At 33.7% G+C, this 143,203-nt stretch overlaps 14 protein-coding genes and 2 long non-coding RNA genes across 19 annotated transcripts; 8 read left to right on the top strand and 8 right to left on the bottom strand.

The window, feature by feature from the left end:
- Window positions 1-956: 956 nt before the first annotated feature.
- LOC124820753 (uncharacterized) lies at window positions 957-2,041 on the top strand. The gene is made up of 2 exons (XM_047292514.2): window positions 957-1,370; window positions 1,578-2,041. The coding sequence occupies exons 1-2, from the start codon at window positions 1,050-1,052 to the stop codon at window positions 1,842-1,844; spliced, it is 588 nt and encodes a 195-aa protein (XP_047148470.1). The 5' UTR covers window positions 957-1,049; the 3' UTR covers window positions 1,845-2,041.
- Window positions 2,042-11,561: 9,520 nt separating this feature from the next.
- Window positions 11,562-16,713, top strand: ATSIK (Protein kinase superfamily protein). The gene is made up of 5 exons (XM_047292512.2): window positions 11,562-11,804; window positions 13,578-14,245; window positions 14,777-15,034; window positions 15,612-15,731; window positions 15,871-16,713. Exons 2-5 carry the CDS (start codon window positions 13,619-13,621, stop codon window positions 16,504-16,506), a joined length of 1,641 nt encoding a protein of 546 aa, XP_047148468.1. The 5' UTR covers window positions 11,562-11,804; window positions 13,578-13,618; the 3' UTR covers window positions 16,507-16,713.
- A 1,356-nt stretch (window positions 16,714-18,069) lies between these two features.
- LOC124820756 (elongation factor P (EF-P) family protein) lies at window positions 18,070-21,690 on the top strand. The gene is made up of 7 exons (XM_047292517.2): window positions 18,070-18,314; window positions 18,390-18,467; window positions 18,554-18,660; window positions 19,702-19,779; window positions 20,038-20,139; window positions 20,854-20,935; window positions 21,384-21,690. The coding sequence occupies exons 1-7, from the start codon at window positions 18,170-18,172 to the stop codon at window positions 21,500-21,502; spliced, it is 711 nt and encodes a 236-aa protein (XP_047148473.1). The 5' UTR covers window positions 18,070-18,169; the 3' UTR covers window positions 21,503-21,690.
- Window positions 21,691-22,099: 409 nt separating this feature from the next.
- Window positions 22,100-24,201, bottom strand: LOC124820749 (uncharacterized). Its single transcript, XM_047292508.2, has one exon. It carries the CDS (start codon window positions 24,158-24,160, stop codon window positions 22,616-22,618), a length of 1,545 nt encoding a protein of 514 aa, XP_047148464.1. The 5' UTR covers window positions 24,161-24,201; the 3' UTR covers window positions 22,100-22,615.
- Window positions 24,202-24,346: 145 nt separating this feature from the next.
- LOC148202246 (uncharacterized) lies at window positions 24,347-25,304 on the bottom strand. Its single transcript, XR_015784675.1, has 2 exons — window positions 24,724-25,304; window positions 24,347-24,565 (listed from the first exon to the last, which is right to left on the bottom strand). It is a non-coding gene; the product is annotated as an uncharacterized LOC148202246 (long non-coding RNA).
- Window positions 25,305-29,858: 4,554 nt separating this feature from the next.
- LOC124820750 (uncharacterized) lies at window positions 29,859-39,184 on the top strand. Its single transcript, XM_047292509.2, has 4 exons — window positions 29,859-30,313; window positions 30,413-30,716; window positions 37,108-37,229; window positions 38,345-39,184. The coding sequence occupies exons 1-4, from the start codon at window positions 30,188-30,190 to the stop codon at window positions 38,786-38,788; spliced, it is 996 nt and encodes a 331-aa protein (XP_047148465.1). The 5' UTR covers window positions 29,859-30,187; the 3' UTR covers window positions 38,789-39,184.
- A 3,304-nt stretch (window positions 39,185-42,488) lies between these two features.
- Window positions 42,489-46,738, bottom strand: LOC124820751 (Leucine-rich receptor-like protein kinase family protein). The gene is made up of 2 exons (XM_047292511.2): window positions 44,426-46,738; window positions 42,489-44,212 (listed from the first exon to the last, which is right to left on the bottom strand). The coding sequence occupies exons 1-2, from the start codon at window positions 45,886-45,888 to the stop codon at window positions 42,769-42,771; spliced, it is 2,907 nt and encodes a 968-aa protein (XP_047148467.1). The 5' UTR covers window positions 45,889-46,738; the 3' UTR covers window positions 42,489-42,768.
- A 16,685-nt stretch (window positions 46,739-63,423) lies between these two features.
- Window positions 63,424-66,884, bottom strand: LOC124830494 (receptor-like protein kinase FERONIA). Its single transcript, XM_088109834.1, has one exon. It carries the CDS (start codon window positions 66,355-66,357, stop codon window positions 63,655-63,657), a length of 2,703 nt encoding a protein of 900 aa, XP_087965960.1. The 5' UTR covers window positions 66,358-66,884; the 3' UTR covers window positions 63,424-63,654.
- Window positions 66,885-68,867: 1,983 nt separating this feature from the next.
- Window positions 68,868-72,443, bottom strand: LOC124835668 (alpha-galactosidase 1-like). Its single transcript, XM_047310633.2, has 15 exons — window positions 72,182-72,443; window positions 71,818-71,876; window positions 71,575-71,631; window positions 71,412-71,446; window positions 71,174-71,277; window positions 71,011-71,086; window positions 70,860-70,918; window positions 70,688-70,753; window positions 70,525-70,608; window positions 70,158-70,222; window positions 69,987-70,069; window positions 69,821-69,911; window positions 69,527-69,576; window positions 69,301-69,441; window positions 68,868-69,148 (listed from the first exon to the last, which is right to left on the bottom strand). The coding sequence occupies exons 1-15, from the start codon at window positions 72,352-72,354 to the stop codon at window positions 69,056-69,058; spliced, it is 1,236 nt and encodes a 411-aa protein (XP_047166589.1). The 5' UTR covers window positions 72,355-72,443; the 3' UTR covers window positions 68,868-69,055.
- A 15,409-nt stretch (window positions 72,444-87,852) lies between these two features.
- On the top strand, window positions 87,853-90,588 carry LOC124847829 (mannan endo-1,4-beta-mannosidase 6-like). Its single transcript, XM_088109835.1, has 6 exons — window positions 87,853-88,096; window positions 88,176-88,449; window positions 88,744-88,938; window positions 89,145-89,267; window positions 89,463-89,674; window positions 90,078-90,588. The coding sequence occupies exons 1-6, from the start codon at window positions 87,945-87,947 to the stop codon at window positions 90,508-90,510; spliced, it is 1,389 nt and encodes a 462-aa protein (XP_087965961.1). The 5' UTR covers window positions 87,853-87,944; the 3' UTR covers window positions 90,511-90,588.
- Window positions 90,589-90,787: 199 nt separating this feature from the next.
- LOC124847828 (serine/threonine-protein kinase STN8, chloroplastic-like) lies at window positions 90,788-95,335 on the bottom strand. 3 transcript variants are annotated; one of them, XM_047325404.2, is made up of 5 exons: window positions 94,629-95,335; window positions 93,933-94,115; window positions 93,181-93,585; window positions 92,357-92,732; window positions 90,788-91,446 (listed from the first exon to the last, which is right to left on the bottom strand). In XM_047325404.2, the coding sequence occupies exons 1-4, from the start codon at window positions 95,202-95,204 to the stop codon at window positions 92,391-92,393; spliced, it is 1,506 nt and encodes a 501-aa protein (XP_047181360.2). In that variant the 5' UTR covers window positions 95,205-95,335; the 3' UTR covers window positions 90,788-91,446; window positions 92,357-92,390. The 3 variants fall into 3 exon arrangements, with proteins under 3 accessions (XP_047181360.2, XP_047181359.2, XP_047181361.2); XM_047325403.2 differs by having other exon boundaries at window positions 92,361-92,732; window positions 94,629-95,333; XM_047325405.2 differs by having other exon boundaries at window positions 92,361-92,732; window positions 93,933-94,106; window positions 94,629-95,331.
- A 1,069-nt stretch (window positions 95,336-96,404) lies between these two features.
- Window positions 96,405-101,425, bottom strand: LOC124847833 (serine/threonine-protein kinase AtPK2/AtPK19-like). The gene is made up of 7 exons (XM_088109836.1): window positions 101,268-101,425; window positions 99,767-100,707; window positions 99,494-99,576; window positions 99,285-99,405; window positions 99,006-99,179; window positions 97,684-97,791; window positions 96,405-96,978 (listed from the first exon to the last, which is right to left on the bottom strand). Exons 2-7 carry the CDS (start codon window positions 100,418-100,420, stop codon window positions 96,679-96,681), a joined length of 1,440 nt encoding a protein of 479 aa, XP_087965962.1. The 5' UTR covers window positions 100,421-100,707; window positions 101,268-101,425; the 3' UTR covers window positions 96,405-96,678.
- A 1,114-nt stretch (window positions 101,426-102,539) lies between these two features.
- On the bottom strand, window positions 102,540-106,335 carry LOC148202247 (uncharacterized). The gene is made up of 4 exons (XR_015784773.1): window positions 106,270-106,335; window positions 105,320-105,642; window positions 105,108-105,195; window positions 102,540-102,845 (listed from the first exon to the last, which is right to left on the bottom strand). It is a non-coding gene; the product is annotated as an uncharacterized LOC148202247 (long non-coding RNA).
- A 583-nt stretch (window positions 106,336-106,918) lies between these two features.
- On the top strand, window positions 106,919-110,982 carry LOC124847831 (uncharacterized). The gene is given in 8 exon segments (XM_047325407.2): window positions 106,919-107,264; window positions 107,266-107,658; window positions 107,854-107,934; window positions 108,252-108,326; window positions 109,260-109,304; window positions 109,383-109,472; window positions 110,173-110,274; window positions 110,607-110,982. Coding segments are annotated over 8 exon segments (1,134 nt in total). The 5' UTR covers window positions 106,919-107,081; the 3' UTR covers window positions 110,772-110,982.
- A 757-nt stretch (window positions 110,983-111,739) lies between these two features.
- LOC124847832 (myelin transcription factor) lies at window positions 111,740-112,853 on the top strand. The gene is made up of 3 exons (XM_047325409.2): window positions 111,740-112,305; window positions 112,395-112,469; window positions 112,561-112,853. The coding sequence occupies exons 1-3, from the start codon at window positions 111,865-111,867 to the stop codon at window positions 112,693-112,695; spliced, it is 651 nt and encodes a 216-aa protein (XP_047181365.2). The 5' UTR covers window positions 111,740-111,864; the 3' UTR covers window positions 112,696-112,853.
- Window positions 112,854-131,014: 18,161 nt separating this feature from the next.
- LOC124846843 (phospholipid-transporting ATPase 1-like) lies at window positions 131,015-138,819 on the top strand. Of its 2 annotated transcripts, XR_015785006.1 has the most exons (8): window positions 131,016-133,255; window positions 133,750-134,095; window positions 134,236-135,010; window positions 135,194-135,317; window positions 135,508-135,727; window positions 136,144-136,602; window positions 136,697-137,010; window positions 138,433-138,819. XR_015785006.1 is itself a non-coding variant. In XM_088109837.1 (7 exons), exons 1-7 carry the CDS (start codon window positions 131,509-131,511, stop codon window positions 136,893-136,895), a joined length of 3,870 nt encoding a protein of 1,289 aa, XP_087965963.1. In that variant the 5' UTR covers window positions 131,015-131,508; the 3' UTR covers window positions 136,896-137,011. The 2 variants fall into 2 exon arrangements, 1 of the variants encoding a protein (XP_087965963.1); XM_088109837.1 differs by lacking the exon at window positions 138,433-138,819 and having other exon boundaries at window positions 131,015-133,255; window positions 136,697-137,011.
- The last annotated feature ends 4,384 nt before the right edge of the window (window positions 138,820-143,203 follow it).

Consider the following 143,203-nt stretch of genomic DNA (forward strand, 5'->3'; position numbering starts at 1 on the left):
ATCTTATACTAATTTAAAATAGAGAACAAACAAAACTTATAAATGTTTTTTTTTTAGTTTATTGAGTTAATGAATTAATTTTAATTCTCTTTTTTTTTTTTAGTTTGAACACTCAGGAAATGCAAAAGGCAAAGAGAATATTGTATTCATTATAATGGTTGACGTGTTATAAAAATAGAAACAAATACAAAGTAAAGGTATAAAACCAAAATTTGTAAACCATTCCCTACTTCACTTTTTCTAGCTTACATATACCACCATTCTCAAAGCCACTAATTCATTATTCATGTCTCCCAATCATGTCATCAAAATTATCCTATAAAGCCATGTGTTTTAATTTCTATGTTGTTTCTCTTTTAGTTAGCATAGAAAAAAAAAATTATGGTTTTTGGTCCATCATAAGATATATATATTCAAATGTAAAAACATGTTGAGCAAAAATAAACCGCAATGTCTCGAGATAGAATATTTTAATTTTTTCATTCAAGGTTTTTCTTCCACCACCCTTATTATTACTAACTTCACCCCTTCGTTATCAAAAAAATTAAAATATTTTTTCTCAGTCACTGCAGAAAAATCTCATTTATTCCATGAAGCATTTCAAATGTTTTGAAAATTTTATTTCGAAACATTCGTTACGAGAAACTCGTTATAAATTGTATAAATTATATTCTGAAAAATGTGTTTTGAAAATTTTATTCTAAGAAAGCTTATTATAAAATGTATTTTATATATGTTCTATTAAAATTGTTTAAAACATTTTGTTTCAGAAATTCTATCTGAAAATTTTATTCCAAAAATTTCAAAAACTTGTTTTAAAACATTTTCAAAATAAATAATTTAAACATCACTTTAAAAAATAAAATACTCGTGTCAAAATTATGGAATTTAACTTAAAATTATCCGAGTGCCAAAAAAAAAATCATTTATTCCTTGTAATCCTAATTCCTCACTCATTTGAAACCTGAAAGCCACCAACGGCTCCTTGGAAACCAAACACAGGGCTACTGTTTCTCTGTTACAGTACTTTCTTTCCACTGTGGTTGGGAATGCTATCAGAGAGACAACAACAGCAGCAACAATCATGGAGACTCCAAGTCACTGCCAAAGCCAACAACTTCAACTTACGATTCAGATTCGCCGCTGCAACTTCCAAACCCACTTGGAATTTCTCCTTCTTCCGCCTCTCCATTCTCCTCAAGTTTCCTAAATTCGCCTTAAAATTCGCTTCACACCCCACACAACCACCACACCGACCAGGATTCTTCGCTACCAAATTCATGAAAATTGTCCACAAACTTCGACCCAGATTGCCCGGAAAGAAGGAATCAAATGTTTCATATCCAAAGGTTAATCGTGTAACTTATCAGGTATATTAATACACTATTAGAGATCGTGTACTGATATTACAAAGTAAAATATATAAAAGACAATCTTATGGTTAAACTCTAATTTTATGGCTGAATTTGTACATGCCTAAACTCTAATATTGATAGCAAGGTTGAATTTTTCTTTTCAATTTCACTACCTCGTGATAAGGATTAGGACTAATTCTGTTGAGTTCGCTATGCTTGCAGGACCTACATCGTGTTGGCTTTTGGGTTATGGGGATTCTAGCATGTGTGGCTCGATCTATCAGCAAGAGTGGTGAGAGGGGAATGTTGATGCTTGGTTCTGTGTGGTATTTGTTGCTTCTGTTCTGGAAAATGAAGATAGTGAATTTAGTAGCATTCTTAGTGGTGGTGGGAACGATATTTTATTACTTGTTTTTTAATTTTGATTGTAATTATTGTTATTGGGAGTACATGGCAAGGTCATGGAATAAAATGGTTAATCTCTGGTAGATATGTTTCGTGTTCATGAGGAAGCTTTTAAGGTTGCCTTAACAGATATGATGTTCTTTTTACAGAATATGGAATTCAAACTATCTCTTTTCCTTGCAATTTCAAGCTTTTAAGGCATGTATTGTGCTTGGTGTATCTGTTCGTTCTAAACCTATGTATTCTTGTGCTCTCTCAAATATATTTTGTTTTGATACAAAGTCCATGCAGTTACCATTCGAATTCGATGTATTGTCTGTTTTAAGGTTTGTCTCTTACAGTTTTATCTTGTTTTATCTTTAAAAGACATATAAGAAAGTAAAGAAGAGAAGAATATTTAAATTATCTAAAACTTCTTCCACTTATGTGATACTTTCTCATTTTTCATGAATGTGATTTATTTTTAATGTCAGTTCAGTTCATTTTAGTGAATAGATAATATCTGCTTCCATTAATATTTTCAAGGTTGAGTCACTTTTCTTTTCCCACAGATTTTTACTGTATCTGCATCTTCCATTTTATCAGCACTAATCTGTGTGAAACTGTGTTTGTGCAGCTTCCCAAGCTTGCTGATACTGCTACATAAGTGTTTGTGGGTTATAATTGTTAGTTTATTGAAAATTTCGTTTCATAGTAAGAGAGTTAATATGTTAATAAATTTATTAGATTATTGAAATAACAAAGAAAGTTGTTATTTATCAGTGAAAGTTGAAATTTTTTCATGAATGCTATGATTTTTCAGGGAAGAGAATTTCAGCTGCAGAGGATCCAAATTCCATGTAATTATTTTGTTTTATTTAGGTGAACAGTGTATGTTCATAGCATGGAATCTCTTTTAGAAAGGACGTTTGACGTGGTAAATCACATCACGCAGTAGTTATAGTTTGTGTTTTTTATTGATTTGACTGAATTTTCAGCGTAAAATTCATTTTTTTATAAAAAGAATTTATAATGAAAAAGTAAATAATTCCATGGTCATAATAAAGGTATTCTTTTCCTTTTCTTTTTCAGAAAGATAACAGATCAAATGTTTACATATTTATTGTATATATTCTAATTTTATTTTTTTTTACAATATTTATTTTTACTATTTTTTTCATTTATCTTTTTTCTTTGATCAACCTTCTTTATATATATAATTAAATTATTTGTTTCATGTTCAATATTTATCAATAGGTTTTCATGTGTTGTTTTAGTAGAAATAATTGCATTTAAGTTGTTAGCGAGATTTATATACGAAGCTGATGATGAGGTGTATGTTGAAAAATAATATATTAAGAGAATAAATTGTTAATATATTTATCCAAATATGCTAATCAAGAATGTTAATATTATATTATTGAGTTTTGTTTACTGATATCTTAGAATATTAGTTAAATATTTTTATAAAAAACTTTTGAAAAATCAAATTTGTATCAGACATTGCGGTACAAAAGTATATTGATAATATTTTTAATAAAAAAAATAAGTTGTTTACTCTTTAACGAATTAAAGTTGTGAGTATCTTTAGTTTTTTTATAGTATAACTTTATTATTATTATTATTATTATTATTATTATTATTATTATTATTATTATTATTATTATCATTATTATTACACATATTTTTAAATAATGTCTAGTTGTGGTTCAAGATCTTTAACATGTAGATATTTCAAGATCTGCATATAGTAAGGGCAGAGAAAACTTATGGGTAATTTATACTTTTAATCATGTATTATATATATCTAAAAAAAAGTTATTGATATATTTTGTTTTTGCATGTCACCTTAGGTATATGTGATTCCTTCAGGAAGATTTCTTATCGAATTCATTTACTTAAACTCCTATAGAAAACAAAATAAATGTCAAAATAAGTTTGTGTTGTGTAATACTTTTTTTACAGTGCCATCAACACATAAAAAAATGCTAATAATAAGTATATGATTTACATAAGATAAAATAATAATAAGATAACGTATATTTACATTTAGTCGACACATATTAAAAAAAATAAGAAAAAGTAATAAAAAGTTTTTGAGTAAAAGAATAATTTTTCCATGTTGTGGGAGATATTTTTGTTAATATAAATAAGATTAACCCAAGAAGGTTTGCATAGCAATAAGGGGGTGGCAAAAGCACAGTCTTATACTTGGCATGATGTGAGTATTTCATTGTAGCTGAATATAGTTTGCTTTTGGATGCCTAACAGGATTTTATTTTGAGTGATGCTCCCTCCATCACTCCATATTTTTCTTACACCTCTCCATTTTTTTTTAATTCCAAATTTATCTTTTTTACTTTTTACTTTTACTAATTTTACTTTTTTATTTTTTAAAACTCTAATCTCAATCCCCTCTCACTTCCATTTTCCCTTTTACTTTCAACAGCAACCCCCACCCACATGGAGGCTCATGTGGGAGAGGAATTTAGACTTTAGCAAACACAACCAGTGAAAACTCAACTAAGAGGATATTTATTTTTATAGCTTAATTAACAGATTGTTGATTATTGAGATGATTTGAAAAAAAAAATAATAAGTTATGTGGGGAGAAAAAAGAAAGAAGAAGAGAAAGTGACAGTGGGAGGTGAGGGCTTGCTCCTGAGAGTGAAAGAGAAAGTGAAAGTGAGAGAAGATTGAGATTAGGTTTTAAAAAATAAAAAGTAAAATTGATAAAAGTAAAAAATAAAAAAGATACATTTGGAATTTAAAAAAATTGGAGAGGTGTAAGGAGAAGATGTGGTGGTAGAGGAAGCATCGCTCTTTTATTTTTTTTCTTTCATTTTCCTTAACTTTGTTTGAAAACAAAAATAAAAAGGATCAATATTGCCACATTTTCTTCTAACACTTCCATAACTACTAATTGCACCTCCATAGCATCCAAGAGATTAAAATACCTTCCATAATGCACCACAGTATCTCTGCAGCTGCTTGGTCACCAACTACACCTTCATCTTCCATAATTATTGCATTCTTTGAGAGGAGGAAAAGGATAATTTTGTTCTAAAAAGCTCGTTAAAAAAACATCATATATTCAGAAAAATTTATTCCAAAAATCTTGTTATGAAATATATTTCATATGTTCTACAAAGTATTTTCCGAAAACTTATTTTAGAAACTCGTTTTAGGAGGTATTATATATGTTTTGGAAAATGTGTGTTCAAACAATTTATTCCCAAAAACTTCTTCTGAAATACATTTTGTGTGTTTCAAAAATTCTATTATGAAAATCCTATTTCAAAAATCATGCTCTAGAAATTCCAGAAAATTTGTTTTATAAGATTTTTGAAACAAGTAATCCGGGAGTAACCTTTATGAAAGATAAAATGGTCATTTTAAAAACAATATTGGAGTGTAAGTATAAATTATTTGGGTGCAAGAAGAAAAGGCCTTTTTCTTTATTAATGAAAACTTAGACATTAAGTTTTTTTCTTTCACATGTTAAATAGACTTTCAAGCATGTTAGACTATGCGTATATGCATCGAATGTTCATTTAAAATAATTTTTTTATCTTTATAATGTGGTGTTGCTCTCTCTATCTTAAAGTAATTTGTTTGCCAATTAATCGGGGATACATGCTAAAGGTGTTTTTATGCTAAAGTCAGCCTAGATTTGATCAATTAAAGCAGTTAATGTTATAATAAAAACGTAATTAGTGTCTCCATAACCATACATTTGATCTATATGCATAGTTTTGTCTATGTTTTTTTTTATTAAAGTTACCTAATTACGTCAAAATCCCTTTAAACCTTATTATTGACATGTTTATGCTAATTAAAAGTTTAGTTGATTTTAATCGTAACTGATCGATTTTCTCCATGCCTCAAGCGATAGGTTGTACTATTGTGGTTAGTATGTACAGATGAATACATACAGTACATAAGCCCCCAAGCCTTGAGCATGGGTGGAGACTAAAAGCCAAAAGGGTTTGTTGTCACTCCCACTACTCCTTTAAAAATATAATTGGTGGTGATGGGTGAGTGTGTCGCCTCGTAACACTAGTGCAAAAAGAGCGAATAACGTCACACATTCAACGTCTAACCACTCAATAGCCAACGTTAAAAATGACCGGTGGCAATTCTGTAAACAAATGTAATTATTAAATGTCGTTTAGAATTATAATTCGACGTAAAAGGATATAAAACGTCGATTGTCTCAGTGTTAGACGTCAAAAGGTTAGTGAATTCAATAAAAAATTGAGTGGGAGATTGAAAATTCATTCACTTTATCTTAGAGCGCAAGACCCTCTTCTCTGCTTAAACTTTTCTCGAACGAAGTTTGACGACCAAATCATGTAATCTTTCTTTAATTTCATATAAATGCATGTTAATAAACTATTTTAGGTATGATTTTCAAGTCTCGTAGAGTTGTAAAAAAGGATTACAATTAATTAAAAAATATAAAAAAAAATTGATTAACGTCGTATATTGACAAAATTCGACATTAAATTAACATCGTATATTGACAAAATTAGACATTAAATTAACCTCTTTTATTCACGCAACTCCTCTTAAACTGCATGGCCAAGGGTCATAAGTGGTTATTGGATAGGGATGATTGACACCAATTTCCTTTGTATTAGACCTATAATCCCTCTCTATCAGATCACTATAAAGAGACCTTGATGACGCCCGAGGAATGTTTCGTCCTTGAGATTTTAGAGTAATTTCCCCACAAACTCCTGAACAGGGAACTTCTGAAGTGTTATCGATCATGCAATCTTTATAGGCATGTTTATGGTAAGTAATCCTTCCCTGTTTGGTTTATCCTTGGTCGGTTTTTAACTTAGCTAAATTTTTGTTTGCGTTACAAATATAGTCACCCGCATCAATCCCAAGAATCTCAACCTTTTCAAGAAGCTACTCAACAAGCGGGGGTGAGCGACTCCAGGACCACTCTTAGTGTACAAGAGGGCCTTTCGGCCAGGCCTACAAAGGAAGGCACATCGACCGGCATTACAACTAAGGTGACTACCTCTCCTACCTCTTTCTCAATATTCCTCCACTCACCACAGTCTTGTTGCTTCCACTAACCGAGAGGATGACCCTAAGAGGAGGAAGGACAATAGAAAGCATGGTGAACAACCCACCTCCACTTGCTCCCCTAAACATATTCGTCAAGGTGGAGAGACATCAGTCCCACTTGTTAATGGTTTTTTTGGGACTGATCTGTGGATAGGAGAGAATTTTTCCTCCATCTTAACTATGATAAGAAGGATTTAGTAAAAGACCTTTCTGAAGTTGATGCACTAGTCATCACAATGGAGTTCAACTTGTGTGTGGTTGTTTTATATCATTAGGTAACTCTTGAAATGGATCAGTCGGAGAGTGTTTGATTGGAGAAGAATTTGGTGGACTCTCAAGTGGATCTTACGCCGACTCTTAAGGCCAATGGTGTCCTTACTACCTAATTGGAAGGAGTTAAGTCCATTCATGCCAATTGCTCACAGAAAGAGAAGGACTCAATTGCTAGGGGTGTTGCCTTGGTTGAAAAAGAAAATAATTTTCCAATTGAGACTCACCAACTATAGTGATGGTTAATGACTTTCTTTTGTCTCAGCAAGCTAATTAGAACGCCTTGGGGATTAGGAGAAAAAGTACGAGTCCTTGGTCGCGAAATTTGATGAAATTGAGTAGCAAGTCATACATCGATACGAAGTCAGTTTCCAAAAGGCCTTGGACCAAGTGGCTTATTTTTATGACATCCCTTTCAACGAGGACAAGTTCAACATCCAAATGGCCTTCCATAAGAGGAAGCTCATCCATGTTCGAGATATTTCTGACGATGAAGATGTTGCTAAAGAAGTTGCTGAAGGCGAAGTGCTCTTGCATCCAACCGATCAAGAAGAGGCCGCTCAAGACACCCTTAACCCTCAGAATTCTTATGCCTAGTTTTCATTTTCTTTTTTTGTTGAGAGTTAATTGTTGGCTTCGTAGGTTGATTTTCTTAAGTTGATCGTTATTGAATCGATCCCCACACTTGTATAACTTTGAAAGGAATATAAATTCACTTAGTCAAACTTCACAAACTTGTCTTTTTAATCCATTAGATTGTGTTTTCCTTAATCAATCTAAAATGAATTTGCCTTTAAGGTGATCAAGTTCATGAAACGAATTCATTCTTGACTTAACCAATTTTAACGAGTGAGATTCAATAAGGGTTCTTTTAGAGCTCATCCTTAATTGATTGATTGAATGATGTAGTAGAAGTCCATTAAAACTTGTCCTTAATTGATGATGTGTTAGGCAGAGGTTCATTGGAAGAACTCTTCTTTAACCCTTTTTAATGGTGAATACTCGGTAGGGGTTCATTTAGAACTCTTCCTTAACCAATTATATGTGCTCAAATGTCAAGAGTTCTTTTAAAATTTGCCCTTATTCGATTGATTGATTGGTGAAACAAGGGTACATTGGATGAACTCTTCCTTAAGAGTTTAGTGATATTTACTTCATACGAGAAGAAAACATGGAGACAAGCGCTTGTTAAAGAGCATAATTAACATTTATTTTATTAACTTAATGTAAAATATAAGTAAACTTAATTTTGTTAAAAATATTTAATAAAAATATTTGTATAATAATTATATACAAATTAAATTTTGTTTTAATTTAGGGAGGGATGAAATTTTTTAATTTAAAAAAGTAGAACTAAATTAAGACAAAATAAAAATACAATGATTAAATTGAGACTAATGCAATAACACGTGGTATGATGGTGAATCATGGCACTACCACTATCACATCAACTGTCGTTACCACGTGGCATAACATCAGTTTTACATGGTAATTTTCTTTATAAAAAATTAAAAAATTAAAAAATTAAAAATATTTTTTTAAAACAAATCATGAACTCACATGTAACACCCTATTTAACTGGGTTAATAATGTATTAAAAGAAAGGACCTGATTGCTTAAATTTTTAAAAATAGGGATCCAATTTAAAAAAAAAATGGTGGACCGATTACAACTTACAACCAAAAGTGGAAATCACTATAATGATTAAACCTATAATTAAAAATAGGAAAACTAAAGTTGGGCCTATCTATGGACCCATGTTGTAAGCAGTTAGGGTGATTGTCATCATAGTGTTTAAATTTTTAATATTGTTAAACTTATTTACCAATATTGTATGTTTAAAATATTTACTTCAATTATTGATTTTTAGATATTGTATAAATTCTTTGCAATGTCATAATATTATAAACTTTTATGATAAATTTCAATGTCTAAGACTGCGTAAGCTTGGTAGAAAGAAAACCACTATTATCAAAAGCTAACAAACATATTACCCATGAATTTTTCTGTAGACACATCCGGATAATTTTGTAGATAAATTAGATATAGACAAATTTGTAAGTAATGTTAGATACAACTGATTTACCTACACATTTTTGTCTATAGTTAAATCATAAGTAAAATTGTTTTACCTACAGATTTATTGACTTACCTACGAAGTTTTACAATAGGTAATGGTAATTTTTCTTTAGTGAAAATGTTTTGAGTGTAGGATCGAGCGTTCACTTAAAACAATTTTTTAGTTTTCGCACCCCAATATTGTCCTCTTCATGCTAAGGTAATTTGTTCCTTAACCAATCAGAAATACATGCTAAAGGAACTATGATGCTAAAGTTAACTTAGATTTGATCGATTAAAGCACTTAATGCTATAATAAAAACGTAATTAATGTTTAAACAACTATACATTTATCTTATATTTATAGTTTTTTTTATGAACTTTTAATTAAATCGTTGAATTTTCTTTACGTCTATTTGTTAACATGTTTATACTAATTAAATAATTAATTTATTTTAATAGTAACCAATCTATTTTCTCATTGCATTATTATCATCTATACATATAACACAATTTTAATCCAAATCAAGACGTGCTTTTGTAAAAAATGACCTAGTTTGGTTTTATTTATTTCCTATCACTATTACAATATAAACACCATACATCGGTTTTATATGAATAACATTCTCTTTTTATTATTCTCACACTTTCTTAGTTTTTATGCATAACGACCCCAAGTAATTGTTTTTAACAAAAAAAAGTCTTAAAAAACCTGAGTTGGTATGTAAGATATAAAAGTTATATTTAAATGATATTGATTGACTATTTTTTGTTATTTGCATTATTTTTCTATTATTTTAAATTAAATTTAGATGTTATATTTTAAAATTAAAATAAATGATATTTAACTTTTACAAGAGTTAAATATTTTAATTGGAACTCATTAATTTGTTTTATTTATTATTTTCCTTTTAAGGTGGTCAAACGTTGGTCCATTTTTCCCGATAACACGAAACAACAAAAGGCTAGTTGTTGAGTTGAGCACTTGAGCGTCCGAGTGGGACCCACATCTCTATTTGATAATTGAAATGAATCAGAAAATCGATGCCACGCGTACTTGGCGCGTGGAAAGACAAACATGTTGATGTCAGGTGGGACCCACGGGACCTTCTCCACCGTTGCTCCGAGTGCTGCGTTCGAATCGGACGGCCAAAATACGGAGTCAAAGACCTATCATGATGGCTCTCTTTGACCAACACATGCCCTTTTTAAATTATTGTTAGAAAATGAAATTTAAAAACTTCGCTACTTTGACCGGGCTGTCACCCTCAATCAAGATGAACTTCGTTGAAAGTCGTGGAGCACTCCGAAAGTACGAAATTGCCCATGGGCCCACCTTTTCTATTTATTTTTTGTTTCAACTTTTTTCGTTAGGGTTTGAAAATGGAAAAACCCAACAGATCCCTTGGTCCACCACAAAGATTATTCTTTAGCAAAATAAGAACTTTAATTACTCTGAAGAAAAAAACAACATAATTTTCATGATTGTATTTCTCAAACAACGAGTTTGTAATTAAATAAAATATTTTGAATTAAATTATTTATAATATTAATTAAATGCTATATATATATATATATATAGGTTTTTCATAAATATATTTTCGTGTGTTTGAAATATGGTCAAACATTACATAATGAAATTTAATTATTTACTTTTTCTAAGTTTAACTTTAATGCTCTTAAACTCAAATAAATGGTTGAGTGAAAACTTAAATAGATGGAGATACCAAAAATTGAATTCATGGTTCAGTTAAAAGTAAATAACTGGACCTAAAACTTTAAAATGTTTGTTAAAGACAAAAAAGAAGTTAGATTTTTTAGTTGAAATCAGGACCTTTAGAAAAGGAAAATATATGTTTAGCATTTTAATAGAAGAAACTTTCATTTTGTAGAAGTTGAATAAATGGAGATTAAAAAAATGATACAATTTAATTTGATGAATACTATTAGTGATGAAATTAAAGTTGTATACTGAAAATGAAAGTGAAACTTGCGTTGTTTGGTAGAATTAATAGTTTATACGAAAAGGAAACTTCCCTTTAAAGTGGCTACATTGAAAGGAAGAAGTTATGGAAACATATTTTTTAATATGTCTATAAATGCATCGTTAGAACCTATCAAAATATGGGCGGTCAAAGCAAGAATTGTTAAAAAAAGTCGAATTAATCAAAGTTCAAACCAAAATTCAAAACCATCTAATGGTAGTTTGCAAGGAAGGGACATAAAAGGTAATTTCTGAGGGCAAAAAATAGAAGGAATTAAAAATTGAAGAAAAAAAAAGAGAGTGGCAAAGTTGGAAAAAAAGGGAAAAAGGAAAAACACATCTTTTGTTTGTGTTTAATGAAAATATTATTTTAATGAGTTAATTAAATCTGGTTTTGGTTAGGTTTGACCACTGCTCATTGGGTTCCAATTTTTCTATCTTTTTCTCTCTCTACAATTCTAAATATTCCTCTAATCTCTTTCTCTCTCCTCTACTTTTCCCTCTCTCTCTACAATCTTCACTTCTCAGCTTTTCCAATCTTCTTTCTTTGACTGGACAAGGGGGTTTTCGTCGACGAATCAAAACCACAAAAAGTTCCGATTTTTACCCATTTCGCTGCCCCTGGATCGCTTCACTCTGAGTTGCATGAGCTGCCATTTCTCGCAAAGGTTCGTTGAATTTTCATTCTTTGGTTTCGATTCGAGTAATTTCGCCGTTTTCTGATGAAACTTTGCTTCGGAGTTTCATTTTTTGCTGTTTTTTTTATCTGGGTTTTTTTTTTTGTACTTTGATTTATACGTTAGTTTGTTGTTCATTTTCTTCTTGATTTTTCTATTTTTGTTTTATTTGGAAAATTTGTTGGAGGAGATCAAACTTAGCGGCTTGGATTTTTTTTACCTTGATATTGTGGAAAGAAATGGGATAAATGGGTTTGTCTGATTCTTTTTTTTTTTGTGTTATGGATCTGAATTGCTTTTCACTTAGTTGAATAGATGGAGCTTGTTAGTATTTTGCAATTGGGTAGTTCTGTTTATTTAATGGAGCATTTGGTCTATTTACATTTTTGTTTCTTCAGCACTTCTGAAAATTGGGGAGTGAGATGGGGGAAAATTTAAGTAATTTTACCATATACTATTTTATGGAAATGTGATGGACACAAGTTAGATGTAAGGCTTATAAGGTGAGGGGTTAACAGATTGGTGATTAATTGTAGTGTTTCGCTTTCAATTTATGGTGGTTGGTGCGTATGTGATTGTGGTAGTCTTAAGAATAGGTGACTCTTAGGAGTAGGGAATGAAAAGAGAAATGAAAATGAAAATCAGGAGTAAAGTTAAAGCATGTTTTATTGTCTTAAGATGTTGTCACTGGAAAAATAGAATTCAGAAAATTTAAACAGTGAATAGCTATTTTGGTGCATTAATGATTCTCAATGTGTATATATCTCTGAAGTATCCGATCCGGTCCCCTGACCAAAGATCGCCATTCTAGGACCAAATTGATGTTTCCAAATTTTTTTGAGGGTCAAATTTGATGTGAAACGTTGATACACAGATATTAGTAGTAATGGTAGTTGGAATCGCTTGAGTTGTGATTCGATCATGGTAGTTGGAATCACGTGAGCTGTGTTTCAATCCGAGTCCTCACTTCATTGATACAGATCACATGGACTTTCCTTATGTTACTGAAATTTCCTACCAATTGCTGGAACGATAGGACTATCAAATTTTCTGTGTTTTCAATGGTGTGAATCTCTAAGGGACATGGCGCCATGACTTTCCTTATGTTACTGGATGAAGGTATGGTGTGTGGGTGGGACCAGATTCTCGTCGGTGCAGAGGCTTGCGAGATGTCTTCCAAAGTAGCTCTAAGTCATGCTCAGATGCAAGGGTGCAGTGGACCAATGATCAGAGGGTATGGGCCCTGTGGGTGATCCATTGATGACAAATCTCTGATGGGAGAATGCTTTCACATTGACAATTTGGGTGGGGGAGTGGATTAGATATGAATAATACAAAGTATCTGAGGACAGAGAGTCAGAGTACTTTCTGAAAATAAATTATTGTTTGTAATGCAGTTAGCCAGTTTCTAGCAATTAATGTTGATGGAGATAGAATTATGAAAAGAATCCTATAATTAATGTACATAGAAAATGAATACAAATATTGATAGTTTTATTATGTGATAATGTTTTTTGTTATTTTTTAATTATTAGAATATGATGATTATTCATGAACCTTACGATCATGACAGGTTCTGTTTCATGATTTGATAGCCATGGTTAGGCATAAATTAGGAGAAAAATATGACAAACAAATGCTTCATCATTTTCCCTTTCTTGTTTCCTTCCAAACGTAACTCTACCAAGGGATCTATATCAATGAGAATTCAAACTCATACTATGTTTTGAAACACCCCATTCTTTTTTATTTTTGTTTTTGCAGGCATAAAGAGTTCTCTACAACAACCAAGTTCTGTAAAAAGAATGGGGTGTTTCACTGTATTGAAGAGCAAGAAGAAAAAGTCTGATCCGATTACATATGTTAAACGTGTAAGCCATAATGAGCATGTGCCTACAGTGCTGCCTGAACCTCAAACTCGTACTCGCTCACTCCAGTCTGCTCCTCCTAGTTTTAAGACCAGAGTGAAACCCATTCAACCCATTAGTAAAGTCAATAGCAACAGAACAAGAACATTATCTGCCCCATCAACTCTTGATGCCGCAGAACAAGATGCTTTGGTCTCAATTGAGTATGAGGAACAAGAAGAGTCTAAACACCGAGCTGGATCAATGAAGGAGCGTTCATCTAGCCCACAACCCTTACCACTCCCATCCCCACAGGGTGGTGCTGTATTGAAGGCTATTGGCAGCTTTAAGTCAGTTACAGCTAGTGGTCCTCTATCTGCTTCTGGACCTTTGCCACTTCCACCTACCGGGTCACTTCGGAATTTTCTGTATGATGAAATTGCCACTGCATGTCACAATTTCTCTTCTGATAGATGCATGTCAGAATGTCTTTCATCCACCATATATAAGGCTTCTTTTGGTGATGATGTTTCAAGTTCGAAGAAGTTTGAAGCCACTGTCACACGACTTCACCCATCATCTCAGGTACTTTTCTCCACACTACGGTACTTAAGTTTCATTTATTTAAATTATGTGTGGTGATTGCTGATTGGGTCATATTAATATCGGACACTTCTATCACCTAATATACAGAAATAATGCCTTGTTATCTTAGAATGGACAAAATCCAATGCTTTATGTATTTGAGATATGCTGTAAGCCTTGTATTGTGTTCAGTTGAATTTAACCCATACACACGTCAGAGGAATTAGTATGGACATAAGAGTGATTTCAATAACCTTTTCAATATTTTTTTCCATTTAACTTGTTATTAAACAGGGTCTCATCATAGTTCATCTTGTTATCCTCCTCTTATGTCTCCATACATAAGAGAGTGCTTAACCATAACAAATCAAAGCTTGAAATTGTGAATTACGTATTAAATATCTGCTGATTGAAACTTACTTATCACTTATTGGTAGCATTGTGTTATTTTTGTCTCTCATTTATGGACATTAAAGAATTTTAGTAACCTGAACATTCTAAAGTGGTCTAAAAGTATCTGTCTTCTTTCAGGGCTTGAAGGAATTCATAAATGAAGTTAACACTCTTGCATCCTTGCAACATCCGAACCTCTGTAAATTGCTAGGATTTCATGCTCGAGAGAGTTCAGAACATAGAATGTTGGTTTATGAGAGGCTATACCATGGAAGCTTGGATCGCTTGTTGTATGGGAGATCTGATGGGCCATTAATAGATTGGAATACAAGAATGAAAATTGCTATATGTGCTGCACAAGGTTTAACTTTCTTGCATGAAGAAGGGCCATTTCAGGTACAAAAACAATAATAATAGTCTTATCCTACTAGGCAAGGTTGAATGTGTGTGTGTGTGTGTGTGTTATATACATTGTCATTGGATTCCACTAAACCAAATTCTTAGGAATATTATTCATTCAGGTTTCTTTTAATAGTTTCTTACGATATGCAATATGTTGTACGAGTGTCTCTAGTGTCTTTTTGTGTGTCTCCAAACAATCTTAACTGAATTTCTGTTTTCTTTTTGTCAATATGTGCAGTACAACTATTTTCTTGTATATAATAATTCCACATCTATGCTCTTATTACATGCATCCATCTTGGCATACTACTACTACAACACTTTTTTTGTCCGTTAGAAGTCTAGAATTATCAACATCATAGGCTATAGTTGGTTATATGACATTAAAATAAAACTTCAATTTGGATCATATGTATGTCTTTCCCATTTGCGTGTGGAGTTTAGATTTCATCAAGCTTTTGTTTTTCATAATTTGGAGTAAATGATTTCAAGGATTCTATTATTATTATTATTACAGTTAAGTATACACCAGTTTTTTAATCTTCGCTGACATACTTCTTTCTGTCTGCAGGCAATGTATAATGAATTCTCAACAGCCAACATACAGATTGACAAAGATTTCAGTGCAAAGCTTTCAGGATATGGTTGTGTTGGACATATTCCGGAGGAAGAGATTTCAAGCAGTTCATCTGTAAGTTCTTCAAGTCATGAGTGTTTTGTGTTGTTCTAACCATCAGAGTTGATTATATTTTTCCATCGTTCTCTACTCATTTTTTTGTGAATATCTGTTGTCATTCGTGATATTCATGAATTTATTTGTTATTATCCAGGCTGTTGGAAACCTATCAATGGAGACACTGGAGAAAGGAATGCTCACCCCAAAGAGCAACGTATGGAGCTTTGGAATATTTCTTCTGGAGCTACTTACAGGAAGAAAGAATCTTGATAGCCGTCACCCAAAGGAAGAGAGGAATTTAGTGAAGTGGAGCCGGCCCTTCCTAGCCGACAACTACCGTCTGTCGTTGATCATGGATCCTCAACTCAAGGGTCGATTTCCTTCTAAAGCAGCAAGAACAATAGCTGACATTGCACAAAGATGCCTTCAAAAGGAGCCATCAGAGAGACCTACCATGAGAACTGTTGTTGAGCATCTGAAGATGATACAGGATTTGAAATACTCATGCAGGTTCCCTCTGCAAGAGCCAGCATCGAACTCTGGAAAACATATGTCAAGATCACCAAGTCTGAATGGCATCATCTGCCCAGTACCAAGGTTGAATTTCTCACCATCACCACCATCTGGGGTTCCAGCAATAGCTGTTTCACCTCCAAGATGGTCTGGTGGAGTGCCCCTTCTACCACCTCGTGCATGTTCTTCCAGTCTCTCTCTGGAGGAGCTTGATAGGCAGGAAAGCCGCAAGTCATCATCCTCAGCCTCTAGAAGGGCTAGTGTTGAAGGATTTTGATTGTGTATAATGTTCATTTTTTATTTATTATTTTTTTTGGTGTGATTCAACACAAATTTATAGGAGATAAAGATGTGGTTCCTCCACCTTTTAATCCCTCAGTGTGATGCCGAGAGGATGTTCTTTTGTAGATAGTGCAAAGGTTGGTTGAGTGGGTTCAATTAGTTACCCCCATTTATATGAAAAATTATATGCTCTTTTACCATATTTCTCCTCTCTCTGCAACCCCAGTACAAAATCTATGGCTATGGTGGCATCGGAGAAACTACTTCTGTCAATATGCTTATACATCAACATACAATCATATTTGGTCATGTAGAAAAACAAGAATCATGACATACTATCAATTTTTCAACTACTCGTACAGATTCAAACTATCTTAATTAACAGATACAAATATTATTGGAGAAAAAATTACCTGACATTTTTTCCTTGTTGCAATAGAATTGGCCTGGACACAACCCTCAGTATACAGTGGAGATAAAGATGTCGTTTGTTTTCCCCTAAAATATTTAATTATTAATTTTAGTAATATATGTTCCACAATGTGTGAATTTTCTATCACTTGGTTTTCGAAAAGTATTTTATAACATTACAGAACCCTAATACTAATTTATGGAATGTCATAAATTAATCACTTTCTAGAATTTAGTTTCTAAAATAATTAAAATTTATTGCATTTCAAAATTTAACTTTTGGAAGTTTATAAAATCTGAATAAAATTGAGAATACAATTAATTTAGGCTTTTATTGTTCGATAAATAATATATGATTAACATTACTTTATAAATAAAATAGGATTATCAAATACTAACTACAATTCTATATAAAACAATTCATAAAATAATATAAATAATCACATCAGTTAATTTTAATTAAAAATAGTATAAATTAAACCGTATATTATATATATAGTATAATTTATAAAATTAAAACTTAGCATTTACATTCATTTATATACACTATAACTTAATTATATTTTTAGTCACTATTTCAACAAATTTGTTTAGAGAAAAATAAGACTTTCTCGGTTTTTATCACATATTTCCCCATATTAATTAATTTTTACTCCTCTAAAATAATATGAATAACTAATTACCCACTACAATATTAGTTATAACTACACTGAAATTCATTAATTTATATCTAATTTTTATTCATTTATATTATTCTTCTGCCCGTCTAATATAGTTTAAGTTTAATTCTCTTTTACTAATTTGTTTTGGAAATTAATAGAGGTTGAAAAATATTTCTAAACCCGAAAGTTGGAAACAGATCACAGGCTATTACTAGTTAGGTGTCTCAAAACTCTTGTATTTTGCACAAAAGGAATGAAAAATATTCATAATAGTTGTAGAATAGAATATAAATATTATAAATAAATATATTTTATTAAAAGTTTTAATTATTTAAAATAAACATTTATGATACGGTTTGCAAGATTGAAATTGGTAACTAAAAGGAATAATTTAAATTTAGAAAAAACGAAAAAATCTTGTAAAATTGAATTTAAAAGAAAATAATAAAAAAATATATTTTTAAATTTTGTTGGAAACAGGTAAATTGAGCCAAAGTGGTGTTCAGGTGGCGAAACAGAAGAAAGTCTCTTATCTTCTTTGTAAGAACAACACCAAGAAAGAAGCATTTACAGTTTGGAGCAACAATGGTGGCGGGAATCGCAAACTTGAAGCTTAACCTTTCGGCATTTTCCTCTTCAATGTCGAGTTTCACAGCTTCCTCCTCCTCCTCTTCGTTCCCCTCTCTTCTTCCAATGCGAACCCCTTCTTCTTCTAAACCCCGATTTTTCAGTGAGTCACCTCGTTCCTTTCCACGCTTTCTCTGACCATGTTCCGCTCTTTGCTGACGTGTGCCCTTTCTTTCAGGAATTTACGCCTTGACCAGCAACGACATCAAGGTGGGCACCAACCTCGAAGTCGATGGTGCTCCTTGGCGCGTGATAGGTATTTTTTTTTTGCCGCACTTGTGAACGGTGGTTTTGGCTCTGGATTGTGACGGTTCTTGACTTGGCTTGCGTTGCACGCTTTAGAATTTCTCCATGTTAAGCCTGGAAAAGGTGCGGCGTTTGTGAGGACCAAGTTGAAGAATTATATCACGGGGAACACGGTGGAGAAAACATTTAGAGCTGGAAGCTCGGTAATGAACATAAAATTGCAATGCTTCTGCTTAATCACTGCGTTTGATTTTATTTATAGGTTCAATCGATGACTGTTTGGGTTCTGTCTTTAGTTTTGGGGATTGAGGGAGATAAGTTTTGTTTTTTGTTGGAAAGTCCGTTTAATTGTCATCACCCATGGCTCTCCTTAATTGCGACCTGTGGCAGTGGTTGGTTGTCAATGACTCATTGGATTACCTCTGGAGTGTTGACTGGAACGGTTGATTGAATTGTTATAGTGCATGTTTGGATATCCACCACTGTATTTAATTTGTGTTCCGATCTTAAGTTGGTATTATGTTAGACTCATGGCGTTTGAGCTATTTTTAACTTTGGCTTTTGTGGGCATTCGTGGGCATTTGTGGTTGTCCTTAAAAGTTGTTTTAGTGAGTCAAGAAAAGATGTTTATAAACTATCCTTGAACTTGATTCTTAAGCAATACGAGGTTGTTTTGAGGGATGGAATAATTTGATTTCTAGATTCAACGGAAGATCAATTGAGTAGTGTCTTTTGGGGCTAGAGATGGAAGGAGATAGGATTATCGCTGGTAAGTCAGCTTAAGAGTTACCACCTTCGCTTCGCCTTAACTGTGGCTTATAAAGTTTGTTGTCAGTGTATCAAAAATAACTATGTATGAAAAAGTTGACTACAAATGTGAAGTGAAACATCTTAGTGTGCAAGAATAATTACTCTCAAGGATTGAGATCCCGTGTCAAGTAGAGAGATGATATCACCAATGTAGCTGTTGTCTTTATGAAACATGGGTTGTCCTTACTTTAAATCACCAATGTAGAGGAGTTTCTCTACTGAAAAAAAGTTCTAGATTTCCAGTATGAAAGATCTTAAAAACACTTTTACTTTGTATCCAAATAGTCCTGAAGCTGACATTCCAAGACTTATGCTTTTTGTTACCTTTCTCCATTAAAAAATAAAGATGGGTGAGACTATTTTTCAGGTAGTTGCTAAAAATTTGGATTTTTCGGTTTACCTTTTCTCATTTCATTTGTTCCCTTTTCTGACAGATTGACCAAGCAGATGTATACAAGGAAACAAAGCAGTTCACGTATAAAGATGGTGCTCAATTTGTCTTCATGGACTTGGTATTATCTGGGACGCATGATTATATAAACTAACAAATTATAGATATGTACATTTTGCTGTTTCTGACTAAATATAATCTCTACCTATGGGTTACGAACTCAAGACTATTGTGAAGATTTATAAAATAATTCAATTAGGTTTATACTCTCTTTTCCAATATTTCTTTTTCATTTATTACTTGCAATTAGTTAACTAACGAATAATGTACTTAGTTTTGCCATTGCCTCTGTTTAATGTGCTTGTTTTAATTTTCGCAGAGTACATACGAGGAGTTTCGTCTGGGTGAAAAGGAAATCGGAGACAGAACAAAGTGGCTAAAAGAAGGAATGGACTGCAATTTGCTGTTATGGAATGGAAAAGTAACAATGTCCTCTCATAATATATTATGCCTTGCAGTGTCTCAGACTTTTAATTTTCCAGACCACTTATGATAAAAGTTATAGGACAAGAAGTGGCCTGGTTCTCAAATTTTTATTTATTTAAATATCTTTAAATTTGTTGGTTGCAACTTTTATCCACTTTAATGGTGTTTCACTTTTATAGAAGGGCTGCATTTTTTTTTTCCTGAAAGCTTGAATGATCTTGGTCTGCAGTGGTACATACATGTTATGGAGTTATATATTTTTATATAATTATACTCTTGAATTTTTGTTTCTCCCAAATGCTGTTTTGTCCAGGCTGCTGAGATTAAACTTAATTGTTTTTTTCACGCTTGATCGGTTCAAAGTGTGCTCTAATAGTTATTAGTGGTTTTAGATGTGCTTTGCATGGTAACTAAGATTCTTGCTTATGCATAGATTAGGAGGTACAAGGCTTCTCTAACATGACTTTATTTTTTCTGTCCAGAGTGAGTAGTGTGGTTTTAGTATACGTCCTTGATCTGATTTAAAGTATACTATGATCTTAACCTACTATCGTCTAAGAGTAGAGACACCTTTGCATGATCACTTCAGTGACAAAATCACGCTAGAGGAGCATTTTCTGATTAGCAGTATTGCATTTAAAAATAAAAAGATATGTGCAGTTGCTGCAACTGTTCTTGTTTAACAGGTTGTCACTTGATATTTTTTCAGGTTATTGATGTTGATCTCCCTATCACAGTTAAGCTTACTGTAGTTGACGTGGACCCAGGACTTAAGGGTGACACAGCCCAAGGTGATATACCATTTTGTTTATACTGCAAACTTCTACTATTATGACCAATTTATATTGCAAACATTGTAAACCATATTTGTAGCCAAAAAAAATTGCTACAATAAAATGAAAATATTGTCTCTCATCAGCTAGAAGATGATCCTTATAATGGTCTTTATGGATCTGTCAAGCGATGAGTTCCTCTAAATGCATAATTCACAATTTAGCATCAGAAATCCATTAAGAAAAAGCAGTTTGAATAGTTTTATTGTTGGTCTTATAAAAGCTAAGATGTATTGAATAGTGGTCAGGATAGGCTTATTAATCAAACCTGTTATCAAAGGGAACACGGTGTGATACCCCATTATGATATTTACTGTTTGTTTCCCTCCATTGTCCTGTATAAATTTTCTTCTTACCTTTCCTTGTAGAACTTACTAAGTCTCTGATGACAAAATTTGATTGACAGGTGGAACAAAACCGGCCACACTCGACACTGGCGCTGTTGTCAATGTCCCACTTTTTGTAAATGTCGGTGATGAAATATTAGTTGATTCAAGAACTGGACAGTACATGAGCCGTGCTTAAGATTTCGCATCAAATTTTGTAATCCAAATCCCGAGAATTCTTGTTCATTTTGTTCTTTTAACTTTTTAGGAAATAATTTACCAATGAAGATGGATTACGTTCATTAACATTAGCAACTGGCAGTCTTCTATAACATTGAGTTAAAATTGTGTTGTAATATATTTGCGATACTCAAGTTCTTACAGTGATTCGGCTATAATTATGGTACATAACGTTCTTACAGAAAAAAACCCAGGCATAGTAACCTTGAAATTGTTCCGTGCAATGAAAAAGAAAATCAGCTTATACGATATGTACATTGTTTTCATTTTTTTATTGGAACTAGTTAAAAGTTGACAACATTTTCGATAAACACTTCCATAAAAATAAACGAAATGAATTTTTTTCATAAATTAAAAAGATCTAATATATGTTAGTGTATAGATGTTTTCTCCTGCAACTTAAAAAAAAATTATTTTAAACTTGTACGTGAATTAATTTTAGTTTGCGGAAAATTTCTTCTTTTCATAAATGTTTTTATTGGAGAAACTTGTCTAAAGATGTATATGGTTGTCATCTAATTTAACAAGATAATTTAAAGAAAAGTGTGTAATCATATGGCAATAAGATCAGGTTTATTTGTGTAGTTTGTGCCCATAACTTGTAGTATCGAGTATTTTAGACAGTCATGACACCTTATAATCTCAGTTCAAACGACGAACTTTATCTGTACACATGAGATATTGATAACCAACTTATTAAATGTCTAACTCACCATAGCTTTGTCACAAGCCAACGGCAAACCCCTTATGATCTAAACACAACAATAATGGTATTGCATGTACACCTCTTCTCCACTCAGAGCAGAAGTAGCACTTCTCTTTCCACAACTCGGTTCATCTAAATCTCTTGTAATTGCAACTCTTTTTGTGAACGTCAGTAACATCATTGCATCTTAACAGAGGTATTGAACTTAACTTGTAGCTTTGCCCTCCAATACTCATAACATGACTTGCCTGCTTTCGTCCCATTCACAAACTCTGTTTCCCTTTACAGGAAATTCCTCATCCACTTGTTAGTATGTTGCAACTAAATTTCCAAGTCAGCGTCTGTAATCTACATTAACCTGAATAACTAACTCAACCTAGTCACTTGCAGTTCCTCCCACCCGATTACATTTAGCCTAGGTTCCCTAGTAGGGAAAACACCTAGCTTCAGGGCAGAACCAAACAAATTACAAGCACAAAACAGTCTGCCCTCTTCATTCAGTTCTTTGATCAGCACATCATAAGAAATTTTACTGGGAATTCCCCCACTTGCATGCAAAAGGACCAAAGTTGACACTGCATCATCCACTCTTCCTCCTGCACAAAGCCCTAGAATCACTTTGTCAAAGGTAATTGCCTCCGGAGAATATCCTAATTCAACCATTTCATTCACAGTTGCAAAAGCATGATCAAATCTCTTCCCCACACACAGTGCCTGGATCATCACCTCAAATGTCCGCTGGTCAACCACTGGACCCCTCTCTTTCATTTTCTCAAACACATCATATGCATCCTGAAGAAGACTGTTTTTCCTCCCTGACCTCTTACACAAACGCCTCACCAGAGTCCCCATCAACCTCGCATCCACCTCCAACCCAAGCCCCACCATTTTCTTGTACACCCCAAGGGCTGCTAGAACTTCATTCCACTTCAACAACCCATGTAGCACAGTGTTGTAACTAACACAATCAGGAATACACTCATGCTCCTTCATCAGCTCCAGCACGGCGGCACCCTCCACTGGTCTCCCCTCTCTAGAATACCCTTGAATTAAGGTGTTAAACATGACCACACTGGGCTCCAATCCCATTCCAACAACTTCATCGAGCAACTCCATTGCTTCACCTGACCTCCCCACTTTGCACAATCCATCCATCACAGCAGTGAAAGAATAAATATCTGGCTCCAATGAGGTTCCCTTCATACCCATCAACATCTCAAGTGCTTCATCCACCTTCCCCACATAGGACAAACCCTTGAGCAAGCAATTCTTTGCCTGAACACCGGCCTTATAACCCTTTCTTCCCATGGCCTCAAAAGCCTCCCTTGCCTTGTTCACTCTCCCCCTTTTGCAAAGGGAGCTTATGAGAACGGTGAAGGTTGCAGCATCCGGTCGAAACCCTTTTTCCAGAGCAGTGTCCAATGCCCTCTTGGCTTCATCCATGTCGTTTTTCTCACAGTGGCACCTTATCATGATGGAGTGGGTACAACAATCTGGCACAAGTTGGAAAGAGGGGAGCTTTGCGAAGAGACTGAGACAAATATCAAGCTCTTGTGCAATTACCAGGGCCATGAGAAGGAGATTGAAATCTGATATGGTTTGGAATTGAGGGTCTTTCTCTAGGATTTGTAGCATTTGGATTTTGTTGTTGGAGGATGACAAGGTTGTGATCCTGTGGACAAGACCTTTGATTCGAAACCTAGTGGCTCTGTCCTCAAAATTGAGGTCATTTATTGTTGTATGTGTGATGGGTGAAGGGTAAGTGGCAGAGAGCGAGAGGGATATCTTTCGTGCTCGGATACTACGGGTGGAAATGTTGATTTTCGTAGCAATATCTGTGAAAAGAGGGGTATTTAGAATACAAGATTGTAAAACATGGTAGCACGTTGGAATTGAAGAAGGCATGACCATTAACTTTGAAGGAGGAAGCGTTGTTGTGTGTCTCTCTCTCTCTCTGTCTTTGATATTTATCTTCTCTTCCTTTCGGGATAAATGAAACCTTTTCTTTTCTGACACAAACCTTTTTGTCTTTTTCATTTGGTTTTAGTCTTCCGTTTAAAATAACATCAGAATAGAAAACAAAGACAAAACAAAATATAAAAGGTATCTAATTGAGCATAAAATATACAATGAATTTTATATGAAATGTACATGATTGTAAATTAAAAGTGTCCTGAACAAAACATTTCATTTATTAAAAAGAAGAAAACTCTCAGTATATCACCATATGCATAAGCTGCCTTCCATTTTTGTGCATTCAGTTGGGAGCTTCTTGATGAACAGTGAAGAACTTTACATTCAGCGTAGGGTAATCCCCTAAAACAAAAGCATTCTGGGATCAAAACCAGTTCCATATGTCTGAAACTAAATGTTGTGGAGACATATAGCAGTAATGCACTATGCACAATAATATATATATAGACGGTAATAATAAAAATGATGATCATAATGAAAACTTTGGTAGCATATAGTACTAGATATCAGAAGCGCAGTGATTTGCTAAAAGCCTTGAAAGACAGCAAATCCTTATCAACGGAGGCTTGTTTTCTTCCCTCTCTCTTCCTACCGATAAATGGTTTCAGCAGTTTCTTCAACACCTTGTGAAACCCTGATCCACCACCACGATGACGTGGCGCTTGCATCAGCTCTTGATTCACCAGAGGTATCGGAGCAGCGCTGATGAGTCGCGGTTGTGACTTCTGCAACTTTGGTTCTGAGAGGCTGCGACCCAACATCACCCTGCTGAGCTGTGCCGCGTGTGCCTCAAACGACAGCCTCTCGAACTCGTCCAACAAACTGCTCTGTCGGTCGCCAAACCTCGTTCCGACCACTTCCATTTTCTGCGCTGTGGTTCCGACCAACACTTGTTCTCACTTGTTTATAAGTGAAATTTGACGGTTGCAGGCTTAAAGGGTTTGCATGTTTTTACTTGATGTGTGTGTGGAGTGAGTGAGTGAGTCTCTTTCTTCTTCCTTTTCTGCTTTTGTTAGGTTAAAGATTGGTTGGAAGAGTCGTCCTTGTCTAAACAAAGTATCAGATTCACCATTCTCGCCATTTTTCAAAACCACCATTTTCAGTGTTTTCATTCAAGTCATAACCGTTTATCTTGGTCTTCCAAAATCAATTTTCGCACCAAAACACACGTCTTTTCACTATAATTCAATTTTTCGAGTCTCCAACAATTCAAACCTGTCAAATACTTTCTTAAGGTTTTATATTTGCATGTTCTTTATTTAGTATAAATATTTAATTTTACAGTAATGCAGGATAAAAATATTATTTATTTTTAATCGCAAATTATTTATTTATTTTCTAATAGATGTCTCTTTATTTATCACTAACTTTTTGATCCAAAATATAGTAAAAAATTGATGATGAAGCACACTATCAAAAATAAGACATTTGGTAATGTAATGTATGAAGATCAAAATATTTTTTTAAAAATAAATAAAAACTCAAAAAAATTAAGCTTTTCTGTCTTAAATGTGTATTAATATTAATATATATAACACAAGTTAAAAAGTACTTTAAACTAGTTTGGATTGGAAAAGATATATATAATACAAGTTGTAGTTAGGTTGAGTTTGAATTAAAAATATATAATTAATGAAACCAATCTAAACTAATTTCATTGGTTTGATTTGAATTATAGGTCCAAATCTGATGAACACGAAATAATTAAAGTATAATTTTAATTAAGTTAAACAGTTTACAACTAATATTTTTGAAATCTATTTTAAGTAACTTTTTGAAAACAGATCAGGGATGATTCATATTCAGTTGAATCAAGTATAATCACTAATAGAATTTTGTTAGCGGTAATCTTAAGGACAACACTTAAATAATTAAAAGTATAAAATTTGATAATATGAATTTCGTAATTTCTATTTATCTATTTATAATACTTGATGATATGAATTTCGTAATTTCAATTTCTTTCATTTTGCTTGTTGCTGAGTTTAAATTAATTAAACAAAAAAAACATTATTGAGTGTATGTTAGGGATCTTAACTTCGTATTCGAGAAGCTATATAATTATATGCAACACTTTATTCTTTCTTGCCTCAAAGAATATGTTTCATCTTTTCTATGCTTTTTGGAAGATTATGTGCCAAAGAAGCTGCACCAAAAAGGATATGTATTAGTTTTATTTACAGATTTTGTTCTGTATAAAAAGTTAGATTTAAAAAATTAAATTCATACTTCATTTAAAAAAATATATACCACTAAAATTTTATATAAAAATATTTATGAACATAATAACTTATTAGTTATTAATTAAATACAAAACAAACCGGAACATTCCAAAAATATTGCTGAAAACTATATTAAAAGAGTAATTACATTTACAATAAAAATAGAACAGTTACAGAAAATAAAGTTTAACTTACAATTATCCTAAAATAACCCTAAACTAAAAACTTTACAGAAACCTACACTGATACAACCCAAAAGGGCAGACCGATCGGTCATACAAGAAGTGTATTAACCGAACGGTCCTATACTAAATACCAAACAAAGTCAAGACCGAACAGTCTTACTCTCAGCGGAGACCATCCTCTTCTGCCAGTGCCTGCTCTAGAGAAGCTTCTGCGCCTTCTGCTCACACCCACAGAGTGATCATCGTAAGGACAAGGACGACCGAACGGACAACATGACAATACAAGAAAATAAGGGTAAGCTAGTGTAATTTAATTAACTATGTAAACATATAACTCACATAAATCTGATATAAATCAATAAGTCCCTCATGCAACAAACAATCATACATTTCCAACCATAATCATACAACAATGCATGCATTGACTGTTCACTTTACTCTGATTGTCCGAACTGTATGAATTATGTAGCTACGACGTTCTTGCACTCGTGGAAAGGTAATCTGGAAAATCATCAGAATTACCACAGCTGGAAACTCAAGCCGCCACACGAGGTTAGCCCTTCATCCCTCACTGTAGTTGGAAACCCAAGTCTACACATGAGTTTAGTCTACTTGAGACTCAGTGACCATTAGAATGTCAGGATGAACGACAGCTTAGTCTGACCATATTCATACTTTACAATTCCATAACCATTTTTGAGATATTCCTCCTTGGAACACTCGTTCATATCCATATAATATAAATCACATCATACTTCTTCATATCCATACTATTCAATTCATATCACATTTAAGTATAATCAAACTGATCAGTAAAACAACCAGCATTCTTGAATACGACGGAACGGGAGAAACTTTCCCTACATAATAACATAACCGAACGGTCATTTAGGAGCAAGACTTAAGCATGAGCCTAACACAATTTTAAGACCGAATACTAGAACAATCGAAAACTAGAGTTAAATCGAACATTTTTACCTTATGCCGAACACTTTGTGATTGGTGGAGACCGATTACTCACTTATCAAAGGACAAGACCAAACGATTCATAACAGATAAGACTAAAGAAGTGGTTGTACACTATTTAAGACCGACCACTAAGAGAGACCGAAAGATCGTTAACAGGTAAGGCACATCAGAGGCCGAACGTAGTTAAGACCGAACACAAATACCAAACCGAGTACTAGTGCAAGACCGAGCACTCTCTAGACCGAGTGCTAGTACAAGACCGAGCACTACCAAGACCGAGTGCTAGTACAAGACCGAGCACTATATCGAACGAGCACTGGTCCAAGACCAAGCACTACCAAGACAGTACATGACCGAGCGCTATCACTAACATAACGGCTAGTACAAGACCGAGTGCTTAGTGCATCACCGAGCACTACTAAGACCGAGTGCTACTAAGGCCGAACGATCATGAACTGGGAGGACTTCAAAGAAACCGAACCCAATTAATAACCGAACGCAGAAGAAGGTCGAACGATCAACACTAACCATTTCAACATTCTGCATAGTTCTGCATAACTTTTGCAGAATTATGAACAGCACCCAACATGACCATTTCTAAACACTTTGTCTAACTTCAAATCCTCACAACTTGAATCATATATCGATACACACCTAATTGGATATACTTAAACTTCAACAACACTAATCTAAAGAGTTTTATGACAGATTTCTCCTTAAAATACACATAAATAAGAACCTAAGAACCCAAAGTCAGATTTCTCACTTCCCATACCCTACCGAAGAAGTTAAAGACTCTAACCAATCTAACTAAACATGCTCAGACACAATTCATTACCAAATTTCATTTTTAGCTTCAACTTCTCAATTCCTCTCATTCACTTTCTCCAACCAAGTACCAACCGAACACCATTTCAGCAAAAAAAAAACCAAACAGTTCACAGGATCTCGATCATACATATAAATCAACACAATCTTTCAATCATACATGCATACATTTAAACAACCAATTTCAATACGAAAAACGTTAATTAAATTACTAACTTCCCTTACCTCAAACAGACCGAACAACTTCTATCCTCTAGAAATTTGTGTCCAATTTCAGAAATTCTATAAACACCTAAAGCTCACCGATTGATGAGAAGAGTTCAACCAAAGGACCAAAAATGTGATCAGAATTGGGAAAAGAACACTAATGAACACATGCAACCAGAAACTTGGCTTACATGTGTTTAAAAGTTACAGAATCTAACAATAATTTAAGAAAACAAGATTTACCAACTCTAAACCAGACTTTGATCGGTGGAGATTGAAGATCTTGACTCCCAAATTGCTTAGACGGTGGTTGTTTGAGGAAAAGATGAAAGGAGATGAAGAATTTCTAGAGAGAAAAAGGAGAAAAGATAGATGTTTGAGTTTTTAGAGAGATGCATATTTATAAAAAAATGAGATCAGCTGTGGTTTGGAAAATTATATAAAATGTTAAATCTCTTTTGGTAGAGACATTTGTCCCTCCCTTCCAGGTGTCATTTTCAGGGTTTTACACAAACCAAGTCTCTCTTCATGTAACTAAAATTTACATAAGTTAATCATCAATTACTTGGTCCTACAATATTCACAAATTTTTAGTAAAAATAATATGCAATTAATTTTTTTTATGAGAAATTTTATTAACTGTGTCACAAAACTCTATTAAAATAAAATAAACTGTGTTACTTTGTAAATTATGTTCTAGTGGATAGTCTCGTTGAAGATGTTTTTGTTTTTCAAAATTAAATTATTATATACTTTAAATAGTTTACTTCAAGGCCAAAATCACATAATCTTAAAAACAATAACAAATTTAAAACTAAAAAACAAAGAGAACATGGTAGCGAAAAATATGTTAGAATATTCAAATTGTCAATCTTTTATAGTGTGTAATTGATAAAAGTTAATAAATATCAAATTAGCACACAAGAAAAAAATTAATAAAATAATAATTGTAAATACAATTACATGTAGCTTTTTGTTATTTTGCAGCGTTTTTCATTTTTTCTTTAGTGGTCATGGAAGTGACAGCCGTAACAGCGGTAGTATGTAGTATGGTACGGTGAGAAAGAGTATTTTAGTCTTTTTAATAATGTGGGATGCAATTAGTAATTAGGGGGTTGTAGAAAGTAATAGCCGGCAGAACAACGGGCATTCTCACCAGCCAGACCCATTTCCAACACGAATCCAGCCCATAATGGGGTATACGCGTTCTTCGCCTCGTTTCAATGTCTCTCCTGAGAGAGTATCCATGATGAAGTAGACTGCGTCAAGTCTTCCATTTTTTCTTTTCCTAATTCTCACTTCACCATTTCTGGTTACAATCTCAACCCCAATCTCTATTTCCTCAGTTTTTCTTCTTCCTTCTCTTTCAGATTCCATTCCAAAGGGCTTCTTTATTGATTTTAATTTTTAGTTTTCCATCCGTTTTTCCACTACCACGCCACCCTCTGATTTCAATCTGAAAAGGGTTTCCTCTGATTCCTCTTCCTGTATTCACGTTCCTCCCAATTTTTCCATCGAAGGTGTGTGTTTGAGAGTGTTGCAGCTCGATCACAATGAGAACACACGCTTTGCTGTTACTTTTATTGTTGCCTATGGTTATATCTGATGTTTCTGACGACTCCTTTGTTCTGAAACTCCGAAAGTTGATTGCTGCTGATCCTAACGATGCCAAAACAAAGGTTAGTTTCTTTCTTATGCTTCCGTGCTTTGAATAGTTTCCATTTATTTTAAACTTTTTTATTTTTCTTACGATGGTTGAATAAAGTTTTCGCCTTTAGGATCCAAACCCTGTTGGTGGAACCAACACGGTCAATAGGGATAGTCCTGTTTCCCCTGTTCCACAACCACAACCACAACCTTTACCCACAGTGGGTAATGCAAATGATGGACAAAAGAATGCAGTTCCTCCTCCGAATGTACCTCCTCCACCGAAAAAGGATGGTGATGGCGGTCATAAGGATCAGAAACAAGGGAAGGTGGAAAATAAGGGGAAACTTTCACATTCTACCACCACTGAGACTTGTGAGGATTTGAACAAGTGCACAGATGGTGGCGACTTGCTTGCTTGCGTTTTAAAAACTGGTACTTACTGTTCAGCATTGCTTTTGGTTATTTCATTAAGTCTCATCGTTAAATAGTTTGTTTCTTTATTTGTGAGTGTGTATTTAATGTTTTGGTCCACGTGTTATTGGTTGTTATTTGTGTTTATGTGCTCATAATTGGAGGACATTCACTGTGCACATGCTCATAATTTATTTTCTATGTTCAGAATGACTATATTAAACGGTTAGTCTTTCGATGGTATGGAATTCTAGTTAGATTCTGTTTACCAAATTGATAATGTTTGATAACTGAATGCTCATGCATTTGATAGAACGTTGTGAATGGTGCTGGCAGTTATGTATTTCATTTCAAAGCACTTGATACTCAGGCAATTTTCCTGCACTTTCACTACAAGAAAATGGAAATAAATTCATCCTCTGTATCTGCCATTCATAGGATAGCTTCTTTTTTTTAGAAAAGAACAACTTCGATTCAAAGAACGCAAATGAAGCTTGTTTTATTGAATTAACTTGATTTCAAATTTATCACTGATCCAAAAATTTTCTTTCCTAATCAAAGTGGAAAAGGCTATTGTTGTTGTTCTTAAATTTTAGGTTTCAATTTGATTCCTGGCTTTGTGAAATGAATTTGTATGAGTAATTTAGATTCTCAAGAAGTGTTTAACAAATTTTAAAGTTAGCTTCAAATCAATGTGAAATAGAATCCCTTCTTAAGTATTATTAGTTCTTGCTTGCATAAAGTTTGATTTCATATTTTTTAGTTTATGGAGAAGTTTATTTCATAATTTTTTCTAGTTATTCATACTTTAAAGTCCCTCCAACGTCCCCTCCCCAGCCTTTGGTAACCCTGATTGCTCATAGTTCATCAGTTACTAGTTGTAACAATTTCAAATTTTCAATAACATATTAGTGTCGCTGAAAGAAAATCAATGTGAAATAGAATCCCTTCTTAAGTATTATTAGTTCTTGCTTGCCTAATGTTTGATTTTGAACTAGTTTAGTGACAATTTACAAGTTGTTTATGTATAAATTTTAAATAAGGTAAAAAAAGGGAAAGAGAATTAAGGGAACTTGTGCTATTTCATTTGAACTGCTTTTGCACAAGTTAATTTGTATGAACTTCCTTCTATAAATTTTTATTTTTAACCCTTACATTAACTAATTTTAGTTTATGAAATCCCTCCAACCTCCCCTCCCCCAGCCTTTGGTAACCCTGATTGCTCATAGTTCACAGTTACTAGTTGTAACAATTTCAAATTTTCAATAATGATTTAGTGTCGCTGAAAGGAAATTTCTAGAAGTTAGAAAGAAGTTATTTGTTGTTGTACACTTTGAGAGAAATTAACCTGTCGGCAGTAAATGAGTGATCACTGCTTAGTTAATCAAGTGTGTGCTTCGTTGTGCAAGTAATCTGTTTTTATGTTGTTCTGCTTCTTCTGCTACACCATATATATTTATGGCATGGTGGATTCTTGTGGTAGTCCTGTGGCAGTAGTCATTATCATGGAAACACAGATTCGGAAAATGGTTATGGCAGAAAGTTCCCTCCTAAAAAGGACCACTACGATACAATCTGATCCATTTTCATGGGTATGTCCTCGACCAGTGAAACCCTAATGATAAATCGTCAATGTTGATATCTTATCATTTTCAGCACACTTGGATCTCTGTTTTTTTTTTTCTTTCCTCTCCCTGCTGACAAAACTTCACCTATGGTGACATGCGTTTTCAAGTGAACAACCCCACCTTTTCTTCTCTTCCCCTATTTTCCTCATTTTCCAGTTACCTTCTCTGGCCACTTGGTCATTTGTGGGGTCTAGTGAACAACTTTTATTTTGCATTCGCCCATATGAAACTGTGTTTTAGCTTTAAAGATCAGTGTATTTGCATACTGTTATATTTTTATTTTTGCTGCCTTGGTTCTGCAATAACCTTCAATGCCATCCACCATAACCGTTTTGGCCTTTTCGGTTTTGCTTGGACCCATGAATTGTCTCCCTCTATTAATAAACACCGAATAGAATTCTTTGTTAGGCTATTTTTTAGTCTTGAGTTTGATAACTAGTTTGATTGGTTTTGGAAGCCAAATACATTACTGGTTTTGGTGGAGTGTAGGGCCTTGTTTGTTAACTAATTTCAAAAATTGTTCTGTTTTTTAGACTCGTGTCCCCCAAAGCACATTTGGAAGTGTTTCCCTGGGCAGGTTTCTATTTTCTAATTTTTTAAAAGTTTGTTCCTTGAATCAGAGATCACTTAACAAAACAGAAGAGGATGAGAAAACATCTCCCAGCTGTTTCTGTTTTTTGGTTTCTAAAACACTTCTTGTGGAATCAGTTTTCAAAACCTAATAGATTTTGGATGAGAAATTGATTGTTGAGTGGTGTAGAATTGTTTAATAAATGAGTTATTAAAAAAAAGCGAGAAAAGAATGAGACTCTAATTCTCTCATTTCTTTGGGATGAGGTAAGCCACTGCCTTCTGTAAGATCAAGTGTTTGGTTTTCAGTGTAAAGCACGCAGGGTGCCTTTTACCAAAATACCGAGGGATTGGGTACCTTTCCTACATTGACAACTTTTTACCATTTCTTCTTTACTGGGTAAATAGTCAGCTCACTGCAACAAGTATTTGACATATTTTGTTTACAGTACAATAAAAAAAGAACTACAGTCTTATTACAAAAAATTTAATTCTGTTAATATTGTTTGAACTCTCAATAGTTAAGGTTATTGAATACATGTTTTATCTTAGTAATTGTTACCTTTTTTTATTAAAGTGAAAATTAGTGTTAATATGCAATTAACTTTGAAGAAATCACTAAGGATTTTTAATTTACAAAACAAAAAGTAAATGTTACTTCAAGGTTAATTGCATATTAACATTTAATTGTATATTAATGTTAATATTCTCTTTAATATTTTAATAAACGCATGTTACTATTATTTACCTTAACCATTACCAGTTGAAACAAAATTAATAGAATTAAAGTTTTTGTATTAGGATTGATTTTCTTCTTCTTATTGTTCTAAACACAAAATATGTCAATACTTGATGTTCTGATTCGACTATTTGCCCTTCTTTCTTTTATCTTTAAACTCTTATTGAATATTTATCATATATACCCATTGTGTTATCCTTCCCTTTGTGTAAATAAATATTTTATAAAAAGGCTAGGTCATTGTTGCTAAACTAGTAATAATTTATTACGGCCTAAATTTGCTTTTAGTTACCCAAAGAGTTTTTTTCAGTCCTTTGGAATACTTTTTGTTAGTTTTGGTCCTCATAAGTTTATTCTTTTTGCTATATGTTGAATATAGTGAAAAACTATATTTGAATTAATCTCCCTTGTGTAAAATACACACATAGGGTTCTCTATTTATAATAGAAGAAATATGGGCTAAGCCCAAAATACAAATGAGAAATAATAACAAACTAATTAAAAGATAAAAGATATAATATATCTAACACTCCCCCTCAAGCTGGAGCATACAAATTGTATGAACTAAGCTTGGAATAGATGAACTCAGTGTTGAACTAGATGATTTGTCTTCAAGAGTGTGAGGCAAACATAGATGGACTAACAACAGCTTGTGAAACTTCAACTTCAAAAGTGGATGAAGGAGAGCAGTGGTGGACAATGACAAGCTGCAAGGACTGATTCCCAATCAATGATGGATGAGTGACGGGATCAACAGTAGTAGCTGAAAGCTAAGAGCTACAAAACTGCAGGGACTACACTAAATCCTCATCAATGATGGATGGGTGACGGGATCAACAGTAGTAGCTGAAATCTACAAAACTGCAGGGACTACACCCATATTTATGTGACTTGCAGTGTCTTGGAAACGTACTCCCCTTAGTGTGAAGGTGGAAATGTGAAAGATCACAGTTGCTGAACCACTAAAACAAAACAAAATATTAAGCTACAATGCTGAAACAAAGGCATCAAAGATCCAAAGACATGTTGGAGGTCCAAAATTCTTTGCTGGACAACTCCCAAGTGGTGATACTTAGCCATGTATCACAAGAAGATCGGGCTAAACTCTAGCCCAAGAAGAACTGACGCAGTTGCGTCTGTCTGAGGCGGTAGCGACTGCAACGGCGGTTGACTGCTATAAAACTGTAGGGACTAAATTGCCATCACTGACTGATGGGGCCTGTAGTGGCTGGAAGCGACAAAACTACAGGGACTGCCATCACTAACTGACGAGGTGATGGGGGCCTACAGTGGTTGGAAGCATACGGTGCCTGGACAGCGGCAAACGGCGCGGGACAGCGGCAGACGGCGCGGGACAGCGGCAGACGGCGCGGGACAGCGGCAGACGGCGCGGGACAGCGGCAGACGGCGCGGGACAGCGGCAGACGGCGCCGGACAGCGGCAGACGGCGCGGACAGCGGCAGACGGCGCGGACAGCAGCAAAACAATGGCTGGACAGCGGCAAAACAATGGCTGGACAGCGGCAAACAGTGCCTGTACAGCGGAAAACGGTGCCTAGACAATCAACGGCGGAGACGAAGACAGACGAAGATGGCAGCAATGGCTGCTCTGGAAGGTCTGAACAGAGAGAGGGAGGTCCGGCAAGAGCTATGGAGGTGTCGCGGTGTAACTCTGACACCGGGAAGGCGGCACGTGCAGAACACGCGGCCGAGACTGGCCGAGAAGAAGCGGCGCGTGACAGCTGGTGCGGAGGCTTCGGAGGACGGGACCACTAGGGTTGGGTTGCGCTTCTCAAGGCGCACCTAACCCTTGACTTCGCCGGAGCAAACGGCGACGGCTGCGGCGGCGGACTGGCCAGAAAGAAGCGCTGCGTGGCAGTGCGTGACTGAGAAGTGGCTCTCGAAACCGGCGTGGTTGGCCGTCGCTCGAAGAGACGGTCCAGATCCGCAGGTTACCCGTCGAAACTGTGACGGTGACCGGCGGTGGCGACGGCGACGGAAGCGGCGGCGACGGTGGCCGGCCGCGGACAGAGGTTGGCGGCAGACAGTGGCTGGCGATGGTCGATGGCAGAGGCGACTGGTTGCACTGATACTAACTATGGCACAGATTTCAGAAGAAGAGAAAGGGAAATTTTAGGGGCTGCCGGCGGCCATGGCGACCGGCCGCCGGCAGACAGCAGAGGCCACGAGAAGAGATCAGAGAACCTGCTCTGATACCATGTTGAATATAGTGAAAAACTATATTTGAATTAATCTCCCTTGTGTAAAATACACACATAGGGTTCTCTATTTATAATAGAAGAAATATGGGCTAAGCCCAAAATACAAATGAGAAATAATAACAAACTAATTAAAAGATAAAAGATATAATATATCTAACATTTTGCTATACTATGTATTACTATTTACAGACTATTTGTTTCAAACCATGGCAATGCGTGTATTTACTGTGCAAAGAGAAATAAGACGAGATAGAATAATTGTGAAAAACACACACACACACACATATGAGAAAAAGTTGAATTGATTTATTTTTTATGAACAGATATATAAAGTCAAAAACTAACATATTTTTTAAGAACTAAAACCAAAATTTTGTAATATTTATAGGATCAAAAAACATATAACCCTTTGTTCAACTGTTGGAAAACTTATATGTTTTTAGTGTTTGTACTTTTGGTGAAACTGGGTTTTAGTCCCTATAATTTCAAATTGATGAATTGGTCCCAAAACTTTGATAAACATGTGAACTTAGTTACTCGTCCTAATTTTTAGCATTCAAAAACCGACCCCTAAATGTTAAATTTAAGCGTAAAGAAAGAATAATTTCATATATGTTAAGAGTTGGATGACTAATTCATAAATTTAAAACTAGAAGGAGTAAACTTAGTTTGACAAAATAATATAGGGACCCTTTTAATTTTTAACCAATCATTCCTTGTGGTGGTGGAGCTAGTTTTTAAACTGGGCGTAATCCTTTTCCTAAAAGACTGGAAACGGATTAGTTAATTACTATAATCATATTTGCTTTCATTTAAGAATTGATTGCTTGTAAGACGCAAAGTAAACTTCTATATTCATCAGTTTTTGTTTAACCTGTTCAACCAGTCAGTCTGATCGAGCTTGTTTTGAGAATTTTGACTGTTAGGTGTGTGTGGACTTTAGGCCTTTGGTCCTTTATCATGTGAAGAAACAGTGCATGCAAGCAATATTGCTGCATGCACCTCTCTATTTTAAATGATGTTTATAATAGGAGATTCCTCCAGTACCCTTTGTTATTGAGGTTGGTTCCTTTGTATTTATATTTTTAAGTGGAACAATGGGAGAAATACTAACTACTAATTATTGAGGTGTACTAAAGCATGTTACTTGTGTTGAAACTATAGGTCAATTTTTTAACTAATGTAGTATTGTTTTCATGAAAGTCAAAATTATGAACTTATTTTGTATTCGTATTCTTTGTAAACTACAACCAGATCCCAAATACTTGGTTGTTCTTCTTCAAAACAAAGGAGATGGCATCATCAACGTGAAGCTTCGTAATGATTTTGAAAATATTCTTGGAGGTATAGAAGTTGACAAAAATAAAACGGAAAAGGTATTAATCATATTATCTTAAACTGACCTTTCTTTCTTAATTCATGTTTTTATTTATGTATGAAGTTACTATTTTACTGTGTATATCCCTTGTTCTTCAAACTGAAGCAAGAGGCCTGAGATATACTGCTTCCTGACCACTGTCTCAATTTATTGTTTATTGTGAGACAAATTGAACACATAAGTATTATTTTGGACAGACAAAATGTCTTTTGTTAAAAAATACCAATGAACATTTGACAAAGGGTTTTGGGTAAATTGAATCAATTTTATTATTTTTCAGGACTCACTGAGCAATGAAATTTCAGAATCTGTGTTCGTTTGACTTTATGTAACAGTTACCAAGTTATGAAGTAGAATGGAAAGGACACTAATGACTGTTCATTTATGCTAGGGTAAGGGAGAATGAAAATTGCAACAGGAATGAAGGGAAAGAGATTTTAAATATTTTTTACTTCAAAATTTTAATAGTATTTAAAACCCATCTTATTTTAGGAAGGAAAGTCTGAACTTTCATTAAATCTCATTCAAATTAATTCTCTTAAACCAATGGAATGTTGGCTGAAAGTGTCGTGTTCCTAGGAGCACACCATTCAATATGATTTTCTCTTTCCACTGCTGTAATGCTTTCCCACAAGCGGTTAGCTGTTCCCTTATTTTCCATTTCAGTTCATTTTGTTCAACTCGTCCAAACTTAATACTCTGGAAATATTGAAGTTAATTGAATTCGGATTATAATGTTTGTGTATATCTACTTACCTTAACAAAGTAATTCTTTTACAAACATTCATAATTTAAATTGTGCAATTTGCAAATCCAGTCAACTACTATTCCACCTCTTGCCGTTACACTACCATCACTTCATTGCTCATATTTCTTGCTCTTCCTTATGCATCTGTCTAAGAAGAACAGGGTGATCTTTCTTGTGTAAAGCTCTTATTTGTTGGTTTTTGTACTTGCTGTCTCAATATCATCTGTTCGAGCTTGTGTGTTATGTATATTGTTTTAGATGTTTTTCATGAGAAATAAAATTGATGACCAAAACTTCTTCCTTTACTCAATTACATTTCGTTTCTAAAGTTCCCATCTTACTGCTTCTGGACTCTCTTTTTTCAGATCAACATCACACGAAGTAGCAGTGAAAGTACCCAATTGACTTTGTATGCTGGAAAAGAGGATTGTGTGCTTCACCTGCTTCATAAACCTGAAAATAACTTTTTTCTGCGTCTTCCTTCTTATGACAAAGTTTTAACTCCAGTAAATGGTGCCTATTTCCTCATATTGATGGTCCTAATGATTGGAGCAACATGGGTTTGCTGCGCTTTTAGGAAGAAACGTCAGAATGAGATTCCATATCAAGAGCTTGAAATGGCCCTGCCTGAGTCTGCTGCAGCTGCCCATATGGAATCTGCTGAAGGTTGGGATCAGGATTGGGATGATGATTGGGACGACAACGTGGCAGTGAAGTCACCGGCAGCACTTGCAGCAAGCATTTCGGCAAACGGCCTTACTTCTAGATCATCAAACAAAGATGGATGGGAGAATAACTGGGATGATTAGTTATCAGCAGGCAAAAGATAAGGGAATTGGTATAATGTTTAACCTCAAAGTAGAAAAGGAAGAAATGGAAGCAGAAAGCAGGGTGAAGCACAAGAGTCGGGGATGTGACCAATGTGGCTTTGCTGGGGCTTAATTTTGATGCATGTCCATGGAAGGGACACAAAGGAAAGAGGAAGTGTAATAGTCATAACACATTGAATTTTTGTATTGAACATGTAATAGTGAGAGCCTTAGCCAAAACGAGAGACTAAAGAAACTGTAAATGAAAATATAGGAGGTAAAGTATATTTTGGTTGTCAGATTTATTAGACATACTATTCTTGTGATCTCAAAAATAAAAACTTTTGTAGGCTTCTTTGAGGCTAGTTTTTCTTCAAAAGATATGGTTGAATCTGATTTCTGAAATGTCTTGTTCGGTTGGAAGTCCTTTTCTATTACCAAGTAGCAAGTAATAGTTATGATTTCATTGCTCTATTTGACAGTGTATTTTGAAATATACATAATTTTTTCATATTCTCTAACCTTACAATGTAAATAAGTGCAAAATATAGAGATATTATTTTGAGATAAAATCGCATTCCCTTCAAAATTGTCAATATTAAAATCCACGATAGATTTCCCACTCCCACCCCTTCACACATCGAGCTCAAACAAATCAAACAATTATCGTTTATCAAAGCAAATCTAATAAAAAATCTTCTATGGACAAAATGTAACCTTGTTGCTACTTTTGAAAAAAAAAAGGAGGAAGTTGGTGATGCATAAGAGGAAGTGGAAGTAGGATTAACAAAAAGATTTGTATCAAAATTCGTAGTAGATACTAAATGAGTACTTTTAATGGATAAATAACAGTTATAAACATTTGACCTACCCACTTTGTTTAGAATCAAATTATCAAAGAAAATTTATAAACATGATGCTTGAATAATTGTTTGTAATATGATTTTATAGATTTAAACTTTTTATTAACACTTATAGAATTAAATTTATTTTTGAAATAGACTAATTTTATTTAAACAGACGAATTTTACTTAAACTTATAGTTTACTATGAAACGTATTTTAATTTATCTTTCAGAAATACTAATTTTATTTATACTAGTATTTTATTATGTAATTTTATATAAATTATACTTTCTGATGAATTTTTTATTTGAATTTATATTTTAAAAATATTTTTTAAAATAATCATATTTAAAATTTTAAAAAAAAATCAAAGAATACTGGCGAGTTTAATAATACGCCCATTGTGATCCCTAATTTAGAACTTGTGGTAGGTGGAAAGGAAGAAGTGAAGTTGATAAAAGGGAATGCTTGTGTCATCAACGAAATTAAGGTAAATCTAATGTGAATACACAACACAACGCGAATCTAAGACAACCAAAGTAAAACAATCATGAGTGGAAGAGAGAAACTAAAAGAAATATTGTAAATAAGTTTTAAAAAGACTTTCTAAATTGGTTATTTGTAGAACCAAACTAAGGATTTTATTTTAATTACAATGGTCACTAAATTAGTTTTTAAATAACTTCTTTTTTTATTTTATTTTAAAAGTTTTTATTAAATTTATTTTTGTTCACTAAGAAAGCTATTTTGGTCATAAACTCTGTATTCAAAAGCAACTTTAAACTTTGACTATTTCAAGTCAAACGCTTTAGGTTGACGTAAGAGGAAAAAGAAACTCTCAAAACCTAATGTTATTTGGTGACTTCAATGAGCCTTTTTCTTGAACAAAAAGGCTAGTTTAAGTTGGTGGGGATAAGGGTCACCAGTTTTTAAAAGGAACCATAAGTACAATTTAATTTTTCACAAAAAAAAAATATATTTCTAGCTTAATAATTTATATACTAACTTTGAATGTTTATTTTCAAATTACTTTCTCACATTCTACGTGACTTCTTTCAAACCAAACATCCCATATTTGAATCTGATCCATTGAATGTTGCAGAGCATCATCATAAATGAAAAACATGACACATATCAGACTCTTCTTGGGTTCTTTTGTTCTTATGCAAAAGTTATGGACACTAAGTAATTATTGTGGTTCCATAATATGCTGTTCTTGATGGTGAAGAATAGTTTTGTTTAAAATTTGATGCACAAGTTCTGCTACACAATTATCTAGCCCTCTACATGCTCACTCAGTTCATGGATTGTGTGTCATTTTGTCTCCACAAAGTAAACCAAAAGGTGCACATCCATGGATGCCAACATGCTTTCAAAGTTTATTCTAATCGACCACTTTCACTTCCTACTCATTTCAAACTTCATCAAACTTCATCTTAATCATTTCTTTCTTACACCACTTCATGTTTCAAAGTTTATTTTAATGAAGTCACATATTACAAAAACTAAAATATCAGCAAATGATGAACTGTTTGAGAATGTTTTTTGCTTGAAGCAAAAAACACAGCATTGTTATAAGTAGGTTAATTGTAATTATCATCCAACCATTCATGATCAGTGATGGTATAATGATCTGCAGAGACATCTGCACATTGCTTTTGTTTACTGTTTCACACGTAGACACAATCATCTTTGTACATGGTAGCGTGAACGTAAATCAATGAGCTACATGGAACATAATTTCTGATGATTAAAGTGTGCAATATTTTTTTTATTCTTCTTTCAAGACAGAAACAGTTCACAAGTTGGAACATGGCATGATTGCCATGCACTGCACCAAATGTTGCCATTTGAAAAAGCTAGTGAGTTGGTGGTGCTTTTAAGGACATCCTGTGCCTGTGCTTTCATGATGTCGAACCAACAAAGCCTATTTGATAAGGTTGTGTTGTGTGCCACTTCTCCAACAATCTTTTTTATATAAGCAATGCCCTTTTTTTTTCACTTCATTTCCAAGCTTTAATTATTAAATTTACTACCACCAACAATTACTATCATCAACTGCCACTCTTCTACTAAAGAGAATTAAAAAAATATTAGAGTTGGGTTTGAAAGTGTGAATAAAGCAAATGATGCTTTTTCTTCGGTGCATTATTTCTGGCTGCGTCCAATTATTCTTTCTGAGTGTTTGTTTCTGTCTGTTCCCCTTTCCTTTTAATTTATTCTAAATCTCATCTTTGTTTCCATACAGAAAGAGGAAATGGAAAAGCAAGCTATATATACAACGTTTTTCAACCAAAACATACACATTAGTAACATAACTTTTTTCTTTTTTTTCAAGTGATGATTTTCTCATATCATATTGCTTCTAATAGTAAAAGTCATGTTTTTTTACACCATTTTTAATTCAAAACAGTTTATAATCTTTTTTTCTTACATGGTATTGAAGATTATTCTCAACCATAAATAAAGATTTTCAATGGATTAGACAAGAATTTTATTTACTGTGGGATCAACAAAAGTTACATTATCACAGACAAAAATGAAAATAATAGTAGTATATGTGTGTGCATAATAGAACACAAGTTAATAACATCTTCTATTGTGTAGTCTCTACAGACCAAACTTTGGGTTTATCTCCATTTGTCTTTGACGTGTTCCATAGTAAAGTCTGTCTAAAGTGCAGCAGAGTTTGGCCTCTGTGTATTCGTGTGAACCATCTTTTCACAGTCATTAAAGTTCAGTGTCATTTAGCAGTGTACCATATACGAGGTGGGGTACTTGATAGCAACTACCAACATGAATAACGCACAACTTGTCCCAGCATGAGGAAACCATAAAATTGAAACAGGTAAAAGTTCAGAAAATGCATTTCATTCTTTGGAGGGAAATGTGTGATTAAGGGATATATGATATATGATATATTATCCTTGTATCAGTCGTCTAACTGGTGAAGAAAAATCCAGTAATACATTAAGAGATGAACAAAATTTAAGAGAGCAAAAGAAGAAAACTTCAACTTGAACAAACAAAAGTTGGTGACTGAATGATATTCTTTGAATGTGTAGAGCTTTTTAACCGGATTGTTCTTCACCAGGTACTGCAATATATGCTGTTTCTCAAAGACTGCAACAAAAGTCATTCTAATTCCTGTAGTCCTTCTGAAGGGCATTGGATTAACTCTAGTATGTTGACTACCTCAGCCATATCTGGACGGTTTGATGGCACTTGTGATGCACAAATCAACCCCAATTTTATCACAGGAATTGCTTCCTCTGCAGCAAAGTTACCGAGGAGCCTTCCATCAACACATTGCTCCACCTTTCCTTCTTCCAATGCACCCCTAACCATGTCACAGAGAACCACCACATCATCCTCCATGTATTCCACGGGTCTTTTTCCTGTCACCACCTCCAGCACCAGGATCCCAAAACCATATATGTCACACTTCTCGGTGATCTTAACCGTCCGGCAAGCGAATTCTGGCGCCATGTACCCTAGTGCACTTTGAATTTTGCTGCTCAAAACACAATGGTCTAGCATTGGCAGTAGTTTCACCAAGCCGAAATCTCCAACCTTTGGCTCACCAGAACAATCAATGAGAACATTGGTTGATTTGAGATTGTAGTGGATTATGTTCATTTGATGCAAATGGGCCAACCCTTTTGCCATGCCATGAATAATCTTGAACCTTTGTGGCCATGAGAAGACGTTTTTGCTGTTGTCATCATGCAGAAGTTTATGCAAACTCCCAGTTGAGAGGTACTCATAAATAAGGAGTTGCAAGGAGGATGTCCAATAATAACCTTCAAGTGCCAAAAGATTGGAGTGCCTGATCTTTCCAAGCTTTTTAATTTCTCTTTCAAAGTCTTCTTGGGACTTGATCAAACTGGAGACTGTAAGCTTCTTGATTGCAACTGCGTGCCCATCGCGAAGAAAAGTTCGATAAACAACTCCAAATCCACCACGGCCTATTTCACTTTCCTTATTGAGAAGGTTATGTGCTCCATCAGCAAAATCTGCATCACCAGAAAACATGACAAGCTTGCCATAGTTTGGATCATTTGCAGGCGAACCACTATAGTCCTCTCCCCCAGACAATGCAAATGTAGCAGGCATACGCTCCATTGAGGAACGCACGTGGATATTTAGGACAGTAATAGCCACCACACCAATGGCGATAAAAGCAGCTGCTCCAATAGCAATAAGAGCAGAGATACTTAGTATGATTTTATGCCGATGGGTCTGTGAGGAAATGCTGGAGTTGGAACCTGAAGAATTGGGGTTCAGGACAATAGGTTTAGGATGAACAGACGGACAAGAGTGGTTGACAACAGAACCGCACAGCAATGGGTTATCGGAGACTGATGAGGAGGAGATGGTGTTGAAGAAGCCACCCACAGGTAGTTCACCTTCAAGGTGGTTGTTGGATACATTGAATGAGAAAAGATGAGAAAGATTTGTTAACTCCTTGGGTAAACTTCCAGAGAGTTCATTCCATGACAAATCTACATATTGAAGATTGGTGAGGTTTGCAATGGTTGCAGGGATTGAACCAGTAAGCTTGTTGTGAGAAAGAATCCTGCACAACTCAATGGAAAAGCATACACAGAAAACAATTAGACAAAACATTGTAGGTATGTTAACTCACAGAACAAGTCAATTTTTCTCAACAATCTTTTACAGAAGCATACACACACAAAAAAAAGGCCTTCTCAATTTGTAAACACAAATCAGTCAGATTAAGTAACAAAGAACAAAACATTTGTGCAACTACGATGTTAAGAAAACTTACAAAAATGTTAGAGACGAACACTTGTCAATTTGGGCTGGAATTCTCCCACCTAGGAAGTTCTTTTGCAGCCTTAGCTCCCTGAGTGAAATTGCCCCTTCTACTTCGGAAGGAATGCTTCCATGAAGCTTGTTGTCACTTAGGTCAATAATGTACAAAGACTTAAGTTCACCTATACCCACAGGAATAGGACCAGAGATATTGTTAGCAGAGATATTGAAGACTTGTAGGCTACTAAGTCCTCCAATGCCAGATGGAAGCACACCAGAGAATGCATTGAATGACAAATCCAGAACTTCAAGACCATGATAAGATGTAGGTGTAGACGTAAGTGCAGGATAATTGCCCTTGCTGAAGCCATTCTCAGAAAGAGATATGCTTTGCACACCCATCTTAAAAATCCATGAAGGAACATGGCCTGCCAAGTGATTGTGGCTGATGTCAAAAGCCAAAAGCTTGTTGCAGTTCAGCATAGAATCAGGCAGGTTTCCTGTCAACTGATTCCTGGACAAATTCAATCTATGTAAAGAGTCAAGATTTCCTAATGACTTAGGAATCCAACCAGAAAATGAATTGGCAGAAAGGTCCAGCATGTCTAGGTTCTTCAATTCCCCAATCCAGTCAGGAATGACCCCTGTGAATGAATTTCCCTGCAAACTAAGTGATGTGCAAGAAGTGAGTCTCTGCATTGACTGAGGGAGTTCCCCAGAGAGAAAATTACCACTCAAATCAAGTGATTTTAGAAGTAAGCAGCCTCCAATATCCGCAGGAAGCTTTCCCCTAAACCTGTTCCTCTGGAGACTCAACTCCCTCATATCATACAGATTCTGAATGCCTTCAGGAATTTCTCCCTCCAGCATGTTGTCCGACAGATCAAGTGACTGTAGCCCCCTCAAGAACCACACTCCATTAGGCAATTCCCCGTGGAGCTGATTAGAGGAGAAGTTAACAGTTGCCAAATTGGAGCAGGAACTCAAGGACTCGGGAATTTTACCTGTGAGGTTGTTCTTGGCAAATGAAACTGTCCTGAGAGAGCCACATTGTTGGAAAAACCCTTCTGGGATCTCCCCAGAGAGGTTATTGTCACTGAAGTCCACAGTTTGTAAACTCCCAAGGCCAGGAAGATCAGGGTTTATAGGCCCTGTGAAGTTGTTCCTTGAAAGGGAGAGAATTTGAAGGAACTGCAACCTCAATAAGCCCCTATCAACATGCCCAGAAAGAGAGAACCCGTCAAGAACAAGAGCAGTGACCCTATTGGATGAAGGATCACACTTCACACCTTCCCAAATGCAAGGACTGTTATCATCCTCATTCCAAGAAGAGAGTTTCCTTTTGGGATCTTCCAAACCAGCCTTGAACACGATCAAACCCAAAACATCATCATTGAAACCAGTTTCCGCAGAAACCACCAACATAAGCGGTGCAAGAAGAACCAGAAACAACACACACACGCTGAATTGCATCATATTTATAGATTGATGCTATGAAGAGAAATGTTCAAATTTCAACAAAATTCTACCCCTTGACAAAAACAACTCTGTTATCATTAGGTTGCATAACCGGCAGAAAAGGTCGGTAGGTCCTAACAAAGCCCAACATATGCACCACCAAACCTCACCTCACCTCACAAACAGAAGGAGAAGTTTCTTCTTAGAACAGTGGCACGGTTGCTTAGAAAAGGACACAAAATGGAAACAGAAGTTGCAAGTATCCAAAACTCAATGAATATAAACAAAAAGGAAGGAGTAGAAACAAACAAACGGGGAAATATATAAATAAATAAATAAATAAAAGGATTAGACAATAAAAGCCATGTGAAGATGAAAAAGAGAAAAACAAATTAAAGCAAATTCAGGAAATTCCCTTTTGGCCTTTTCTTTTTTCCTGTTCAGAATTTCAAAATCACTCCCTTCAAGAAGAGCACTCACTTCACACTAACGAATTTAACAAGAAAATAAAAGGGTGAAAAAAAATGACTTTTTTTTAAGAGGGTGTGAAACGAAATTTGAAAAGGAGGAAACTTTGATAGTATTCGATTTTGATTCCCAGGGAAAGCGGCGAAAGGGACGCAGAGCTATAATAAAGAAGGCCTCGAGGTAAGAGAAGCCATTAATGGAAGAGGGAGAGAGACAGAGGAAATGAGAATTGCGTTGAAGATTGAAGAATGGAAAGTGTGAGAGAGAGAAAAGTATAAATTAGTGCTTGTGCTGTGAAGTTTGGTTTGTTCTATTCTTAAGTCTTCTATGCCTTCTGGGTAGTGTCAGAGAGAGTAAAGTGAAGCATTTAAAGCTTCTAACGTCAAAGACAGAGAAAGAGAGAGAAAGAGAGTCTTTTTCTACTGTATGTGTCATGTGTTTATAGCAGAAAAGCTTTATTTATGGTATGTTGCTTCCTGTACTCTTCTTTTTTTAACCATTATTATTTAAATCTAACTCAATGCATTGTATAATAGTATTAAAAATAAAATGAAATAAGAATTAAAACAATAAATACTATATTAAATAATCCACAATATAAAATTTCTATGGTCGGATAGGACTACGTTGGATGGTCAAACCAATATCCAATGTGATCCAGGTGGCCTTTTCTGGTAACAAATTTGGCCTTTTGTCGAGTTTAAGGTAATTTTTTAAATTATTTATTAAATATATTTATTACTTTCATATGATATATGCCATCGAATAGACTATTGTCTTTATTTTTCATTTATAATCTTTTAGGTTTTTTTTTTCGTAAAAGAACTTTTCGACCATTAACAAATTTAAGAGTTTTCTTTTAACTTTCTAAAATTAGCGTAAACTATTCAACTTCTTCAAGTGGCTGAAACGGCGTATATAATTTATAAATATTATAAATGAGAAAATAAATATTTTAGTAACTAATAAGTATAAACCATGAAAATGAAAACATCATTATCAACCGAAGTTGTACAGCACAACGTCATTTAAACACGACCATTCATAATTTCAAATATATACAATCATTCAAATTTAAGATGAAAGCATGCTTCTCTAATCATGATCAACAATTTCTTCATTGCAAAAAGAATTATAAAATTTGAGAAAAAATGCATTACTATCAGATTTTCCACCTATTATTCTTCTGTCACGTTGTATTATGATTACAGTTTGCATTATTTGATTTTTTTTAATCTGGCAAAATTATTATAATTGGTGTTGAAAGGTAGTACAAGAATTGATAATTTGACAGAATATAATAATAGAATAAAAGATGGTCCTCCCTCACTGAATCGTGCAGTGAAATTGAAAACTTGATCAGAGTTAGATGAAAGCACATTGATGCCTGGTGGAAACAATTAATTGCAGAAGGAGACAAGGATCTGTTTGGAAGAATAAAAAGGAACCAACCAAATTATGTTTTCACAAACGTTGCTGCAATGAGAGTCAAAACTCCACTTTCTCAATTTCATTCATTTTCAAATAGTTCTAGGCTTTACTAAACTCCAACTTTTTGCAACAATCCTAATTTAACATGTTAACTTGCTACATTTAATTTTTTTTTTTCAAAATATTTACTTTGTTTGGTTTAAACCTTTAAGGAAAAGATTAAAACAAAAATTATGAAATTATTTTTATTTAGATTAGTAATATCATAAATTTCAATTTGAAGGTAGTTAAAACACTTTATAAATATAAATATATAAATTTCATTCTTTACTTTTTAACAAGTCAAAATCTCAAATTATATATATATATAATTAATTTGTATGTGATTGTTAATAAAATGGGATAAATCACTTACATATTTAGATTTTTGTAAAAAATTATGTAACTTGAAAACATTTGGATCAATGGAAGACAATTTTATTTGACAAAGATTTTATGAATTTGTTTTTTCTTCTTTAGATGATATGGAAAAAGTTTTGACTATTGGAACTTGGAATTTATCTCTTAACACTCTTCGTGTTTTTCTTTTTGACAATATTTTGTCCTAATTTTTTTTAAACTAGCGTAAACTCAATATTGGGTTAGCATTCATGACATTCCTTTAAGTATTGGCAGCCAAAAGCGATATTTTCGATAACACGCAGAATTGGTACACCTTTATCTTTAAATGATTATATCAATAATTAGTCTCGAGATTTATTTGCACATGTCTTGGTTGATGTTGATTTGTCATTTCATTTTCCTAATCAAATTTTGAGGGAAATAATATGATTTGTGTTTATTGTTGATGTGAAGTATGAGAAATTTTTCCTATTTTGTTCAAATTGTAAAATGATTGGTCATGATCTATCTAATTGTAGACCGCTACAACATATGTCAATGTTATTTCTGGCGAAGAGAAAACAAATGGTACAAAAATACAACAATCTAAAGGTGGTTGATACACAAGATAGGACCACGGATTCTTTAGCTGAAGTAGTAGTGATAGAGTCTATGATGGAGTTTGTGGTGGAGTATATGATGGGACCTATGGTGAAACCTATATAGACTTGTGACGACGCCTGTAGTAGAGATACCACTTGTTGCTCAATCACCGTCTAAGTCAATCATGGAGGACCAGGGACTCTTTAGCTCAAGTAGTAGTGATAGAGTCTATGATGGAGTTTGTGGTGGAGTCTATGATGGAACCTATGGTGAAACCTATATGAACCTATGACGACGGTTGTAGTAGAGATACCACTTGTTGCTCAATCACCGTCTAAGTCAATCATGGATAATCATAATAATATTTGTGTTTAGATTTTTTTTAAGAATCTAGATGGTAGCATGCAATTAGATTTTGATTCCTTGCCTGATATATCTTCTTTAGAGGATGTCACTCTAATTGTGAATAGTTTGCATGGTTTATTACAATTAGATTCAATTTATGATAGTTCAACATAAGTTTTTGATCCATTAACATCTAAAGAGACTCATCTTTTAGATAAATTAAAAATAGCTTGTGAATATAACTAATATGAATTATGAGAGGAAAGATTCTAATATTAAAGAGGAGAACCAACCAATTCAAATTAAATAAAAACCTAATAAGGATAAGCCAAAGGAGATTAATATTAAATCTTCTAGAAATTAAAGACTTTTTTAAAATGTGAAAAAAATTGACTAATATTAATTTTTTAATATGGTAAGGAATTTGTATTTATATTTATATATGGAGTTTAATGTATGAAATTTTTTCGTAAAAGAAATCATAGATATTTTTCATAATAAATATTTATTTTAGTTGTATATGTAATTTAATTTTATTATAAGTTTAATATGGTTTTTACATTATTTTTAGTAAAATCTTCATGACAACAAGCCTAACATAAATTTATTTGAAGATATTATACTGGTATTATAAAAATTGAAAAGTTAGAAAATGATAAAACTTGTGTTGAAGGTAAATAAGTAAATTAATGTAGAAAAACAAATTAAGAATAAAATAAGTAAACCGCAATATAAGGAAAAGTAAATAAATAAATGTAAATGGCAAAGAGATTACTAAAAAAGAAAAAATTATAAAATTTCGTGACGAAAAATATGATTTGTCATTTGTTTATCTTTCATTTAGCTAATAAAACAATTTACTAAAGACAATAAATAAAAAAGTAATTTATATATATATAAGTTTTTTAATCCAAAATAATAATAACTATTTTATTTTTGAAAATAAAAAATATAATTACTAAGAAAATATTATATAAAAGTTATTTTTTATTTTTTATTTTTTTAAATACTAATAAGTTATAAAAAAAAGAAAAGAATGTGTTTTGTCTTTTTCTATACCAATAAAAGCAAGTATCAAAATGACTTTTTTTAAGAAAATGTTTTTTTTTCTTTGTTATATAAATAAAAGAAAGTAAAAATGAATTTTATTTTATGTGAAACTTTTCTCTTTAATTTTACTAACTCGGAGATTTTGATTAAAATAATTAAATCTTCACTCATGATGTTTATTTTTTAATAGGTAATGGAAGGATCGATCATATATAATGAAATTGGTGTTAACTATTTTTATTATATAAGTTATGTTTTCATTGGTGTGAATATTTTGTATATTAACACTTGTTTCTTTTACTACATCTTATGTGGTTCTATCTAAAAGACATGATTCTACTATGCAAGTTCATAATACACAATAATCGTTTATTGCTTATGCCTTTGATTTTGGATTACTTCCTTATACTTAGGTAGTTATATCATGTATTCAACTTTTGTAATAAACAAAACTACAACGTTCTACATCTTCGTTATTGTCTTCAACCATGCATATGAATAGTAGCGGAATGATATCTTCTCAAAATTTACAATTACAGTTTTACTCGTATGAACCACATTAAGTGTGTTTGTTGGTCCCTATCATTTCTTAAATGACACATTTAATATGTAGCTTTTTACTTTCCATATCTTCGTATAAAGACTTTATCAATCAATAATTCAATTAACTTCTCTTTTTAAATATGTTTTTTAATATTTTTTTAACTATTAACACATATGTATAATACATTATCTTAATATCTTTAGTACTTCACCATAGTTCTTCACATAAAACAATTCTTTAAATTTTTTATAAAATTCATATTAATATATTTACCTAAGTTCACTAATTTACACTTTCAATAGATTAATTTGTCTCTCTCTTGGATTTTCTATAAATAACCATATCAAAAATAAAAATTATTACATTAATTAATTAAATTTTGTTAAAAAAGAATGACTCAATTTCTCACACCAAGAGGTGGTGAATTAGTGAAGTATAAAATTTAAAACTTTCAAAAAAAAAATTCACCAAAAAAGATGCCTTTGTACTTTTCTTGAAACGCAAGTTAAAAGATTTTCAATGCACCGAAAATTTAATCGAATGCGTAAAAAATATAATCGATTGAATGTAACAAAGTAGGGATAAGAAAGATCAAACGCTGAGTTTTTATACTGGTTCGGCCAAGCCTACATTCAGTACCTTCCAACCACAGGAAGTCAATGCACTATAATGATCAAGGTTTTTATAGAGACCCCACGTCAAAAATATAAAATACCTCTTTAACCCTCTAATCAAAATATAGGCAATATACAAACATAATAGCAACAAGAATCCCCTCTTCTACAGTCCAACCCCTTTGAGGCACCCTCAAAGTCAAGAACGCAACACGTCATTCTTCTTGTAATCACAACAGGGAACTCAACTCAATCTTCAGCAGATTGTAGAACTTGATCTTGGAATAGACACCCAAATGTGCATATAGATCAGACTTTAGAAACTCAGTAATCTTGCTCTTCAAGAAATCACACCTAGTTGATCACCACGGTCAAACTAGTTTCTTAGAGCTCTTTCTCTTTTTGTAAGCTTTGCACTTTTCTGCAAAAGAATATGAAAATGTTAGAATCACAAAAGTCTCTACAGAAATCGAATTTGCATCAATTTATAGTATAACACATCTCTGACGCATTTTAATCGACTAAGCTATTAATGCAGTCAAATACACCAATTCAGTTATAACAGATAGTAGCAGTCAAAACACTTAATTGAATTCACAATTAATGCAATCGAATAACATTTAATACTTGGTTAACATATTTAAAAATATAGTCGTTGTAACAGTTATTTCAAGCATTAACAGATTTCAAAACAGTAACAAACTTAATCGAATACATATCGCATGCAATCGATTATGCAACAATGTTATGCAAAGTTGTGAAAACTTTTCTCTTTGAAAAACTCTCACAACACACTTGAAAAAGTTTGTGTAAAAACACGAGTTTTAATCGATTCACCCCATAATGTAATCGATTTCAAACTTGTTGTTTTGCCAAACATTTTAAAGTTCAACATTAGTGCTTGTGGTTTTTCATCCAAAAACATGTGTCATGCATTCATGTATAAAATCACATATAACTCATTGAAATGAATGAACAACATAACAATCAACACAATCATGTTCTCATATACTCATATAACATGTAAACATAGAACATGTAACACAAAATACACATGTGTTATTAGTTATGTGTTGTCATAATCAAAAAACTCAGATATTACTGAGATTGTGGGTTCAGCTAAACCAGTGTTCCCCCTATTAACAATCTCAACAAATTTCTTAACTAAAATTTAAGACAGTATGATACGTTACAATGTGATATGCTAAATTGAAATTACTAGGTGAAGAATTTAAAATTATCTTTTTAATATATATACAGTAACATCTCAAAACATAACATAAAACTATATAATAGTTATTACATAATTAAAATAAAAGAACAGTTAGAGAAAGAATTATAAAGTATTATTTACTGCCATTTCAAAATAACTATAAATTTAAAACTTTATATATGAGTTAACCAAAACTATTTACAAAAGCTAATATCAAGAACAACTAAGCAATCTCTTCCATCTAGTGTCTACTCTAGGAAAACCTCATATTCCTCTGTTCACACCCACAGAATGATCATAGCAAGAAAAAAGAACACAAGAACATACAAATACAAGCACAAATAAAAGGGTAAGCTAGATTACAAATAAGGAATGATATTTATATAGAAACTCATTGAAACATTTTACATACAACAAACATATCACCACACCATCATCAAACACTTTATGCATGACACTATTATGAATGAACTATCCGGATTTAGAATGTATGTCGAGTTATGGTGGGTTGTGCACTTGTGGTGGCTTCTACCACTTTACAAAGCCATTGTCAATGAGTTTCACCCTACCACACACAAGGTTAGTTCGTTCCACGCCTTGGGTCATACTGGAAGCACCCAAGACTAAGATCTCTTGTTACTCTCACCACATGTATCAATCCTCTCTATATGACAATGAATGACTATTAAAGTGTCAGGATAACCTCCAAGACTAAGCTCCCTGCATTCAAACTGATGATACTTGAAACTACACCAAGAATTCCACCTTGGAGCTCACTTTCAACACTTTGAAAACCTTTGAAACCATGTACATACATCTTTTTACTTTTACATTGTACACTTACATTTATAACCTTTCAACATACTTTACAATACATCATTGGAAAACACTTAAAACATACCTAACAATGCATCATAGTTCACTTAAAATATAAGTATAAAAGTATCCAAGGTGGCGCTTAGGTGCCTAGAAACTGGCGCTCAGCGCCCTAGCTTCAGTTTTCTAATACTCGATGCCAGAAATCTGGCGCTCAGCACCTTAACCCCTGGAATGAGGCGCTTAATGCCTTGGCCCCTGGAATAGGGTGCTCAACACCTTGTTTGGGCGCTTAGGCGCTATCAGCAAAATTCCACTCTTTTTAGATTGTTTCTCCCACTTACCACACAACTTCTAAAGACCCCTAAGACCCTTTAAACCTTGAGAAAACTTAGAAAATACTATTGTAACTCAATTTGATACTTTAAAACCCAAATTCACTCCTACAAGCTACCCAATTTCAATTCTACACTTTTAAACCCTCATATCATTTTACAAACTACATAAAAAAGTCTAGATACACTAGCACCCTTTAATACCTCAGTTTCATCCCAGGAATCCTACTCTTTATTTCCAACACCTAAAACCTCCAAAGTGCCTAAGAAACTCAACCTTTTAGACAATTATCACTTTCATGACAGATTTTTCCCTCTAAACAAGTTCTAATTGGTTTCCTAATATACTCCAAACTCTCCAAAACATTTTATACCACTTACCTCAAAATCTCACTACTCAAAATCTCTCTTTTTACACCAAAAACACTTGAAAACTCCAATCATGAACCACCTCATTGCTACATATTAGTTTTCAATCATCTAACACTTCTAACAAGTCCTAATTAACCTCCTAACAATACTAAATCAGCTACCATCTCACTCACATACATATTCCTCAATTTTACTTATCAAACCCCCCTCTTTTTAAGCTTGAAACACAATTAACTTAACCAATGTTTTCACAAATACTTGAATTTAATTTCAAACACTAAAACATCATTATCACACACAATTATAACATTATCAAGCATCACCATTTTACCACACCAATTATACTCAACACCATATTATCAAAAACATCAATTTAACATACATAAACTCTTAGAGAGATGTGAAAGGAAGCAAAGAGAAAGAGTTTTACATATAGACAGTATTTTAAGTAATGAGACGGGTTTAGAAAATTCTATTTATATTAATTAATTATTTGAAAATAAAATAATCAGTCTCATTATTTTAAAACACTTATCAACTCTAATATCTATTTTCTTGATTATTTATATATATATATTCCACACAAGTAACTACTAATAGGTTAGTTATATATACTATTCGAAACACTTGCATTTTGATAAAACATAATACCATAAAGAGTTAGGATAAGATTATTTAAATGAAAAATATTTCTTCTAATATTTAAGAAAACAATTGGTAAAAAAGAGTATGAGATAACACCTAAATATTAAAGCAAAAAGTATTAATTAAATGATGATAATTTGGGGTAGCGAACCGTATTAGAAACTATAGTTATATTTTGTGAATGCTGTGCAGCATTTACGGAGCCATCCAGACACACGTCTCGATCAGAGGAGTTCTAAGAACATTTAAAGGCAGGAAGTCAATGGTATCAACATAGTCAGCAATCTTGTTATGGTAATTTTTGTTTTCTAATGTTTGTCTTCCAACTTCATCCTTCAAACCACATACACCTACCGTTACTTTCTTATTTTATTCCTCCAACTTGTTTTAGGTTTTCCTTTTGACTTTTTATTTATTTAAATCCTTTTGCTATTTGCCTTAGAAGGCACGATTATGTAAGGCATTTTTCTCTCTGTTATGTAGTAAGGATATTTATGTAATAACATAAATATCTTAGATATTTTAGACAGTTAAAATATCAGTCAAAGCCACTAACCACACTTTTAGGTAAGGTGGTTATTATTATTTTGCTTATAAATACAGTGACAGGACCCAAGTCCAGGTACGTTCTCTTTATGCTCTAGAGATCCTGAATAATATTTCAGAGCAGTACCCAATTACTCTCTTGAGAGCTTCAGCTCCATAACTCACATCTGACTTGAGCGTCGGAGTATCTTTGCAGGTACCTCCCCCTCCTTTGGTGAATACGAAGGACAACAGTTGAAGAAATGCAAGCATCCCAGACATCCAGGAGCAACAGAGACACACAGGAAAATGTACACCGAAACATTTTGGCGCCCACCGTGGGGCCGAGTGCCAACCCAAAGAAGCCACAAGAGGAGCCTCGGCCTCAATGAATAAAACTGCAGCATCGCCACAAGGAATCTCCTCCGCGAGCCGTTAACGCTACCGTGAACACCTCTGCGAAGATCAAAGCCACAAATCTGTACCTGAACCACTGAAACGCAATAATTCAAGACACAAAGATCAAACCCAACCTCTGAAAACTCGATTCGCATATCCTAGTTCAATCTTCGAACAACGCCGTCGTGAAATCGTGCCTTCTTCATGGCAATCCACACCCAAATTGTGATTAGGAACAACCATTTTCTCAATCCAACAGAACCCCAAAACGTGCAACCATCTTCTCCAGGGAACCCTTGTATCTTCTCCTTCTACAAACAAAAGCCACACAATTCCTAATTTCCCAAATTCCCAATTACACCAGAAATCGCAGAACGACGGGAACCCTAAATTCCCAAATCGCAACCCAAAAACTCATAGCGCCGCCGCTCTTTCAAATCACTGCATCGCTGTCAATGCCATCTTCACGCCTTCGAAATGGCGAACTCTCCACACAGGAATCAAAACCCCAAGGAACAGAATCGAGATTGAGCACCGAAAATCCCCAAATCCCCAAATTGAGACTAAGAACAGAAAAGCCTCCATCGCGCCACCAGGCGCTGCTGTCACAGGGGCACCACCAAATCATCCTCCATCGCCGCCTCGACTCAGACAAGTGCCGCCTTCACCAGTGGCAACACCTGCATCTCCAATTTGCGCTGTCTCCAATCGTTCCACGGTGCGATTGATTCTAGGGTTTTTTGGGGTAAAGATAGATGTTGCAGAGAGGCGGGAAGAAGACGGTTGTCACCCATTATCCACGTCTTCCGCAACACTCGCGTCATCCACGCGTCATGCGGTTCTGCCTCCACGTCATCCAACCCAATTTCTATTCCCCAAACTTTAAACGCCAGCCGTCCATTCAAAATCTGTACGAGCGTGCCACTTGTCTCGCGTTCGGCAAGGACGTGCGTCCTGAAACGTCCCGCCATGGCCTCGTGTACGTTCGGCCTCACAGCTACGAGGACGCTCAAGCATTCGACCACACGTACCACGCGAACGTTCAAGGAATCAGACGTTCGGTTTCAAAAGCGTTCGCCACATAGTTTAACCAGCCCGCCTAGCGTACGCCAATAACGTTCGTCCTGGAGCGTCCCCAAGCTCAGCCAACCGTACGCCAATTACGTTCGTCCTAGAACGTCCCCAATTACGTTCGTCCTGGAACGTACGCCAACTACGTTCGTCCTGAAACGTCTTGTACTCAGCCTACGTCACTGACGTTCGTCCACGCACTCATTTTGGAACGCTCGACAACGCCATTGGACAAGCGTTCGAGCAATCAACCGTTCGTCTTCGCACTCGGATTTGAACGCTCGACACTCAACGTGGACGAGCGTTCCAGCTATCAGATGTTCGACCTCGCCTTCTGGACCGAACGTTCAGCAATCAATATCAACGTTCAGCCCAGAGCGTTCGTCACTTTGCATGACCATCCAAGTTCAGTCTAGAGCGTTCGTCACTTCATTTATCATCAAGGTTCGGCCTCTAGCGTTTGGCCTCGCATATACTCGAACGCTCGACCATCAGTATGTGCGAGCGTCCTCACCCTTCGAATTCCAGCACTAGACAAAGACTGTGGACGAGCGTTCAAGCCACCAGCCGTTCGCCTCGGATCGTTCGTCCTCGGCCTTGGATTCGCAGGCTCGACACTCAACGTGGACGAGCGTTCAAACAGAAGACGTTCGTCCTCAAGAGTACAGCATTCGGGCTAATGAACGTTCAGCCATCAGGTTTGCAACTTGACCAAATGATCTCACCTATAGGATTAGTATTGTTTCTTACAGTGCAGATAATCATACGTAAAAGCGGACATATGAACACCGTTCGTCCTGAAGCGTCCATTACTCAGCCTCAGATCTGCAGGCGCTCGTCCATTCAACTGCAGCTGATGCTTGCTTTGGTCGTCATTAAGGTTCGGTCCAGAACGTTCCACCGTTCGCTCGTCATTAACATCCATCCATTTCAACGAGTGCTCGTCCAACCATTTCAACGACCGCTCGTCCAATCACCTCAACGAGCGCCCGTCCAACCATTTCAACGAGCGCTCGTCCAACCATTTCAACGAGCGTTCAAACACTGCTCGACACTCCACTTGGTTTAGGCAGCTTGGCAATAATGGGACGAACGTTCAAACCATCCCCAACGACGTTCGTCCACTCCGCTCTCAATAATCAGCAACGTTCGCCCTTGAACGTTCCTCTCGACGTTCGCCCTTGAACGTTCCTCTCGACGTTCGCCCTTGAACGTCCCTCACGACGTTCGTCCTTGAACGTTGCTCACGACGTTCGTCCTTGAACGTTCCTCTCGACGTTCGCCCTTGAACGTCCCTCTCCACGTTCGCCCTTGAACATTCCTCACGACGTTCGTCCTTGAACGTCCCTCAGGACGTTCGCCCTTGAACGTCCCTCATGACGTTCGTCCTTGAACGTCCCTAATGACGTTCGTCCTCGAACGTCCCTCATGACGTTCTTCCTGGGAACGTTCGTCCTTTCTGATCCCAAGCGCTCGTCCACACGCATAACGTTCGCTTAGTAACGTTCGCTCAGTAACGTTCGACCTAGAATTTTCGGACATCATTGACGTTCGGTTCCAAGCGTTCGGCCCAAGCCGTTCGTCACTTCGTTCGGCCACGTTCTTATTCGGCCTCTTTTACTAACGGTCATCCTCGCGCATCCCGCAAACAGCCTTACGTGCGTCAATAACGTTCGTCCTGGAACGTCCCAAGTTCAGCTTCGCGTACGTCAATGACGTTCGTTTTTGAGGCGTCCCAAGCTCAAACGCGCGTTCCAGCAATCACTCATTCGAATGTATAACGTTCGTCCAATGACTCTCCAGTTCTCTTAGTTCATCACTCTGATGCTCGACCTCTACCGCTCGACCAATCTTCAACACGAGCGCTCCAGTATTCGGCCTGACTCCTGTTCGGCCTCCTAACGGAACGATTAACTCGGACTTGGGGGGCATGTTATGTAGTAAGGATATTTATGTAATAACATAAATATCTAAGATATTCGTCAACAGCCAACGTTCGGACTCGACGTTCACGTTCGTCCACTCTGTTCTCAATTATCAGCCATCCGGAGTCAGTTCCTCCTCAAAACGTCACACACACAACCTCGCTAACGTTCGGCCTCGACTTTCGTGCTCGAATGCTCGACAATCAGTGTGTACGAGCGTCCAAACAGCCAAAGTTCGGCCTCGACGTTCAGAATCGAGCGCTCGACAATCAGTGCGTACGAGCGTCAAAACAATCAGTGTGAAACCGTTCGGCATCCCTTCGCTTTCAACCGCTCATCCTCACGTTCGGTCTCTACCGCTCGACCATACATCAAGAGGAGCGCTCCCACATTCGGCCTCATTAGCGTTCGGCATCTTAGCTGCAACCGTTCGGCCAATCACTTCATTAGCGTTGGCATATTTCCGCAGGAAGCATTCGACCACTTCATCTCTTTGACGCTCGGCCTCAAGTGTCCAGCCGCCAGGTTTGCAACTTGACCAAACAGTCTCACCTATATGCTTAATATCATTTCTTACAGTGCAGATAAACATATCTTGTACATAAAAGCGGACACTTGAAAGCCGATCATCCTGAAGTACTTCTAAACCCAGCAGATGTTCGCCCAAGAACACCCACGTGCATAAAGGGATACACTCCCGCTGGCCGATGTTCGCCCTAGAACACCCAGGTGCATCGAACAACACATGCATAAAGGGATACACTCCCGCTGGCCGATGTTCGCCCTAGAACACCCAGGTGCATCAAACAACACATGCATAAAGGGATACACTCCCGCTGGCCGATGTTCGCCCTAGAACACCCAGGTGCATCGAACAACACATGCATAAAGGGATACACTCCCGCTGGCCGATGTTCGCCCTAGAACACCCAGGTGCATCGAACAACACGTGCATAAAGGGATACACTCCCGCTGGCCGATGTTCGCCCTAGAACACCCAGGTGCATCGAACAAAGGGACACACTGCCGTTGGTAGATGTTCGCCCCAGAACACCCAGAACATCAACCGCTCGACAATCCATGGACGAGTGTTCAAGCAGTCGGCCGTTCGGCCTCAAAGGTGTTCGCCCTTTGGTTTCAACCGCTCGACAATCCATGTACGAGCGTTCAAGCAGTCGGCCGTTCGGCCTCCCTTTGGTTTCAACCGCTCGCCAACTCATGTGTATGAGCGTCCATTCAGTCAGTCGTACAGCGTCAACGCTCGACATCAACGCTCTACAATCGAATGTCAACGAGCGTCCACTCAGTCAGCGTTCGACCTCAACGCTCGACAATCAAATGTCAACGAGCGTCCACTCAGTCAGCGTTCGACCTCAACGCTCGACAATCAAATGTCAACGATCGTCCACTCAGTCAATCGGTCGACCTCAACGCTCGACAATCAAATGCACGTCAACGAGCGTCCAAACATCGCTCGACATTCCGTTTCAACGAGCGTTCCATAAGCGCTCACTAATCCGTATCAGCGAGCGTTCAAACATCGCTCGACATTCATGATTAACGAGCACTCAAGAAGTTGGCCGTTCGGCCTCAAATTTGTTCAACCTTTTGGTTTTTGCCGTTCGTCTTCGCCTCCTTTTTGTCCATCAAATTCCTTACTTGCACACGCTCTCTAATTACAGCGAAGACAGCCTCCATCAAACTCATAAGTCCTAGAGTTACCACGTTCATAAAACGGAACGGTTAACTCGGACTTGGGGGACATGTTATGTAGTAAGGATATTTATGTAATAACATAAATATCTTAGATATTTTAGACAGTTAAAATATCAGTCAAAGCCACTAACCACACTTTTAGGTAAGGTGGTTATTATTATTTTGCTTATAAATACAGTGACAGGACCCAAGTCCAGGTACGTTCTCTTTATGCTCTAGAGATCCTGAATAATATTTCAGAGCAGTACCCAATTACTCTCTTGAGAGCTTCAGCTCCATAACTCACATCTGACTTGAGCGTCGGAGTATCTTTGCAGGTACCTCCCCCTCCTTTGGTGAATACGAAGGACAACAGTTGAAGAAATGCAAGCATCCCAGACATCCAGGAGCAACAGAGACACACAGGAAAATGTACACCGAAACACTCTCATTATTTTAGAGTTAAGGGTTCTGAATTGTTGATGTATAATAAAAGTGAAAATATCGTTCAAGTTCTTCAAAGTACATCCAATGGAAGATGCATAGCACGTGTAATTACGGTGTTCTTCGTCGGTCCTTTTCTTTCTGCAACTCCTTATTACTAACTATACACCCTTATTAAAAAGATTAAACTACCCCTCTGTTTTATGTCACCACTGTTGTTATTGTTATCCTTGCACTGTCAATACTACACTTACATTCTCCAGTACAGAGGAAGAAAAATAAGAGTGAGAATTCGATTCAGAAAATTTATTTTTAAATACATTTTATACATCTTGGACGAAAATCTTATTCTATAAATTCTGTTTCAGAATTTCTTTTACAAAAATTATATTTTTTAAATTTCAAAAAACTTATTCCAAAAAACACTTGTAAATTGAAAATTACTGAAGTATAGTTAAAAATTATGAAATCTACGAAGTAAAAGTCTCTTCGTCGTTGTCTTGGTTCCTCCCCACGCTTTTCCCATGCTCCATGTATTGTTGTCACGTGTGACTCGTTCAAACGACAAAGTTGCTTAAATTATTATTGACAAAGCACAAAATTCAACAAAAAAGTTATATAATTAAATTCTAATATACATTCCATTTCACAAACTATAATAAAAAAGTTTAGAGAAAAATATCTTTATATGTAACTAACAATGATGCATATATTTAATGAATTAAATAAATTATTTTCATATTTAATTAACATTATCTTACAATATCTTTTTATTTATCTGGCCGAATAGACATATTAAAAAATATTTTTTTATTTTTCTAGTCTAATAGACATAATAAAAAATACAGTTGAGCAAAATTCAATAAACTTTATCCTTGAAATAATTTAAAATGTATCTATTGAACAAATATTCATATATTAACAATAGCCATGATAAAAATCTTATAAGTTAGATTATATGACAATATTGTTATTATAATATAATGTATCACATTATTATTATTATTATTTATTTGAGATAAATATTTATTTTACTGATATTATTTGATATCATATTGCATATTTTCTGAAATGGAACTAAGATCTAAAAGTCTTATAAATACATTTGGTATTCTTTAGGGAATACACATTTACTCTCATACTCATTATCTCTTACTCAGAATATCTCAGCTCTCTTTCTGATTTGAACATTGAAAAGTCTTTTGTTAATAGATCTTGATTTGTTTTCCATCATCACTGGTACATGTCAATATTCCTCTAGACACTCATATTTTGTACATGTCCAAAGGTCTACCATCAAGATCCTAATAAGAATACTCTTTAGTTATTTATGATAATTTAATAAAAACAACTCAATGTATAAAAACACAAGTTAATAAAAAAATAAGAATATTTATAGATGCTTAAAATGATGATTTAGACTCGTTTACACTTAGAAAAGGAAAATATTAAATTGAAAAAGGAAATATTAAATTAATTAGGTGTGAAAAATGAGTCCATCCATCTATTTTGTCCCCAAAACAATAGTCAATTTGACTTATTTTGGTCTATAAAAAACAGAGTGGATCAAGTTGACTCGTTATCAAAAAATAGATTAAAAATTCCAACCCATCCTATCACAAAAAAGGCCGACACATACTGTCACATTTTTTTATATGAATAAATATTTAATTATATAAATATTTTCTAAATTTTTAATTGATTAATTAATATTTTTAATTAAATAATTATTACATTTACATATAAATTACTCTTACTCTTTTGTAACTAATAATTAAAATTTAACTTTTAAGTTTTAATGATTTAAATTATAATAATTTTACATATTTACAAAAATATAATATAAAAAATTAATATTTTTAATTATTTATATTATAATTTTAATTTTAAAAATAAAATAAAACAGACTAGCCTGCCTTTGACTCGTCAATTTGACAAGTTAAACAAGCCAAACCAAAACGACTTGCGAATTGAAAACTCCAACCCAATCCAGCGTTGTGATGGGTTGAAGGAGTGGCCCGTTGACACAGCCCATTTTACCACCTCTAATATATAAGAGGAGAGAAATAGAAACATAGAATTATTTTTTTCAATAGAAGGTATGTGAAAGAGATGGTGGTGGAATTTAGTGCGAGTGTCACATCATGGATGAAAATGGTCAGTTTCCTCGTTCTGTCTTGCCCTGTTTCTAATTTAAAGACCCCACAGGTGTCACTAAGATGGAGTCATGCATACAAAGCAAACGTTGAAAAATGTTATTTTAAGTCCTTCACACGTTGTCCCTGTTGAACATATTTCAGGAACGACTGTATGATATTTAAAGTTCTTTCATGGTTAGTAGGATTCATAAAATTCTTTTAATACTGATATTTTTAGATAGATAATGATTATTCTTATCAATAATCCATTGATCATGATCATGATAATGCGCATGCTTGGTTTATGAGATAAGAAATCAACACATTGCATAGTAACTTGACCTGCATGATGTTCGTACTATCATAATGTAGTCCTACAAACCAGTAGTTAATCCTGAGTTTGTTTACAATTTGAGGAATTTATCTTATAACATAAACAAAGTAGTTCAATTAAGAAAGGGGAGAAAGGAACACCTAATCTTTGTTCTGCCCTTCTTTGTCAATCTTGGGAAGAGAGTGAGGGTTTCAAAAGATTCAGATATAGCAACCTCGTTACAACATGTTTGTTCTTCTTCAATCTTTACATAACATGGTCACAAATTACAAATTACAACTTACATAATCATAATAAATTAGAAACAACCATAGAAATGAATAGAAATATCAGAAAATGAATAATGAGTACCATTCAAATTTGGTGAAACCCGATTGCACTACAGAATTTTAGTGGTTGATTCTGTCTATAGTGAGAGTACTGTTACCACCCAACTTTAACGGCCTTTTGGATTCATGATCTGGGAGAACACAGCACTTGGGGTTAACCCATCGGAGTCTTCACTAGCCAAGCTTCTACCTCCAATGCTCATTGAAATGCCACTGCTTCTGGAGTCAGTCACATTACCATCATAACCCCCCATCGCATCAGACTCTTTCTTTCCTTTAGAATCTGTATACGTGGGCTCCTCTTCATTGTGAATGTCGCCAAAGCCGTTGCCACTTTCCTCTGCGCTTTCTTGCAGCTGCAAAGCAAATTCAAGGTTCCACAAGACATCACCCATGGATGGCCTTTCAATACCCTGGTCAGCCACGCACTTCATCGCAGTCTCGGCAAATTTCTTGAAGCATTCTGGAGCTATCTTGCCTTTTAGATAGGGATCAATGATTTGGTCAAGAATGCCTTTCAGGTAGCAATGAGCTGCCCACTCAGCCAGACTCACTTGCTCCTTAGCAAGGGCTGGGTTCAAAGCTGGACGAGCACATAATATCTCAAAGAGAACCACCCCAAATGAGTAAACATCAGATTTGTCAGTTAGTTGCTGCCTCCTGAAGTATTCTGGATCCAAGTACCCAAAGCTACCCTTTACCACAGTACTTACATGGGTATTATCCAATGTTGGACCTGTTTTTGACAATCCAAAATCAGAAACCTTGGCCACCCATTTCTCGTCCAGTAAAATGTTTGTTGTCTTCACATCACGGTGGATGATTGTGTGTTTAGCTCCAGTGTGTAGATAGTGTAAACCCCGAGCAGCTCCAATGCATATCTCAAGCCTTTGCTTCCATGGAAGTGGAGGTTTCTGGGTCTTGTACAAATGCTCCCTGAGTGTTCCATAGGCCATATAATCATAAACAAGGATCATTTCAGTGTTTTCTTCACAGTATCCAATCAGAGAAACAAGGTGGCGGTGACGAAGTTTAGAGAGCATTTCAATCTCAGTTTGGAACTCATGCACCCCCTGCTCAGACAGTGGATTCCCACGTTTAATTGCTACTTTGGTTGTTCCACCATCAATTTCTCCCTTGTAAACCTTACCGAATCCTCCCACACCAAGAAGCAAAGCCTCATCAAAGTTGTTTGTGGCAGACTTGATTTCAGCAAATGAGAAATGACGGCAAAGGTTTGATGGGAGGGAGGAAGCATAACTTCCTGTTGTGTTGGTCTTGGCAGAAACTGCAGAGTGTGAAGGACCATAAAGAGAAAGTGGAAGCCAGCCCGATGGCCCTTCACTTGCATCAGAATCCTTTCCTTGCCTACGGCGACGAGATGCAGCTAAAGCACATAGCCCAATGACAAGTACTAAAACAACACCTCCAGCAACACCTCCTGCAATTATGCCTGTATGATTCTTTGATTTCCCATGATTATGTGCTCTAGCTGTTGACGGGTCAATTATATCTTGCACAGGGGGAGGAATAGGATTTGTCCCTGCCAGATTTCCAGCAGTATCACTAATTTTGAATATCTCCACTCCATTCAATATAGCATCATAATACATGGGCTTGTCAGTTGGATCTGGATGCAATGCAAGCCACAGGTCCTGCCGTGGTTCTCTAGCATCGGGTATAAAGACAACATAATCTTTATGCACAGGCACCCCATTAGAATGTGAAAGGCCAGAATCTTTTGCCCAGGCAATAACATCAGCCTGGGGAGTAGCTGTTTGATTATTGAGGAATATATCAAATACTCTTTGATTAGTCTTGGTTATATTTGATGATACCTCAGCAAAATGAAGTCTCACTAGATAGGAAAACCCCGAATCAATGTTGAAGATCCAAGTCAAGTTGTAATTCGTGTTGATCTCCGGATTCGGGCCCATTGATCTGGCCGTAGTATAGACATCAAGTGGGGCAATATAACTTGGTGTGTCCGGAGGATACTCAAACTTCACATTTGAATCAGCAGGCTCTGTAACTCCAAATGCAGCGCCAAAGAGGAAGGGAACATCATCAGACCATGACCTAAACATACCAGTATCACGGGAGGGAGAGATATCATTCCCACCCACGTTCAACCTATAAACATTCTCAAGTGCAGTGCTGTTATCAATAGTGTAAGCAGTATTTGTACCCACTATCATGGTAGTTCCATCGGTAGAAGTATAAATATCAGGCATGGACACAACCTCGATCCCATTGACAAACGCGTAAGCATTGGATGCATTGGTAGAAGGAGTGAAAGTCACATTCAAGGTCTTCCCATCTACATGGATGGCAAATTCCTTCAAAATGTAGGCATAATTCAAAGCCAGGGTGGTCTGAGCAACACTAAAGTTCCTAAGAAGCGTGTATGAATTCGCCGTCACCGCAAAAAGGGCATCAGATGCATTGAGATTAGAGTAAGAAGCCGGGTAAAAGTGCAGCCGGAGGAACTTCCAACCGGAAGCCACCGGGAAAGCATAGGTAAACGGCGCGTGGAACACACGTGCTGTCATGTAGGGCACCTGGGGGACGGCAGGGTCTTGAGTTGCCGCCTGCGATACGGTGGTGGATTTTTCAGAGGAGGAACCAAACTTGGAACCAACATCAGTGGTCCATACACGGTCATCGGTATCAGTACTGGATGGAGGACCTCCACAATCCAGCAGGATATTATCTGTAGGCTTAAAATCCTGTGCTACAACAAGCTCAATAGCCAATACCAAGCACACGAACAATGGAACACAAACACAGTACCGATCCATGCTCCACATCCCGACACAAAATTCCAAACCCAAACTCAAACTCAAACTCAAAATGCTTTGTCTTGTACCATACAACTGCCAACACCTCTTGCAGGGAACTACAATTCACTCATACCCAGAATTTAAAACAATGAAAGACCACAACTTTGATGCGAAGATCTTATATTCTAGGAACCCAGATCAGAAAAGGGAAGTGGGGTGAGGGATTATGATCAGCTCAGCTTGGACCCAGATTTTCTAAAATCGGCAAAATGCAGAGGGGGGATGGCGAACTAGGTTTTCAGTGAACAACAGGATGGACAATGAAAGGTGAGGGAAAATCACTAATACGGGTGAACGTGGTTTGAATATTGAAGAAAACTGAAGTTTGAGAAAGAAGGTATTTTACCTTATGCCATGGGAAGAGGAGCTGAAAAGCAACTCGGTGAGTCAAAGCGGGACAATCCCGAGTTTTGAGAGTTGAATTGGAATGTATTTGGCAGTTGGTTGCAGCTGGAAGGAGCAGAGAGAAAATGGTGGAAGAGGGAAATGGAGTGAGAAAGTGCAACAATGACTGGAAACTACATTAAATACAACACCTACCTGTAATAGGAAAAAAAAACATTTCACAAACAAAACTGAAATTAATTAATAAACCGATAACTTTCGGTCATTTCCTTAATATGTATAACTTTTATTTATTATTTAACTAGTAATATGTACTAAGACAAATCGATCATCTGAAAACAAAAACATTAAATAAAAAATATTCAGTATTTTATAAGCATTACATCCGTTCTTATATATAAAATTATTTTATTAATTTATATTCATAAAAAAATATTCAATTTAATTAGTAACGTCAAAATTGAATTCGTTGTTGGTTTCTGTGTTATATTTTCCTTTTAAAATTAACTTTAAAATAATTGGGATACATTATCTATTTTTCACTTAATTATATTTTATCTAAGTAATTCTTGTGTTAATATAACATCCTCTTCCGATCTTTTTGAGAAATTTTCTTACTAATTTATGGTATTTATAATTTATTAACTAAAAATAATAATGTTTAAATTTGAATAAAAAATAATTAATACAATAATATAACAGAACATAGATACATTGAATGCTTACACTATGTGAAGATGGTCTTGAAGATTTAGAATGATTCTTGTTTGAGAATTTCTCAGAAGAGCCTTTGGATAGGTTAGTGTGGTGGACCGTAAAAATATTTTATCCATAACTGAGGATGATTTGTAAGTTAAATAATGTTGTATTAATTATTAGCGTATATTGTTTCTGTTATAAGTACAATGTCAACGGTTTAAGCGGTGTTTTTTCATTTAAAATTTTAAAGATGTTTTAAAGTTTAAGTGTTGAATCAAACTAATTATCCCAATTGCAAATAGACTTTACCTATTAGAAATTAAAATTAATGTAATCTAATTCATGACTGACCAGTTTGCTTTCTAAACATCGTTAAATAATCTAAATTATAATTAACTATTCGGTTTATAAACACAATTTTTGTGTGACCTTTAATTAAAATGGAAATGCTACTCATGGCAATTATAACTAATTTTACTACGATTTTTATTACACGAGCTATTAAGAGAAAACTGTAATTCTATTAGAAGAATACTTTCCTAAAATCAAGTTTTTGAATTAATAATTTTTTTTTTATAATAATGCACAGAATGTCCATGGTTGTTTGGCTGTAAACCACCCACTTGGGTGTTCCAACTCTGCAGGAAAGCAGAAATTCAAAAGCTGTGATGATTGGATGACAGATATGAGCTTCCAACTTGCAAAAACGCGTTTTCATACTTCTCAGGTCACTTTCTTATGCTTAATTAATTGCTCAGAATAATTGTTGCTAGGAAGAGTATCTAACATGGAAATGACAGATATGTTGAGACATTTAGAAGTCCTTAATCTCAAATTACTGACAGAGACAATAGCAATATGACCATGACAGCTCTTGGGTACCTATCAGAAACGGCCTTTTATTAATTAACAAAAAGACATAATCTACTTTATTTTGTTTACTCACTCAGGAAAATAACATATTACCATATTTGGTTGAAAGTAAGCTAGAATTGATTTTAAAATAATGAATTAGATTTAAATTTGCATTTAAATTAATTTTCTGTTCTAAAAATTAATAATAAGTCTAACTGATTTGGAATATGAACTTCAGATCTTATATACTCCAATCTAAACACCATAACTCAAACACTGATAAAATAGACTTTTAAATGATTTTAGTATTATATTAAAGTGAATTTTAAATTTAATTTAATTTTATAAAATTAACTTATAAAATAAATATATTTTTAATCTTTAAATAAAATATGATTAAATATATGTTTAGTCTTTAAAATTTGATATGAAATTAAAATTTATCACATACTTTGATCCTGTTTAGTTAACAAATTTAAAGTAAATAAATATAATCCTTTTAGTTTAACTGAATTAAATACTTGTAACATATCAAACAACATTTTAAGAGATTATGTTTAAATTTGGCAATGCTGGAATGATTCTGCATGTCAACAGTTTTATTATCATCTGAGTGACTGCTTCCATTGAGCAGCTTTGTACACTAAGCAACGTAGCAAGCTTCTATGAACAGAAGCACAAGAAAATGTTTATTGAAGTGAAACTCAGTAAGAAAAACAATATTGACAGACACCACAAGCTGCAATACCAAAATCTGTTTCAGAACTCAAGCAACTGGATTCAGCACGTACATTTTACACGCATGTGGCTCAACTTGGGCAGTCAATTTTTCCTTAAAGCGTCCCACCAGTGTCTTGTGCTGCATGCATTGTACCAGATAACTCACAGCATCAGTATCAACAGAGTTGTGATACAAAACAAAGCATGCACTGTAGCAGCTAATTCATAGCATCAGTAGTACCAACAGAACTGAGATGAAAACAAAAGATTGAATGCATACAAACACAGTACCTCCCAAAGGTCTCTTGCTTCAACAGCACTTTTTGATGGAATACCAATATCATCCCAATATGCTGTAATGGAAATATTCCAAGGGCCACGATTTAGCAAGACAACAGCCACCCTGTACCTTGAAAGAGGACCTGCCCAAATCTGCATAAAAGCTCATGCATGATGATTTATTGTTCGTATGAAAATAGATACAAAAATCACGTGCTGTGTTCCAAATTCTACTTACCTCAATATCACCTTCCATCCTAACCTTCTTACCTTGCACACCAAGTGAATCTGCGATTGTTTGATATAAATATTAATAACAAAACCTTGCTATAATGAATAAGAAATGAGTCTGATTTAAACTTACAAAGTTACCGACTTTTACAGTGTGAAAGGTTTCTAGACAATGAAAACGGTTTTAGACTGTCAACCAATTAGAAATCATGGTAGCTGTGACTTTTTTTGAAGATCATATGACAGTTTTTTATGGATTACTGTGTAAAAAAAAAATCAGTACAGAAACTATTTGTATCACCTTGGTTAACTGCAATAACTTCCTTATTTGTTACAATGTCAACAGTGTCTTTGGTCATATTTCTAACATCACAGCCAAGAAGAAGAGGAGCCTGCAACAAAAGAAGGCCTTGTACATGTTTTTGCATAAATCAGTGTATTTGAAGACACAAGAATCATAGTACTACCTTGGAAAGGGCCCATAAACTGAAGTGAACAATATATTCATTTTTTGTCATCCCTCCATTTCCCACCTCAAGCATGTCAGGATCTGTTGAGTTCACATGTTCAATGGATATCATGATTCTCAATTGGATAAAATATCTTCCCAGAAAGCACAAGGTTAATGAGATTCTAACCATTCCAACCACCAGGTCTTGCATATTCAGCATAAACTTCGTTCATGTCTGCCTTTGAAATCATGCTGCCAAAGACAATGTTAGGTAACTTTTATTAGCTACAGATCCATATTAATTCAATAACTCTGCACCAGTTGATTTGATTGTACAGTGGTATATTATCAGTTTTTTCGTATTTATAGGAGTTGAATTGAACACAGGTTCCATGAGAGCTTAAACAACTAAAGACTGTTCAACCAGTTGAGTGAGATTATTACTCTGATTAACAATGAAACTATTGTTTTAGATGAAAGAAAATAGAATAGGAGTTTGATGGCTATAGAACTTTGTCCCATTTGTACTAACTTATTCAAAGCACAATTTTCACCTTTCCCATGAATCATTAATGTCATTGGTAGTTCTCCAGCTGTTTCCAACTTTAGCACCCCATAAAGCAGGGTGCAAGTCTCCCCTAACAAACACACCATCTATGATTAGAGTGAAGAACATAAATTGGATGAGTAATAAGTTACTAAAACAGATAAAATTACCATTCACATAGTGAGAAGAAGATTGGACGACCAGCCATTGATAAAGCCCGAGTCATAACAGGGTATCTAGTCATATGAAGACCATAGTTTTCAAAACTATATAGAACTAAAAAAGTGGAATGCTAATATTCACTTCGATCAGTTAAAATATAACACTAACACGCATGACTACCTATCAGTTGGTTTTGATTCATCATTGTTACAGTTATCATACTTCAAATAATCAATACCCTGTAGATAAACCAACACAACCGTTTGTTTACTTGCACTGAATGCGATTATTCCAAGGAAAAAGAAGAAGAAACGAGCACAATGTGCAATACCCATGACGCAAAAGTCTTGGCATCTTGAAACTCATGACCAAGAGAACCAGGCATCTGTTTGCTACAAGTAAAATACCTGCAAAATTGACCAATCTAAAGCTTAGTTAAGAATGTTACAAAGAAGTACATGGGACTAAATTGGTTAGTTGTTTAGTTAAGTTACCCAGCATCTGAATAAATTCCAAGTTTAAGACCTTTGCTGTGAACATAATCTGCAAGAGCTTTGATTCCAGAAGGAAATGTTGATTTTTTTGCTACCAGATTACCCTATAACAATACAACAGACATCAATAGCCTATGTAAACGTTCGAAAAACAAAAATTAATTGAATGTGAGAACTTTCAGGTAAGCAGTAAGAAACTGAAATGCAATGGAGCATATAAAAACCAGAAAAACCGTACATGAGCATCCCGGTTTAATTCAGCCCAACAATCATCTGCAATAATAGAAAATTGTGGATTAAGTTTGACTGCATGTGCTTATGACATTTTGCAAAGTAAAGAAGCACAATATTAATTAATTAATAAGAAGAAGAAACTTGAAAAAACAGATGTTTCCATATACCTATATTGACATATGTGTATCCAAGCTTAGAAAGACCAGTAGAAACAAGGGCATCAGCTGTAAACCCATGTAAAAAAATCACAATCAGGCTAAATTCTCAACCAAGTGAATCTTTTCTAAAAAACTAAATTAAAAGTCAAAAGCTAATTTCTCAGATGCACACATAATTCTATATATAATCATAAACTGATGATAATAGATAGATACAAAATTCACACAGCACACACACAAAGGGCCAAATACCAGTTTCCCTGATGATTTTTTCGTTAATTTGACAGCTAAAATGATTCCAACTGTTCCACCTGCACTAAAAGGAACTGTTGTAAGTAATAACATCTCAGTATGATAAATTTTTTTATGGACAAACTTGGAATCAGACAAGAATGGGCTAAGTGTAGTTGCAACAACTTATTTGAGGTACAAGAAAAAAAAATTGTTCTCCCAAGATTCTTGCCAGGGCTGTTCACAACATAAACCGACAGTCGGTTGAGGAGTGTTGCAAGATGAACAGGGAAATTGAGAGACTCAGTGCAAGTGAAAAAAAAAAAGCACTCATTCTCACACAAAGAAGAAACTTTATGTTTCTGAACACAAATCACAGACATACCCCATTGGAGGAGTTCTAGCAAGGCCATTAGCAAGAAGATTCCTCTTGTGTTGCTCCACATGGTCATGGAGTTGTGCTGGGTCTGATGATGAAGCATTGACACAACTCAAGGAGCAGAGCAAAAGGGGCAACAAAGCCACCAGCACTTTATAGGCAAACCTTCTTCTATCCATTGTGTTTGTTTATTCACTTCAAATGCAGTGCGAAAGACAAGATCCCTTATCTTTTTATACACAGATTTCCTTCACTGCTATGTTCCTCAGTTCAAGGTTGCTCTTTTGGAGTTACTGTGATTTGGAGTTTAATTACACAAATAAATAAATTAACTAATCAAAAAGTGAAAAAAAATATATTAAAAAATTTATACTTTCAAAATTTTTGATATGGTTTTTATATGATTAACTCATGAGCCATGAATAAATACTATTTTGAATTTATTTTCTTCTGACTGTGGAGGTGAGTACTCTGCCTGCTGCAGAATTTGACGACAATCTGATAAGATGCAAGCAATCTACAATGTTGAATAATTTGCATGTGAGATATAATTTGAGACTTTCAATTGAAAGACAATACTAGTTTGTCCACAAGCTTCTATGAAGTTGTTTACATTAATATCTTCATAATATTTTTAAGAATTTTTATATATTAATTATATCTTTTATATATTTCTCTAAATTTAACTTTCAACTTTTATTATTCAATTTCATTTTATATAAAGTTTATTCATTCTTATTCTTATATTTTATAAAAAAATTATAATATAAAGCTCTTCCAAACACAAATATATATATATATATATATATATATATATATATATATATATATATATATATATGAACACACAATATCCTAATAAAACTTTGATTATATAATGATCTTTTGATTTAGTTAAATTTAATGTTTTTAATTATATTTAATGAATAATTAAAGCATGAAATAAATATTATTAGTAATATTTTAATTATTTTTAAATTTGATATCCTTCATATGGAATATAATTATTTGTTTACTATATAGTTTTAAATTAATTAAAAATCAAACATAAAAGGAAAAAAATAGGTTATTAGATTTATCTATATCTATATACTTTATTTGTAATAAAATCTTACATACTAGTATTATATAATAATAACGATAAGATGAAGAAGAAAAAATTGTTAAATATTTGAGTTGATAATGATGGTTGGATTTAACAGAATTTAATGTTTTTAATTATATTGATTGAATAGGTAAAGTACTGAATAAATATTAAAGGATATTCTGTATATTGTAATTAATGAATGAAAAATAATGGTAAATAATGTTGTTGTAATCACATAGCATATACCAAAAGGGTAATTAAAAAAATGAAAGAAGAGAATAAAAGTGCATCATAATCTGATGTGTATTATTGGAGAATATAGGTTTTGTTGTTTAGGAAATTATTGTCCTCATCTATATGAGTTAGCATAGAAAATTAGAAAGTGTTGTTTGTTTTTGAAAAATGAAGATTGATGACACATAAGTACTGAGATAGGGACCCCCAAAATGCATGTCACATGAAATCAGAAGATAATGTTTGTGGGAACTATCTAGACTATACACAGTCGGTGGAAATTTCAATACCAATATAATTCTACAAGCTTCTTCCAACACATATATAATATGTAAGATTGAAAAAAATGTATTTTTATAATTAATTTGTATAGCTTCTGTTATATATCTCATTTTTAAATTTTTATTTTTATAATTTATAATAAGTTAATTTAATTAATCAATTATTTTTCTAGAAAAATTATTTTAAACTCATTCTAGTTATTAAGGAAGAATCTTATTTTAACAAAAAATAACATCGTACAAAATATTTATAATACAATGTTTTAATAATAAATTTTGCATATGATGAATCTTTGTTATTAGAATAAGTGGTAGCAATCTATCAATCTTTTTATCATTAATATTTTATTAATATAAAATAGATTATTAGTAATAAAATATATTATTAGTAAAGTTTAAATATTTCTTTTATATATTTTATTAGGATGACAATATGGAAAAAACAATGTGAATTGATACATACTTCATAAGAAAAAGTGTGAAGTTTAGTATTTTGATTTGATAACTTGTTTAGGTTGTTTCAAATAATCCGTAAAATAGTTTATCATATTAATTTCTAAGTTTTATTTTATTTTGTAATCTTTTTTATGTTTGAATATCTAAGTTACTTTTCTTTATCTACATTTAACATTATTTTTATTAAAGATACATTAACAAAAGTGAAATAATGTTTTAGAACAATATATTCAAATAATCAAGACCATTTATTCTTTCCACACAAAAAAAAGTGACAATTTTTAAATTTTGACCAACCTTTGAGCCTTGGGTATTTATGAGGACCACCATAGAAAATAGATACGACAATGATTGTTCAAATAATTGAAATCATATGTTTTGAAAACAAAAAATAGCAGGAATTTTTAAATTTTGATGCACTTTTCGGCTTCGATTCTTAATTAGTAACTAATGTCAAAAGTGATATATGCTTTGATTATTTTAAAACTGAGACTTATACATTTGTAAAAGTTTTAAAAATATCACCACTTTGTTATATGCTTTGATTTCTTCAAAATCAAAACATATTTACCAACTTCGATTCTTAATTATTAACTTATCTCAAAAGTGGTATATGCTTTGATTATTTTACAACGGAGACTTCTAAATTTGTAAAAGTTTTAAAAATATCACCACTTTGTTATATGCTTTGATTTCTTCAAAATCAAAGCATATTTACCAAGTTAATACACCATATCTATACAAATGAGGCTTCACCTTTCTTTTTGTTCACCTAGTAACATTTTATGCAATAATACATTTTCTCTCATTTGATCAAATAAAACTTGCACTAGTCAAGTACCATTTCATTTTACAATTTAAAAATATTACATATTAAATTGTTAACCAAGCAAAAATCAAAGATATTGAACTATCAAAATTAAATTCAGAATCCAAGTATAAAATCTAACACACTCTTTGACCAAAGTATAGTAATCCATTAAGAATTCAACATTCATAGAAATTCACTAAGTGAATCTTAAATTTACAATTTCTAAAATCAATCATTTTGGATCATGAACATTTTTTACACTAAAATAACTATACTTTTATTAATGGTTTCATATTTACCTTTAATACTTTGATTTAGTAACAAAAGTTCTCAACTTAGACATGTAATAATATTTACTCATTGTATGTGAAATTCATCACTGAGATGATCTTAAGATTAAAGTATACTTGTCAATAGGGATGGCAAAAAGATCTGCGTCCACGGATAAAATCTGCGACGGATAGTTACTATCCGTGAATATTTATTACCCGCGGGTAACGGGTAACATGTATTTTAATACCCGCTTTTAAACGAGTCAGGTGCGGGTATTATATTATCCGACCCGTGGATACCCGTTACCCGCAAAAAATAATAATAATAATTTAATTTATATTTTTTAAAATTAAATTTTTTTATTACTCTTAAAAAAGAAAAATTTTAATAATAGTGTCTTAGGGTTCCTTTCAATTACCTTTTTTTTTAAAAGAAAAAAAGAAAGAAAAGGGAATTACGTTACTTTTGACATAACCCTAATAAAGATATTAGATGTTGAATCACATACATAGAATCCAATTAGAAAATTTTTCTCATGATGTTGTCTTTCTTGCAAATGGACTTGCTTGGGGTGCAATTTTCCCTTTCATTGGTCGTGTGCGAGTTTCTCGCTTAAGGAGAGCTCTTTTCTTCTTCCTTCTGGTTCAGCTCACATTGCAGGGAGTAGGGATGACAAAAAAATTCGTGCCCGTAGATAAAATCCGCGATGGATAGGTTGTACCCATGGGTATTTACTATCCGTAGGTTGCGGGTAGCTAATATTTTAATACTTGCTTGTTAACGGGTCGGGTTCGGGTATTACATTATCCATACCCGCGAGTACCCGCTACCTGCTAAAAAATGGAAATTACATTTTTATCCTTAGGTTTAAACGAGGTTTTATGGTTTTGCTTCTTTGCTTCTTTATGCCTCTATCCACTAGCCTTGTTGTGCTCGTGCTATGCCCTTTGTGCCACCATCGAACAATGTTGGATTTATAACTAGAACGATCTCTGTGCCACCAACGGTGTTGGATTTACAAACCAGAGGACACACACTGTAATGTCAGATACACATTTTGCTGACCAAGAACGATACTATAAATCTCTTCCAATTACCTCTTTTCGTTTTTCCTAATTTCTTCTTACCTTGGACGATTAACGATATTAATTTATGAGAGTGAGTTATGTTATGGCTTTTGGAAATTTAACAAAGTAGTTGTAGACATAGACCTAGAGCATGTTTAGTAACAGGTTTTTTAGGGTTCGGAAAAACTATACTATGATTGTTTCAGGGTAAAATAGGGTTGAGTGACAAAATAGAAGAAGGAAAGGATACAAGAGAAAAAATATATAGGGTTGAGTGACAGAACAGAAGCAAGGAAGGGCAAAACCTTAAACATTATTTTTCGATTGTTCTGCAACAGTGTTTTTATGTTCTTTTATTAATTGTACTCCACGGATAATTCAATTTCTTTTATTAAACCAACCTTAGAGGTAAAAACGAGATGGAACATAAGATGTAAATTAATTGTGCTCTATGTATGTTCTGTAGCAGTTTTTTTAAGGTCTTGGTTGCACGGATAAAAATAGTAGTCATGTTTAAGTTAAAAGAAAGAGATAGAAATTAGATTGATATACCTATAAGTTTGAGGGCACTACTGAGAAATGAAAGAAGATTCAAGGTGCTTATATTATTTGTAGCATTATTTTGAATGATAATATTTGATTCTATGTGGGTTGGAGAATAATACTTACAATACTGTTGCATCATTATGTTGTTTATAAGATAATAATTTCTATTGATATAAGATATTAATTAAACTTGAAAATGCCAAACAGATGTTAGCAAGCATCATTAAAGATTATTCTTTCATAAATGGTTTTGCTTTAAATTATCATTTCAATTTTTTTAACATGTTATTGCAGATTTTATGTAACTAACCCTTATATTTGAATCTGTCACTTATATCTTGACATTAATTAACATTCGAAGTTTTATTGTTAGTCCAATGTCGTAGAGTGTTTCACAGTGTGAAAGTGATGCTTAAAAATACTTGTACTATTTAAGAATTTGGAATATAATTTAACTCTAATGATTCACATTTTTCACCTTTTGAAGCAGATACAGATACTATCTGAAGATTAGTTCATAAATATGTTTAGGATACTCATATGTTAAAATTGCATTTAATATTTTAAATAATATTACACATATTTTCATATAGACTTGCTAGCCAGAATGTTATGGTCTTCTTATCAAGATGTTGTAATGAAACATCACAAAATGATCTCTGCAGTAAATGGAGCAGCACGTTATTTCCACTAAAGTTATAATGAGTTTTTCTGAATTTATTTCTTTTATAAATATTTCCCTAGAGTTTGAAATTATCATCACAAAGAAGCAATGTTGATTGTTCATAGACTCCTTATAATTAACAAAGAAGCCAAAATGTTATGGTCTTATTATCAAGATTCTGTTTTAATTAACATTTTGAATGATGTTTTGTTTCATTTTTCTTGAGCTACAATTGACTAAGCTAATTTGTTTTGCTTCCTATATTCATCTAGGGAAGAAATCATGATTGACTAATCATAATTATGTTCCAAATCATACTTAAGTTCCAAATCATAATTGCTCATCTAGAATAACCCGAAACCACCCTACTTTTGGAAGAGGACCAAAACTATATTCCCTATAACGGTCAATCCCTACATTTGCTAGTAGGTCAATTGAATATGCTCATTTAAAAGAAAATTAGTTGTTGATTGCAGAATTAGGTGAAATTCTACATTTTTAATGCTTCAAGTAGTCATACAATACAAAGATGTATTAGATCGTTTATCATAACAAGAGAGTCAATAAAAAGTTTTGCCTAACGCACATGATTGGCAAATGGCAAATGAAATTTGCCAAAAGTTGGAAATATTTTATGATGTGACACTCTTGTTTTCTAGTACCTTTTATTCAACTGCCAACATTTTATTTCCAAAGGTATGTGAAATTAAGTTGGCTTTGATGGAATGACTTAGCTCTCCCAATTCTATTATCCACCAAATGACTACATCTATAGTTTTAAAGTTTAACAAGTATTTGAGTGTGATAAGTGGAGTGATGGCTATAGGTATTGTGTTAGATCCTAGGTACAAAATTGATTTATTGGTTATTTTTCCCTCAGATATATGGTAATGAATCTGATTGTGAAATTGAAAAGATGAAGATTCTTTTTAAGGACTTGGTAAGAAAGTATGAAATGTACATGAAAGGTAAGAAGTCAATTTCTTCATGTCAAAATCTGAACATAAATGTAGGCCAAATTGTTGATGGAAGAAAATATGCTTGGAGGAGAGATTTTGCAAAACAACAAATTGCAAAGAAAAATGAACCATCAAATTATAAGTTAGAACTTTTACTTGGGGGAACCGACACTACCAGATTCAGATGAAGAATTTGACATTTTAATTTGGTGGAAGACTAATGGATTAAAATATCCAATCTTATAAATGATTGCAAGAGATTTTCTAGCAATTCCTATCTCAACAGTTGCTTTTGAGTTTTCTTTTAGTATTGGTGGTCAATTTCTTACTCAACATCGAAGTAGATTACACCCTAGACACCTTAGAGGCATTGATGTGTGTTTAAGATTGGCTATGGAGTGACATACAAGGTAATTAAATGAACAATTCAAATTACATATTTATATTCATTCAAATGATTGACTGTGACAAATGAATTTATTTTCCTTTTTAGGTTCTTCAAAATTGAAAGTGGATAACATGAAGCTTAATACAATACTAGATGAGATAATTGATGATGATGTTAGTAGTTTTGTTTATAATATTTTAATATAATTTAATGAATAGTGTCACATTGATTGATGACTTTATTTGTATTTATTTGTTTCAGGAATTAAGTGGTCAAAATAAAGATATGGGAGAAGGAACATAAATCTTGGAGTGTTATTTTTAGAAGAATTATTTTTAAAATTACTTGTATTTTGATATATGTTTTACTACTAATTTGTATTAATTTGAATTTATGTTTTAACTTTTTTTTACTTATCCATTGACTTTACTTGGATATATGTTTTAATTATTATTTGTATTGTTTTCTTTTTGCAATTTAATATGGAATTCGTTTAATAAATTATAATTTTTTTAAAATATTTACAAGTTGAAAACGGGTATCCAACGGGTATCCGCAGGTTGAAAAAAATCCGTGGATTTTTTTTATGCGAATATCCAACCGGCAGTAGGGTGGGCAGCGGGTACAATTTTGTCATGCGGGTCGGGTTGCAGGTAGGCACTATCTGTGCCCGACCCGACTCGTTGTCATCCCTAAGTAGGCGTCATTCCCTCTTCCTCTCTCTCTTGGTTCTTATTAGAGCTTCGCTAGGAGAAAGGGCGAGTTTTGGTGGCTTAGACATAGTACTCTCCTCACGACAATGAGTGTTGCAGCGGCGCCTCCGCGAGTGCTCAAACTTTGATGTATTCACGGTGCGAGAATTCGGTTGTCGCGGTTTGGGGATTTCTGTGATTAATTTTGAAATTTAGGTTTAGGGTTCCTATTTGTGTCTCCTGGACACTCTTTATCTCTTTGTTTCATACATTGATAGGTTTACGTGGGTTAATCATGTGACTAAATTGAGACTTTCGTTGTTGGGCGTTTCCTCCATGCTCTCTAATATCCTTTTTTTTTCTCAAAAGTTGTTGAATATTTGTTCTCTTTAACTTGCTTAAAAATTACATTGTGTTTTTTTTAATATGTAGCAAATATATTAAATTGTTCTCTTTCACTTGCAATTTAATTTAGACCTTATTTAAAACGATATCCAACGGGTACCCGCAGGTTAAAAAAGTCAACGAGTTATGTGGGTATCTAATAGGTAGCAGGGTGAGTTTGGGTACTTTTTTTTCATGTGGGTCGGGTTACGGATAGATGCTATACGTGCCCAATTCGACCTGTTGTCATCCCTACTTGTCAGGTGTACATACACTTGATTAATGAACCTACATAATGTCATATGAAAAATTTAAATATTACACTAATTTAATATTTCAACACCATAATGAATCAAAATAAGAAATAATAGTTTCATGATCCTAAAACAATAATAATGTATAACTTCCATGGAAGTTTAAATCACACCAAATAGATAATTGTTTTTGTTGAGATTTTCGTATCATTAGAAATAAAACTCATTTAGAATATATATATATATATATATATATATATATATATATATATATATATATATATATAGGGTTGAGTTAGATTTCAAATTCACTTCTTAATATGATATAAATGAATAATTTATAAACACAATATATCTTTTTGGTTGTTAAGTAATTTTTTATTTGGAAAAACAGATTTTGTGAAAAAATAATAATGTGAATGAAAGAATTAAGTACAAATAGAGAAGAAAATGGATGAGAGTGATAAAGAATAAAAAATTTGATCATGCATTAATATCTAGTTTCTCATCTATAAAACTTATTTAGAATATAATATGTGTGTTGCGTACGCCTGTTTTTCAGTTGGTATCTACCGCGTTTTAGTAGACAAAAATATCCTAATATATATCATGGATTCTAAGTTTTAAGGTTAAGGGTATTTTAGTAATTTTCATTCTTAAAACTAAAAAAAAAACCCAAACCCTTGCTCACCTCCATCATTCCTCTCAACCCTTTCTCTTTCATCTCTCTCACTCCAACATTTTCTGTCATCCCTAACTAGTCCCAATTGAAAATCTACTTATCCAATTTGTTAAAAAAACTAAAGTCTACAATAATTTCAATAATTTCAAAACTACAACCTTATAAGTAGGCCTGAGCAAAAATAACTTATCTGTACTATAGTTAATTGTACTATATTATATTAAAAAAACTGATCCACTCTTACTAAAAGTTAAGTTTATGGTTCAGTTTTTAAAAACTAAACTTATAACATTTTCAGTTCAGTTAATTGCTCAAATTGTATTATACAAGTTATTTCCATCTGAGTGTTGTTCTCTTGTTCTTGTATTTTTAAATATCTTTTTCTATCTTTAAATTATTGTAAATGAGTGTCTTAACGAAAAACGCCTTTAGTTGAAGTATTTATTATTTATGCAAAACGCCTTTGGTTGAAGTATTTATTATTTATGCAAAAGGAAAACCAAATCATGAAAAAGGAAATTAAAATAGATGATAAACTTTTGACTATGAAACACTATGATTTGCAAATAAAGTGTAGATAATAATAATAAACTTTCTCTTTGTCTAACTGAATATATATATATATATATATATATATATATATATATATATATATAATGTTTATATCATGTTTTTAAAAATTATATTGGTATATATTTTTATATTATATAAAAAAATTAGGTAAAATGATAAATAAAATTATTTAATTAATATTTTAGTATACATGTTCTTATATAATAAAATAAATAATTAAAACAGAAAATATTAAAATAAATAACTTAATTTAATATTTTACTAATATTTTTATTTTATATTTTAATAAAATAAATAATTAAAATAAGAAAATACTTTATAATATTTATTATTTATTAATATTTTATAACAGATTTTGAATTCTTAAATGTGATTGAACTTGTCCTTAACTTGTATTCGAGTTTTTAATCATAAAAAAAATTCTACGTATAAAGACTCTAACAGTAAAATATATTCTTATAAATATTTTAATATATAATAAATATTGAGTTAGACTAGTCACGGTTATAAATGATATTTATAGACTTTTGTACATTAGTATAATAATAAATAAGATAGCTCAAAATATAATAACATATTAATAAATATAATAAATATATTTTATAATAATTTTATATTTCACTATTTTAAGCGTGTTTAACCGTATGATAATAATAATATATTGTTTTACAATGTTATTAACTGTTTACGACATGAGATGTCTTACAATGTTATCAACGGTTTATTTGTTAATTTTAATTAACTATTAATAACAGTTACTTTGTTATTAGATAGTGTTAAAATCATATTTTAGAACTGTTGCAGTGTTAAAATCAGTTTAAAATTAGTATAATTAGTTGTTCAGTTCAGTTTATATTGTAGTTTAGTACAATTTAGTATAAGTCAGTTCAGTCCAGTTTGATAAAACAAAAAACAGTTCAGTTTGTTTGAACTGTTTTACCGTCCAATATTTGCCCACCCCTACTTATAAGTAAAAATACATTATTGTTTGGTGCCACGCGTTTTTTTCCTTCCTTTTATATAATCAACTTATAAGATTTTCATATTTCCTTTTTTTAAGGTTGGAGTTACGTGAACATTAGAAATCAAGCTGAAAAATAATAAAAAGTTTAAAGAATAATTCTGATATTTTATTTCAAAGAGTAGAGTACCATATATATACATTTAAGGATCCTATAATCCTTCATCTATTAAAGGAATGACAGGTGCACAAATCTGCACAAATTATAATAATATCTAAATTATAACTAACATAATATTTGATTGCCTAATATCCTTTAATAGAATATTTAGCATATCTTAACACCCCCACTCAAGTTGGTGCATGGATATCACACATTCCCAACTTGAATAAAGACTCATTAAACAATCTTCTTGATACTCCTTTGGTGAGAACATCAGCCAACTGCAATTCTGATCTTACAAAAGGAAATGAAATTATTCCAGCTTCAAGCTTCTCTTTGATGAAATGTCTATCAATCTCCACATGCTTTGTTCTATCATGTTGCACAAGATTGTGAGCAATTGCTATAGCCGAAGTATTGTCACAGTACAAACTCATAGGTTCATTTTGTGTAAAGCCCAAATCTGATAGCACATTTTTAATCCACAAAAGTTCACATACACCTAGTGTCATGCCTCTGAATTCTGCTTCAGCACTAGATCTTGCTACTACAGGTTGTTGTTTACTCCTCCAAGTTACAAGATTCCCTCCTACAAAAGTAAAGTATCCAGAGGTAGATCTTCTATCATCTTTTGAACCTGCCCAATCTGCATCAGTGTACCTTTCTACCTTTAAGTTTTCATGATTTGAGAACAAAATTCCTTTTCCAGGAGCGGACTTCAAATATCTCAAAATCCTTTCAACAGCATCCATATGAAGCTTCCGTGGGTCATGCATAAATTGACTAACAACATTCACTGCATAAGTGATATCTGGACGTGTATGGCACAAATAAATTAATTTTCCTACCAGCCTTTGGTATCTTCCTCTGTCTATGCTTGCTGAATTTGAGCATTGAAAAAGTTTATGATTTTGTTCAATTGGTGTATCAGCTGGTTTACTCCCAAGCAGCCCAGTTTCCGATAGTAAATCAATAGTATATTTTCTTTGGCATAGAAAAATACCATGTTTTGATCTAGCTACTTCAATACCTAAAAAATATTTAAGATTTCCAAGTTGTTTCATCTCAAATTCAGATGCAAGGTATTGTTGTAAACTAGAAATCTCATCTTGGTCATTTCCTGTAACAATCATGTCATCTACATATATAATCAAAGCTGTAATTTTTCCTTTTCCTCTCTTAAAAAATAAGGTGTGATCAGAGTTACTCGCTCTATAGCCAAAAGCCTTCATAGACTTGGTAAACCTTCCAAACCATGCTCTTGGGGATTGTTTTAATCCATATAGAGCCTTCTTTAATTTGCAAACCTTCATTCCAATTGAATCAGTCATGCCTGGTGGAGAATCCATATAAATTTCTTCTGAAATTTCTCCGTGTAGGAAAGCGTTTTTCACATCAAATTGTAGAAGAGGCCAATCTTGGTTTGCAGCTAGCGACAAAAGTATTCTCACAGTATTGAGTTTGGCTACTGGTGCGAACGTCTCTTGGTAATCTACACCATAAGACTGAGTGTAACCTTTAGCCACAAGTCGTGCTTTATACCTCTCAACAGTTCCATCAGCTTTATGCTTAATTGTAAAGACCCATCTGCAGCCCACAGTTTTCTTCCCTTTTGGTAAGGACACAAGATCCCAAGTGTTGTTTTTTTCTAAAGCTGTCATCTCCTCAACCATTGCTTCGGTCCATCTAGGATCTGCCAAAGCTTCTTGTACATTACTAGGAATAGAAATTGAAGATAATTGAGATACAAATGATGCATATGACTGAGATAACCTGTGAGATGACACATATTTACTAATGGGATATTTAACTTTGGCTTGGAGGTCTGGTTCATATTTAACTGGAGGTTGACCATGGATAGAACGAGGTGGAAGAATATATTGAACAGTAGTAGACTCAGTGTTTGGTGTGCTGGTGGTCTCACGCAGACAAGAATCAATTTCATGATCAATTTCATTAGTATTATCAGAGATAGTATCAGAAGGTACCTCTGAAGAGTCAAGTTGAACCTGTGGAGAAGATTGAGCCAATTGGTTATGATCAGAAGACACTGTATTATCCAGAAAAGAAGGGTCCATATTTAGGATTGGCTCACTTCCTGCAGAATGATCCTCACACAATAATTTATCTTCACAATCAAACATACCAACATCACGATTATGCACTTCACTTTCATTGCCTCCCTGAAGTGGAGAATCAACATAAAAAAATTCATGCTCATTAAATGTCACATCCATAGAAATATAAAATTTCCTTGATGGTGGATGGTAAGCACGATAACCTTTTTGAGTTGATCCATACCCAACAAAAACACATTTGATCGCTCGTTCTTCAAGCTTTGTACGTTGATGTGGGTGTAAGTGAACATATATAACACATCCAAAAATATGAGGTGGTAAATAAACTATGGGAGGAAGGATACAATGATCAGACAACACATCAAAAGGCCTTCGAAAGTTAAGCACACTAGAAGGAGTTCGATTAATTAAATAAACGGCAGAGCTCACAGCTTCACCCCATAAATGAGATGGGACATTACCATCTATCAAAAGTGATCTTGTCACCTCTAATATATGTCTATTTTTCCTCTCAGCCACTCCATTTTGTTGTGGTGAATAAGGACATGTAGTTTGATGCAAGATGCCTTTAGAGTTCATGAACTCTATTAATTCAGTCTTAAAATATTCTCCTCCATTGTCTGATCGAATGACCTTAATAGATGTGTTAAATTGTGTAACAATCAAATGATAGAAGGAACGAACCACATCACACACATCACTTTTATATTTAAGCAAATATACCCAAGTTACCCGAGTACAATCATCAACAAAACTGATAAACCATTTTTTTCCATTATGTGTAGATTGCGGGGCAGGGCCCCAAACATCTGTGTGAATTAATGAAAAAGGAAAATTAGTTTTGTTATTGCTTAAAGGAAACACAACACGATGATTTTCTGCCAAAACACAAGTTTCACAAAAAAAATCAGAAATATTGCATTTATGAAATAGTGATGGAAATAGTTTTTTTAAATAACCAAAAGAGGGATGTCCCAACCGTCTATGCCACAACCAAATTTCTTTTTTGTTTTTATCTTGTATGTGATCGTTCGCAAGACAAGTCAATCCTTTATTATGGTTTGATTGTGAGACATTTTCAAGATAATACAGTCCTTCACTCTCTCTACCACTAGCAATCTTCTCCTTGGAATGGATGTTCTGAAAACGACAATGGGTTGGGTAAAATAAGGCAACACAAGAATGTGATTTGGTTAACTTGCTGACGGAGATAAGATTACAGTTTAATGTAGGAACAAATAAAACATCAGGAATCGATAAAGAGGGTGAGAGGGATATAGTACCTATACCTTCAATAGGAGATGAGACCCCATTGGCATTAATAATAACAGTTTTAGAACAATTAGAGGAAAAATTAGTAAATATATGAGGATCACAAGTCATATGATCAGTAGCACCCGAATCAATTATCCAATTACTATCCTTAGTAACAACAGAAAGATTAAGGACAGAGTTAGATACACCTGACTTGGTCACAAATCCGACAGCAGTAGAAATATAACTCTTGAAAGCAGCGGAAGTTCCAGAATCATGTTTCTTCGATTGATTGTCATCGGAAGAAGCCATCAGAAATATTCAATGAAAAAAGGCACTGATTCCTATATCTTAGAGGATATCAGTGTTGGCTCTTGATACCATAATAAAAGGTTTAAAGAATAATTCTGATATTTTATTTCAAAGAGTAGAGTACCATATATATACATTTAAGGATCCTATAATCCTTCATCTATTAAAGGAATGACAGGTGCACAAATCTGCACAAATTATAATAATATCTAAATTATAACTAACATAATATTTGATTGCCTAATATCCTTTAATAGAATATTTAGCATATCTTAACAAAAAAGAGGCGAGAATGCGTCAAAAATATCATAATCCTCTAATGAAAATAAGTTTTCCAAATTATTATCTTACCTTGGTTTTCAAAATTTAGATATAGAATAAGACTATATTATCTTACCTTGGTTTTCCCTGTACACTAAAGAATTTAGAGATTAAAGAAAAAACATAATTAAAGAACATCTTTGTGGCCTCAAAGGTTAAAATTTCAACTAAAATTTCTTTCAACATTACAATCTCTAAGACATGCATGGTTTTCAAGAGAGTAAAATATGATAATTTTTAAGAAAGAAAGAAGAAAACTTACTCAAGGTTATACTTGGTTGAGATTCAACCCAAACCCACAATTCTTTTTAACATCACAATCTCTAAGACATGCATGGTTTTCAAAAGAGCAAAATATGATTTTTTTTTTTTTAGAAAAGAAGAAAGCTTCCACAAGGTTACCCCTTAAAGAATTAGTTTAGTTTATAGGTTTAGCAAAAAGGTGGAAAAGGGTTAAAGAAAAGAGGATAAAGAAGAACTTATAGGTTGAGAAAAACAGAAATATCATTTTGTTATTGGCACCCTTGCTTTTATTAAGCCCACTTCATTCTTATTTGAAATCTATTTTTACTTTTATGAAACAATTGAAAGGCCCAATAATTTACTATACTCATCACTTAGAAATATGATTGGAAGGGTAACATTTTTTTCAACCTCTGTATATTTTTATCGTACCTTCATAAATTTTTTAATTTCAGATTATACAATTCAAATGTAAATTTTATATTCTAAAATATGCAATCTAAAACATTTTTTATTTAGAATTTCAAAATATAAAATTATAAATATAAATTATATTTTCATATTTTACAATTTAAAATACAAAAAATTTCAGGGGTGCAGATCAAAATGTTTTTCCTCAAATGTCTGTGATGGAGACAGCACAACAAGAATTGATTATAAGACCTTGTACTAGATTATCCTGTGTGTATATTTTGATCAATGACTTAACATTTAATAATCTTAACGTTATTCCTGTAATGCTATAAGACCCAGTTCAAATACAACAGAGCCTCTCTCTGTTTATGGAAATCTAATTAGTGATAGTGTGGAGCCCACCTGAACTTACCTTAAAGAGTAGAGGGTGAAGACTTGAAGTTTATGCAACTTACTCCTACCCTTTAATCACCTTGTCTATCTAATGCTAAACAATGGAATAGAGAATTTTCTTTGCTTTAAAGGTAGAGTAGAAACATCATCAGATTGATCTCCACTTGCACCCTACTCTTCTGTATCCGATGAATTTATATGGAAGAAAGCTTAAGATGTTCACATATATAATATGATCCAATACAGCATAAACACACCGTGGCTGTGTAACCAGGCTCAATGGAGATATTTGGTGTTCGCATTATTTCTTTGGTACTTTTCTTGATGCTTACTAAAAACTTAAGTTGCAATGGATTTGGTGGGAGTATGAAGGATGAGGAAGCACTCAAGGAAGGCCAAAATGACATGGAAAATTCTGTCTCAAATTATGGGTTTGTGTTTGAAATTCCTTGCATCTGTAGTAGTTGTATCTTATGTTTACTTGGCACTCACGTCTTGTATGTTTTTTAGTGAAATGAGGGGCGTGGAAGATGATGATTGGCAGATGGTGCAAAAGAAGGGAAACCAATTTGTGGTGAATGACAAACCTTTCTATGTGAATGGATTCAACACATATTGGCTTATGGTATTTGCTGCAGATGAGTCCACGAGAGGAAAGGTAACTGAGGTGTTCAAGCAGGCATCCTCAGTGGGTATGACAGTTTGTAGGACGTGGGCCTTCAATGATGGCCAATGGAGGGCACTACAGAAATCTCCATCAGTTTATGATGAAGAAGTCTTCAAGGTGCTTTTTCAGTACTGCTTTGTTATTCTGTTTAATATTCTACACTAAATTGGTATTCAGTTTACTGCATAACATAATACTTTACACAGTATTATAATGTTAACTTGTCCAGTATTATCAGCTATTTGTTACTTCAATTGAACCATGTTAAATGTGATATAATTGTTTGCTTGTGTAAGCTTTGCCATGGTAATTGAAATAAGAATATGCTACAATCAAACTTCTGAGTTTCTAGTCATCAGTGCAGGTAATTAGCATACCTTGTGTAATTCCATTTTACTATTGGTTTCTCAGGCCCTGGACTTTGTGGTGAGTGAAGCAAAGAAATACAAAATCAGGCTTATATTATCATTGTCTAACAACTGGGAGGCATATGGAGGCAAAGCACAATATGTGAAATGGGGAAATGCTGCTGGCCTTAACTTGACCTCTGATGATGACTTCTTCTCACATCCAACTCTTAGAAGCTACTACAAGGCCCATGTCAAGGCAAGTTCCTGTAAATAAAAAAACAGATCAAAACCACCATTGTTAGTTTCATCTGGACACTTGAATTGAAGCCTGTTTGTTATACATTGCAAAACTAAAACCTACCCTGTAATCATATCTTGATATGGACTGTTTTAGTTTTATTTTGTAATTGTTTTTCTTTACGATTATGCTAAGCTGGTTCCAGTACTATTTTCACTGTGTAGACTGTGCTCAATAGAGTTAACACATTCACAAATATCACTTACAAGGAGGATCCAACAATTTTTGCTTGGGAATTGATGAATGAGCCTCGTTGCACCTCAGATCCCACAGGTGACAAGTTACAGGTTTATCCCTTTCTTTTGGCCTCCATATCACAAGGAAGGGTCTAGAGGTATTGATTGAAAAGAAAATATAGACACACCTTGTGATGTCATATAATCACATCGCACTACACAATTGCATTCTAATTAATAGCAAGTTCTTTCCATGATATCACATAGTTCACTGAACCCAACTACTCACTTGAATGTGTATTCTAGGATTGGATTCAAGAAATGGCATTCCAAGTGAAGAAAATTGATCCAAAACACCTGGTAGAGGTTGGACTAGAAGGATTTTATGGCCCATCAACACCTCAGAGAACTCAGTTCAATCCCAATACATATGCTACACAGGTTGGAACTGATTTTATAAGGAACCACCTGGCTCTTGGTGTGGACTTCGCTTCTGTTCATGTATATGCTGACTCTTGGTAAGTCTCTTCAGAATTGCTACTGTTTTATTAATAAAATATGAAGTTCATAAAACTTACTTATGTCAAACGTTCATGTAAGGAGTTTCTTTTTCACGTTTTGTCAGTATAAAGATTTTCATATTGTCAACCAATAGAAAATATGTTAAGTATGTCAACCAATAGGCTTCTAAGGTAATTATAATAAAAGTGGAGAAACTTACCATACATGACATCGTGTGATTGGATGACAGTTATACTGTCAATGCATTTAAATTAAATTCTTATACGAACTGTTTATATCAGTATTACATATTCATATGCATGCACATTTGTCTAGTGTATCAGAAACATTAATTTTTGTAAGTGATTTATTTGACATACATATACTACAGTTCTGACTTAATCAGCTATCTGGTTGAAGGATTTCACAACAAATTGCTGATTCTCATCTCTCATTTGTAAAATCATGGATGGAAGCCCACATAGAGGATGCTGAAAAGCATCTTGGAATGCCAGTTATTTTTGCTGAGTTTGGTGTATCTTCCAAAGACCCTGGCTACAATTCATCATACAGGGATACACTCATAAGTAGTGTGTACAATACCATCCTAAACTCCACAAAGAAAGGAGGGAGTGGGGCCGGAAGCCTTTTGTGGCAATTTTTTCCTGATGGAACTGATAACATGGATGATGGCTATGCAATTGTTCTCTCAAAATCTCCCTCCACCTCAAACATTATACAGCTTCAATCCACTAGGCTTGCGATGTTCAATTCCTTGTGCAATACTAAATGCAATTGGGGATGTAAGAAGAAAAAGTTGTTGAACAACATACTCTATCACGATGAACTGTAACACCATGTGTGGAAAGTTTCCAATTGTGATGCTGTGGTCCTATAAAACCATGCATGGATAAATATGTGATTCACCATACCTTTTGTTATGAACAATGCTTTAATTTGTACGTTGTGGCATTATGGTCACGCAAGGTCACCACCATATTAAACTAGAAGAGTGCTGCAGCATTCTTCGTTGTTTTACAATAAGAATATATACATGTGCACCATTATATAGCAATTTATAAAATAAATAAGTTAGCATTATAACATAGGTGCTAAGTACACCGATTGCCTTGTGGAAAACAAAGCAAATTGTAGATTGGAATACAATGAACAACAGTTTCGTACAAGAGCAATGGTTGATTGGAAGTGTCAAATGAAATTGAATAAATAAACCATCCAATCTTAAATATCATGGATAAGTAAAACATCCTTACTTATCAGAAAAAAAGCAATAGATTGTCTCTTCCTTCAGTTCTATATTTTTTGTAGCCATTGACATTACTGGTGATGTCCTGCCAAACTCTGAATATTTACCCCTTGAAGAAAACATCATGAGAGAAAAGGCTTGTTAAGCCTTTGTAAGCCATTGAGTACTCCTTCCTGAATTTAAATAAGCCATTGATTTTGGGAGGAGATATAGATAACTAGGAAGGCATGTATGGATTTAGACCGCCAACATGCTAGGCAGCTATCTTAGCTTTTTTCTTTCAGATCTTCTTGAGGTTCTCGGGCTTAAACATAGAAAATATGGAAGAAAATCTGCGAATTTCTGCTTCTAAATTTATAAATTAGTCGGCCTTTAGATGGGATGCCATTTTATCCATATCATAGGAGCTCCTCCGGAAGAAAACAGACGTGTTTTAATAACATTGCCCCAGAGAACTTCTTCAATTAACAGTGATGTGGGTTGTACTCATCAAAAGAGCAAAAACAAATAGGTATACTATACCTGCATATTATCAGTTTAATCAGAGGTATTACAGACCAATATTATAGTGGTAAAAAGAAAAGCAGAAAATATGAAGGCACTACAGAATTGTATGTTATTTGCAATTTAAAGGAAACTACAAAAGGAGGAAACCTCTAATTTCCCATAGCATAGCTCCTCTAACAGAAAATCAGATCATAACCCCCTTTCCCCTCTGCCTCATGAGACACTAACAAAAATATTCTCCCACATCTAACCACCTCCCACTACTTATGCCACCTCCAGTTTGTAACAACCTCTCCACTTACTCATGCTACCTCAGCTTGAAAATTTTCCTTTTTTTCTTTTGTGCACATACCCTCTTTCGGCTCATAAACTTGTTGGGCTTCAACAAAAGGCCAATAGAAACACATAATCTTAGATTTGACACTACTTTTGTTAACGAACACATTGTACTGCACACTTTTTGTTAAGTCAAATTAGAAAATAGAGAAAAGAAATTACTGATTTCAAAAGAACGAACAACAAAGGAGATAGTTCTCTCCATTTTAAGGATTTATCCTTTCACAAAGAGGAATTGCTTGCTCTATATGTGATACTGATCTCATTATCCCTTCCTTGCATCCTACTCCTATCTACTTACTGCAGAACTCCCCTCTAACTAACTTTACAACTAACAACTAATTGTTCTCACAACCTTAAGGTGCAAAAGACAACCATATAAAGTTCTAGCTGCTTGCATAATGATCTAAATGCATCTTGTTTGATTTAGTCAAAAGAAATTATGGTTTCCATGTGCAAATCTAATTATTTAGTGTACTACTGTAGACACATTTTCAGGAGCCAACAAGGATTTGCTGAAGCTTATTTAAGAGTCAGAAATATTAACCAGGTGAAAAAATGAAACAATCATAGAATGGTGCAAGTATACCTACATAGCATTTCTAAGCAGCGCACTTTGTGCTTTAAAAGCTTAGTTTTGAAAGGACTGCGGCGGCCTGATCCCCACCCAGAAGGAAATAAGGATGCCTCAAAGCAGCAGCAGCAGAGAAACGTCCTCTTAATTGTGAACATCTCTTGGAGATAAGCTTTGTTGCCAAGTCCCAACCTCTTCCAGAGTCACTATCAAGAATTTGGAAGTCAGACCTCATGCGAGTAGACGCTCTCCATTTGTTCAAATCATATCCACAAGTTCTTATCTCCAAATTGAAATTCTTCAAAGCAACTGAAGATCTTAAGGTTGGAATTGCTACTTGCAGGAATACAATCCCAGCAGAATACATATCAAACAGATCAGGACTCTTTAACTGTAAAAACAAACAAGAGGATAAATCATGGGATGATTCATGCACATTAAAAAGGTATGTGTACGTGAATGAAATGATTCCATACAGATTAATTACCGAACAGTGCCAACCATGCCACAATCTGTAAATACTAATTGATGCAAAATCTATAGGAAAATGAATAACTCAGGCTTGGAGCAATTTAGAAATCCCCGTGAAGATATTTCTAATACAGTAATGCTAGCCACAACAGTACTTACTTAAGTCAATGTGTTATTGAAACATTCATTTAACAGAAGTGCCTTAATTAATTATACAGGATTCAGTGAAGATATTGTCCTATATACTGCTTTCACTAAGTGCAACAATTGTTAAAGCCCGTATTATATAATTTTCCTAAAACTGACTTGATGTCACCATTAGGGAAGAAACTTAATTTTGCTACATCAATAAAGTATATAAATAAAACCTGCCACATGATTGGTGAAAGGAAAGCTGCAATTGGCTCTGGTGGAAGACTCGGAGTTTCTTCGGGTAGAACATACAGTTCAGGCGGGCAGTAGTCACGGTCCAAGGGGTTACGATTGGGAACATAATTCTTTCCAATTCTAAGGTCTGTTGCAGCACCAAAATCGATGAGTTTAATCTGCCCTCGTTTGGTAACTACCAAGTTGGCAGGCTTAACATCCCTATGAACAATTCCAGTGTCGTGAATTTTTTTAAGAGAAGAAATGATCTGGCGCATTATTTGCTTGACGATTAATGCATTTCGTTTAGAAGAGTCTACACCCTGCAAGACACGTCCAAACATGGTAGACTCTAAGTTTGATGGGAAGTTTTGATCAGTCATGTAATCAGCAAGAGAGCGCCCTCCCTGTGATGTGGACAACCCTGCAATTAGTTTATGGAATAGTTGGTATATCATAAAATATGTTTGGAGCATATCTGCATGCATTAAGTTATGCAATCCGTTCAAATAAATGAAGGGATAAACAAGAGCCAGAGCTAGTTACTTTTGCACCATATTCATGACAACATTTTGAATTAAATTCGCCATAACAAACCACAGCAAAGTCTTATACCACTGTGTGGGTATGCACACAACGTCATTCAATACCATGGCAAATTTGTGACAAAATTCGTGAGTTAGGTGATGCATGGCTGCATGCGTAGGCAACCTATGGATGGTTCTTTATCCTAAAAGAATATTTGGTAGAGTACCTCAAACTTCCAAACTAGCCATTTTCCACCTTTTGTGAACTGTGAATTCGTTTTGTCAGCTACAAAACTTCCAAGAAACTTAGCACACGTTTCAGGAGCTGCTCTGGAGAGTCTGTAATTGAACCACTCCTCAAAATCACCAAATTCCTCTGCCCCTTCAATTCCAACCTTTACCTGCACATTCTGTCAGTCAGCTCCTGAGTACATTTAACAGGCTTCATGATATAAACAGAAAAAGAAAAAGATTTACATCATAATATGAGATGATAAACCAAGTCAGCACACAAGTTTGGAATTTACCATCAACAACATAAAGATTAAATATTCGAAATCTAGTCTATCTATCTATTTTCCCTTTATTAAAAAAGGAGAAATTTCTGAGAGAAAAAGAGAAAGAGCAAAAGGATCATAATCCTCCAAAACAAAAAGAAACATGGGTGTTAGCGTCCTTTTCTGAAGAGAGCAAAACCTCTACAGCACATTTCCCACTTTTTCCCCTCAAACCCTTCAAACTTGAAAGTGAACAGAAAAAAAAAAATCTCTATTATATTAAAGAAACAAAGAGGAACATACGACCGGAACTAATTCAAAAACAGTAAGTGAGAAGCAATGTCAGTAAATCATATCCATTTAGTTCCAAAAACGACCCCATAAGCTAAGGAAGCATTGGAAAATAAGCGAATATCATGAGGCTACCTTTTTAAGAATGACTTTATCCTTAGATTTGGCATCCAACTTTTTCACCTTGCCTCTTCCATTTTTTTGCATCAACTCTTGTGCATCTACATTCTTTGGGACGAAAACACCTGAATAAACAACACCAAAAGAACCTTCTCCTAGTTTATCTCCAATAAGAAAATCAGTCCTCTTAAGATTTCTTCTTCCAGATAAACTGTCCAAAACCAGTTGAATAGGGGCCAAAAGGAATGCATCAATGGCGCCAACAAGGACACCCGGCCTCGCAGTTAAATAGGCCCATGTCAGCCCGGCAAGTATCACAAACCCCCACCTCTGCACGTCTGATAAATCTTCAGTTACATGCTGAAACTTTACTAACACTGATTGGAAGACAGAAAACTGGTCCAAGTGAAAAGTGGTCTCCAACAAGTCTTTGGGAATATCACCAAAAACTGCATTACACTTTGCAGAGGTACTCTTGAAACGGTTTGTCGAAAAGGAAATGGCAATTGGGATGCTGAGTTTGAGAGGAGAGAAGCAGATGGTACGATTAAGTTGAAGTGTTGTTGTAGTTGTAGGAAGCAGAGAAGCCATGACCCCAAGCCAAAAACTAAAAGCTAGAAATGAATAACGTCAGCGTGCATGGTAGCTCTTGGGCCATCTGTTCCTCCTTTCTTTATCCACCTTTTCTCTTTATTTTCTAGGTTCAAAATCACCCCAAGCCTCATCCAACAAAACCTCACACAAAAAATAAAGTATTTAATATGTTTCTAGCCTTACACTATTCATTTTAAATTTCTTCAAAAATAAATGCAGAAATTAATCCTGTAAGAATTTCTTTTATTCATTTTAATCCTTAAGAAAAAGTAGAAATTACTCTTCTAAAAAATTGGCATCATTACTCATCACATCAGTTTCATTTTCTGGAAAACATAAATTTCACGACCCCAATCTAAGGGAAAACGTGATTTTCATCCAACCAATTTTATTATTTAGAGAAAAAAAAGTTATAATTCTTTCCATCAACATTATAGATTTAGTAAAAAAATTAAAAAATGACCAACATGTCCAAATTTTATTATGATAGATTCATTCATCATAAATAATAGTTGGTGACGTATCTTTTTATTTATCACGCAAACAACAATATCAATCAAATAAGCAAAAATGAAGTAACACTGCTTTTCAAAGACTAATTTGTGCAGGATATTTTTTAAAAAGAACAAAAAAGCAATTATGTTAAATTGAGGGATTAAAAAATATTTATGTTAATAATTACTATTATTATTAGAAACGAAGTCATCCACTGGTTGGTTAAAGAGAAAGACGAAATATTAGAGTTAAAGGATTAGTTTGAAAACTTATCATAGTTATTTAAGTTTTTAATTTGAATAAATATCCCCGGTTAATTCATACTTTGCTGATTGTTAATGCAAATGAAAGTATAAAACATAGTTGTAGTTTTGGACAATCGGTACAATGGATACCAATAGTATAAAGTCAAACACGACCAACAATTAATATTCTAGATTATTAAAATAAAACCAATTAGTATGATTGGAAAGTTAAACAAATAGTTTCAAAAACTAATTTATCTAAACTATAATAATAGATCCTGAAGGTTTTCAATGACGATGAATAGACGAGATACATAAGACGACATTAGAAATTTTGAAGCAATCGCTATTGATTGATAAATCTTCATTTCCAAATTGTAAAATTGGATGTTGGCAAAAATTACTTTCAACATCTTTAAACTCTCATGGAAGATAATGAATGCTAAGTAAATCAGTGTATAAAAAAAGCAGTTTATTTCCTCCAGACATGACATACATCTTAATAGAATTGTGGAGCTGCAAGGCACATAAATAAGTGACTGAACTCACAACCTGTAGATTTTACACACAAGTCCTAGCTAGGGGCACAAAAAATTCTTTTAGTGTTGACAATTGTGACAGTCTATCACTCACTGTTCACGCATCCAGATACAGGCAACTAACTAATGAGAAGAATAAGAGAACTATAAAAACATATGCATCTTAAGTAAAAGCCGTTACAAGTTGTCTGGTTAGTACGCAGGGCTATTCCTCTGAAGAAAAGAAGGTGCAGGCCTCACGTAAGAGAAGTCCTTAAAGGGGTTTCCACCATTTGGGCTGGCAGCTGGCGAGTCCACAACAGGCATATCAGTCCAGCGTTTCTCAAAGTTGGCAACACAGTGCGTACCAGCTACGTCTGGGATAAAGCTTGGCTGGATTTCTCGTTCTTCCAGCTTTCTCCAATTGATTTGTTTAAACCACTTGTGTCCCTTAATTTCCTGAACTCCCCGGGCTCCACAACCTAAGCGCTTCGTTGCTTCCTTCTGTAGCAGCTGAAATAGGGATAATCATCTTAATATATGTTACAACTTCTGTCTACTAGTAAATTAGCTATAGTAGAAAAACTCAATAGAATGCGAATCAAGGAATTGAAATCTCTTACAACGAACAAAAGTTGTGAATTTTCTACAGCATTTTAGGAAAAGAGTAATTCATATTTGTGATACAAACTCGATCCTTTTAAAGTCTATGGAAAAAAGCGTCACAATAGATGCATTAGTGATCATGCCCCAAAGAAAACTAACACTGATTTTATTAATAACCTTCAGTTTAGGGCAATTCACAATCTCATAAGTATTTGCACCTCCGTATTTAATTTACTTCGGTATACGTTAGTTTGGTTGATTAAACAACTACATTGGAAATTAAGTCTTTTTCCAGACCAATGTTCTCAAGACTTCAAGTTAATCCAATTAGTAATTGTATCGCAATTTTTATCTCAAACATTTTACGGTATCTGCAAAGATACCAGAAAATAGAATTCTTGTGGTCCAGTTCATCACTCACTTCATGCTTAAGTAGAGAAAGCCAGTTTAAAATATATCAAGCCTATCTTCACAACGGTAATTTAAGATGTAAAGGTGAAGCAGAGCATCATTGCATCAAACAATTATATATAAGATATAGATTATGATGACTTTGATGATGAACTATATCAAAATAATCAAAGGAAATAATTTATGTGGAGTAGTGATTACCGCTTTCAACAGTGAATGTGCTTCACTTGACAAAAATGCTGGTAGCTTGATCTTGTCTTTAACTATCTTCTGCTGAATTTTGTCACGGCTACCACCACAGAAAGGGGGCTGCAGAGGAGGTGAGACAACATCAACAAACATTTAGCAACTCCAAAAGACCTAACAGCTATTCAGTTCCCAGGCCATTACAACTAACAGACATATAGTATTACAATAACAAAAGCAATGAACCAAATAATATTTGTGGTCATACTGTCCTAGAAATTCCCAAAATTGACGTTCTCCCCTTCCTTTATTTTCTCCTTTTAGCTTGAGGAAAGGGGGAAAATTGTCTGCAAGCTAAAACACAAATAAACTTGACTAACTTGCTTAAAAGAAACAAAATTGAGTGCACTTTGAAACTCGAATAACAAGCAAGCTACCATGGTGCTTCGGTAGACCCAGCTCTAAGCTTGAAAGTACTTCAATTAAGTTCAATAAATTGAACATTTCTACACATGAAATGCAAAGATACGAACATTGTCTTACTGAACAAAAAAAATGTACCGTTATACAATCAATTAAAGTATACTATCCTTATCTTATCCTTATCCTCTGGGCGATTAAACAATTAATAAATCACACAATCATAACTCCACAAGAACTGGCACAGAACAGGAAAGCACTTCAATTGAATTCAATAAATTGAATATTTATTGTTATTGAATTCAAACTGCTGTTCCTGAATACAAAATATTTAAGCATTTCAAAATCAATTATGAAGCTACATTATCATCCTATGGCCAATTAAACATTTAATAAATCGTGCAATTATAACTCAACAAGAACTGACAGAGGAGGAAAACTAGAACAAACCACATTTATGCTGCCTAGAGTTGTTATACAAAAAAAAATCTTTAAACGAAAAGAAAATATAACATTGACATGTAAATGACATAATTAAGACTAGTGTTTTGGTTTCAGACAACCAACAGTAGTTTGATATCTTCCAAAACAGGTACAAACATGTAGCTTTCAAAGAAGGTACTTGTTTTGGATAAGTTTTCTTGCACCCTAAGGCAGCCAGGAAACAAAAGGAAAAAACATCAAACACAGTAAAAGTGCATTATTGTGCCATGATTAGGTAGTATTTGATGCAAGTATAAGTTTGACACAGACTTCACTCCTCTTAAACCCCATGATCATAATTTAGAGCCAATTAAATTTACTAAAATATATTTTTCCTCAACTAGTATGCAAACCTTTCCAAAAAAAGACAATCTAACTACAAAGACCCAAAAGAAAAAGCAGCCTCACAGCTTAAGAAGGAAAGAGATGCAAACCTTTCCAGTAAGCATCTCAAACAGTAGAACACCTACGCTCCACCAATCAGCAGCCTTATCATGGCCTTTGCCAAGAATAATTTCAGGTGCCATGTACTCTAATGTACCACACATCGAATTTGATCTAGTACTCTCTTCAAATTGTTTTGCTAAGCCAAAATCAGTCAACATAACCTAGTATATCAAAAAAGAACAACTGTTCAGTTATTACAGGTATGAAAGCACGGTTTAAAGTCACAATGAAAAACATGAGGGAGGTAGGGAGGGAGGACAGTGTACATGGCCATCAGCGTCCAGTAGAATATTTTCAGGCTTCAGATCCCTGTGCATTATTCCATTTGAATGCAGATGAGAAACTGCAGAAACAATCTCCGCAGCATATATGCGTGCTAGATCCTCTCTGAATAGTAGACAAAAATAGAACCACAAATTAATTCTGCAAATTAAAAACAGAAACAGAAGAAACAAAAAATCTCAGCTAAACTCACCTAAAAAGGCCTTGGTGATAAAGCTGGAAGAAGAGATGGCCCCCGTTTACAAAATCAAGCACAAGATACAGTCTGTATTTTGTCTGAAAGAGCGTATAGATGTAACATGAGTTAGCATTTTACTAACAAAGAAAACAATTCTGGATATAAAGTACTTCAAAATATATCCATAATTTACAGAAATAAAATGTTCATTTAGATTTTGCGTAAAATACACAATGATAGTAAAAACAGGAAGAAAAGAAAGGGTCATGCCATTTCGAAATTAAGTACCTGAAAAGAGTATCTGAGTTGAACAACAAAAGGGTGTTCTATCTTTGTCCAGATATCCCTCTCAGCTTTCATGTATTCAGTATGGTTCTTCTCCATAATCTTGTCCTTCCGCATAACCTTCATAGCATAAATTTCTGAAGTACCTTTCTTCCTCACCTGATATACTTTAGCAAATGCACCCTGCCCCACAACCTTCAAAATCTCAAAATCTTCAATGCTAACTCTTTGGGTTTTTGAGATATTCCCGTCTTCATCTTTCAAAGACTCTTCGACAAAGGAGGATTCTTTAATGTCCTTAAAGGTCTCTTCATCAGCATAATCCACTAGTTCCAGTGAATCCTCAGTCTCATGTATGGTGAGTTTGCTAAGCTTAAGTGATTGACTAACACAAGCAGAAGGGCCAACCAGAGAATGAGATCGGGTGTAAATGACTGGTGGGTCATCATAAACCAACTCATTCACGTCTTCTACAGGTTCACCACTAGTGGAATCAATGTTGTTCAAATCTACAGTAACTGGGCCGAATACATCAGAGAAATCTAGCTCAATATGCTCCGTGTTCACAGTATCAGGCAGGTTTGCAGGAAAGAGTAAATTAGTCTGTGAGGGTTTGTAACCACCCTTCGTAAAACCCGAAAACTGAGAGGAAACCATTTCTCACCGCTCAGAAATCAGGGATCCAAATATGCTGCTGCTGATGACCAAACCAAAAATGACTATAGATTAACCACCCCGAAGTTTCCCAAAACCCCCACCGCAGATGGACTCCTGTCAATGGCCTGAATCAAGAGAAAGTTGATGTAGGCAAATGGAGTTCCCAAAAACTTTGGCAGCAAGAAGAGCAAAACCCAGCAGAGGAGGTCGTTGTTCTTGTTTCCCGAAATACAGGAAACGAAGTATGCTCCAGTGGTTGCTGAACTCATGAAGATCCAATTGACAATCTGCGTTTCAATTCACCCAAAAACGGAACAAAAACGAGAAATCCCGAGTTAAAATCACAATTTATGACACCAATAGAAAAATTAACTCCAAAATATTCCACAAAATTTCGTTACCATAACCTAACCCAAATACATAATCATAACACACTCCACAAACAACACTGTCATAAATAACAAATCAAAATTCAACACGCCTAAAGAGGACGAAATCCAATTCCAAAACGTTGCAACATCAGAAACGGAAAATAAGAAGAAAAAAAAGTCTATTTTGTCATCCAACAAACATACTTAGACTTGAATAACTGAAATCGACATAAGCAACAGTAGACAGCGAGATCTAACCGAAAAACTCGAACCACTAAATCACGAACCGGTTACAGAGCGCGAAATTAGGTTAGGGTTATCGACAAACAAAACATACCACCGGAGAAGACAATTAACAAACGGAATTGAAATTGAAGGAAACAGAAACGATGAAATCAAAATTCAAAACAATAATTCCAAGAACGTGAGAGAGAGAGAGAGAGAGAGAGAGAGAGAGAGAGAGAGAGAGAGAGTACCAGGGAAGGGAATTGGGAAGGGGCAGCGAAGGGAATGCGATGATTTCAGGAATATTTGATTCCGAGCGGTGAGAGACTCGCGTCGCCACTTATAGCTTCTTTGTTCGATTTATGGTTCTCTTTCTTTTGCTCTTCGACACGTGGCGATACGTGAGTGGTAGTTTATCGTCCCTCGCGGGGATGCGAATATGCCGTTCCGTGAACTATTTTTGGGCTCAGAATTTGGAGTTAGGCCCACGTGTTTTTTTTTGGTTCTCTGTTTTAGGGAATTAAAATGAAAATTATAAATGAATCGAAAGTGAAAGTACATGAGTTGTGTTAGAAAAAGAATAACCTAGTTTACCAAATGTTGTTCTAAATTCAAAATACTTGCAAACAGTACCAAAACTCTCACTCTACTTAATTATAGCGTATGCGTATGTTCATCTCAATGTGTTTTTAGCCACCTACCACCCAACCTAACAAAACAAATAAACCTTTTTCTAAAATCAAATGAAAAATAAACAAATTAAATGTTAAAATCAAAATTATAAAAAATTAATTTAAAGTATTCAATAACATAAAATAAACTATTTAGGATTTTTTCATATAATTTAAAATTAAATTTTTATTATTAATTATTAAAAAAATGTTATAATAAAAAATATTTATGATACATAATAATATAATAACAATTATAATAATTTTTAAAATTTTTAAATTTGTATTTTATTTTTTATTCATTTTTTTCTACAAACTATTATAATAATAATAAATTTGATTTTACATTATATTACAAAACTAAAATTTATTCCTATTTTTATTTTTCTATCAAAGCAATTAAAACTTAATTTCAATATTTTTAAGAAATTATTTTAATTTTTTTAATTTTCAATGGTTCATATTTTTAATTATTTTCTTGTTTTGATAAAAGCTTTTCACAGTTCAATTTTTGGGAACTCTAATTTCGAAGTAATTTCTGATAAGAACATTAAAAAAATCAGTTAAAATTTGAGCTCCATCCATTTAAAAAATAATAATGTTTTACTTAATTTGTTTGAAGATTTGTTTTTTAAAATATATGTTATTTATAGAATCTTTGAAAGACATTCATTTTGTAATATATTTAGAATTTTTGTTATTGCTATAATAATTTGTAACAAAAAGAATAGAAATAAAATATGATTTTTAAAATTGTATTTGTTGTTTTTATTATTGATCATAAGAATTTTTCTATTATAATATTTTTCTTTTTCAACATCTAACATCCCAAAAATATAATACAAAACTATATAATAGAATAATCACATCTAATAATATTTTAGATCAGTCTTACAAGATAAATAACGTACACTTATGGCCAAACGGCCTTACAGAATGACAAGAAAGTTAAAACTGTACAAAATAAGCAATCCCGACTGAACGGTTTACAAAAGACCTATACCGAACGGTCATACAAAAGAAAAGGGAAAAGATAATCGAACGATCATCTTACAAATAAACTAATATATTGACCGAACGGATTCTACTGTTCGGTCTTAACTTCTACCTCAACTAAATTTTCTTCTTCCAGCGTTTCTTCCAGCAGCTCGTCTACTTCTGCTCACATCCACATGGATGATCATTGCAACAGAAAGACAACCGAACGTACAAAACAGACAAGACAGGAAACATAGGGTAAGCTTATGTAATTTAATTCATGTATCAACATATATTTCACATAATCAATCACACAAGATAATTCACTACTCTTTCATGCAAAGCCTAATACTAGACTCTCACTGTCCGGACTGTATGAACTCTGTGTAGCTAAAACGTTCGTGCACCCTGGTGATGTAGTAACTGTGATACCCTAAACAGCTGCCATCCGAGGTTAGTCCTATCTGTCCAAATTAACCATAAGGACTAGAACCTCCTGCCATTCCCACGCATGACTTACCCTTCTCTAAGTGAGAACGAGTAATCATGGAATATCAGGATGAACTACCAGCTTAGCATGCCCACATTCATACTTTACCAATTCCAATATTCATTCATGAGATATTCCTCCCCGGAATATTCTTTCAAAATCACATATGTTTCATCCATAACATACTTCATTATCTTTCATTATTAAACCTCAATTTGAACGAAGATCCCTTAGGATACAAAATATCCGAACGTACATCTTCCACCCCGAACAAGACCTGAACACTTGGAGTGAGATCGAGAGGTTTCCATTTCCCAAAACGGATCAAAACTGAGAGAGTGAATATCGGGTTGGGAAAGAGACTGATTACAATAATATTTCTCAAGACTATAAGAATCGAACGTTATTTACAAGGTGAGCCAATTTAATGAACTGACTCATGAGTAGGGATGGCAACGGATCGGGTCGGGCACGGATAGTGCCTACCCGCAACCCGACCCGACAAAAAAAAATCCACCCGCTACCCGACCCGTTACCCGCATGGATATCCGCTTAAAAAATATCCGCGGATATTTTAAAACCCGCGGATATCCGTGGATACCCGTGGATACCCCACAAATATTTAAAAAAATATATTTTTATAAAATATTATAATAAAATTTAAATAAAATTACAAAAAATATATAAAATATAATATATATTAAATTAAATATAAATTAAAATTTAATTTTAATTATATTTAACTTTATAAAATATAAATTAATGTTAATTTTAATTAAATTTAACTTAATAAAATATAAATTAAATTTTTATTTTTATTTTTTGCGGGTAGCGGATATCCGCGGGTACGGATAGTATAATACCCGCACCCGACCCGTTTATAAGCGGGTATTAAAAAATCCGCAACCCGCAACTCGCGGGTAGTAAATATCCGCGGGTACCAACTATCCGTCACGGATTTTATCTGCGGATATCCGCGGGCGCGGATTTTTTTGCCATCCCTACTCATGAGCGTTTAGACTGAACACCGTAAAGCCTAGACCGAGTACTAAGACTCTAGGCCGAAACCAATGGAGATAGACACTACAAGTCATTCAAATAATAGTATTTAAAAGAATCATATGAAGAAACCGAACGTTATAAATACTTAGCTTATTTATGAGTTTAACATCAAGAAAAACCGAATGTCAGTCAAAGACCGAGTACGGTAGAGAGTGAACACTATTGAGTTTGGACGAACGCTCTTATTATCAAGATAGATTACAGAAAATAGAACGAGTGCTTGGTGAAAGACCTAGCATTAAATCGTACGAGCGCTTGGTGAAAGACCTAGCATTAAATAGTACGAGCGCTTGGTGAAAGACCTAGCACTAAATCGTACGATCGCTTGGTGAAAGACCTAGCATGAAATAGTACGAGTGCTTGGTGAAAGACCTAGCACTAAATCGTATGAGCGCTTAGTAGAAGACCTAGCACAACTTAATTTATAGAATAAAGTGATAAATATACGATATCAATTAACTAATGTTCAAGAATGAATGGACATACTACTACATATAAATATACTTAAATTTATATCAGGATGCCAAGGAACGAATATCCTTGGTTGAACGACTATACACCAATTTTACTAGACGAAGACGCTCAGTCCTCAACAGGAATTCCTTCCAAATGAAAGATTCCAGTTCTAAACGAGTCCCCGAGAAAAACCGAACGGTCAAAGACCATTCAGTAACGAACATACATTATCATAGGGAATTTCATACTTAGAATTATTTATCTCCATTCATTTCTCAACATCTATCTTCATAATTTAATACATCCATATCATAGTAAATTTTCATACCGTCAAAACATAGACAACAATCATATTTCATATTAAGTCAGCAACTCAATGAACATACATACAATCCAAACAAACATAAAAATTAAATTATATAAGCTTCTCTTACCTCTGAGCGTGACCGAACATTCACAGAGACAGAGTACAGTTTCACCACTACAAGTCCTTCTACCCTCAACGCTCAATAATTTTCCAAACTAAACCAAGTAAAACCAAAACACTATCAAAACCTCTCATTTTAGAAGAGTGATCAACACATGAAACCAGAACTTGGTTTACATGTCCAAGAAAACGCATGATTAAGTGAAGAGAAGAACTTACCAGTTCAGAACCCAAAACCGATCGACTCAAACTGAAGCTCTTGACACCGGAGGAGTAAAAACGGTGCCTGAATGGTGATCGGAGGAAGAAAATGTGAGAATTTCTTAGAGAGAAGATAAAGCTTTTTAGAGAGAAGGAGGAGAGAATGAAATTTTTCAGAAATCTGGGGAAGAAGGGTGCATGCAGAGAGTGACGTGAAATTCTGAAACTTGAGAGTTTTCCTTTCAACGTCAAAACGAACAGCCACTCAGCTGCTCACATCTGCCTTCCAGCATTTGAGTGTCGGACCCCCTTCTTGACACATGTAATCCACTAAGACAAACCTTGAGTGGATTTTAATGGTTCTGACACAATAAATTAGTAATAATAAGAAATTAATTTTAAATTATATTAAAAAAATTAATAGTTATTTTTATTTTATTTCTTCTATTAAAATAACTTGTAAATTATTTTTTTTTATTCTTCTCTTAAAATAACTAAATTTTAAACTTAATATTTTTGATAAATTACTTTTTCATAATTTCAATTTTAGTTTTTAACTTTGTTTTCATTTCATTTTAGAAAAACAAGAAGAAAAAAGGAAATAAGTTAATATGAAGAATTAATGTTCCTATATATCTATTTAAGGAAATAATTTTACTCAATGAACTTTCTTTAAAATAAGATTATTTTAAGAAAAAAGAAATCCTTTGAAGAACAAAAAAATTAAATAGGTTGATTAAAAAAATAATGTTCCAATAGATCTATTTAGGAAAATAATATTTAAACCACTTTTTCTTCAAAATAAAAGAAAATCCATCTTACCACCCTTAATTGGAAACTAGTTATGCATATGTAGTGAATACAATATTATAATAAGTTATGGTTACTAAGTATATATATAAAAATCATAGCATGGTTATAGTTTAACGAATAAATGAAGAAACATTTAAAGAATAAAAAAGTATTACCTTGTTAAAATGAAACCAAATTCTCCTCTCCTCTGCTACACTCTTTCTAATGGAGAAGAGTTTGAGAGAAAAGAATGTTAGAGAATCACTGCGTCATCCTCTTCCTTTATACAACAACCTAACACCTGGAATTTGCATTAGCCTCGTGTCAAACTATGGATCAACCGAGGACAATTATTCACAAACATGGGCTATTGGGCCCAGCACAAACTAATTTCATTGGGCGTCTACTTTCTGCACCCCACAATTGTTTCGCGTAGCTCACAAATTGTCAAAAATGACTATTTTATCTGTATTTTAGCTCACAAACAAAAAAATTTAATGCATGAAAATATATTTTGCATTGAATGATCTGATTATGGTTTGCATTAAGAGTATGTTTGCATCTATACTAACTGTTTAAAACTAATTCTTAAAAATATCTATATGTATATAATCACGGAAGTGAATTTTACTTGTTGCTATAAAGTTTTCTTTATTCATATTAAATACCTAACTCAAACATGGATTAAGACATTGTTGATAGATAAAAAGATTGATAATTATGATAATATTTTAGTAAATAGTCATGTGTTTCATATCTATATAGAAAATTGCAGAAAAAGAAATTCGGAAAACCCCTTATTATCTAATAGAATAATTTCCTAATTTCTAAACAACCATTGTTGATTAGCTTTCTACTTATCCCTTCTGCTGCATCTGCTTCTGCTTCAACATAAACACATACTCAACACACGACACCATATTCTAATGCTGTAAAATCTGTACCATGCTGCTTTTGTGCCTTGTCTCTGTCTACCCCTTCACTCACTATGGCTGAGTTTCTCGCCATAAACCCTCTTACCCTTTCAGCTGCAGAATCTCCGAGATTCCCCTTCCTCAATTCGCGCCAAACTCCTTCACCCAGAACCCAACTTAACCCAAATTCCCGCGTCTCCTTCTCTTCCAAACCCTCCAAAACCAGTTGCAATAACAATAGTGTCTTTTGGGCACTCAGGCTCCCGCTCCAATGAAGGCCCATCAAGGGACTATGGCTTTTACAACGAACTTGAATTTGAAGAAGTAAAGGAAAAGACTTTTGGGTTGGAGGGAAACCCTGTTGGTGAAAATTCTCCCACTGAAAGTGGGTCTGTCCCGTTTGATGGAGGGGAAGGTGGTGATGATAAGGGAGAGGGTGATTTGATTTGGGTTCAGGGGGATGCAGATGGGGATGGCAATGATTTGAAGAAAGATGATGATCAAGGTGAGAATGAGAAATTTGGAGATAAAAGAGTAAGAAGAGGCAAGCAGGTAATTAGAAGGTCGAATTTGTTGGCCAAGCAGGTGATCAGCATTCGCTCTGCCCTTAGCATGGGGTTCGTCTCGCAACTTTGGGTGGACACCACCTCTGTGAGTCTTGAAAATAGTTGCTCAGTCTCAGTTTTCTGTGCAGTTTGTTAGTTTTGCTAGGATGTCTCCGGAATACAAGTTTTGAGTGGAGTCTGTTAATAGTGTTTGTTTGTTTTGTTGTGGTGGTGTCTTATTTGTAGGACAAAGAAATTAACTTGTTTATGCATTTATTCTTTTGGTGGATTCCATTTTCAGTGGATGGTGCTGTTTGTGGAGGTGAGACCAAACTTGCTTTCTGGGGATTCAGAAAAATTCCTTCTGGAAGATATCAGCCAGGTATACGAAGTTTGGATTCAGGAGATATTTTTCTCTTATTTAGGTTTGATCCCTCTCTCGGTTGAATATGTACATGCCAGCTTCAAAAATACTTTACTCAGTCTTAATCCAAGTATTGCTTTTACATCACTTTTGTGGAGGTTTTTTTTTTTTGGCCTGCAAAAATATAAAAGACATTACTTAGCAATTTCAAGGGGATTCTAAATCGTTTTATAAAAAATGTCTGATGGATTGAATGTTCTGATGGCAAATTGCCAGCTTGGCTTTGGCTTTGCCAGCAAGTGACTTCTTGGGTATTCTGCCTGTTCCTTTTTCAGGTTGGAGATGTCGTCCTTGTCCAAGATGAAAGTGTTATGGATAATGAATTTAAAATGATTGGATTGGAGACACTGGTATGATTTACTATTTTAAATTATTCAAACTTGAGGATTATTTTCTTTTACATGATTTATTTGGGTTCATAGTGTGGCACAATATGGATAAGAAGTTGTCTTTGTGTATTATACGGTACTCAAACTCTGGTGTTGCTGAACAGTGCAGATTAATATTTAATGCAATGACCATAACCTTGCCTTAGAGGGAGATATTATGTCGATTAACGAATCTAAGCTTGTATGAGTGACTTTTTTTTCCATGGTTTGCAAATTATGCGAACATAACCTCTGATATGAAATTGTGTATCAGATTTTTTGGCTACCTTCCTTTCTAGATAAGCAATTTTTCTATTTGAGTATTTATGAAGGCAGATATCAAAATCTTTTATTTAAATGTGTTCTAGCATGCTTAGCTTACATCTTTTAACAGTATACAAGTACCTGTTGGATTAGTTACCGGAGTAATTTGCAAACCTTGTTAGGGTGTTATTCAAAATTCTTAGTTTCCGTGTAAATTATTGCAAATAATGTGTAAATAAGGCAACCTACTACTCAACACGGATTGGAATAAAGAATTTCTTGGCGAGATATAAATTCTCTATGGTTCTTTGAGAACTGGGAACTTATCCGATTCTTTCAAATTAGAGTAACAAGACCACCGTTATTGCTTAGCAAAACAAGAACCTTGGTACACAGAATGCCAGCATGGATAGTCAATGGCACAACTAGATAAAATTACATAGTTGATAAATTGGATGAATGCCACTGAAAGAATCAGGTAAGTTCATAACTCCTGGGTTTGCATCAACAGGGTGACTCACAGCTTGACACTGGGTAATTGCAATGAATTTTCTTAATATTTTCCAAAATGAAATAGCCATTTGAATTGTTAGATGTGTAGCTTGATCTGATAAAAGTTCCTAGATTTCTTAATTTGTTGGTATTTGCCAGGTTGGATACAAAGTTGTAACACCCTCTCAACGGAACATTGGAAAGGTTATAAATCACTTGACCATGTCGTTTTCACTTATTCTTTTGTCTTTGTTATGTAATTCTGGAAATCTTAACGTGTAGGTGCGTGGGTACACTTTCTGCATCAATTCAGGTGCTGTTGAAGAACTTGAACTAGATTCATTTGGACTATCAATCATTCCATCAAGCTTGGTAAGTAGGTGGCTTCTTAGTAAGATTAATCGTACATGTACAGAGCTAGATTGCATGCAAATTTTGTCAATTAATAGGAAATACGAAACTTATGCTCTGGGGGAGGGAGGTAACACAGGAGCTATTTTGTTGAATGATGATCATTCTAGGCATGTCCGGTGGAGGCCATATTATAGAGTTTAATAGTAACAAGCTTAAAGCTTGGTAAGCTTTAATTCAAAGACGGTGTTAGTATCTAGGAAAAATATATCAATATTATATCTTTTAGAACATTTTAGAGGTATCTTAAGATAAGTTTCCCCATTTCCTTGGTTTCCACCTGTCTTTATTATCTCATGATGCTCCTTATTTGGATAGGAAACGATCTAGTACTATTTGGTAAATGGGGGTTCTTGTTTTATGTTTTAGCATCGCATGTCACACATCATAATCTACTAGAAAATGTTATTCAATGTTTTGTTCTCTCAACTTCTTTTGTTGAAATTAACCCTCTGGGCTGATTTTGAACAACTGAAATGGAAAGGTTTTACTTGTAAGGATCAAAATCCTGGAGCCACCCTAATATCTTTAGTACTTGTAAGGATTTACTCTAAATTTTTAACATTTAGAGCATGTTAAAATTTTGATTGTTTCTAGGGATTTCTATAAAAGTTCTCCCAAAAAAAAGGCTCATCCAGATACACATATTATTACATTTTAGGTGAGTACGTACTCTTTGCTGGTTGAGGACGTTCTGGAAGTAGTATCTGATGCAGTTGTTGTGCATGAAGCTGCAGCTTTACGTATTCAAAGGCTTTCTAAGGTACCTTTACTTCATCAATAAAACTGCTAGGTTTGCTTAATGATTTTCTTCGCATCTGTTTCTTGACTGCTGAAAATGTTTCTTCTTCAACGACTCTGATTCTAAATTCTGTCAAGTTTTCTTGCTGGAAAAACAAAAATATACAATCACACTTATTATGAACTGGTGTCAACGAATAAAATAATTAATTGTTTTTCTTCTATATAAGTGTAAATGTTCAATATGGAATTCAGTGCAGGAAACTGATTGAACATTGTTGTTTTTTCTCATTAAAATAAAGCTCGTTAATTGTGTCCTGCTGATCATAAACTAACCTATTTTGTTTGTGGTAGGGTTTTTTGGGCAATCACAATGTGAGAACTTTAGATTATGACTCCGAACAATCTGAGACATATGGTCCGATTTCAAGGAGAAGAAAAAGTGTCGGAAGAAAGAAACCCAATCAAAAAGAATGGGATGATGAAGATAATTGGGATCTTCCAATGGATTATCTCTGACTCTTATGGATTTTCTGCTAGATTTCATGTGAAACATTTATTTATTAAAAATTATGGAAGTTGAAATAAACCTGTTATAAACACCGAAAGGGAATATTTTATTTCCTTTTCACCTTTGCTGAGAAGTAGGCCTTCATTTATTTGTACAGTTAGTTTCATTGGATTTAAAAAACATATATATTTATTTTAGCAATCTCTTTTTTTACCATTAGATATGATTTTCTCTAAAGCTTATAGTATTATGAAATGCTTTTGTTTTTAATTACAATGCTTTTTTTATCCAATTATTTTGTTCATTTTATCTCACTAATTATGACTCAGTGAAATATAACTGACATTGCTGATGAACTTCTTGAAAGTTTCCTTAAATAATTTGCATAAGTCTAACTATAATTGTTAACAATTATGGTAAAACTTGTACTCAAGAAGTCTTGTATTAATATTTTCTTGTTTCTTTCAATTTAAATGGGCATGCTATTTCAAAACTAATAATGGACGTGCTTACTAAAGTCAAGAAAGCATCATACATCAAACCCGTAAATTCAAAAGAGAACAAAAAAAATGATTAAGAATTTCAAAAAGTTTTCTTGACATTGCTACTGAGTTTTTTTTTTTTGCTTTATAAATTCCATTTTTAACATTAGCACCAAATAAAAATTGATTTCAAGAAGAAAATAGAAAGCATTCAATGATGATGTAAAAGAATTATTCATTTAAAATAAATTAAACTGAATATGTTCATAACTTGTTGATACCTTAATTAAGTAGCCGGCATTGTTGCTATTATCAGAAATTTCCCGCTTAATGACATTCGCATAAATTTGTTATAAAATATATGATTTAACTCCTGATGAATAACTTTAAATGTAAGTGTTAACATGCGAATTTATAGGAGAGAATCCAATGTATTTTTTTAAAAAAAAAAAGCAAAAAACATTATAAGCAAAGCCCTACCCCATAAAAAAAGGCACTAGCCGTTAGCGCCTGTCTGGTTCAAATTCAAAACTCGTCGTCTCGAATCTCTTTTATACCTTTCCCTTCGGTTTCCAGTCCCATATTAATAACAAACCAACCAAATACGGCATAAAACCAAATGCACTCAAAAATGCAGACACAAATGCTAACTCCGACGACCGGAGCACCGAAGATCCGGCCGCGATCTGGCCGGACGCCGCTTCAGCTCAAGAACTCTCCCGCCGATCCCATCCAGCCTTCCGCCAAGCCTAAACCCAAGCCTGACCGGCCGTGTTTCGAGATTTCATTGATCGACAAAGAGAACAATCCGATGGCCGCCGTCTCGATTCCGGCAGCTGCGCCGCCGGAGACGTCTCTGGCGGAGGAGCTCAGCGCGGTCAAGAAGAAGCTAGAGAGGATGAAAGCGGACAAGGACAGAACGGAGAAAATACTGAACGAGAAACACGCGGTGCTGGACGTGAAGATGAAGGAGATGGAAGAGCGAGGGGAAATTCAGAAGAACTTCGAGATCGAGGTTGATCGGTTGTTCCGCTTGAAGGAACTCAAGAATCGCTGCATGGTTTGTACAACAATAACAGCACCTGTTATGTTCTATTCGTTTCAATTTCAACTTCTCGACGCTGATTTTTCTTTTTCTTATTGCAACAGAGAGTTTCTCCTATGCGAACGCTCAGGGAGAAGGAACAAGGAAAGATCGTGAACGAAGCGCGATCGACATCGGAGGTACGCGCAAGTGGTGTTCTTGATTTTTGAATTCATTAACCGATTGAAGAAGTAGTACTAAGAATTATACCTTTCGTTTTGGTATGAGAAGGTTAAAACGGAGGAAATGGTGGCGTCGGAATCGGAGTCGGAATCGGAATCTGTTGGCCGCGAATGCCAAGTTCTGCAGAGTCCAGGTTCAGCTTGTTCACAAACTAATACTACACACACAAAATCAGATAGTTGAAACATTATCTTTCATGAATTTTCCATACATAATTGCTCGTTATGTTTGTTTGAAAAATTTGTTTATTTCACATTGCAATTTGTAGTTTTCTGTTTAGAGAAAGAAAATGGCGCATAGTATTATATTATATTGCTGATAAACTTGTGCATTCTGTTTTACCTATTTTGTTTTGCTATTGCTCGATAATCACAGTTTATGAATGTAAACTGACTAATAAGAAAATATGAATCATCTATTCTCAAATAGAGAATTAGAGCTTCTATGCTTGTAATCCGAAAGTCATTGAAGTTCATTCGAGTAATTGAAGACTTTAAATTCAAAAATTGAAATGTGTGATACTTTCGTAGTTTGCTCTAAAGATACTTTCATAATATTTTTCACTACAATAAACTGCATTTTATAGTTCATAGTTTGTTCTAAAGATACTTTCTAGAAATTTCATGTCGGTTCATGCATCAAATTAAACCTAACAAATTTACTGTGCCTTGTGAAAATTTTCCCCAATCCTTTTCAAAGAAATTATACAATAAATTGTCGTTTAATTATTTATTTGGTCTCAATTTTCATTAAAAAAAATTAAAGTTAGTCCTTCAAATTTTTTAGTTTCAATTTAATTTTAAATTGTAAAAATTAATGTAATATGGCTCTCTTTTTTAAATTGTTTGAAAAGGATCAATGATTTTTTCAATAATATTAACATTATGATTATGTTAATTAAACTAACAAAACAAACTAACTTTAAAATTGAAGTACTAACTAACTAAATGGCTAATTAAATATATATATTTTTTTTGTTTTATGTTTAGTAATTCGGACCTTAAAAACTGATTTCTCTCCGTTGATTTCGAGTCGGTGATAACAAAAATGGGACATGGCTTTTGTTTTCGTTTATTATATAGAAATATATTTGATAAATAAATTTTCTAAAAATAATTTGGCAACTTTGATTAGTAATTAATGTATTATTAATCGTATTTAGAGTTTATTACTTTCAATAAGAATTAATATCAAGTGATGTTATTAAAGCATGTTACTAATTGTTGCAATTATTTAATTTAAATTTATCAGTATTATTAAATTAATAATAAACATATTTATGAGTAAAAATAATAATTATTAATTATTTTAAGGTTATGTTAAAATAAAATTAATAAAATATTAAAGGTTTATTTTGTATTGTTAAATTTAAAATTTTGATTTCAATAAAAAAGTTGAAAACTATTACTATTTTAAATCATATTTAATTCTTTTATATATTAATTTTAATATCAGAATTGATACTCAAATTTGAAATTATTTTTTAATTAGATTTATTAACAGTTTTAATAGTATATAAATTATTAAAATAGTAGTTTTCTAATTGGTAATATAAAAAAGTATAATTGATTCTAATTATCAATTTAAATTTATATATATATATATATATATATATATATATATATATATATATATATATTTTGTAACATTCCAACAAAAATATAATATTAAACTATAACGAGCTATCACATATTTGATAAATATGAATGTCAAATTATAATAGTTTATGCACTTGTAATGGTAATATTGTTGGCTCAATCTAATCTACCACACAAGGTTAGTTCTTTACAATTGTCTTTGACCAACGTAAAACCCCTAGACAGGAATTTCCTGCTACTTTCACCACATGCCTTATTCCTCTCTAGTTGAGAATGAGTGACCATTAGGGTGTCAGGATAAACTCTAATACATTTGTACACTTAACACTAGATAACAACATTAAGAAATTCCTCCTTGAAATTCTTTTACACAACCCTTCATTCACATAATTGATTTCGTATAAACACATTAGTCAAGAAGGGGACGACATGACTGTTAATCCGAATGGTGACGGCTAAGGGCAAACTATACGCACTTTGGAAGACTATTTGACGGTCACAGAGCCTCTTCATTTCAATAGCATTGCTTGGCCAAGGGTGAATGCCACAAATAGGAAGATGAGCCTATTCTCATTCACTTAGTGCAAAACAATCAATTCACTAGCTTATCTCATGAGAATCCTTATATTTATCTGGCCACATTCCTAGAGATATGATATAATATGAAGATTCATGACGTGCATGATGAGGTATTAGGCTCGATCTATTTCCTTTATCATTGGGAGGTAATGTCAAGTTGTGGTTGAACTCTTTCCTTGAGAATAGCTTAACCGTGTGAGAGGATGTGGTTGTTAAGTTCCTCAACAAGTACTTCCCTCAGTCAAAAGTCAACAAAGGGAAGCAGGAATAGGTTCAAGGGATTGCTGAGAAAAAAACTCACTCATGGAACTAGAGCACCCTTGGGGCACCCCTCCCTCCCCGTGATGATGTTGTAGAGGATAATTGATCGCTCGATGGTGATGTCAGAAACGTGAGAGCAGGGATAGATATTTGCATGAATCAATGTAGTCTAAAGTTTGCTCAGAGGTGTCAAGATAGCTTCTTTTGATGTAGATGGGTTGTTGTTATCTATTCCTATGAAATCTCCCTCCTTCACGACACAATGTTCTCTCTATTTCATCAATGTCTGGACTTCATTTAGATATTGTGCATATTGACATTGGGCATTTCCAAATTGTCATTCTATTGCTAGGAAAGCATTGATAATTTCAGCATTAAATGGGACTTTCCTTCCCCGCACATAACTTAAAAATTGGTCATCATCAGCATTAAAGGTTTTTGCATTTGCATAGAACTCCTTGACCACAGTTATATTGGCTGGTGCGGGGTAAGTTCCCAAACTTTCACATCCTCTTCTAGAATACTCATTAGTGAAGGCTCCCACATCCCTTGACTGATGTAATCATACATTCCTCTCCATTAATAGTCTTTTATTTTCCACCACAGTAAAAATATTTTCATGCTATCTAGAGAGGAATCTGTTAGAGTAAAATTTCTCTTTACTTTTCTTCCCTTAGGAGGGTTGACCAACAGGGTTCTTTTTCCTTTTAGGACCTGAGGAAGATGCCATCTACATAATATAATTCAATGAACATCTTAGAATCATCACAAAGGCACAAATAGAACCTAACCTATCACAATCACAAACAATGAATCAAAGAACAAAAACATAACACACAACAATAAAAGGGCAAAAATTAGAGGATGCAAAAGGGTAAAAATGACTCAGTTAGGGGTCATATCCACTAAGTACAATCTTTGAAGGCTGTTGGAAAATCATCAAACAGTGGCGCCAGCTCTTGGGCTTTAGTGCCAGCGTTAAGCTCAAGTATTGTTTTCATGAAATCTTGTAGTGACATTTCAGGTTGAGGTTGCTGCCTTTGTTGAGGTGGAACATAAGGTTGTTTATTCTGTTGATACCTATTGGAGGATGAGTCATGATAATTCTGGTATGGTCTATTTCCTCCAATCATGTTTGCAGCAAAAGCTTGAGATGAGTTTTCCACAGTGGTTTCCACCAAGCTAGGACATTCATCAGTATAATGGTTAGTTGAAATGCAAATTTCACACTTCTTAGCAATTTGTGGAGTTGAGGTTTTAAACAAACTTGCAATCTCGTCAAGTTTGCTTTCTAGCTTATTCAGTCTTTCATCTATCCTCTTTCCATCAACTGCACCATTATCAATTTCATGCACTCCCTTCAACAAAGTCACTGAATTTTCTCTTGTGCCATACTGTTGATTGTCTACTGCCTTCCGTTCTATTAGATCTATACCATCTTCTAGTGACCTGTCTAAGAAAGATCCTCCGCTTGCAGCATCTGCCCATGACCTATCAGTAGGACTTAAGCCTTCATAAAAGCTTAGAATATAAAATCTTCCATTTGGATTTGAGGGCATGAAGAACATAGTTTCTTGAATCTTTCCCAATATTCACTAAGATTCTCTCTATCTCTCTGTCTTATATCTTGAATTTCCCTGCGGATAGCTGATAATCTGGATAGCTGATAATCTGGATGCAGGAAAATACTTCTCAAGAAAGAGTCTTTCAATAGTTTCCCAATTTGTAATCCGTGCAGAGAGATAATACCACCAATCTTGAGCTGCGCCTTGAAGAGTAAATGGAAAAGCTCTCATTTTAAGGCTCTCTATTGTGATCCTGGGAGATTTAAAATTTTCACACAACATGTGAAATTGTCTTAAGTGCTTGTGTGGATTCTCCCTTGATAACCCATTGAACTTTGGTAAGGCATTTAACAGGTCAGGTCTCAACTCCCACTCCTCATTAGGGTATTCAATGTTACTTCGGATAGCTGTATTGTGGGAGGTAGCTAATTGTCTGATGGTTCTTTGTGCCATATTGTTTGGGTTAGGATCAGGTAAAGGATTGGATGGTATGTTTGTGATTGGAGATAATGAAGGTGGAATAACTTCAGATGTAGGAAGTGTTCCCTCAGTAGAACACCCAAATTTCAATCTTCTCCGCAGCTTACGCAAATTCCTTTCAACTTCCGGGTTAATTTGATAAAATTCTCCCGGGTTAGCTCTGGTCATGCACTACGCAATCTGCTGGAAATTGTTCCTCTGTTACTTATCTTTTTCTTTTGTTCTTGCTTTAGATAAAGATTTCAAATAAGAGATAAGAGAGACTTGTTGGGTCCACTCCCAGGAAAGAGAGGTGCGTCACAACGGACAACTTAAGTACCAAGTCTTTCCTAGCCAGAGTGTATTCAAACTAGCCTCAAGTATTTCTCAAGAGAAATTCTTAATAAAAACAAGAAAAAAGATTTTTGCTAAAACAAGAATGACTAAAGGCTACAAAATAACTCAAATTAAATTAAATGTATGTGCGTTAAATAAAACAAAATAAAGATAAAAATAAAAAATAAAAAATTAAAAAAATAAAAAGAAAAATCAAAATAAGAATCAAAATATTTAAAATACTAACCGTATTCCCCGGCAACGGCGCCAAATTTGATAGGCTGTCGTTGAAGCTATCAAATTAATACTACTTTTCAAGGCAACTTCAGTATTGCCAAGTAGTATTCAAGAGGTTTAATACGTATTTTGGTCCCTCTTTTCGTAGGGTTTGTTCAAATTGGTCCTACTTTTTTTCAAAAGTTCACTAAGATCCCACTTTTCGCAAAAACGATGCACGTTAGTCCTTTTTTAGGTTTAATACGTATTTTGGTCCCTCTTTTCGTAGGGTCTGTTCAAATTGGTCCTACTTTTTTTCAAAAGTTTCCTATTTTGATCCCTATTTTGATCCCTCTTAGTGAACTTTTCGTATTTTGGTGAGCTGTACATTTTTCGTTGAGGTGAACTTTTGAGGGATCAAAATGTACAGCTCACCAAAATACGAAAAGTTCACTAAGAGGGATCAAAATAGGGATCAAAATAGGGAACTTTTGAAAAAAAGTAGGACCAATTTGAACAGACCCTACGAAAAGAGGGACCAAAATACGTATTAAACCTAAAAAAGGACTAACGTGCATCGTTTTTGCGAAAAGTGGGATCTTAGTGAACTTTTGAAAAAAAGTAGGACCAATTTGAACAGACCCTACGAAAAGAGGGACCAAAATACGTATTAAACCTATTCAAGAAGGTAGATAGGGCTAAAGTAACCCTGAGTCGTCTCCCAACGAACACGGAATTGCTTTTGAATATCTGACTCTTATGCTATGCAATGCTTATGAATAAAAATGATGTTTGGAGAATGTTTAAAGAACAAATAATAAACTTAAAAACAGTTATGATTAAATAGGCTAATTCCACTGCTTTTCCAAGATAGATTCATCATCGGTTATTCACGGATAATTGTTCAATTGATTATTGTTTAAGTTTCAAATTAATTAAAGTACATTCTTAATTAATTTGAGGGCGATCATGCATTTAACCAAAGTAAATTCTCAATCAAATGCAAAACCTTTCTAGATTATTCACAATAAATTTAACCAAAGTACATTCTCAATCAAATTCTATTGTGTTTAATCATGTCTATTCTTAAATCTCCTAACCAAGTTAAAAGTTAATCAATCAAAGTAAATTCTCAATTGATTATAGTTGAAATTATTACTACCAACCAAAGTACATTCTCAATTGATAGTAAAAACCATTTAATCATATGAAAGTTCCTAAATTAAATCAAAGTAGATTCTCAATTTAAACCTAGAAACCCTAAAACTCATATAATCAATATGCATGTAGATTCAAACATATTATGATGCAAAAATCTTTGCTTTTAACAAGATAGAGAGATGAAAGACATAGAGAGAACAACTTAAATCAATAACCAAAGTAAACAATTGCATTAACTGAACGTAACCTCAGAATCCGTCATGGAATTACAGCAGAATAGCCCTAGATGCTTAGCTCTCCATGAATGGAGTTGAATACAAGATAAAAGAAAAGTGAGAGGAGTATGAGAGAATGAATGTCTCAAGTGAAGTCCTCTGGGTCTCTTTAAATAGGGCTTGATTGGGCTTGGACTCTGAATAGTTTGTTGATAAGATATTTTCTGTTGATATATTATATCTTTCAAATATTCATTAGATTAAATCAGTTTTAAAGAATATTTGATAGATATTAACTTAATTATCTTATATCCTATATCTTCCAAATAACTAAAATATTTAGATAATGATAAAATTATTTGGAAGATATTTTTTGTTGATATTCCCAAATTAAATTCAACAACTGAATTTTATCTTCTAGATTTTCTGACTTTCCAAAATTGCACAAATGCCCTGAAATTTCTTCTATCTGCACTTTAGCCCGTTCTGAATTTTCCAAATAAAATCTGATTTTGGGCCTTGAATTGCCATTTGGACCAATAAAACTTATATTCTCAGCTGCACAAATAAACATTAGAACATCCAAGAATAATTTATGCGCTAAAACTCACTTTTTACGTCTCTTTATTTCCCAAACCCAACAATTCCAATCATCACAAATTCACTTAAAATCAACCATTTAAGCACAATTATCCCATCAAAAATTTGAATTTTAAAGCATAAATGTGGGCATAAATATGCACTCATCAATACACTTAAACAAAGGTAGGATAAAACCACAAATTAGTCCAAGTAAAACTGAAAATCTATTTACAAGAATAAAGTAAAGAATGTACAAAAGAATAAAGTTTAAATAAGTTAACAATTGCACAATAGTCTAATATAGACCACGAGTCCCCGGTAACGACACCAAAAACTTATTAACTCATTAGGCAAGTGTACCAAATCGTTCAAGTAATATAAAATGGTAAGACCAAGTATCGTTTCCCAAGAGACTTGTGTAATACTAGTTAATTGCACTATTAACAACTCATATAGACTCAAGAACAACATATCAATTGAAAAACAAGTGCACAGAAGATAAAATTTCAACTATACAAGTTTGAACTTTGGTGTTTGAAGACATTTGAGAATGGAATAGACTAGAAATGATATGAAATGACAATTTTAAGGTTAGGTTTCACCAATTCACTCTTGTGCATACACAATTTCATCTCCTCTCCATCAAATTACTAAAGTCAATCCACAAAATTACTCTAGCCTTAATCCCTTAGGTGAAAGAGCCTAGCTTTTACCTATTAACTATCAATCCCTTGATTAATTAACAAGCAAAACCCGCATTAAGAACTAGGATCTAAGACAACATGTGAATCATCTTCCATCCCTAGAATCAATGAACCACAAGGACTCTTGTTTCAGTTTTAGGCTCCATCTTACGTCCCCGTAACCCATGAAACCCCAAGATCAAGTCATGAACGTCTCCATTACATGCAAGCTTTAAGATTGGAAACAAGAATATTAATAATTGATAGAAAAAACATATATATGTTCAAATCATTCAACAAGTACACAAGATTCAAAGGTTACAACTAACCCCAACAAGATGAGTTTGGCTCTCCGTTTCCAAAGAGGAAGAAGGGAGTGTTCCCACAAACCGTAGCAACCCTCTAAGTTCTCCTCTAAGTGAAATCGCGCCTCCAAATCGCTCAGCACTAGGAAATGGGCATTCAGCACCAGCTTTCTGAAGATTGGGCACCCAACGTTCGGTTGTCAGCACCCTGGGCGCAACTTTCACAAAATGCAGCGCTCAACGCTAACCTGGGCGCTCAACGCTGGCTTGGGCGCTCAGCGCCAAGCTTACTGGAATCAGCACTTGTTTTTCATCAATGGGTGGCGCTCAGCGCCAAGCCTGAGTGCTTAGTGTCAAGCGTTCCGATTTTTTGATTCCTCCAATTTTGTACAGCTTTAAGCTTCCGTGGTTGGTTCATCTCTATCCATTGCTGAAGGTTCTTCCATGTATAGTATTAGCTACAAAAAAATAAGGAGATTTGTGAAGAATTCACATCAAAGTAGCCCAAACACAATTATTTATAAAAACAAGCCAAAAGAGAGAATTTAACAAGTTACAAGCTAGAAAATAGTTGATTTTGCTATAAAAGTGATACTTAGATAATGGTAAGAATTAACATTATTAGGTACATTCATCATAAGAATAATTAGGTGTACCATAATATCAAAGAATGATGGAGGAAAGTACATCTTTAACTAATACAATATGACCATAACTTCATTTTCTAGCTAATCCAACTTTTCAATGTCGATATTTTGACTACATATTGCATTGAAAAAGACGCACAATCTTATTAAGGTATATATGACATTCTTAGGCAATATACCTTAAATAACCTTTCCAAGTACAACCCTAATGTCCTTCACACGGTCATATACTTATGATCCACTTAAATTCATTAAAGTTAATTCCTTTTCTTGACATCCATTAAATGTTTTCTTTAATTTACAATATGGATGGTTTGTACTAAATTTTTTTTTATATCCATAGTATACTATTTTCCTTCCATGTTGTAGTTGATAGTGACATGAGTCTTCTTCACATATAGGACGTGCTTTGTGACCCTTAGTCTTGTAGCCAGTTAAATTTCCATATGTTGGAAAGTCGTTGGTTGTACAAAATAATATGACATGCAACTTGAAGGAATTATCGATGTACCCATCAAACATATGAACATATTCCTCCCACAACATCTTCAAACATTCAACTAATGGGATTAAATAAACATCAATGTCATTTTCTGGTTGTCTTGAACCAAAGATCACTAACACTACAGGCCATGGACTATGTTTGCTGCTCAAATTACCATATGGATTCATTCCATTTGTAGCAAGTTAAAACCTAATGTTCCTTAAATCATGGTAGAAATTTGGGAACATGGAATTAATTTTCTTTCATTGCAAACCATTTGTCGGATGCCTCAAATCATCATCTTTTGTATGTCTATCTATACGTCATCTTATGAATTTTGTATCATTTACATTAATGAATAATCATTTCAACTGTGGAACTATAAGAAGATTCCATAAGACTTTTCCAAAAGGACCCTAACCTATTAGATTCAGACTGCCATTTTTTTATTTGTATAGTGATACCCTACATTGTCGACATTGATGTAACTTGACAAACTTCTTCTTTCTTATACAAGACCAATCGTTTGGGCATGCATGAATTTTTTTATACTTCATACCCATAAGATACAATATCTTTTTTGCATCATAATTATGTGTCAACAATTTGGTACCTTCAAGAAGTATGTCACTTAATAACTCAAGCTTTTATTAGTGCATTCATTTCTTACTTTCACCTTAAATAATTTTAATATTGCTAACAATTGAGTATACTTAGCACATTCTACATATAGAGGTTTTTTGCGTTACTAATCAAATTGTTATACACGTGAGCACATTAGAAGGAATCCTCCAACATTACAAATCATTTCCTCTAATCAATCACTCACCTCTAAATCAACTTCTTTTGCTTATGCTTCAAACACAAGTACATTTGGCATGTCTATCACTTGGCCATGACATGTCCACTTTGTTTAGCTCTTTAGGAAACCATCACAAAAAACATATCCCCAAATAACTTCAATTGGTAGTTTCTTGCTCATTTAAACAATTTACACATAACCAATAAAATCATTCATTATTTTTTGGAACATTCATCTTTGTAAATTCAAAAAAATGTTTTACTCCACTTTCGTATTCATTTTTTATGCGTATAAACTAAAAACATCTTCTTTTGGTTAAAGCTAAGAAACAACCAAACACGCAGTTCAATTTGTGAACTTAATTTTACCACCAAACCACAACACAAACAATTAATCAATGTATATGGTTGTTTACACCTCAATTCAAACTATTTAAATGGAATCCCAAATCTTGATTTTATGCATGGATGGGGAGAGGTGGAGTTTGAAAGAACAAAATTGAGTGAGGTGAGCTAATTGTTTTGTTTTATTTTCCTTCCTTTTTGTGAGTCATATGAGGGTAGTAGTGATGGAAACTTCATGTAAATCTTTTGAGGCCAAACAAGTTCTCCTATATTCACTGTCAACATAGTTATCCTATATTGCTAACAAGTTAAAATTCATAAAAGTTCAAGGGATTAATATCTCATTGGGTACTTCACGTTGGTTGAGAAATATCTTCTTAGATATTCTCTAGGAAGAGGAATATCTTCCTAGACTTTAGGTTCCCTTACCCTATACGACATACATTATGGTACATTTATTCAATAAGTGTTGGACTATGTGAAAATGGAATCAAGAAGACAATAAAATGCATCCACAACCTAATCTTTTGAGAATGAGATAATTCTCATAAGAGTTAGAAGATGTCTTCTAAATAGGCTTAACAATATATACAATTTCTCAACAAAGATAAATTGCATTCATTCAAAAAATAAAATATAGTAGATTCTATTTAAAGTAGGATTGAAAAACATATAAGACATCCATGAAATAAGTAAGTCAAGTATATAATTCAAGCCATCATTATATACTAGATAATCTCATCTCATAAAATATCTAGAGTTTATGAAGATTTTCTAACTAAGTTTCTTTATGAGAACCAAAAAATAAACCAATTAAAAAAATTGAAAATACAAATAAGCGGTATGTTTTTCTTGTTTCTAAGTAGTTTTCTCTCTTTTTTTAACTAAGACATCCTAATATAAGGAAAACATGAGAGCATGCTCAACAAAGTTGAAACCCAAGCCTACGTTATGTTACTCCTTTTTTTAGTTCTGTAGAAAAAATGATGTCTTGTATCTCAACCAAAAGGGAGAGGTGAATTGGTTAGCCCTTTAAAAATTGTTCTTTCAAAAAGCTTTTAGAAACCTTTAAGTTTTCTTGAAATCAATTTGGCAAGTATATGAACAACAATAAAAGAGAAGGAAAGAAAGATCAACACAACGATTTATACTGTTTCAGCCAAGCCTACATCCAGTCTTCCTTCAACAACCTTAGTTGAAGGGAACCACTATAATGATAAAGTTATACAAGCAAGAATACAGAGAACTCCCCTCTCAATGCACTCTCCTTCCCCAACTCAACATCACTTACAACACAAGATGTGAACACCTCACAATCTCACAACCCAGAAAGCAATCCCAACTTTCTATACACCTTGAGAGCAATCCCAACTCTCAATACAAAACACAGGTTCTCCTCCTGGCTCACAACAACAGGAAACATAATCCTCTTGATTGTAGTGTAGACATTAATCCTCAAATAGTACACTTCAAGTGTTGAATATGATCAACAATGTATAAGCCCAACTATCTTGCAAGAATCTTGATGAATTTCTTTCCAAATGAACGATCTTGATTCTTCAAGAAGTGTAGGACGCTCCTGCAATCAATACTTAACAAATAAATGAGTTATGAAAGTGTAAGTACATCAATTCGTATTGAAGCATCGTGTAACTTTTCTATTTATAGAATTTTTCAAACAAGACACAATTTAATCGATTATGCTTTTAATGTAATATGTTAAGCTTTTCTTTCTACTTCAACAATTTTACATATGTATCAGATTTAACAGATTAAATGGCGCATGCAATCGATTAAATAAATCACACAAGCCAACAACAAACAAATATGACCGTTATAGGCAGTTATGGCTTTTAATGAAAATAATTTTCACAATATAAACGTTTTAACCGATTATGAAACTTGTGTAATCGGTTAAGTTCCATACTTATGCAAATTTCAAAATCATTTTCCTTTTCAAACACATCAATGCACTAAGAAACCACATGTTGACATAACAACGTGTTTTAATCAATTATATAACTAATCTAATCGGTTAAAACAACTATTTTGCCTCTGTTAAGCATGTACTGAAATTTGAAGAAATTTAACAGATTATATAAACAGTTTAATCGATTATTTCTTCCAGATATACAAAGGGCAATATGTTTCAACTTATGATTCATTTCATACAATGAATGCATATATCAATCATTTCAAGCACACACATAGTAAAGACCAAGCAATTGTTTTGCCATTTGTTGTGCAAGAAACTTTAAAAAATTTATTTTGTTCATCATAAAAAACACATGTGAGATGGATTTTGCTAGATATAGCTCCCCTATCAATAAGTTCCATAATGCAAAATTCAAAATTCCAATACAATGAATAAAGAGTATTAACCTACAAAGGAATCAAAAGTTGTAGCAATGGAACTCATGAATGAACGTCCACTCTTGTTGTTACTAAGTTCTGCAAAGGAATAAAAAAATGATCGCAAATTCTATCCTTCAAAGAAACTACAACAAAGTGGTGTAATCACATAAACAGGACAAATAAAAAAGTGATTTTTTTTTGCATATTTTAAGCTCTAAATGTATAAAATAACTTTTTCCATTGTAAAGTTTTATAAAATCTCAAAAAGAACTAACCAGAAGGGTGACCTCCAGTTGATAGATTATTTCTCTTTGATGTAAACTAAGTGTACAACAAACATCACACAAAAAATTGTCATGTCTTCGTCAAAGCAAAATGACAAAGCAATGAAGAAAAGCCATAATAATTGTAAATATCAGGGTTCAAATGCTAACCTTTTTAAATCGAGAAAATGCAGAGGAGATGGATGATGACGACAACGAGACTATGCGACAACCACAACACTAACTACACCATACAACGATGACAAAAACACCCCAGACCACGCGATAAACATCCAAACAACCTTGTGAATGACACATAAAGAAGAGCTTAGGGCATGACAACGACATTGACGACGAAAACAACCCTAGCAAAAGACGATGATGACAACAACTGTGTTGTATAACTCAGAGAGGGAATAGTCGCAAAGAAGAAGCATTAGGTTGGAAATAAAAGTAAAATTGGGGTACGAAGGAAGAATGACAAAACTAAACATATTATATCGGTTACAAGGTTCAACCAGCATAATATGTGTTTTTAAAATTAAAAAGTATAATAAACATATATATTGTTTGAAGCTAAAATTAGTATAAAATGTGTTCTATTTTATTACCATTTTACCACTTACCAACTTTCTATATCGATTCTAGCTTCAACCGGTATAGAAAATCTTGTGATATTTATAATTATGCCACTGCACTACTTTTTATACTTGGTGAAATATAACTAATATAAAAAGTTGATAAAAAAATGTTTTTTACACTAGTGTATTCTTTAGAAACAATGAGAAATATTGTTTTAGCATGTTATGTTCTTCACAACTTTCTTTAGGGGAGGATAGTGCTAGTAGATGAAGTGAATTGAAAGTTGATGGAATAAGATGTTCACATGTCTCTCTCAAGTTCATGAGGATAATTATAGGCAAAAGAACAAACCTAAGTAATATTATAGCTTATCATATGTGAAAAGGTTATCAAAACAACTAAAATTTTGTAATAATTGAACCTATATTGTCCAAACATACAGAAACACTTGTTTGATCGATATAACATATAGACAAAAGATTTTTAAAGATATAGATGCAAAATGTATGATTTGTTTGGTGGTTTAAGTAGATTCGTGAGACAAATTCACAAAAATACTTTGAAGTTGAGAACATAGTTTGAAATGGGTTTACGAAAGTATTATAATGATGGTTATTAATTGTTTACATGATACAACACGCATAATCTAGTATTCGTGATCTTCATTTGTAAACAATTAATGGTTAATCTTATTCACACTATATTTGATAAAATAATTATAGTAATAATATATTATGAAACATTCAACTTGGACTATATATGAGATTCAAATAACCATTTTGTTACCTAAAATTAAGGATGAACCTTAATAATGAAGTTGAAAACACTTCATGAGGTCAATATTTCTCATCCATTTGATGAAGCTACCCCCAATAAATTAATATAGTTATAACAATTTCAATTTCATAATTTACTAAAATTTTATAATTTTTAAAGCTATCATTATTTCACTAACAATTTTTTTCTTTTTCCATGTTATTATCTTGAGTTTTATTTATTTTTTTATTCCTTTCCAACATGCAACTTCACATGCATTTATGTACATTCATGACTCACTTATAAAAAGGAAAAAAAATACTCTACACGCAATCAATTATAGCCACATTTTTTTTATTTTATTTCTTATCATTTTTTTAATAAAGATTTAAACTTCCCCAACAATATCAATTATAAAAAATTCAATAAAAAAATCAAAAAATAATTCATCAATAAGACTGAAGAAATAATTACTCTCTGTCTTAATCTGAAATAAATGAAAATATAAAAACTAAGTATTTTTAAAATTTATGGTGGCAAATTTATTGTATGGTGCTGGTAGTAAGTTTGTTTAGGTATTTTACTAACCATTCGTTGGTATTTTAATGCTTGATGCAGACACATAGACGTGTAACTAGGTTAAGTACTTATATGCATGGAGAATAATTAAAAAAAATGGTTTTTAATAAATAAAAAAGAATTTATATATTAATTAACTTGTAATAACTTTTTCATGTAATTTTGTTATTGTTTAATTTTAATTTGTGCATAAGTAAAATCTAATTGTGTTAATTTTTTTTTCTTAAATTCTTTTAAAAATTGTATTTTTCTTTAAACTAGACTATTTATTCCTTTATTTATAAAATCATGTAAAATATTCGTTTTAATAATTATTTCTCATGTAACAAATGAAATTTCACATTATAATATAACTATGGTATTTTCTGAAAATAATATTTTACACTATTTTTATAAAATAAAAATAAATAAATATATAGTTTAGTGTAAGAATGTAATACAATTTTTTAAAATAATTTAAAATAACATATTTTTTAACTCATTCTAATTTATATTTTTTTTCTCTTCTTAAATTTTATTTAGTAAAATTTATTCAAACATTATTTTAAAAAATTTAGTGTTATTACATTATTTTGAGTTTCAATGAGATTTGTTATGTACCTTTCATATTACTTAAAACTAAAATTTAAAAGTAATTTACATATAATTTTTGTTAATTTATTAAAACGATTTTTTATACTAAAATTATGATGGTATTCATCAAATTTTAAAATGAACTATACTCTATATAAGCACATAACATTACATGAAAAACATTGAAAAAGGACTATAAGCAATTCCCTTGAGAAAACAAAATTATGGGAGAGAATAATAAATGACAAAGGACCATATTGTCATTTGCTCCCCCAAAGCTCCCTCATACGTGGCAGTCATCCTCATAAGTGAATTAGGGATTTGCTTCAAGCAACATAAAAAAAAAACTATTCATATATTAATATAATTTTTTATTTATAAAAATATTAAATAATTTTATATCTAAATAATTTTTCTGTATACATTATTAATGTGATAGAAACTTTTAGTCTAACAGTGAATTCAAAAAATATCTAATTAAATGTTATTCTATAAAAATTGACAAGTTCGTAAGAACTATACCGATATACTGGAATTATTTTGTGTATAATGAAACCGATATAATAAGTGTACCAATAATATTTTATTTGTGCAGAATATTTATTTAATATTTTTATCTAAATTAATTTTCTAAAAAATATTTTAAATATTAGAATTGTTGTTTTTATAAAGATAAAATATATTTATTTATTATTTAAATTTAGAAAAATAAGATTAAGAAATAATTAATTAAGTATTTTATTATATTTTAATATATATATATATATATATATATATATTGTATCTTTTATACTTTTAAATACTTTAAATATATATTTATTAAGATTGTAAATTAATTTAAAAGAGTTGAATTATTGAAAATTTTGTATGATGCTTTAAAATTATTTCATAACTCAAGTAAATATACAAAAGAGAAAAAAAAAATATAAAGAAGGTAAAGACAAAGTCATGTTTGTTTGTTACTTTGTCATAAATGATATTCACTAAAATCCTGATCATAAAGTCATCTAAAAAAGATTGAGATTATTTGAAAGGAGATAAAAAAATTCTGGACATGAAAGTACTAAAATTGATAAGAGAAACTGAGTTGTAAAAGATGAAAGAGTCAGGAACAATTAAGGAATATTCAGATAAATTGTTAAGTATTGTTAAAAGATAAAATTATTGAGAAAAACAATTTTTTGATTCCATACTTATAAAGAAAGTTCTGATAATGATAAGAGAGATACGAAACATTCATTACTTTGTTAAAAAACATAAAAGATTTCCCTATAATTATTTCGATTTAAGTGATATATTTCAAGCACAAGAGCATGGATGATTAGTAAGACGACATAATATGGTGAAGGTACTTTACTTCATAGTGTTAGAAATGTCTTCAAATAAATAAATACAAGAAACCAATAATCCATAATTTTTTTTATCATGTTCCTGTAAAAATGCAAATCTCAATATCCGAAAGAAGATATCAAGATTATAAAAGAGGAATAGATGAGATAGCTATTTCTTGCAATCTCATGTGTTATAACTAACAAAAAAAAAGTTAACTTATAAATAATGGTTGTACAAATCACATGCCTCATGAGTGATAACTTTTCGAATGATATCTTATATAATTAAAAGATACAATAACAAAAACAATTAAAACTTATTCTGGTGTCAAATCAATTTTTGATATCTTATATAATTTTGATATTATTCAAAATTTATTTAAGTGTTTCTTATCTCTTACAAGAAAAAGGTTATACGATGTCCTTTAAAAACAAACTTGTGTTAACAAAAGAGTATACAAAATTCATATGAAAGAAAAAAAAATTGTTTTAAATTTGATGAAAGAGGTGAGATTACAAATGAAGAAGATATAAAAGAAATATCAAAATAAAAAAAAGATACATTTCTCTTGATGAAGTTTGATCTTAAAGAGGAGAAAGTAAATAAAGAGCAACATTCTTACACTCATGTCCAATGTTATTACCATGTGAAATGTAAATTTCACTTTACTACTAATATTGTACTAATATTGTAAGAATAAGCTAGACATAAACTTATTTCCTAAGATGGTACCACATGTTAAGATATGAGTTTAATAAAATTTAATATTCAAGACCATAAAAATAAAATAATCACACATTATTATAAATTTAAGACAAAAATCTTATAAAATCTTCTCAATAAAATGATGAAAAATTTAAAATCATCAATAAAAAAACCATCAAATAATAAATCATTTAGAGACTAAAATAATTAGTTATTATATTGATTAAGTTAGATACCATTTTATAAATTAAAAATTATTACTAACTAAAATAATCTTTATTATAAGAAAATTATAATTGATTTATGAATTAGAGTTTAAATTAATCTTTACTATGTAAATTTTAGATAGTTAAATTTAAATTTAGACTTTAATTCACAAATTAATTATGAATTTTTTATTCATATATACTATTTCAAATACAAATAATTATTAATTTAGAAAATAGTATTTAAATTATTTAATATAGTGATTAATTATTTATCGTGTTTAAAATTAATTATTATTTAATAACTTTTTTAATTTATAATCATAAGAATGAAAAAGTATCATTTATTTAAAAAATATACATTTTAGATCTTACAAACACTACAAGTCAGAAATACAAAATGTTGTGACAGATGAAACTCACAAAGAGTAAATTAGGATACAATAAAATAATCTTTCAAATTGATATCAATTTAATTAAATATTTTAAAAAATAGTCCATCACAAAATAATAATATTCTTAATAAAAATACATCAAAAAAATTATTTTAATCCTATTTTTAATGTCTAAAAGTTGGAATAACTTGTCTTTTGTTTTATAAATCGTAAAAAGTACCGTCAATTTTAGTTATTTAAATGTAAAAAGAAAACATTTTTAATTTATATAAACCAAAATTTTGGATCAAATACATATAAATAGTTGATGAATTTTAAGAAGTAAAATAATATATTTTTAAGTGAAAATGTGATTATTAAATATAATATATATAACTTTTAATTTTTTTTTTTTGAAAAAGAAGGGAAGAGAATGGATAGTAATGGCATTGGATGGTGGTGGCCCGAAGAAGAGAAGAAACGCGAAAGAGAAAGAAGAAAGGAAGTAAGGGAAAAGCAAAGCATTGGATTGGTATTGTATTGCTATTGCTATTGCTATTGCTATTGCTATTGCTATTGCAATTACTGTTGTTATTGCTATTGGTGGTTCACCGTTCCTCTCTCTCTCTTTTCTCTTTCTCTCTCTTCCTCTCTCTTCTGCCATCTCCAACTCTGATGCAACTTCCATCTCTCACTTTCACCCTAATCCAAATCTCAATCCTCGATCGCTTCTCTTTCCTCCCAACCACATTTCCCTTTTACTTTCAATTCTCACATTCTAGGGTTACTCCGCCCTCCCATTTCTCAACTTTACTCATTATTTTCTCATAATCTAATCCAATTCCACCCTCAATTTACGCTTAATTCACCAGCTAGGTTATTTATTTATTATTGTTTCTGTTAATGGAGAATAAGTTCTGCTGATTCCAAAGTCTCAGATCTCGTTACTTTTACATGGATTGGGGTTTAACTATCCCTTCCGCCACGCTCGATTTGTGTAGCTGTGTTGATACAATGCGATTGGAGAAGTATTCATGAGTTCCGATGAGACCTTGCTATTGGAATCGGATCCACGTCCTGTGATTGTTCACCGCCGCGGGAAATCGGGTTCCCGGACCTACCTCTGTGGCCATGGTTCCTTCTCGTCTTCGGTGTTCGAGGCGGCTATTGCTGACATCGGCGATTTGGGTGTGAAGGAGCGAAACAAGGAGGTTTTGTCTAGCGATTGCAGCTTCCAGACTGCGTCGTTTAGTAATAGTAACATCTCTGATAGGTGTGCTGTCGAGTCGAAGTTCCCCTGGCAGTTTCCCTTGGAATGCCCCACGCGCGAGAGGAGGCGCTCGGCATCGTGGGGTGCAATGGAACTGCATGGTGCTGATAACCGGAGTGTTCCCTTTGAGATATCCGGAGCTTCGTCTCATGTGCAGGATAGGTTGAATAGTAAATCGCAGAGGATTAGGCATAGGAGTGTGCAATTTGATGATCCTGCTTTTCAGGAGGATGGTGCCAGGTTGATCTATATTAATGATCCCAGGAAGACCAACGACAAGTATGAGTTCACTGGGAACGAGATCCGAACTAGTAGATACACCTTTGTTACCTTTTTGCCCAAGAATCTTTTCATTCAGTTTCATAGGGTTGCGTATCTGTATTTCCTTGCTATTGCAGCGCTCAATCAACTTCCTCCACTGGCTGTGTTTGGGAGGACTGTGTCTCTTTTTCCTCTGTTGTTTGTGCTTTGTGTCACGGCTATTAAGGATGGCTATGAGGATTGGCGGCGGCACAGGTCAGATCGCAATGAAAACAACCGGGAGTCTCTGGTGCTTCAGTCCGGTGATTTCCGATCGAAGAAGTGGAAAAAAGTACAAGCTGGGGAGGTTGTTAAGATCTTTGCTGATGAGACAATTCCGGCTGATATGGTCTTGTTGGGGACGAGTGATCAAAGTGGGCTTGCCTATATTCAGACCATGAATTTGGATGGAGAGTCAAATTTGAAGACAAGGTATGCTAGGCAGGAAACAGCTTCGGTGGTTACTTCGGAATCTTGTGATGTTTTTGGTGTAATTAGGTGTGAGCAACCGAACCGGAATATTTATGAGTTCACTGCTAACATGGAGTTCAATGGACTTAAGTTTTCCCTTAGCCAGTCAAACATTGTTCTCCGTGGCTGCCAGCTTAAGAACACGGATTGGATAATTGGTGTTGTAGTTTATGCAGGGCAGGAAACAAAAGCAATGCTGAACAGCGCAGCTTCTCCTTCCAAGAGAAGCAGACTTGAAAGTTACATGAACAGAGAAACCCTTTGGTTGTCTGTTTTTCTTTTTATCATGTGTTTGGTTGTGGCCATTGGGATGTGTCTTTGGCTGGTACGCCACAAGAACCAGCTGGATACCTTGCCTTACTACAGAAAAATATACTTCACCAACGGACCCGATAATGGAAAGAAATACAAGTATTATGGGATTCCAATGGAAGCATTTTTCTCCTTCTTGAGTTCTGTTATAGTGTTTCAGATAATGATACCAATATCTCTTTACATCACAATGGAGTTGGTTCGATTGGGTCAGTCATACTTCATGATTGAAGACAGGGATATGTATGATGCCAGCTCTGGGTCAAGGTTTCAGTGTAGATCATTAAATATAAACGAAGATTTGGGTCAAATACGCTATATATTTTCGGACAAGACTGGAACACTCACAGAAAACAAAATGGAATTCAAGAGGGCAAGCGTACATGGGAAGAATTATGGGAGCTCCTTGCATGCTGTTGATCATACAGGTATTCAGTGTCTTCTTGAGATTAACAGAAAGTGTTAATTTCTTGTGAAAGTCTGAGAAATGTATCGGATAGTTATGAATTTTGATTGCCTTTTCATGATAATGATTGTTTTGCTGGCATGAAAATTGGGGCCAAAGTAACATCTGCTCTTTGGCTGCTATTTTTCATTCAATTAATTAAATTTGATTCTGGGATAGACCTTGCAAAAATGCTCTGTGAATATATAAATCTCTGTAATTATTGTACGAGGAGAAGAGCTTACTATGAGCAAGATGATATTTTTCTATTCATTGTTCAATTTCTTCTGACTGGTTTGCGAATTTGATGAAATGGATTTGTCTGTGACTTAGGATTCAATCACATATCTTGAATTCCTGGTCTAACGTAGACGCTGTCATCTGTCTGAGTTTTTGTCAGAAGTCATCTTTAAGCTTATGATGAATCGACAAAATGCTGGTACATATGTCACAAAACTCTTTTTCTTTTGACTGCAGCTGTGGATGTTACTCCTAAACGCAGATGGAAGCTCAAATCTGAACCTGTAGTGGATTCTGAACTGATGATGATGTTACGGGAAAACTCCAATAGAGAAGAAAGAGTTTCTGGTCATGAGTTTTTTCTTACACTGGCTGCTTGTAACACTGTAATCCCTATACTTGGTGATGGTGGATTTTCAAGACATGGAACAAATGAATTAAAAGATGATATTAGATGCATTGATTACCAGGGAGAATCTCCTGATGAACAAGCTCTAGTTTCTGCAGCCTCTGCATATGGATATACTCTTTTTGAACGTACATCAGGACATATCGTTATTGACGTCAACGGTGAGAAACTCAGGTAGATGGTAACTTCTTTTTGGTGGGGAACTATTTGTTTTACTTTGTTTTGACTATGTTTCAAATATATAATTACTAAAAATTTGTTATGTAATTGAATAGCCTAAATATTTCAATAACATCAGTATCTGTGATATATAGATTGGACGTATTGGGTCTGCATGAGTTTGATAGTGTGCGAAAGAGAATGTCTGTTGTCATTCGGTTTCCTGACAATGCGGTAAAGGTGTTAGTCAAAGGTGCTGATACTTCAATGTTTAGCATTTTGGAAAATGGCAGTGAGAGTAACAATAACATACTGCACACAACTCAGAGCCATTTGAACGAGTATTCTTCACAAGGTTTGCGCACTCTTGTGATTGGCTCCAGGGATCTTTCTGATGTTGAACTTGAGGAGTGGCAAAGCTGTTATGAAGAGGCAAGCACTTCGTTGACTGACAGAGCTACTAAACTAAGGCAAACAGCAGCTCTTATAGAAAGCAATTTAAAGTTACTTGGAGCAACTGGAATTGAGGACAAGCTACAGGAGGGAGTACCAGAAGCCATTGAGGCTCTACGGCAAGCTGGAATCAAGGTCTGGGTTCTTACTGGTGATAAGCAAGAGACAGCAATTTCAATTGGTCTTTCCTGCAAACTTCTTAGTGGAGATATGCAGCAGATTATTATAAATGGCACTTCAGAGGTTGAATGTAGAAGTCTTCTGGCTGATGCTAAAGCCAAATATGGTGTGAAATCTTCAAGTGGAGGTCGTCGGAGTTCGAAACACAAAACCAATGCCGGACATGGAGATCTTGATATTCCCAATGGTTTCCCCAAATGGAATCCTGGAAAGGAAGAGGGCACTATTGCTCCATTGGCACTTATAATTGATGGCAACAGTTTGGTTTATATTTTGGAGAAGGAACTAGAGTCAGAGGTAAAATTGTCCTTCCATTTTAACTTTTTTTGAAATATTAATAACTTATTGGACGTGTAAAACTTACTTTTTATCTCAGTGTTGTTCTATTGTTGTAGATTAATATACCACAGATTTTGATGGAGGTTGTTAAATAAAATTTTAAGGGTAAATATTGACCGATTTCCTATTTCCTTTCAACAGCTTTTTGACCTGGCAACTTCCTGCAAGGTTGTGCTTTGCTGTCGTGTTGCGCCCTTGCAAAAGGCAGGAATTGTTGATTTGATCAAGAGCCGGACAGATGATATGACACTGGCTATAGGTGATGGTAAGTTCTTTATAATTTTATGAAATGGCAGTTAATTTTTGGTTTTTCTTGGGGAGCCTGCTCACTGGTTGATAATAATTTGCCCATAAAGTTGAGGTCACCAAGCTTCGCTAGTTTTGCCAGGTGGATTTTAATATATAACTTGATTTAATGTGAACTAAATCTTTTTCGTTCTGATTACTTTCGACAGGGGCCAATGACGTGTCAATGATCCAAATGGCAGATGTTGGTGTAGGAATATGTGGGCAGGAAGGGCGCCAAGCAGTGATGGCTTCAGATTTTGCAATGGGACAGTTTCAGTTTTTAAAAAAATTACTTCTGGTTCATGGGCACTGGAATTATCAGCGTGTTGGCTATTTAGTTCTGTACAACTTCTACCGCAATGCTGTCTTTGTGTTGATGTTATTTTGGTATGTATGGTTACTCGTGTTTGTATGAGTTGTCCACTCTTAACTTCATTCTTTCAATATCCCTGATATTGCAGAATTTGGACAAGCTTGAATTAAAAGCATGTGATTTTCAATATTTATTCTCTCTGCTGATGATATTAATAGGCTGTGTGCAGATAATTGACCAAAGGATTTTTCTATATTTAGATGTTAACTTATGTTTATACAGCTCTATCTTATGATATTGTGATGCCAACGTGTATGGGGGAGATATATATATCTTCTCTCTGTTTTGCTATCCTTGTTGATATGTGTAATATGTAGGGCGTGCCATAAATTATGGGTTCAAAGATAAAAGTTACATTATTTTAATGATAGTTACATGTTTTTATGGGATTGTAAACATTCTGATGTAATAATGTCTTTCTATGTCTTAGGTATATATTATGCACGGCTTTTTCTACAACTTCTGCGTTGACAGATTGGAGTAGTGTTTTCTATTCTGTGATATACACATCTGTACCTACTATTATTGTTGGTATTCAAGATAAGGACTTGAGTCATAGGACACTCTTGCAGTATCCTAAGCTGTATGGTTCAGGTCACAGGCAAGAAGCGTACAATATGCAACTATTTTGGATCACTATGATTGATACAGTATGGCAGAGCCTTGTTCTTTTCTACATCCCATTGTTCACCTATAAGGACAGTTCAATTGACATATGGAGCATGGGCAGTTTGTGGACAATTGCAGTTGTTATCCTTGTAAATGTGCACCTTGGTATGGACATTAACCGTTGGGTATTAATTACTCATGTTGCGATCTGGGGTTCGATTATCATTACGTATGGTTGCATGGTGATATTGGATTCTATACCTGTCTTTCCCAATTACTGGTTAGTTACATAATTATTATGTAATATGTATTATTGACCTCGCATTACTGTGGGGTATAAGATATAACTAACTAATCCCTTGAAAACATTGCAGGACTATTTATCATTTGGCAAGGTCCCCTACATATTGGATAACAATTTTACTTATAATTATTGTGGCATTGCTCCCTCGCTTTATTTGTAAAGTTGTCTATCAAATTTTTTGGCCTTCGGACATCCAGATAGCTAGAGAAGCTGATTTAATGAGAAAACGACATGCTACTTTGCGGCCAAGGCTCCAAGTTTCCAGTTAACATGTGTTACTGTCCCGTGTCTTGTAGAAATTACAGAAATCTCAATTGAAGTGGCTTCCCTTATATTTTTCCATCACAATGCATTCTTGTGAGAGTTGGTTGCATAAGTTACAAGGTATGGGCATGCTTTCTCTATTTTTCTGTTCTTAATGTTTGCTGTTATTATTGTTATTATTATTATCACAATGATGATGATTTTTCATTTTTCTAATATTATTTTCAGCACACTAGTTTTTTCGGGTTTGGTGGTTGTCATTATCCAATAATAAATTCATTTTAGATTGCAAATTGACCAACCCATGTTCATATTAGCCTGTCTGAGGTTAGAAGACATCCATTTTTCCATTAAAGTGGTAATTTGTGAACCAGGATAGATCCAGAAATTGCCTAAGGAGTGGTAGAAGGCTTAGACATGCATAATATTCAAGAATTATAGCTCAAGGTACTTGGTTGAATAATGAAGTACCACTTCTGCTCTGCTGCGTTCACCCTCCTCATTTGTTCTTCAGGATTGTGTGTGGACTCTAGGCATAGTCTACTCTAATTGTATGTGGAATGGAAAGAGTAATGTTTAACATATAGGATAGTTGAGATAGGATAGGAATTTATTTAAATTTGGGTTTCTTAAAGAAACTAATTGGTTTATCGTAGAAACTAATGGGTTTTATTAAAGTTTGTGCTACTGTTTCAGTGCCTTTTTTCTTAGGATGACGAACAGACACATAAGTTCTTGTTAAACATGAAGACGGAAAATTGTTTTTTTTTTAAAGAGTTGCATAGCGCAAATTAACATACGTTAAGCAACTCTTCCGACTGTTACAACGTGTCACTCAACGGATAGATGAATCTGTCTTTTTAATTGTCTGTATTCATACTTTTGTTTATGTAGACGACTATAGATTTTAGTGATAAACAATGGAGGTTTTCCCCCCCAACGCATCTTTGCATCTTTTAATGTAGTAAGTTGTGAATAAGGGACCAAATGTCTTTTGGCGTCTACAAAGTACTGCTAGCATAATTTGCTGGTTCTGAGACAAGGATCTTTCCATTCTTGTATCCGAATGGGTTGAGAGTTAGGTAAAAAATGTGCACCACTTTTGCAGTCAGGCTTTAGTTTTATTGGCCATTTGTGTATAGGAATCTACATTGACTCACTTTAGTTTGTATAATCACCGAGCCTCATTTGGTCAAGAATGGATTTTGTTGGATCATGGTGTCTTGTCAGCGCACACATTTATCATTTCTTTTTTCTTGCGAGTGTTGGTAGATTTTTAGGGAAATCTACATTCAAAGATTTTTGCAGTCGAAGTTAGGCAACTAACTGAAATGATTCTGTCACAAGTTTGTGTTTCCCAATCTCTTCATGTCATACAGTTTTTTTTTTTTTTTTGTGGTTTTAAAAAGCAGTATGTCTCATTGTTTATATTGTGCTTTCCTACATGTTTAAAATTTGTCGACCACAAAATTAAAGATCACTCTTGTAGTATGTTCAAATTTTGCTGCACCAGTCGTGATTTTTGTGGTCTATATTTTCCAGTTGAGAGATGGTGAAGCAGACTGCTGTGGTGTAAGACAAATGCTGGGCATCCGAAATAGTAACAGATTATGTCGTTGGGAAGCACAAGGCCAAGGTTGGCATATAGCTTGCCTGGTTTTTCAAATGCCTCGGGTCAAGACAGGAAGGTAAATAGATGGAAGTTGGACAGACTCAGGTATCTGAATCATCAACGATTTGATGTGGGTGGAATTTTAGTGGCGACTTGTTAATAATGATCCACGATCTATAGAAAATAGTGTGGGAGAGAGAATAGAGTGTAACTAAGTGTACTATAGTTCTGTAAAAATCAGGCTTGAAAACGTCCTTTAAAAGGATAATCTCTCAGGAAAGGGCATAATGAAAAGAAAGAAAAGGTAATTTTTACAATCTCTGCATCTCATCTATTACAATCTGGGGTCTTATGTTTCCTAGTTTCATTTAGAAAAATGACACTTGAACAACCATTTTTGACAACATTTAGACACGCGCACACGTGTCAAAATCTGAGTGGTCCATTTTCATTTAATTTTTCTAACTGGACCACTCAGATTTTGACACGTGTGCGCGTGTCTAAATGTTGTCAAAAATGGTTGTTCAAGTATCATTTTCCATTTATTATTAGGAAAAAGTTATTTTGCGTTGAATACTAAATTTAATGATTTTTTTTTATTTTCAAATATTTTATTAACTATTATCTCAATAACAATAGTTAATAAAATGGAATAAGAAGTAAATCGTGCTTCTTCTTTTTCATAAATGTGAAGATCCATTAGTCATTTTGGAATTTCTTGGAGGTTGGAGGTTTTCCTCGGAAGTGAATTAGCATGAATCTTTAACTTTTAGAGGGATAGTGTAGGAAAAAGAATAAAAATGAGGCAAAGAGATCAAAAGTCATGGAAATAAGAGAAGAATATTTTCTCTTCATTTTTTACTATCTTTCAATATGATTGTGGTGCTGAAGAGTAGTAATTTATCTTGGGCAATTAGATTCAAAGAAAATAAAGTATACAATGGACAAATAACTCTTTTAAAACTATGATTAGATTTATTTATACCAATTTAAACGTAAAATTACATTATGATGGGTGGATGAAAAAATTATGAAGAAAATGTACTTGTGATATATAAATTGAAGTAACGAAGTCTCGCGAATGAGGAAGATTATATAGTTTCTTCAGAAGTTATGTCAATTAGTTTTAAATTGTTTTCATTTGTATATTCTACTATTAATAATATATGGTATTTTAAAAGCTTTCTTGTCAAGTTAAAAATAATCTTAGTAAAATTAAAAACTTAAGTAAATGTTTCACTGTGTTGATTTCTGCAATGGTAAAAATATAATAAAATCCAAATTATTTAGAAGGATGAAGTATAATTTTAAAAGCTTTTTAAAGAAGAAAAAGAAAATACATACAAAAACTGTTACCTTGAAGACAGTAATTTTTAAAAATGCTACTTATCATTTTAACAAAAATGTAATAAGGTAGTACGGTTAAATAAACTTGTTAGGTGTTAAAAAAACAATAAAAGACACTTGAAATGTCTTTGAAAAATTAGTTTTGGCATTGATACTGAAATTTGTTAACTAAATAATTATATTGGAATTATTTGTTTGAAGTATGGATAATGATACTTTGACACGAATTTTTTACAACATTTTGACAATGTCACATGTCGTGATATTAGTGGTCTATGTGTACAAGAAATTAGAAAACGTAAATGATATGGAAATGAAGGACTACAAGGGTTTCAAGTGCTCGACTTCATTTTGGGATTTCAAAAATAGAATATCACTTTGGGTTGGAGAGAATCCTAAAGAGAAGGAGCACCCAGCAGACTCGCGTCGCGGTGAGCAGAACCATCGTTTGACAGAGTTTTAACCATTTTGCGGATCGGCGTGTTCTCCGGAGCACATTCTGCCTCCGTTCCGCCCTTTGGAAACAACGACCACTGAAAGCGTAACCTTTCCGCCATTTCGTCTTTCCGTCGTTTTTCCTTTCCATCGTTTGACATACAATTGATGTTCAAGCAATGATTATGACATTTATATCAAACTCTATCCTCAAGGAACCATTCTTTGTAAAACTTTTGCTGCAGAAACTGTATTGGTATCAAAGGCAAAATCATTGGGGACTTTAGGCAAAGTTTTTGCACATGCAAGTCAACTATGAAAATGTCATTCATTTTGAATTATAGAAATTTTTTCTTAACAATTATTGCACATACAAGTGATGTTCAGGTAATGATTATGACTTCAATATCAAACTCCATCCGCAACCAACCATTCTTTGAAAAACTCATGGTGCAAAAACTGCATTAGTACCAAAGGCCAAATAATTGGGGATTTTAGGCAAAGGTTTTGCACAGACCGGTCAACTTTCAAAATCGCATTGAATTTGAAGTGCAATTTTTTTAAGACTTATTGGACATACAAGTGATGTTGAGGCATTCATTATGACATTTATATCGAACTTCATCCCCAAGGAATCATTCCTTTTAAAACTCATGGTGCAGAAATTGCATTGGTACCAAAGGCCAAATAACTGGGGACTTTAGATAAAGGTTTTGCACAACCACGTCAACTATGAAAATGACATTCACTTTGAAGTGCATAATTTTTTTCTTAACAATTATTGCACATACAAGTGATGTTAAGGCAATGATTATGACATTTATATCAAACTTCATCCCCAACAAACCATTCTTTGTAAAACTTTTTCTATAGAAGCTACATTCGTACCAAAGGCAAAATAATTGGAGACTTTAGCCAAAAGTTTTGCACAGACAGATCAACTATGAAAATGACATTCATTTTGAAGTGTAGAATTTTTTCTTAACAATAATTGCACATACAAGTAATGTTCAGGCAATCATTTATATCAAACTTCATCCCCAAGGAACCATTCTTTGTAAAAAATTTGCTACTGCATTGATACCAAAGCAAAAATAACTGGGGACTTTAGGCAAAGCTTTTGCACAGATAGATCAACTATGAAAATGTCATTCATTTTGAAGTGAACTTTTTTTTTCTTAACAATTATTGCACATACAAGTGATGCTTAAGTAATGGTTATGTTATGACTTCAATATCAAACTCCATCCGCAACCAACCATTCTTTGTAAAACTCATGGTACAAAAACTGCATTGGTACCAAAGGTCAAATAACTGGGGACTTTAGGCAAAGGTTTTACACAGACAGGTCAACTTTCAAAATGACATTGAATTTGAAGTGCAATTTTTTTTATACTTATTGGACATACAAGTGATGTTGAGGCATTGATTATGACATTTATATCGAACTTCATCTCCAAGAAACCATTATTTGTACAAGTTTTGGTGCGGAAACTACATTGGTACCAATGGCCAAATAATTAGGGACTTTAGGCAAAAGTTTTGCATAGACAGGTCAACTTTGAAAATGACATTCATTTTGATGTGCACAATTTCTTTTTTTAACACTTATTGGATATAAAAGTCATGTGACACTTAAGGCAAATATTTTGAACATGTTCAACAAAGTTCATGCCATTCATTTTTTTAGTGCAAAAATTTATTTTCATCATTTAATCTACATACAACCCTATACATACCGCATTGAAAACAAATAATCACATCCACATTTCGTGGGGGCTGTAGTATAAACGTCCAAAAATGGTCATTCTTCTATTCAACCCTCTGCTTATCAACACCAAAAATAACACAATGATCATTCTTATCTTCAAATTTCATTATCAATAAATGTAAGCAATACATTTCCTTGAACATTTCTAACAAAATATATGTACATTCAGACCTAATGAATACATTTTGAAAAAGTTCTAAGAAAATCTTAAATCACATTGCAAGAATCCCTATTGTACAACATCTACACAAGTCCTAAATCTTGCAACACTTCATCCCTCCTCACATTGTCAACATCCAAAATCCAATCGCAAACATACTTCTCCCTAACCTGTTGCAGTTCCTCCTACAAAGAAAAAAATGCACACAATATCAATAAAATGCCCAATCTTCTATCAAAGCTCCAAACCATCAAAATTTTTATAACTTACACTTGTGTAATTGGGCATTGTTTTGCCTTCGTATTTCTCAACACCATCCCTCAACTCCATAAATTTCAAAACAATAACTCCACAATTATATCTACATCAAACAAAGTCCAAAATACAAATAATGTAATGGTACTTCAATGAAACAAAAAATATTATAATTAAAAAAAACAAGATTAAAAACTTACGAGTTTGGTTGGATTGGAGTGTGCACGTGTTGCACCTGCAACTACGGTTTGTTGTCTTCATAAATATTGAACAAATGTCCAAAAAACAATTCAAGATTATGGGCCTTGGTGTCGCACCACGGCTGCAATCGAAACTACAAAAAACAAATGTCCAAATTTTCTTAGTATACCATTAACCTCAACTATGGCTTTGGTGTTGCACCACGATCATAATCGAAACTATAGATTATTTTCAAGATAAATAACCATTAACCAACACTTTTCAAAGAAATTAATACATTTTCAATACATGACATTTACTTATATTGTTATGAGCTTCTTCTTTAATGCAATCCATTACTATCAAACCAAACATAATACAAAACCTAAGTCAAAATAACCCAACAACAACCACAAACCCAAAAAAAATTCAAACTTTCCACCCAAAAACCACATCAACGACAAAATGTTCAACAAAACTTCAAACCACACTTAAAGATACCATAATAAACACCCAAATAACACAACAACATCTAAATACCCAATTTTTTTTA

Source organism: Vigna umbellata, chromosome 3 (genome assembly GCF_029865625.1).
Source record: "Vigna umbellata cultivar VRB3 chromosome 3, Vumbellata_1.0, whole genome shotgun sequence".
Taxonomy (NCBI): Eukaryota; Viridiplantae; Streptophyta; class Magnoliopsida; order Fabales; family Fabaceae; genus Vigna; species Vigna umbellata.

What these genes read in the sequence shown, in the direction of transcription:
- LOC124820753 (XM_047292514.2), top strand. Translation starts at nt 1,050, where the DNA reads ATGCTATCAGAGAGACAACAACAGCAGCAACAATCATGGAGACTCCAA. An exon ending in TTAATCGTGTAACTTATCAG is followed by an intron (nt 1,371 to 1,577) that starts GTATATTAATAC and finishes CTATGCTTGCAG; the next exon opens with GACCTACATCGTGTTGGCTT.
- ATSIK (XM_047292512.2), top strand. Translation starts at nt 13,619, where the DNA reads ATGGGGTGTTTCACTGTATTGAAGAGCAAGAAGAAAAAGTCTGATCCG. An exon ending in GACTTCACCCATCATCTCAG is followed by an intron (nt 14,246 to 14,776) that starts GTACTTTTCTCC and finishes GTCTTCTTTCAG; the next exon opens with GGCTTGAAGGAATTCATAAA. An exon ending in AGATTTCAAGCAGTTCATCT is followed by an intron (nt 15,732 to 15,870) that starts GTAAGTTCTTCA and finishes GTTATTATCCAG; the next exon opens with GCTGTTGGAAACCTATCAAT.
- LOC124820756 (XM_047292517.2), top strand. Translation starts at nt 18,170, where the DNA reads ATGGTGGCGGGAATCGCAAACTTGAAGCTTAACCTTTCGGCATTTTCC. An exon ending in TTCTAAACCCCGATTTTTCA is followed by an intron (nt 18,315 to 18,389) that starts GTGAGTCACCTC and finishes CCTTTCTTTCAG; the next exon opens with GAATTTACGCCTTGACCAGC. An exon ending in TAAGGGTGACACAGCCCAAG is followed by an intron (nt 20,936 to 21,383) that starts GTGATATACCAT and finishes TTTGATTGACAG; the next exon opens with GTGGAACAAAACCGGCCACA.
- LOC124820749 (XM_047292508.2), bottom strand. Translation starts at nt 24,160, where the DNA reads ATGGTCATGCCTTCTTCAATTCCAACGTGCTACCATGTTTTACAATCT.
- LOC124820750 (XM_047292509.2), top strand. Translation starts at nt 30,188, where the DNA reads ATGAGAACACACGCTTTGCTGTTACTTTTATTGTTGCCTATGGTTATA. An exon ending in CTAACGATGCCAAAACAAAG is followed by an intron (nt 30,314 to 30,412) that starts GTTAGTTTCTTT and finishes TTTCGCCTTTAG; the next exon opens with GATCCAAACCCTGTTGGTGG. An exon ending in ACAAAAATAAAACGGAAAAG is followed by an intron (nt 37,230 to 38,344) that starts GTATTAATCATA and finishes CTCTTTTTTCAG; the next exon opens with ATCAACATCACACGAAGTAG.
- LOC124820751 (XM_047292511.2), bottom strand. Translation starts at nt 45,888, where the DNA reads ATGATGCAATTCAGCGTGTGTGTGTTGTTTCTGGTTCTTCTTGCACCG. An exon ending in TGTTCGTCTCTAACATTTTT is followed by an intron (nt 44,213 to 44,425) that starts GTAAGTTTTCTT and finishes TGAGTTGTGCAG; the next exon opens with GATTCTTTCTCACAACAAGC.
- LOC124830494 (XM_088109834.1), bottom strand. Translation starts at nt 66,357, where the DNA reads ATGTGGAGCATGGATCGGTACTGTGTTTGTGTTCCATTGTTCGTGTGC.
- LOC124835668 (XM_047310633.2), bottom strand. Translation starts at nt 72,354, where the DNA reads ATGGATAGAAGAAGGTTTGCCTATAAAGTGCTGGTGGCTTTGTTGCCC. An exon ending in GAATCAAAACCAACTGATAG is followed by an intron (nt 70,754 to 70,859) that starts GTAGTCATGCGT and finishes TCATATGACTAG; the next exon opens with ATACCCTGTTATGACTCGGG. An exon ending in AGTTATTGCAGTTAACCAAG is followed by an intron (nt 69,577 to 69,820) that starts GTGATACAAATA and finishes AAACAATCGCAG; the next exon opens with ATTCACTTGGTGTGCAAGGT.
- LOC124847829 (XM_088109835.1), top strand. Translation starts at nt 87,945, where the DNA reads ATGGAGATATTTGGTGTTCGCATTATTTCTTTGGTACTTTTCTTGATG. An exon ending in AATTCTGTCTCAAATTATGG is followed by an intron (nt 88,097 to 88,175) that starts GTTTGTGTTTGA and finishes TATGTTTTTTAG; the next exon opens with TGAAATGAGGGGCGTGGAAG. An exon ending in ACTACAAGGCCCATGTCAAG is followed by an intron (nt 88,939 to 89,144) that starts GCAAGTTCCTGT and finishes TTCACTGTGTAG; the next exon opens with ACTGTGCTCAATAGAGTTAA.
- LOC124847828 (XM_047325404.2), bottom strand. Translation starts at nt 95,204, where the DNA reads ATGGCTTCTCTGCTTCCTACAACTACAACAACACTTCAACTTAATCGT. An exon ending in ATAAAGTCATTCTTAAAAAG is followed by an intron (nt 94,116 to 94,628) that starts GTAGCCTCATGA and finishes GCTGACTGACAG; the next exon opens with AATGTGCAGGTAAAGGTTGG. An exon ending in TTTCACCAATCATGTGGCAG is followed by an intron (nt 92,733 to 93,180) that starts GTTTTATTTATA and finishes TTGTTTTTACAG; the next exon opens with TTAAAGAGTCCTGATCTGTT.
- LOC124847833 (XM_088109836.1), bottom strand. Translation starts at nt 100,420, where the DNA reads ATGGTTTCCTCTCAGTTTTCGGGTTTTACGAAGGGTGGTTACAAACCC. An exon ending in TATCACCAAGGCCTTTTTAG is followed by an intron (nt 99,406 to 99,493) that starts GTGAGTTTAGCT and finishes TCTACTATTCAG; the next exon opens with AGAGGATCTAGCACGCATAT. An exon ending in CACATTCACTGTTGAAAGCG is followed by an intron (nt 96,979 to 97,683) that starts GTAATCACTACT and finishes TCCCTATTTCAG; the next exon opens with CTGCTACAGAAGGAAGCAAC.
- LOC124847832 (XM_047325409.2), top strand. Translation starts at nt 111,865, where the DNA reads ATGCACTCAAAAATGCAGACACAAATGCTAACTCCGACGACCGGAGCA. An exon ending in AACTCAAGAATCGCTGCATG is followed by an intron (nt 112,306 to 112,394) that starts GTTTGTACAACA and finishes TTATTGCAACAG; the next exon opens with AGAGTTTCTCCTATGCGAAC. An exon ending in AAGCGCGATCGACATCGGAG is followed by an intron (nt 112,470 to 112,560) that starts GTACGCGCAAGT and finishes TGGTATGAGAAG; the next exon opens with GTTAAAACGGAGGAAATGGT.
- LOC124846843 (XM_088109837.1), top strand. Translation starts at nt 131,509, where the DNA reads ATGAGTTCCGATGAGACCTTGCTATTGGAATCGGATCCACGTCCTGTG. An exon ending in AGAAGGAACTAGAGTCAGAG is followed by an intron (nt 135,011 to 135,193) that starts GTAAAATTGTCC and finishes TCCTTTCAACAG; the next exon opens with CTTTTTGACCTGGCAACTTC. An exon ending in GACACTGGCTATAGGTGATG is followed by an intron (nt 135,318 to 135,507) that starts GTAAGTTCTTTA and finishes TACTTTCGACAG; the next exon opens with GGGCCAATGACGTGTCAATG.